At 44.4% G+C, this 144,179-nt stretch overlaps 3 protein-coding genes across 3 annotated transcripts in view; all 3 read right to left on the bottom strand.

The window, feature by feature from the left end:
* The window catches only part of LOC309558137 (interferon-induced very large GTPase 1-like), a gene marked incomplete at its 3' end in the record, with an annotated part of 22,185 nt that extends 10,619 nt beyond the window's left edge, over positions 1 to 11,566 (bottom strand). The window contains exons 1-2 of the mRNA XM_082261137.1: positions 11,281 to 11,566; positions 820 to 1,011 (exon numbers count right to left, since the gene is read on the bottom strand). Coding sequence (XP_082117263.1) covers positions 820 to 1,011; positions 11,281 to 11,557 — 469 coding nt within the window. The 5' untranslated portion in view covers positions 11,558 to 11,566. The remainder of the gene's footprint in view (positions 1 to 819; positions 1,012 to 11,280) is intronic.
* Positions 11,567 to 42,259: 30,693 nt separating this feature from the next.
* On the bottom strand, positions 42,260 to 106,437 carry LOC309557656 (uncharacterized protein; the record flags this gene model as incomplete). Its single annotated transcript, XM_082260445.1, has 9 exons — positions 42,260 to 46,953; positions 59,330 to 59,615; positions 61,285 to 61,341; positions 87,868 to 87,941; positions 90,356 to 90,453; positions 92,536 to 92,606; positions 95,916 to 96,043; positions 101,394 to 106,022; positions 106,416 to 106,437. The coding sequence occupies 9 exons, from the start codon at positions 106,435 to 106,437 to the stop codon at positions 42,263 to 42,265; spliced, it is 10,056 nt and encodes a 3,351-aa protein (XP_082116571.1). The 3' UTR covers positions 42,260 to 42,262.
* A 24,961-nt stretch (positions 106,438 to 131,398) lies between these two features.
* Positions 131,399 to 132,922, bottom strand: LOC309557655 (tripartite motif-containing protein 75-like; the record flags this gene model as incomplete). Its single annotated transcript, XM_082260444.1, has 1 exon — positions 131,399 to 132,922. One exon carries the CDS (start codon positions 132,920 to 132,922, stop codon positions 131,399 to 131,401), a length of 1,524 nt encoding a protein of 507 aa, XP_082116570.1.
* Positions 132,923 to 144,179: the final 11,257 nt, after the last annotated feature.

Raw genomic sequence — 144,179 nt, 5'->3', positions numbered from 1 at the left:
ACATATTCCTTCGGTACTGCATACTAAGTAACAAAATAATAATAATAAAATAATGAATATTAGTATTAAAAAAAATATATATATATACACACATATTCCTTCGGTACTGCATACTAAATAATAAAATAATAATAATAAGATCTCGATGTCTACTAATCCTCCCCGCCCCTGTAAGAACTAGATGATATTTGCATCTACCGCCTCCCGCCCCGCCCCCTGTAAGAACTCTTCCGCCCCCTGTAAGAACTCTTCTCAGCGGACCTCCAGAATGCCTTGTGCGCATGCGCACCCAGGCGGAAGTGACGAGGGTATAGCAATCTGAGGGGGTACCGGCAATGTTAGAGGAAATCGCGCGATAAGAGCGGCCGGCCGCCTACGTGACTGCACAGTGCATCTTGGGAGCGCCGAGTAAGAGCTCCCAGGACGCATTGCGGGACCGGAAGTGACGGGGAGAGCCGCGGCTCTGGAGGGAGGAAGTCGATGGAAAGGTGAGTATATAATGCTCTCTAAACAGGTAAGGGGAAAAAAAAAAAACGGGAATATCCAATTCAGGCTCAGCAAAGGGTAAGGAGGACCATGCAGTGAATTATACAAAAACGATTCTGTGCCCAGAACTCCGCTTTAACTGATCAAACTTATTATATGCGCCCATTCATTGCAGGAGCAACAACTGTGCAGTGCAGATGCTGGATGACATGACCAGCCAGAAGACTGCTAGATTTACTCTATGTATTATTTTATTTGAAAAAACAAACGGATGCAATGTTTACATGATAAATATTTATAGTCATTAAAAAGCCAGAGGTTCACATTTCTTACCCATGTCATGAGGATCTGCCATCTTTGCCGACTCTATGGGAGTGTTCCCCCCGGTGATCACACCAGGACAGGAGACTCTCTGTGATGGCTGCCTTCTGAGCCTTGGTTCCCTTGGCCTTGGTTCCCTAGGAGGGGTCAGAGATTTTTTCGGTTTTGGTGGAACACAAGGGCGAATATTCACGGGGGCTGACCCTAAGTAAAAAAAAAAAAAAAAAGTCATCAGATTTGATTTTCTATAGACAGTCCATTTATTATATTACCAACTTTTTTTTTTCATTATTTGCAAAGTGTAAAACAGAACTGTTTTAAATTCTTTTTGAAAAATGTAAAATTGCATATACACGTATAATGTATATATCTATACAGCAATTTGTAATTATAAAGTCATTGTAATATACTATATATATATATATATATATATATATATATATATATATATATATATATATACAGTGCATTGCGAAAGTATTCGGCCCCCTTGAACTTTTCGACCTTTTGCCACATTTCAGGCTTCAAACATAAAGATATAAAGCTAATTTTTTTTGAAGAATCAACAACAAGTGGGACACAATCATGAAGTGGAACGAAATTTATTGGATATTTCAAACTTTTTTAACAAATAAAAAACTGAAAAATTGGGCGTGCAAAATTATTCAGCCCCCTTAAGTTAATACTTTGTAGCATCTACTTTTGCTGCGATTACAGCTGTAAGTCGCTTGGGGTATGTCGCTATCGGTTTTGCACATCAGGAGACTGAAATTTTTGCCCATTCCTCCTTGCAAAACAGCTCGAGCTCAGTGAGGTTGGATGGAGAGCGTTTGTGAACAGCAGTTTTAAGTTATTTCCACAGATTCGCGATTGGATTCAGGTCTGGACTTTGACTTGGCCATTCAAACACATGTTTATTTGTGAACCATTCCATTGTAGATTTTGCTTTATGTTTTGGATCATTGTCTTGTTGGAAGACAAATCTCCGTCCCAGTCTCAGGTCTTTTGCAGACTCCATCAGGTTTTCTTCCAGAATGGTCCTGTATTTGGCTCCATCCATCTTCCCATCAATTTTAACCATCTTCCCTGTCCCTGCTGAAGAAAAGAAGGTCCAAACCATGATGCTGCCACCACCATTGCTCCATCATTCATCTGAAACTTTGAATGACGCCAAACGAAATTCCTCCCTAACTGGCCACCATTTTGGGAAGGCAGCCATCTTAAGGACTCTGGTAACGACCATTTTAAGCTAGCAGCCATCTTAAGTGTGGTAAATATACCTTGCTGTTATTTGATATTATTTATTATCATTTATTTCCTTCCTTACATGTTTTACATTTCATGCTAAAGGGTAACGAGATTACAGTCCCAGCCGTATTCACCATATGTAGATTTTTCTTTAAAAACTGATTTTTGTTTTTATACATTTTTATTAATATCAGATTTAGCGCATATTGGTGTATTAGTCTCTCGTTTTGCATGGCCTATTCTCGCTCCATCTGCAGTGGAGTGACTGTCGGCTTCGCAATTCGCAGACAATTGTGGTCGGATTATATAGCACACTTAAATATGGTTTATGCTACTACATCTGGGAAAACGTAATCTTGCTTTATTTTTACTTTCATCATTGAGCTAAATATCACATTGCATTTATCGTTTTAAGTTTGTGTTTTATGTAAAGTTATCTTTTTGTGTCATCTCAAGTCTGATCATTTATTGTGAATACATGTCTTGTTAATAAATATTCTTATATATTCCATACTGTAGACTGTTTTCACTAAGATTGGTATATGCTTTTAAAAATAAATTTATTGATTAAAAAGAATTCGCTACATATTGATTTGTGGAAATAAGTTGAGATTCTCCTACCTTACAGATCTTTGCTTATTGACATATGTAGACACTGTTATATTCAGAGCAGTATAAATATTCTGACATAATGGAGGCCCCAGCAAGATATCATTAATTTCTAACATATGCCAATCATAATTTTGATCATGGTGACATAATTAATAACTTTGCAAAAAAAAAAAAAAAAATTTTAAATTTTTTTTTTTATTAATTGTGAATTTGATAGAAACGCCCTAAAAATGTCTACAGAAGGTAAGGTTCACGTTGCCAACTCTGGCAAGGTGTCAGTCCCTAGTGGTAATACCACAGCCTAAGTAGATTCGGCACAGATCTAGAATATGTGGAAACACCTCTCTGAGTCTGAAAAGGTGAAATATGTAAAGGCTGGTTGGAGTCATATCAAATTCCTCAGAAGTCGGGCCAAATATGGGCACCTGACATGGGTAGAGGAAAACCTGATGTATGAACTCACCAATAGCTTCTCTAACACCAAAGACGCCAGGAAGCGTGATCACATACTTTTAGAGTCATGGTCAATCTTATTGTAGCTCTGTGAGGAACTGAACCAGAAGGCTCAGCAGAAAAGGAATTTAGTAAAGTTCCAATGTCCACTCCAAATAAATGAGAGTGAGATAAGGAACCTCCTTGAGCAGGTGAAAGTGACCTCTATTGGGACACATCAGTTAAGAGAATGTAGCGAGAAACTGCAGAATTAAGTAGAACTGTGGCAGAAGTCTTATCAAGAAAGCTTTAATGAAAGCAACCATTTGAAAGAGAAATGTAAACGATTAATGCAAGAATTAGGAAGTTTTGAGCAAGGAAAAATGTTTTCTAGCAAAAGTTGCCAAGTAACCAGCAGTGAAAAATGTAGTTGCCGAGTAACCAGCAGTGGAAAAAAAAGTGTAACAGTTCAAATCAGGACAGGAACTCATCAGTAAATAAATAGGAGAGTTCCAAAAGGCTATGGTGTCCATGCAAAAGGGTAATGCTTATCAGTCCTGCATTAAAATGAAATAATTAATCATAGACCCAGATATGATTCCCAGTCTGATGGTTATGACCCAGGCAAGGGGGGGAGTCAGGCAGAGAGTCCACATCCTACCCCAGTCATCTTCTAAACATAGGAGGGCAGAAATTGGGCAGCCATGCATAAATAGGTATGAGTCATATCAAGGTCACCGCAAAAAGATGAGCACCCCTAAAAAGATACCGAACACCTCCAGAATTATACGTTTTTAAAAAGAGTACTGTCCCTATTTTTGTTAAGAAAGGGTCATTAGACATTACTGATCATCTTAAGGCCTATGAAAACACCCTTTCTATATTGGGCCTGTGGGATGTAATTTAAAATTTGGCCCATACAATAACCTTAACGCTGCTAGAGCTGCTATCTCCAACCAAAAATGTACACAGCACCAAAGCCCCACTGAATTTTTGGCTGTACTTAAAAGTGCCTACCACTTACCAATGAAGGAGCCTGAGTACAACCACCCAGAACTTAAATACCTGTGCTTTGAGGCATTGCCTACGTACATAATAATAGGTTTGGCAAAGGACTACAAGTTGGGGTGTTCACTGTAATGGTTGGTAAAAGAGAGCGACAATTTGTACTCCATCCAACAGACCGGTGAATACAAAGGAAGGCATGAGCCTGTCACCAAAATTGTGGCAGAAACGCATCTTTCTTCTCAACACTCACACTGAAAAAAAAAAAAAAAGGAGCAAGATTTTATACCGGATACCTCAAGAAGGACACTGGACCTCCCACCAATTAGGAGGGGGTAACAGAGGCCACTTCAGGATTTCACTCCAAGGGGACAGGGCCCAAGGTTTAAAAGAATCTCTAGGGAGTATCCCCAAAGAGCCCAATTTACCCCTGAGGATGGAAACCCTCGCCATGCCCAATATCCTCAATAAGAGGGGGACACCCACAAATAAATAGGGATTTGCCCCATCTTAGGGTTCCCCAAAATCCTCAGGAAGATCGAGAGACATTAAGCCCCAGACTCCACGCCAGAACCGAGCAAGTGGTTCTGATGGGGATCTGTCCAATCTGACTGAGCCCGAGAGACATAGGCAGTGCAGTAGGCAGAGCCAACAATCCAATTCTGAAGAGGTTTTCAGCAGAGTAGATGCCAAGTTGGATCAGATGATCACTTGGTTCACTCAGGGCACTGCAGCCCAGAACCAAAATAATTCCTCTTTAGGAACAAATCCTGTGGCCAGCCAAGGGCCACAAAATCCTTAAATGCCCAAATGGCCAGGAATCAGAGGGATACACTGAATGGAGGCATAGGAGGCAGAGGTTCTAACACCATTTTATCCCCAGGTCACAGTATTGAGGATCCTGAAATCCCTGCCAGGGGATCTTGGTTGTTAGATACTAACTACCCTCCTATTTTTCAGTGGTCACTTCATCCCTCTGACTCAAACAGGTCGCTCAAAGCGGGCATATTTAGAAAAAATCACCAATGACGGTGATACCAAGGAGGATCATACCCTAATGACGTAATGAAGTCAAGAGGTTAAAGGTTGTATACGGTAACCAAGAAGGAATCCTCAATGTCAGGTAGTTTTGTTGCCTACAAAATATTGCATTGATGCCCCAAAGGGGGAGATATTATATTTTTCCTCCCAAGCAATAGGTAAATTCTAACAAAATATTGTATTACTGTACAATTGTTCAATGTGTGGTATCCATGGCGATGAATACATCCCCATGTTAATGAGCCCCAGAAGTCAGTCTTCCTAGGAAAGGTTGCATATATAGTCTCACCTTCCTTGGTGGTCAGATAAAGACTGATCACACGGTGGACTAAAGGAGGACTCTGAGAAATTTTAGGATACCAACCTCACATTGAAATGTCAATTGATAAGAATATATATATTCATACTGTATGTTCCATCCAATAGGAGGAGATTAACCTTCCATTCCAGGTCGTTGATTGGTACAGACGATGATGTTTACCATAAACGCGGCGATCGGATGGGTCATATTACTCCTTGGAGCCCAGCTCAGAACGGAACCCCTCATTAAATCGGGTCCTTCTTTAGGACTCATGCTGCGAGACGCCCTAGATTCTTGTTGATGGAGAGGAAGATTTGTTTTAAGAGATCTTTGTGGATTTGATCCGAGGATATCCACTGAGAGAAATCGCACTACCTCCTGTTGTCAGTTGAAGGAGATATGAGAATGGTGCATTGCATATGTGAGCAAAACTCAGTCTAGAAGTATGACACTCTAGATTATGCTGAGTCCATTCATTATCCAACCAACGTTCAAAGAGATTTCTTGGATTCCTGATTATCAACATTGTTTTACTGCGTTTTGAATGGTATTTGCCAATACCATCGCAGTAGTTAATTTCTGTATCTATCAAAACTTTGCAAGCTGAAGATGGAGATTTCAAGGAAAATTTTAGTTTCTTTACTAGGAGATCGAAATTCAAAAGACTTATGAGGAACAGTTGTGACATAGCTAACAATAGCAAAGTCGCTACGAACTTACACTTGGAACTGCTTTTTCATTTCTCCGCCTTGCTTAAAAGTTATTATGAACAATCCCCAATATGAACTACTCTCTTATAAAAAGAGGACAAGACATTCTTTTTCTTTTCTTTCTCCTGAGCTTCTTCCCAGATATTTCTAAGGTTGTCCACCTGAATACTGGGAAGAAGGGGGGGGGATATGTCAGGATTATTGGGGGAGATTAAATAAAAGAAAAATGGAAATATGTCATATTCTGTTTTATATAGAAATTTTGAGCAGTGGCGTCCATGTTGTAGAAGGTCACTGAAAGTTCAAATCTCCTTCTAAGCAATATGCCTATTCAGGAGATTCTTAAAAGGTTTACACAGACATGCTGTTAAATAAATAGATAGCCTGTTGACTTTCTTTAGATAAAGTCTAGCTGACGCTATACCAAAGTAATCTTATATGTGTGTGGGACCATAAAACACCGGTCAAGTATTCTGTGTTTAAACTCATTTAGAAATAAGATTTACAGATACATTATAAGTCTATATAAAAGAATATTAAGAATTAAGTATATATATATGAATAACATACATAGATATGTAGGAAAACTTTATATATCATAGGTGTCATTCTTGCTAAATTCTAGCTTTAACTGATATTGATGACTGATCACTGCATGTCAAGAAAGGCTTCAGTAAACCTTTGTAAATTGTAAGAGTGGTCATAAAACTTTTCTGACCTTGCCAGAAGTCTAGTCTAGAAGGTCTGGGATTATAGGCTCTTTGTCAATATAAGGTTTATTTGTTATATTGCTATATACTGAATCTAAGAGCAATACAATACTGCCATCTTTGGTGACTGATACTAAGTGAAGTCTTTGGGTTTAGACAGTCATTTCCAATATATATAAATATATATTAATAATAGATTCTTTTTAAATGGTGTTACCAGATTCAATCCTTACTTAGATACATGATGGATATATTAGATGGATATGTGTATTATGAGAGTATGGACAAGTTTTTATGATTATTACTCTTAACTATAAAGAAATCATCATTTAATTTTAATATCCAAAATAATGGAGGCGTGACAATGACCTCATCAGTTAATGAATAAGATGTCCCAACCAATGGGGATAAAGTTCATCCTTCTGGGTTTGACTTATGGTAATTTTACAGCCCTTTTGTTCAATACAATATAAAAAGGGAAACCCAGATGTGAGAGACACATTACGACAACACTCATTACACTTACAACATACACGCTACTCACATCCATACATATACTCATCTATACATACTCCATTTTGCTCCATCGTTCATCTGAAACTTTGAAAGGACGCCAAACTAAACTCCTCCCTAACTGGCCACCATTTTGGTAAGGCAGCCATCTTAAGGACTCTGGTAACGACCATTTTAAGCTAGCAGCCATCTTAAGTGTTGTAAATATACCTTGCTGTTATTTGATATTATTTACTATCATTTATTTCCTTCCTTACATGTTTTACATTTCATGCTAAAGGGTAACGAGATTACAGTCCCAGCCGTATTAACCATATGTAGATTTTTCTTTTAAAAACTGATTTTTGTTTTTATACATTTTTATTAATATCAGATTTAGCGCATATTGGCGTATTAGTCTCTCGTTTTGCATGGCCTATTCTTTCTCGCTCCATCTGCAGTGGAGTGACTGTCGGCTGCGCAATTCGCAGACAATTGTGGTCTGATTATATAGCACACTTAAATATGGTTTATGCTACTACATCTGGGAAAACATAATCTTGCTTTATTTTTACTTTCATCATTAAGCTAAATATCACATTGCATTTATCGTTTTAAGTTTGTATTTTATGTAAAGTTATTTCTTTGTGTTACCTCAAGTCTGATCATTTATTGTGAATACATGTCTTGTGAATAAATATTTTTATATATTCCATACTGTAGACTGTTTTCACCAAGATTGCTTTTAAAAAAATTAATCGATTAAAAAGAATTCGCTACATATTGATTTGTGAAAATAAGTGGAGATTCTCCTATCTTACAGATCTTTGCTTATTGACATAAATAGACACTGTTATATTCAGAGCAGTATAAATGTTCTGACAAGGGGCAGGGCCTTAAAGGGGGCAAATCCTTCTTAAAGTGGTTAAATCAACCGAATTTAAAGAAACCAAATAACTACATTAACGAATCTGAACAAAACTAAACAAATTTTTTTCATCATGCACATGTCTATGTATTGCAATTGTACTTTATACTGTAGCGATGAGTAAACTATTGTCGCTATATACATCCTGTATAATAGTAATATTATATTAATAATCATCATCACAAACAATATAATAATCAGCTAGCAACATCTGTGTCCAATCGGGAAGATTTCACTTCACTTCCTGTCCCAGAGCCAAAACAGGAAGTGAGAGGAAAGCCACCAGAACTAATGTCCTTATTGGAAGAATTCCCCTCTAGTCCTGTCATAGTGACAACACAAAAGTTGGGATTTTCTTTTGCTTTCACTTTCAATGATAATGGTAAACAGGACAAATAGAGAAGGTGAATCTCTTTAATGGGGGCACAGACAGGAAGAAAAAACTCACAGGGGTTCAAATCCCTATCCACTCTATCCAAAATTGAAAAAAGTTTTGCCTTTAGTTATACTTTAATTGCCCGGTTTCTGTTTAAAGAAACATTGCCCATTGCTAAGCAAATCCACCTGAAGCATCTTTACATTGAAACACTTCTGTCAGATGTCTGCTCCCCCTGCCCCATTCTGTGATTCCTCCCACCAGCCCCTACGTCACTGCGGGACACGGAAGAAACCAAAGATTTCAGCAGGGGACACAGCCACCAGGCACAACTGGAGGTGTTTTAATTGTAAAGCTGGTTCAGAAGCAGGGCTTTTTGTCAGCGGGAACGCAGGGGAACGCAGTCCTGACACCTCTGCATGTATGTAATGGCAAGGCTTGCTGGGATATGCTGGAGAATCTATTGATGCTACCTGCTGGGGTATTTATGGTCACTAGAAGGGGTCTATAGTTGGGAGGGTCTGTAGCTGCTGGTGGGGCATCTATTGTTGCTGGGGGGGTCTACTGTTGAGTTAGGTGTCTATATTTGCTGGAGGGATCTACTGTTGAGGGAGATGTCTATAGTCTATAGTTGTTGGGGGGATCTACTATTGAGGGAGATGTCTATACTCTATAGTTGCTGAGGATCTACTGTTGAGGGAGGTGTCTATAGTGGCTGGGGGAACCTACAATTGAGGGAGATGTCTATAGTTGCTAGGGGGATCTACTGTTGAGGGAGATGTCTATAGTCTATAGTTGTTGGGGGGGACCTACCATTGAGGGAGGTGTCTATAGTTGCTAGGGGGGTCCACTGTTGAGAGAGATGTCTATAATTGCTGGGGGGATCCACTGTTGAGGGAGGGGGTCTATTGTTGCTGGGGGAATTCTACTGTTGAGTGAGGGTTCTATTGTTGCTGCCTGCTGAAGGGTCTATTGATTTTGGCTGTTAGGAGATACATTTTATGCTGGAGGGGGTCTATAGTTGCTAAAGTGTATCTATTATTTTGGTTGGGACATTTATTGTTGCTGGGGATCTATTGTTGAGGGAGATGTCTATAGTCTATAGTTTCTGGGGGGATCTACTGTTGAGGGAGATGTATATAGTCTATAGTCATCTAGCAACATCTGTGTCCAATTGGGGAGATTTCCCTTCACTTCCTGTCCCAGAGCCAAAACAGGAAGGGAGGGGGTCTGTTGTTGCTGGGGGGGGGGTTTCCACTGTTGAGTGAAGGTTCTATTGTTGCTTGCTGCTGAAGGGTCTATTGATTTTGGCTGCTAGTAGATACATGTTTTCCTGGAGGGGGTCTATAGTTGCTAAAGTGTATCTATTGTTTTGGTTGGGACATTTATTGTTGCTGGGAGATCTATGATGAGGGAGATGTCTATAGTCAATAGTTGCTGGGGGGATCTACTGTTGAGGGAGATGTCTATAGTTGTTGGGGTGATCTACTGTTGAGGGAGATGTCTATACTCTATAGTTGCTGAGGATCTACTGTTGAGGGAGGTGTCCATGATGGCTGGGGGGGAACCTACAATTAAGGGGGATGTCTATAGTTGCTAGGGGGGATCTACTGTTGAGGGAGATGTCTATAGTCTATAGTTGTTGGAGGGATCTACTGTTGAGGGAGCTGTCTACACTCTATAGTTGCTGAGGATCTACTGTTGATGGAGGTGTCCATAATGGCTGGGAGGAACCTACAATTAAGGGGGATGTCTATAGTTGCTAGGGGGGGGATCTACTGTTGAGGGAGATGTCTATAGTCTATAGTTGTTGGAGGGATCTACTGTTGAGGGAGGTGTCCATAGTGGCTGGGGGGAACCTACAATTAAGCGGGTGTCTATAGTTGCTAGGGGGGATCTACTGTTGAGGGAGATGTCTATATTCTATAGTTGCTTGGGGGGACCTACCATTGAGGGAGGTGTCTATAGTTGCTAGGGGGGATCCAGTGTTGAGTGAGATGTCTATAGTCTATAATTGCTGGGGGGAATCTAGTGTTGAGGGAGGGGGTCTATTGTTGCTGGGGGGGAGTTCCACTGTTGAGTGAGGGTTCTATTGTTGCTGGCTGCTGAAGGGTCTGTTAATTTTGGCTGCTAGGAGATACATTTTTTTGCTGGAGGGGGTCTATAGTTGCTAAAGTGGATCTATTGTTTTAGTGGGGACATTTATTGTTGCTGGGGGATCTATTGTTGGTAATTGCTGTAGGTATTTCTTTTAATGCTTTTCTTGTTATAATTAACACATTTCATACAAATTACTTAGCACCAAAAGAAATGATACTTGGTTCTTTATTTACTAAAAGGGGTGGTAGTGGGAGGTGGCTAGGGGGTGGTACCAAGGGACCTGTTTAAAGGTGAGTAGGGGCGGAGACAAGGGGTGACTCGAAAGGAGGGGAGTACCTGCACCTATTCTCTGAGAAAAAAAAGCTCTGTTCAGAAGATTTATTGATCAATATGTAAAGATTCTATGAACAGGGACCGGTATGTGTATTCTTTTACAGAAGTTTTTTGATTGATTGATTGGTTGATTGGTTTTTCCGGCTCAGTTGCTTTAACTTTTTTTGGAGCTGCAAGTCATTTACCTGGGAACAGGTCAGACAATGCTGGGAAGGTGGTTGAGAGCTCCTGCAAATGGTTGACTAGCTTTTCACAAGTCGCCTCCCCTTCCTTCACTCGGCCATTCAAGAATCTTTCAAGCTTCTCCTGGTAAGTCTTTGCTTCCAGCACATGGAAACGTTCTCTGGAGCCCACGTGACACCGAAGGTTGAGGTTACTAAGGAGATCCTCCAGGTCTTCTTCAGGCAAGTCTGGTATTTTCTTCCTGAATCCATTGATAATCTGCGAAGTGTCTTTGGCCATTATGGAACACTAGAAAGTTAAACAAAACTTGGTTATCTATAGGACTGACTAATCTGTAGAACCAACAATAATACTTGGGGGTCGTTTCGTAAAAAAATAAAAAAATTCTGTGTAAATACCTCAGCATTCACATAGACGTCATAATTAAAAACCCCGTATTGTGTCTAATATGTGTATGCTCGGCATCGCCATCTAGTGGCCATATTATGTTATTTTATTGATTGCAGTATTTCTGTATTTCAGAAATACTGCATTATGGCCACTAGGATGAGCTGTTGATCAAAGGAAATGCACATATTAGACACAATACAAGATTTATTTGGGACAACTGTCAAGCTGGGGAGCTTTTTTATAAAGTGTGCCTAAAGCAAGTTTTTTTTAGCTTAGGATATTGTCAGGAAGGAAAACCCTGTCAGTTTTTTTTTTTGCTATGTGTGTCCTATTGTGGAAATCTACCTTAAAGTGATTGTAAAGTCTTGTTTTTTTTCCTATAATAATAACAAACTTGTTCTACTTCCCTCCTCTGTGCAGTTGGTTTTGCACAGAACAGCCCGGATCCTCCTCTTCTTGGGTTCCTCTTTGGCTTTCCTGGCCCCTCCCTCCTGTTCAGTGCCCCCCACACAGCACGCAGCTTGCTATGGGGGCACCTGGAGCCAAGTCACAGCTTAATTTACCCATTCAGACAGGAAGCCCCAACCCGGCCCCGCCCCCTCTCTCTCCTTTTGGCTAGCTGACTTTGATTGATGCCAGTGGCAGCCAATCAGGAGGGAGAATCCTGGATGGTTGAGACAGTCGTGGACATAGCTGGACAGAGAGAGACCTCAGGTAAGTATTAGGGGGGCCGAGGGGGGCTTCTACACACAGAAGGTGTTTTATCTCAATGTAAAGATTGCATTAAGATGAAAAACCTTCTGACTTTATAACCGGCTTAACCACTTGCCGACCGCCCGCCGCAGATATACTGTGGCAGGGTGGCTCGGCTGCGCGTACGGCGGTTCGCAGGAGCGCACCTAGGGGCGAGCGCGCGCCGCCGAAGTCGCGCGCCCACCACCACTAGGCAGCGGGGATGCCGATCCATGGGGCCGGCGGCCTCGATTGCCACCGGTCACCCCCGATCGCTTCCCGTGAATAGAGAAGGACGGGCAGCTGTTGTAAACACAGCAAACTGTTCTTCTTTCTGGAATGAACACAGAGCTCCTATGTTCCTCCTATTTAGGATCACAGGTCTCTGTATTGATTTCAGAAGTCCCTCCCCCATACATGGAGAATCACCCCCTAAGCTCACACTTAACCATTTGACCACCCCTGGTGTTAACCCCTTCCCTGCCAGTGTCATTAGTACAGTGACTGCATATTTTTAGCACTGATTACTGTAGTAATGTCACTGGTATACCCAAAAGTGTCAAAAATGTCAATTAGGGGTCCGATCTGTCCGCCGCAATGTCGCAGTCCCGCTAAAAATTGCTGATTGCCGCCATTACTAATAAAAAAATAAATTAATTAATAAAAATGACATAAATCTTTCCCCTAGTTTGTAGACGCGATAACTTTTGCGCAAACCAATCAAAATACGCTTATTGGCCTAAAATGATGAAAATTTTTGATTTTTACTTTTTTTTATTGGGAATGTTATATAGCAGAGAGTGAAAAATATTGTTGTTTTTTTTCTGAATTGTTGTCCTTTTTTGTTTATAGCTCAAAAAATAAAAATCGCAGAGGTGATCAAATACCACCACCAATTTTATTTGGGTACAGCGTCGCACAACCGTGCAATTGTCCATTAAATAACGCAGAGCCGAATCACAAAAAATGGCCTGGTCATTAAGGGGTAAAACCTTCCGGTCCAGAAGTGGTTAGAGTATGCATTAAGATGAAAAACCTTCTGACTTTACAACTCCTTTAACATTTCATCCCAGAGATAAGACAGGAAGTGAGGGGAAATCTCTCCAAAGTGAGGGCTATTTCCCTTTTAGAGAGTTATCCTCAGAGCTCTTTACAACCCCTAGGGCAGTGATGGCAAACCGTGGCACCCCAGATGTTTTGGAACTATATTTCCCATGATACTCATGCACTTTGCAGTGTAGTTGGGCATTGTGGGAAATATAGTTCCAAAACATCTGGAAAGGGAGGTGGGCAGGAGGGTCAGATGCCCAGGGCGCAGCTGTAGGACAGGGCATGCAAGCTCCAGCGGGTCGCAGCTTCATGTCTGCCCTGACAACTACTGCTGTCGCTCTGTGCTCCAACATGCCCACTCTCCACCCCATCCACCCATGGCTGGCACAAAGACAAATCATGCACATATGCAGCTACCTTCTAGTCACAAGAAAGCAAGCCATTGGCCAGGTATGGGAAGTGCACACTCCATGCCAAAGCACGGGGCAGCCATGGCAGCCAAAGCACGGGGGCAAAGAATGTGCTCAAGGTGGTACGGTATTCATTAGGAGGGGGGCGCAGCCCTGGGCACTGGATGAACCTGAATCTTTTGTTTTAGGGACAGCTATAAAAGTAAATCTGATCTCCGCCCTTCCCTTCAGTCTTGCACAGTTGTAGCGGCTCCTCACCTGGACTGAAACGGCTTCCTCTGATTTCACTGCACACTGTGAGCTTCTCACAATGTGCATTAGAAGCTGAAACAGGTCAGACAGAGCTTATTTCCTGGCTGGAGGATGTCCAGCATCATCTAGCCCATGGGAGCTCAACCTGTGGCCGTCCAGCTGTTGTGTAACTGCAAGTCCCATCATGCCTCAGCCTTTGGGAGTCATGCTTGTAACTGTCAGCCTTGCAAAGCCTCATGGGACTTGTAGTTCTGCAACAGCTGAAGGGCCACAGGTTGAGCAACCATGAGTAGCCCTTTACTGTCCGTGGCCCCGCCCCTTTCATTCAATGGATTTCAGTTCCTTTATTCAGGGAGGATCAGCACTACAGGTGGATTGCATGCAAATACAGCCTGCCTAGGAACGCCCACTTCTCCAGACTGATACACCCATCAATGCATGATATTTACATAAATCCTCCCACAGGCAAGCCCACTGCTTGCATCAACAGCAAGGGCTACTGCCCAGTCGTCTAGTTCTGGGAGGGCGGCTATTGATATCCTCCCAAAACCACGCCCCCCCGCCCCCCGTGCGCCTACTCTGGCACGTATCCAGCATGCTCTGTGTTCGCTGTGTCCTTTTGAACACAGCTGATCACAGATCAGGGTAAAGGGCCAATCACAATGGCCCTTTACCATGTGTTGAGTTGTGTCCAATCACAGATGATCACAATGTAAACACACTTGCCGACTATCGGCATTCCTTCCCTCACTCTGTCACGGTGGGGGGAGAGCCGGTAACCACCAACTGTGAAAGGGGACATCTACTCTGATAATCAGGGCCCTGATCATCAGTGTCCTGATGATCAGTGCCACCTATCAGTGCCCATCAGTGCTGCCTATCAGTGCCCAACAGTGCAGCCTATCAGTGCCCAGTGCAGCCTAATCAGTGCCCAGTGCAGCCTAATCAGTGCCTCCTCATCAGAGCCCACAAGTGCTGCCTCACTGGTACCCACCAGTGCTGCCTAATCAGTGTCCATTAGTGCTGCCAATCAGTGCCCATTAATGCCACATATCAGTGCAGCCTAATCAGTGCCTCCTCATCAGTGCCGCCTCATCAGTGCCCATCAGTGCAGCCTATCAGGGCCCAACAGTGCAGCCTATCAGTGCCTAGTGCAGCCTAATCAGTGCCTCCTCATCAGTGCCCACAAGCGCTGCCTCACTGGTACCCACCAGTGCTGCCTAATCAGTGTCCATTAGTGCTGCCAATCAGTGCCCATCAGTGCCCATTAATGCCACATATCAGTGCAGCCTAATCAGTGCCTCCTCATCAGTGCCGCCTCATCAGTGCCCACCAGTGCAGCCTATCAGTGCCCAACAGTACAGCCTATCAGTGCCTAGTGAAGCCTAATCAGTGCCTCCTCATCAGTGCCCACAAGTGCTGCCTCACTGGTACCCACCAGTGCTGCCTAATCAGTGTCTATTAGTGCTGCCAATCAGTGCCCATCAGTGCCGTCTATCAGTGCCCATTAATGCCACATATCAGTGCAGCCGAATCAGTGCCTCCTCATCAGTGCCCACCAGTGCTGCCTCATCAGTGCCCATCAGTGCAGTCTATCAGTGCCCAGTGCAGCCTATCAGTGCCCAGTGCAGCCTAATCAGGGCCTCCTCATCAGTGCCCACAAGTGCTGCCTCACTGGTACCCACCAGTGCTGCCAATCAGTGTCCATCAGTGCAGCCTCATTAGTGAACATCAGTGAAGGAGAAAAATTACCTGTTTGCAAAAATTTTTAACAGAAATGAAGAAAAACTTTCTTTGTAAATTTCTAGTCTTTTTTTTTTTTTTTTTTAGCAAACAAAAAAACCCAGTGATGATTAAGTACCACCAAAAGAAAGCTCTATTTGTGTGAAAAAATAATAAATATTTCATACCAGACTGATGTGAGCATTGCAACTGCTTTTTAAATTTTAGCTATTACAGGGCTCTGACATTTTTTTTTTTTTTTTTACAAAAATCGTTTTGCTTTAATTGTCCAGCCTCCACAGATGCTCACCTACACATTGAGGACCTGTCACCCACATTGAGGCCCCGTCACCCACATTGAGGCTCCATCACCCACATTGAGGCTCCGTCACCCACATTGAGGCCCTGTCACCCACATCGAGGCCCCGTCACCCACATTGAGGCCCCATCACCCACATTGAGGCTCCATCACCCACATTGAGGCCCCGTCACCCACATTCCACACTAGTGAAAAGTAAAAAGTTGATGTAATCTCCAAGTTGCTCTGGTTTGAGTTTACAAAGGGCTAAAGTCTCTCTTCATACCAGTATGATGGAGTTGGAGCCTGTTGACTGGCTATCCAGATACCCAGAACTGCACCATGGGAGAAAACAAAGAGAGTCACATGCTTCCCTATATGCAGAAGAACCAGGTTTTGAACTTTGCTCTGGCAAAGCAAGGATTTTAGAATTCCTGGTGTAAACACTTGAAGATTGGCATGTTAAACCCCCTTCCTGCCCAGGGGACATTTTTCAGTCCTGTGATAGGGTCAGGGGTCTCCCGAGGGGGGAAGCATCATTGACCAGATAGTGGCATGACCATATGTATGTCATGGGGGTACTATATTAAAGGGGACATTAAGCCCCCAGACCCCCACATTTACTGGGCCAGGGTTGTGGGAAGAGGCCCTTGTCTTCATCAATGTGATGACAGGCTGCTGTGCCAGAGCTTTCCCCCATGTTGAAGACATGTGGCCTGGAATGGTTCAGGAGTGAGGAATGCACATTCAGAAAGAGGGCTGTTGTGGATTTTTAGAGGGAACTCTTTGCATCGGGTTTCCCCTTAAAACCCATACCAGACCTGAAGGCAGTGTTGGAAGAAGGTCATCTAGAGCCAAGGCCAAACATACCAAACTGTGACCCCCCCCCCCCCCCAAGTATGAGCATTATGTGTCAGCAGAAATCCCACCCTTCCCAAAAACAAATTGAGAACTAACACACATGTTTAACCTCTAAGCATAAATCCCCCCTTCTCCCAGGAAAATCTACCCCCTGCTAAAATCCCTCCCCCAGCACATTGTTGCCCCACCCAAACCCCCTCCCAGCTCCAATCCTCAAATTCCCACAGTACCCCCCCCCCCCCCCAAAAAAAAAAAGAAACAAAAAAAAACCCCTTTTGTTGCCCAAAATCAAATTTCCTCTCTGATTATCTATCCTCTCCCTTGCATTTCACATCCCCCTCCCTGCACAAATCCCCCCCCCCACCAATCTCTCCCCCTAGCACATTTCCCCTCCTCCCCCAATCATCCCTACTAGCACAACCCCCCCTCCCCCCCCAAACTCCCAACACAAATCCCCGTAAATCACCACTCCTAGCACCCCCTTTCCCCATCAAATTTTACCTCCTAGAACAATTCTTACCCCCTGCTTCATCCCAAATTCCCACTCCTAAAACAGATCCCCCATCTCCTTGTGGCACCCCCCCCACCTCACATAATACCACAGTGTCCAGGACAGCTGCCTCTCCTGCCCACCCCTTGTCCCCGCACTGCCTGAAGGACATGGTATGGATTAGAGAACACCCATTTTTTGTCTGGTTCCCTTATTAAAATCTATATGTGACCCTCATCTAGGATAAAGGTCTGGTATAGATTAATGGAATCCTCAAACTCTTTGATTACAAAGGAGGGTCAGGAATTCCCCAATGCTTCTCTTTAACCATTACTAAAACCATTACAATAACTCCATCCAAACTGAGTTTTAGATTATTTTTATTTTATTTTTTATTTTTTTTGTACATTTCCCCCAGGACAGTACCCAGTCCCCCCCCCCCCCTCCCCCTTGTTTGACAATCCCTTCCCTATTAGCCTGGAAAATGGACATTACTGTTTTTTAATGCTCCGATTCTGCCCCTTAACTTTAGAAATGTTTTCCAAACCAAACCCAGGTATGTTGAGCTCATCAGTAATTCTAATAATAATGGCCAGAAAAGAAACACAGACTATGAACATTACAGTGCTTCCTCACATTGGTGGTCAGCAAAGTGCCCATTTACACTGGTAGTCAGTGTAGTTCTTCCTTACATTGGAATTGAATGTAGTGCCCCCTACACTGATTGTCAATGGAGAAGCACACACTTAAATTGGTGACCAGTAAGAGAAGCCACCCTATTATTAGTGGTCAGTGGGAGAAGACTATACCTTACATTGGTGATCAGTGGGAGAGGACTCCCTTTCATTATTGGTCAGTGGGAGAAGGCTCCCCATTACATTGGTGGTCAGTGGGAGAAGACCCTTTTTCATTAGTGGACAGAGGGAGAGGCCCCCTTTCATTAGTGGTCAGCGGAAGAAGACTCTCCTTACATTGGTAGTCAGTAAAAGGAGGCTCTCCCTTACATTGTTGGTCAGTGGGAGAAGGCCCCCTTCCATTAGTGGTCAGTGGAAGAAGGCTCTCCTTACATTGGTAGTCAGTAGGAGAAGGCTCCCCATTACGTTGGTGGTCAGTGGGAGAAGACCCCTTTTCATTATTGGTCAGTGGGAGAAGGCTATCCTTACATTGGTGGTCAGGGGCAAAAGGCTTCCCCTTACATTAGTGGTCAGTGGGAGAAGGCTTCCCCTTACATTAGTGGTCAGTGGGAGAAGGCTCCCCGTTACATTGGTGGTCAGTGGGAGAAGACCCCTTTTCATTATTGTTCAGTGGGAGAAGGCTATCCTTACATTGGTGGTCAGGGGGAAAAGGCTTCCCCTTACATTAGTGGTCAGTGGGAGAAGGCTCCCCCTTACATTGAGGGTCAGTGAGAGAAGGCCCCCTTTCATTTGTGGTCAGTGGAAGAAGACACTCTTTCATTAGTGGTCATTAAGAGAATGCTCACCTTTACATTGGTGGTCAGTGGAAGATGAAAGTTAGATTGGTGGTCAGCGGGAGATAAATGTGAGATTGGTGGTCAGTAGAAGAAGGCCCCCTCTTGTATTGGTGGAAAAGCATTGGTAGTCAGTGAGAGAAGGCCCCCATTCATTAGTGGTCAGTGGGAGAAGACACCCTTTCATTTGTGGTCAGTGGGAAGAGGCTCCCCCTTAAATTGGGGGTCAGTTGGAGGAGGCCCCTTTCATTTGTGGTCAGTAAGAGTAGGTTCGCCAATACATTGCTGGTCTGCGGAAGATGAATGTTAGATTGGTGGTCAGTAGGAGAAAGCACCCTCTTTCATTGGTGGATAAGTATGAAAAGGCTCCCCTTTTACATTGGTGGTCAGTGGGAAAAGACTCCCCTTATCCCAGTCGTCTTTGAAAAGAATTCCCTGTGCATGTGCGGTCAGTAAGAACAATGCCTCCTTACACAGAGCTGAAAAGATCGGTATCAGCGAGAACATATCTGAGAGGCAGATATTGCTCACAGCTCAAGGAACCCCTACCAACCTCTGGAGACAGAACCTTGGTTGAACCCCGGAGACAGAACCTTGGTCGAAATTGGCTGCACTAGATAAGTAAAAGATTCAAATTCCAAATTGTAATATATGTGTAATTGTCAAGGTGTTCAATCAGAAATACAAAGCGTAGAAATGTCTTGCTTACCTTACTGACCCTGGCCAGGTCTATAGCATTGTGAATTGCGTCTGAGATGAAGTCATCAGAAGTCTCCACATAGAAAGGAATGCCACATATGATTGAAAAATCAAAATAATATAATTGTCCCGGCGGTGGGTTTGTCTTTTCTTGGTTTTCCCCTTCTCAGTTTCTCATACAAGGAAGTTCACCCAGGTGGACAGGTTCTTCTGTTATTTCCCCAAAGAACTGATGTGTAGCTTTACTACATTCCTGACCCTTCACTGACTTTAAAAATATCTCACTGTCAAGTGCATGCAATCCAGCAGCAATAATGTTCCTGGTTGCAGAAATGTATTAGTGGGTTTATGTTTAATAAAATACTAAATAAAAACAATTAGGTTGCATTCACAGTGCTGTGCACACATTCAGCCATTACCGTGCTATGTACTGCATGTGCCCCACAATGCACAAATATGAGTTAGAACGAATGCACTCCTCGCACCCTGCTGTGCATTGGAAATATTGGGGTATGTGCTTTTTTTTTTTAAATAAAAATAATGCAGGTCTTCGTTCATTAATTAATTTATTATCAATAAATGTAAGAAAATAAACACATCTTTTTTTTTTCTTACATTGGTATCAGCTTCTTGCAGTCACGTGTACAGCAGAGCTCAGACAAGGAGAGGGAGAAGCAGTACAAAGAGACAATCAGTTGTGCGCTCATGTGCTAACAGGGAACATACTGACAGGAGGAGAGAGCAGAGGAAAGAGCTCATTAGTCTGCTACTTGTTTCTTACAGTCTGGTCACAGGCTGGGGAAGGAGCACAACCTGTAAATGTCACTCAAAGTGTTAGTTTACTTTTACAGGTACAGGTTTACACCTCTCCTGCTCTGCCAGACAGTGCTGTGCTGTGTTACACAGCTCTGTCAATCTCGGAACTGGGTGGACAGAGATACAAACAGCTCCCATATATGTATTTAATTTGTATATTTAGCTGTTTTTCAGGAGTCCTGCTGTAAAGCAATGAAAGAAAGAGGTGTATGGTGGCTGCTTCATGCGGAGCATACTAGTTTCCTGGCTGTCTTTGGTGTCAATACTCTGTAAGTCACTGACACAGAACAAGCATACAAATTGGAAAGTCATAGTGAAGTCAGAACGTCAGATTTTCTTGTTCTATATTAGAAGCACAGAAAGGACATTGGAGCAGCATGATCTGCCGGGAATGTGTGTCAATCTGATAAGCCAACTGTCTGCTGCCAGATGGAAGTGATCAGGCAACTGTCAACACCTCAAACCCATTATGGTGTTACACAAACCATTCTTGAATTCATCAGACCAAGCCACCTTTTTCCATTGCAGTGGAAGTTCCAGAAGATCCTTGAAGTCCTGTAAGTTGTGAGGTGGGGCCTTTGTGGACAGGACTTTTTTTTCCAGCAGATCCTACAGATACTCAGTTGGACTCTAAGGCCACCTTCCTCTGTATCCACCTCTGCATCCTGGAAAATCTGGGGAGGGTCTTCCGATTTCCTCTCCCAGCTGGAGAATATGGGGTCTCCTTTTTTTTGATGAGGGAGTCATAGGCAGGCAGTGGCGGCCTGTGTACAGAGGGCGCAGGGGTGCCGCCCCCCCCCCCCCATCCATGCGTCCGGCCCTCTAATCTGCATGCAGGGGCGCCGGACGCATGGAGTTCAATGGGATTTTTTTTTTTGGCATCACCTGATTAGAGCCAGAGGCTCTAATAGGGTGATGCAAAGGGTGGACCCGGGGCGCAGAGCAGTGCGTCCCAAGCCCACCCATTGTGTGACAATAGCGAATGAAAATTTGCTATTGTCACACCGATCCTCCTCCTGGCCAATCAGGAAGCTCGTCCGAAACACGCTTCCTGATTGGCCGCAAGGCAAACCGCTTGCCATTGGCCGAGGAGGAGGTGGGAGCGGAAGGACTCGTGGAGACGCGCCGCCGGTCACGGGGTCTCAGAAGAAGCTGCCCGCCGCCGCTGCTGCTGCTGGAAGGACTCGTGGAGACGCGCCGCCGGTCACCGGGACTGAGAAGAAGCCGCCCGCCGCCGCTGCTGCTCCAGGTAGGTAAGGGGGCACGCACGCTGATCTCTGTCTGCATTGGGGGCATGTATGCTGGTCACTACATTGGGGGCACGCACGCTGATCTCTGCATTGGGGGCATGTATGCTGGTCACTACATTGGGGGCACGCACGCTGATCTCTGCATTGGGGGCATGTATGCTGGTCACTGCATTGGGGGCACGCACGCTGATCTCTGCATTGGGGCATGTACGCTGGTCACTACATTGGGGGCACGCACGCTGATCTCTGCATTGGGGGCATGTACGCTGGTCACTACATTGGGGGCACGCACGCTGATCTCTGCATTGGGGGCATGTATGCTGGTCACTGCATTGGGGGCACGCACGCTGATCTCTTCATTGGGGGCATGTATGCTTGTCACTGCATTGGGGGCACGCACGCTGATCTCTGCATTGGGGGCATGTATGCTGGTCACTGCATTGGGGGCACGCACGCTGATCTCGGCATTGGGGGCATGTATGCTGGTCACTGCATAGGGGGCACGCACGCTGATCTCTGTATTGGGGGCATGTATGCTGGTCACTCCATTGGGGGCACGCACGCTGATCTCTGCATTGGGGGCATGTATGCTGGTCACTACATTGGGGGCATGTATGCTGGTCACTGCATTGGGGGCACGCACGCTGATCTCTGCATTGGGGTCATGTATGCTGGTCACTGCATTGGGGGCATGTATGCTGGTCACTGTATTGGGGGCATGTACGCTGATCTCTGCATTGGGGGAATGGTATGCTGGTCACTGCATTGAAGGGCGCATGTATGCTGGTCTCTGCATTGGGGGCATGTACGCTGATCTCTGCATTGAAGGGGGCATGTACGCTGGTCACTGCATTGAAGGGGGCATGTACACTGGTCACTGCATTGAAAGGGGGCATGCTGGTCACTGTGCATTGAAAGGGGGCACGCTGGTCACTGTGCATTGAAAGGGGGCATGCTGGTCACTGTGCATTGAAAGGGGGCACGCTGGTCTCTCTGCATTGAAAGGGGGCACGCTGGTCACTGTGCATATAAAGGGGGTCATAGGCCTCATTCTGATCCCGAGCCCAGACATAGTCCTTAGGTGGGGTTAGGTCTGGGACCCGATTGACATAGGCCTCACAGAAACCCAGATTCCTGGCGCACTCTCCTCGCACCACTGAATCCCTAGTCTCCTCATCAGGTGTATCAAGACTGCTCCGATCTTCAGACCCCCAGTCCCATTCAGTCTCTTCATCAGACTTCCAAACATTTAATCCCTCCTCCAAGGATCTGAACTGATTCTAGAAGCTGGGAGACCCCACATTAATGACCCCAGCCTCTTCCTCTCTACTCACACTCACACTAGCAGCCCTGGTCACTGCTGGCCATTTTCTCCCCTCTGCCTGTGTGGGAGAAGACTTCTTTTCTGCCGCTGCAGTTTTCAATGCACCAGGTGGCCATTCCCCGGCCTGCACTACCTGCATGCATCCTGGCTCGGACATTCGGGCCTCCTTCCATCTGCACGCTGGACCACTGACAGACTGCATGGACTCCAAATGCATCATGAACTGCAGCATTCCTCTTCCACGGCCCAGGAGAGGCCCTAACTCCGCAGCCGACAGGGCTTGAGTGACCCCGGTCTCCCATGTCACACTCAATTTTCTGGGCCGACCTTCACTCCTCTCTGCCTGCAGCAGCAGATTGCCCTAGTGCCCGCAATGGCCCCAAGCTTCTATCTGCGCCCCTATATCCCACAGGGTGGATGTCTTTGGCTCTCTGGTCTGCTCCGCAGGTTCTCCACCAACATGTGGGTGCGCTCCGGCTCACTCCGGTACTCACCATCTTGCTCCTCCGCACACATGTCTCCCTCTCAGCCCCACCCGGAGGCAGATGTAATTTATAGACTTTCCTGCCTGTTCCAGATTGGCTGTGCGTGAGCGGCGTCTCCGCCCACATATCCAGATTGGTGGTGGCTCCTCCTGCTAGGCAGAACTTTCCAGCGCGCATTTTCCTGCGTGGTACATTAACCCTTCCAAATGCCACTCCCTCTCAGCTTAGCCTGCATGAAAATTACTGTAAAGCGGACGTGCCTCTCAGCTTGCACGCATCTGCCATCCTTGCTTGTTCCAGGGCTCCAACTGCGCCTCCATCATTGTAAGCCAGCTGACCCTCTTTGCTAGTCAGTAGAATTGTCCCCCTGTCAGATGCACGGCCAACATTTCTCTTCTTAACACTTGTACAAGCAAGACATACTGTAGTTGAAAAATGTCCCACTGTCATTAAATGCATGGTCAACAGATTTCTGTACAGCATCCACTTTGCCACTATTTTGGAAGAATGTCCCGCTGTCATTGGATGCACGGTCGACATTTTCCTGCATAGCTCTAGCACACACGCCGCTCCCGCCACACCGATCCACGTGCCCTGGGCCACCGTTTTCTCCGTCCACACTTGCACCATTTACTGTTAAGCAGGCACAGTCCATTTTCACAGTAAGATGAATTCCTCCCGCTCTCCAGCACATCACTTGAACAAACAATTTGCGATTCTGACAGGAATTCTTCCATTGCCATGGGCAACCATCATTGTGCATTTTACTCTTCATCCCACTCTCCTTATCTCCTGTAGAGCAGGCCTCACACTTCTCTCGAGCATTAGAACACAGTTACCCATAGCAACAGTCTGTAAAATCCTATCGCTTTAACACTTGGCTCAGACAATGAACAGCCCAGGGGATTTGGTTTTTGTGTTTTATTTTAGAACTTGGATGTGAGAAGGGATGAGTGGGATACTCCAACTGGAACTATGCACAATGTAGAGGACATCTAACTGTAGGGTATGCGGCAAGGCCGCTGCTTCACCTTGCCCCTGAAGTGAAGCTAATAAAAATGATCCTGCTGTGTTGAACCTTCAGGGTCCTAAACTTGGCACCCCCTTTCTCACTTGCTCTGTGTGCTAGCCCCTTGTCCACAGATCCTCACTGAAGTGTTCCCCTTCCTGGGCAGACCCCTGGGAAGCTCCCTGGTACTCACGGACACTGTTTTTTCTCAGGTTGCTCTGCCTTTAACTCCCTGGTCAGCATCCACTGGACCTCCTGGCTCAGCACCACACTTTTGGTCCACTAGGCCAACCGCCTTTGACCACCTTCCACACTGACAGGAGGAGAGACAGCCATCACCCTCCTCCTGGGACCTGGCTTCCCGCCCAAAGACGCCCTGTCACATGTGCCCCCAGCTTTTATGACCAATCCCAGGATGCACTGCAGTTGTACCCTCCCACTGGGACAGCCACAAAAGTCTGTGTTTCATTGGCTGGGTTTCCTCCACTGTCCAACAGGCTCCCCATTCTGCATTGACTCAGTGGGGACACTCTCTCAGACCAAATTAATCACACATGGACACATGTAACAGGCAAAACTACTGATCAGGCTCCCCTGATAAGCAGATGGGGCAAACAATACTTTTACCTAGCACCTACCTAGGAGGGTGCTACATATAAATCACTTTTTATCAAGGATTCTGGACCCAACATAGAAGAGGTTCATTTTTTTTTTTTTTTTAGGGTATTTCTAGCAATAAATCAATAGTATATCCAGGGCTTTTTTTCAGTGGGAACGCTGGGGGCAGTTCCGGAACCTCTAATCCTGAACTTATGTAAAGGCAAGGGGTACTGTGGTGTGCTGGAGGGTTCATTGATGCTGGCTGCTTGGGATCTATTGTTGAGGGAGGGGGTATAGTTTTGCTGGGAGGGATCTACTGTTGAATGAGGGTCTATGGTTGCTGGAGGGTCTATTAATGCTGGCTGCGGGGATCTATCATTGCTAGGGGATCTATTGTTTAGGGAGGGGGTCTATCTATTAATGCTGGTTGCTGGGAGATCTGTTGTTGCTGGTAGGGGTCTATTATTCCTGGGGGAGATCTGTTGTTTGGGGGAGGGAGTTGTTGCGGGGGATATTTGGTTGCTGGGGGTATTTGTTGTTGCTGGGGGGTCTATTATAGCTTGGGAGATTATTGTTGCTGGTTGCAGGGGATCTATTTTCCTGCTTTTCTTGTTTTCATTAACAAATTTCATATAAATTAGGGGGTGGAACCAAGGGACGATGCTCGGAGGCAAGGGATGATCTAGAAGAGGGGAGTACCTGCACCTAATCTCTGAGGAAAAAAGCCCCCAGTATGTCAATATTGCCCCAAGCTGAAGTGTAGCATTTATAGATTGCTGGTTGTCTGTCTGTCGGAATGAAGACATAAATACTTATGGACATACTTGACCCTGGTCACTTACTCATAGGGGGTTTTTTGTAGAAAAAACCTGTGTACAAATGTGTCACTCATTTCCATCAGCAAAACAAATCTTTACCATAATTTGCTTAATTTATTCATTTTTTAGGATCGCCAGCACCATCTAGTGGCAATAAATATATTAGGCAAATGACGGTTGGAATTTGTTGCAATTATGTGAATAATGAACACATTTTCAAAGTAAATTTGTTTTACATGGACCTCATAAAGTATATATATATGTACACTGCTACAAAAAATTAAAGGAACACTTAGAAAACACATCAGATCTCGATAGGGGAATAATCTCATGCTGGATATCTATACTGGAATAGACTGGGTAATGTGTTAGGAATGAAAGGATGCCACATCATTTGATGGAACTAAAAATGATCACCCCACAGAGGGCTGAATTCAAAGACACCCTGAAAACCAAAGTGAAAAAATTATGCAGCAGGCTGGTCCATTTTGCTGAAATTTTATTGCCGCAACTCAAAATGGTCCTCAGTAGTTTGTATGGCCCCCACGTGCTTGTATGCATGCCTGACAACGTCGGGGCATGCTCCTAATGAGACGATGGATGGTGTCCTGGAGTATTTCCTCCCAGATCTGGACCAGGGTGTAGCACCCTCCTAGGTAGGTGCTAGGTAAACGCATCTAATGCCCCTTCTGCTTGTCAAGGGACCCTGATCTGTTAGGTTGCCTGTTACATGTCTCCAGGTGTGATTCACTGGGTCTGAGGGAGTGTCCCCACTGCATCCAATGAGGGAGCTTGTTGGAAAGCGAAGGAAACCCAGCCAGTGACACATCAGGTTTTATGGCAGTCCCAGTGGGAAGGCACCACCGCAGTGCATCCTTGGATTGACCATAAAAGCTGAGGGGACATGTGACAGGGCGTCTTTTGGCAGGAAGCAGAGTCCCAGGAGGAGGCTGACGGCTGTCTTTCCTCCTGCTGGTGTGAGGAAGGTGGTCTTAGGCAGTCGGCCTAGTGAACCAAGTGTAGAGCTGAGCTGCAGAAGATCCAGCGACAAGTTCTCACATTAACAGCTTGAGAATAGTGTGTCCGTATGGCATAGGAGCCGCAACTTCCTCTCTTGCGGTGCGCGCTTGGAAACAGCGTATGTTCCAACTGCCAGATGTGCGTCCCAAGCCTCTGGATCAGTAGACGGAAGTGATGTGGTCACGCTCTCGAATCGTTTCGTCACACTGACGTCATCTGGAGTAGGCTGTTTCCAAGTGCGCACCGCAAGAGAGGAAGTTGCGGCTCCTATGCCATACGGACACACTATTCTCAAGCTGTTAATGTGAGTACTTGTCTTTATATATGAAATAAAGGATTTAAAAGCAATCCTTCACTATTGAAAGCATCTTTTCTCTTATACATGCCCTGGGATTGTTCTGGTTATTTCCAACCGATGGGGACATCGATGCTGTAAGCCACTTTTTGTACTGAGTTGGAGTGCGATTGAGGAGACTGGGTGGAGCCAGGGACCAGATCACCGTTGTGAGGGAGCGATCCCGAATATCGATCCGTGGTCTACCCCTGTAGGGGTTCTTGACTCTGGTAAGCGTGGGACCTAAGGAGAGGGGGAGCACCTTATCTTTCGCCCACTCACGGCACTCCGGGCCACTGCAAAAAAGAGCACCTTAATATTTTCTATGGACTTTGCACGATTATAAGAATATTGGACACTTTTTTTGTGTTTGCAATTTCTATTGATTTGTGGACTTATATATATTTATTGCAGGTTGTATTGATACTATGAATTTTATTATGGACTCATATACGCTTTTTTAACCTTTGATAGAACACTTATTTATCATTATATAGTATTGTATTGGACACCAACTGTCACATCACTGGGCTTGCACCTTTTACTAACTTTTTACTTTTTATATGCTATATAACTTCTTAGTGGATATAGGAGTTATACATAATTACGGACATATATCCAGTTAGCCCACCAATTCCTTATTCACTTATCCAGCTGTAGTTACCTCCTGTTTGGGGACAGTTGGATTAATTGATTTCTCTTTATAACAATACCTAATTTTGTGGTGGGTGACTACACCTGCCTGGTACAGCACTCTTTGCACTTTTGGTTTTTTATAATTTCAGGTAGTATACCTCTCAATTTCTGGCACGTTGCACTTTTTTCAGAAGCATATATACATAGCTATTTTGCACTGTTGCTACACACTGTAAAGGAGTTCTTTATCTTTTATGTTTTTTACTACTAATTATTTTTTAATTTTGGAATAGCACTATCACTTCACCTCACAAAAACAAATCCCATATACCACAATAGAGATTGACTAATCATTACTATACAACCCACCTTATTTATTTGTTCAAGACCCTACGTTTGGCAGCGCCAATCACTTTCTTTCTTTTGTACATACATTTGATACATCCCTTTTGGGTTGTATTTTTTAAGTGGGCCACAGCCAAGGTTTGGTTTTATAGCTCTTATCCTAAGCACGGATTCTTTGGTTTTTATCTAATACAGTTCATTAATTACTACTTCACTGCCAGTGACAAGGTGAAGCAGCGGCCTTGCCGCACTCAGCTATATCTAGTTGTCTCAGCAAATTGTGCATAGTTTATTCAAGTTGAAGTATCCCGCTCATTCCCTTCTCCTATCCAAGTTCTCAATAAAAACACAAAAACCAAAGCTCCTAGACTGTTTCCTGACTGAGCCAATGCACTTTGAAAATGTTGAACTGTCATGTTGTTACTGGGTAACCCAGGGGAATCCGTAACCAGCAGCTCCCAGGGGAGTAGTGCTACAAGGGCATCACTGAGCTCCTGAACAGACTGAGGTGCAACCTCAGGGATTGACCAATTATCAGCAAGGCCGATATATCAGGGGCCGATATGCACTTCCCGATATATCGGAATCGGCCCCGAAAGTTATCGATATTGCCGATATTGTGCGCAGCGCAGACCTGACGTAATTGCGTGTGTTGCTTCACGTGTCTCAGCGCGCTAGGCCTATAATTTGACATGTTCTGCCTTCTTAGACCGCCTCGGACAGTGTGTGCAGCTGCAGTCTGGTCACGGTGCCAGCCAGCCAGCCAGCCACCCACAGGCCCTGGCCTCAGCCACCCACCACAGGGTTCCAGCCAGCCACAGCAGGGTGCCAGCTGCCAGCCATCGACCCACAACAGGGTGCCAGGCCAGCATCCAGCCACCCTGCCCACAACAGTGTGCCAGCAGCCAGCCACCCACCCCACAATGGGGTTCCAGCATGCCAGCCACCCAAAGGGTGACACCAAGCCAGCCACCCACCACAGTGTTCCAGCAAGCTAGCCACCCACAACAGGCCAGGGTGAGTGACACCAAGCCAGCCACCCACAACAGGGTGACACCAAGCCAGCCACCCAAAACAGGGTGACACCAAGCCACCCACCAAAGTGTTCCAGCAAGCCAGCCACCCACAGCAGGGTGACACCAAGCCAGCCACCCACAACAGGGTGACACCAAGCCAGTCACCCACCACAGTGTTCCAGCAAGCCAGCCACCCACAGCAGGGTGACACCAAGCCAGCCACCCACAACAGGGTGACACCAAGCCAGTCACCCACCACAGTGTTCCAGCAAGCCAGCCACCCACAACAGGGTGACACCAAGCCAGCCACCCACCACAGTGTTCCAGCAAGCCAGCCACCCACAACAGGGTGACACCAAGCCAGCCACTCACAACAGGGTGACACCAAGCAACCCACACTGCCAGGTGTCAGCCACCGACCCACAACAGGGTGCCAGCCAGCCACCCACACTGCCAGGCGTCAGCCACCGACCCACAACAGGGTGACAGCAGCCAGCCACCGACCCACAACAGGGGGCCAGCAAGCCACCCACACTGCCAGGCATCAGCCACCGACCCACAACAGGGTGCCAGCAAGCCACCCACACTGCCAGGCATCAGACACCGACCCACAACAGGGTGACAGCCAGCCACCCACAGTGCCAGGCGTCAGCCACCGACCCACAACAGGGTGACAGCAGCCAGCCACCCCACAACAGGGTGCCAGCAAGCCACCCACACTGGCAGGCGTCAGCCATCGACCCACAACTGGGTACCAGCAAGCCACCCACACTGCCAGGCGTCAGCCACCGACCCAAAACAGGGTGACAGCAGCCAGCCACCCCACAATAAGGTGCCAGCAGCAAGCCACCCACACTGCCAGGCGTCAGCCATCGACCCACAACAGGCTGCCAGCCAACCACCCACACTGCCAGGCATCAGCTACCAACCCACAACAGGGTGCCAGCAAGCCACCCACACTGCCAGGCGTTAGCCACTGACCCACAACAGGATGGCAGCAAGCCACCCACACTGCCAGGCGTCAGCCACTGACCCACAACAAGGTGCCAGCAAGCCACCCACACTGCCAGGCATCAACCCACGGACCTACAACAGGGTGCCAGCCAGCCACCCACACTGCCAGGCGCCAGCCACCGACCCACAACAGGGTGACAGCAGCCAGCCATCCCACAACAAGGTGCCAGCAAGCCACCAACACCGCCAGGCGTAAGCCACCGACCCACAACAGGGTGCCAGCTATCCACCCACACTGCCAGGCATCAGCTACCGACCCACAACAGGGTGCCAGCTATCCACCCACACTGCCAGGCATCAGCTACCAACCCACAACAGGGTGCCAGAAAGCCACCCACACTGCCAGGAGTTAGCCACAGACCCACAACAGGATGCCAGCAAACCACCCACAGCAAGGCAGGGTGCCAGCCGGCCAGCCATTTTTTTAACCTTATTTACTCTTTCAAATTGGAATGGGGATGGATGAAGACAGAAAGAGTAAAAGTGTGGTCTGGGACTATTTCTCGTCTCAACCATCTCCAGTAAAAGCAGCAGTGTGCAACACATGCACAAACAATATAAGCCTGGAATCAGTAACTGCAAAAAACAAAAATACGTCAAATCTTTAGGCCCATCTAAGAGTTCATCATATTGAATTATATCATGCAGCACAGAAAAAACAAAATGAATATCAATGTGATTTTGAAATACCTCCTCCACTATCCCAGGCAACAATAATGCTAGATAATACCACTCTCTCTCTCTGCCTCTCTGTTCTCCTCTCCTCCTGTACCAAGTGAGCATGTTAATGAAGTGGCGGCATTATATGAAAAAAACAGAAGCCGTTTAACAGGTGAACATGAACATGCTGAAATGAAAAGTGTAGTAGTACTAGTGTCCACTCCAATCCACTGTCTAGCTTTTTTTCTAGCAGTTTTGCACTGACTGCAGTAGGGGTTTTAAATGGTTGCAGTGAGTGAGCGCACTACTGCAGCAGTTTATGCATCATTCACAATCAGATGATATGAAACTGATGTCCCTGCAAGTGTAGTTTTCCTTTCAGTTTTCATGTAGTTAAGGTGTGAAGAACGAGCTCTAATGTTATGTAACAATATTTCCAGGCCTTGAGCCTAATGTGGGTCTGCCATTGTTACCGGTGACACTTCCAACACATTTAAGTTGTGAACCCAAGTGTGAGAATTGAGACAATGACCACTTCTGCATCTTTGGTTGGTTTTGTTTATTGTATTTTGGGGATGGGAGAAGGGAATGAGTGGGATACTTCTCTGGCTCAAGTAGGTTAACTGGGACCTTAAGCAAAAATGCCCGTTGGCGCTGTCTTGACGCCAGCTGAATGCCGACCAGTGTTTCCTGACGTTTGAAGATACTGCAGCTTTGCTAAACTAGTGCTGGAACTTCGACTTTAACTGGTTTGTTAACTCAGAAGATCCAGGACTGTAGAACACTTAACTCCTGACACTCCATTTAGCTCAAAAGTCACTGAACAGCTCCCTTCAACCCTTCACTGACCGAAGTAGCTCCTTATCACTGCTTGTGCCGCTGCAACTCTTAAGTCTCGGTTCACACTTGTGCGATGCAGGAAGGCTGCGAATTCGCAGCCTGTTCCTGCATCGCGCCCACACATCTGGCAGTTCACACTGACATATGCGTTACGCAGGGGGTGTCAATTAAATGTTAACGACACCCCCAGTTTGATCGCATATCGCAGTGCGATCTGACAGTTCGCACAGGATCGGATAGCACAAGTGTGAACCACTGTGCGATCCGATCCTGATGCGGCTAAAAAAAAGGGTCATGTGAGAGTTTGGTGCGGATGCAGTGCGAATTCAGCCATACAAAGTGTATGCTGAATTCACATGCGCACATCAGATCGCATGTAATGAAGGAGCTGTGCGCTCCGAATTACATGCGATCGCCGCACTCGCAATAATGTGAACCGGCCCTAACTCTGTACACTACACTTCAGGGTCCTCTGACTAGGCACCCCCTTTACAGCTAGCTGACTCCTGGATCCCTGGAACCTTCTCTGGAGTGGTCCCCTCTACACTTGGCAGACTCCTAGGGGCAGTTCACAGTACTCACAACCATGGCAGGCTTTCTTGGAACTGAATCCCTCTTCCTCCACGGGTCCTCAGCACACCGGATGTCGCTGCAGCTCCACTCAGCATTCTCTGGATTCCCAGGCAGACCACCCGATCCTTCTGACAGGAGGAGTGTACTCCCTCGGCCGATACCGATATGCAATGGCCAAAATATCAGTATCGGCATCGGCAACGAAAAACCAATATCAGTCGAATCCTAATATATATAGTACTTTGTGGTATATACTGCACTGCTGAATACACTTAACTATCTGATCTCTTAAATTGTAAAAAGCAAAAATCTCTCTCCCTGCCTAACTGGCTGCTAGCAATGTCTTAATTAGACTACACTGCTGACTGCACTACACTGTCTGATAAGCTGACTAACTACAAATCACGTTCCTCTCCCTGCCTCAATCACGTTCCTCTCCCTGCCTCAATCACGTTCCTCTCCCTCCCTTTATCACGTTCCTCTCCCTGCCTCAATCACGTTCCTCTCCCTGCCTCAGTCACATTCCTCTCCCTGCCAAATTCACGTTCCTCTCCCTGCCTCAATCACGTTCCTCTACCTGCCTCAATCACGTTCCTCTCCCTGCCTCAATCACGTTCCTCTCCCTGCCTTAATCATGTTCCTCTCCCTGCCTCAATCACGTTCCTCTCCCTGTCTCAATCACATTCCTCTCCCTGCCTCAATCACGTTCCTCTCCCTGCCTCAATCACGTTCCTCTCCCTGCCTCAATCACGTTCCTCTCCCTGCCTCAATCACGTTCCTCTCCCTGCCTCAATCACGATCCTCTCCCTGCCTCAATCACGATCCTCTCCCTGCCTCAATCACGTTCCTCTCCCTGCCTCAATCACATTCCTCTCCCTGCCTCAATCACGTTCCTCTCCCTGCCTCGATCACATTCCTCTCCCTCCCTCAATCACGTTTCTCTCCCTGCCTCAACCACTTCCTATCTCGCCCTCACACTCCACACGCCGCTGCTGTGTGCGCAGCCTTATTTATAGTGTGGGGCGTGTACTTAGCCCCTGAGCCATGATTGGTTAAGGGCAGCCTGCCTTTGTCCAATCATGGCAGAGATGATTAATTGGCAAAAGCATTGAGGTCAGGGTGCATGCTTTGGCCAATCACATAATGCACTGCAAGCGCACAGTGCATTATGGATGCGGGCGCTCGAATTTCCAAAGAAGAAGCCAATTTTTTCAGCCATTCAACGAACTGGCGAACAGCCAATGGAACATGAAGCTCATCCCTAATCCCGCCATCTCAGAGCCCTGCCCCTGAGATTCCTTCCTCACAGAGCCCTGTTCATTTACATATGAAGCAAACCCCTTCATAATACCCTCCCACCACCCTTCCTCTGTAGTCTTACAGTAAGCCATTATTATTTGCCATGCTGCAAGACAGGAATGACACATTTACACCTGCTTTGCAGACTGAAGAGTGATCTACATTCGGATCACTCTTCAGAGAGCATCTGACAGGTGGTGAGTAGGAGTTGTATCACCTCCTCATCAACTATTTTAACCCCCTAAATGCTGCAGTACTGCACTGCAAACATGCACATCGTGCGCAATTGCAGTGTGGCTCAACTCACTAGAATTGGTTGTGTCTGTCAGGTGGTAGTGCCCACAAAGCACAACAGGAGGTAGAGTTTCCACCACAGCAATGAACCAGAGTATCGCAGTCATCCCCAGCCACTGCCCCTTCAGCTAAAGGGGGAGCTGTTGGGGGGTGGTAAAACCTAAAGGAAGGCTGCAAAAAATCTATTAAAAAAAAAACAAAAAAAAAAAACAGAAGTAGGTAAAATAGACCACAGATTACTAGCTAAGCAAACAAGAAAAAGAAAAAGGAAAAAATGAAGTGGGTAGAAATAGACTGCAGACGGTTAGCTGAGGAAAAAAATAAAAAGAAAGAAAAAAGGAAGCAGGCACTAATAGACCGCAGACAACTAGCTAAGGGAAAAGAAAAAAACAAGTAAAAAAGGAAGTAGGCACTAATAGACTGCATGTGACCAGCTGAAAAAAAAATATGGAAGTAGGTACTAATAGACCACAGACAACAAGCTGAGGAAAAGAAAAAGGAAAAAAGGAAATTTGAACTAATAGACTGCATGTGACCAGCTGAAAAAGGGAAGATGGCACTAATAGACCGCAGACAACCAGCTGAGGGGAAAAAGAAAAAAAGGAAAAATGGAAGTAGGCACTAATAGACTTCAGGCATTACGAATGCATAGGAAGAAAAGCCCATCTGCCTCTGTCCTCACAAACCGACCGCTCGGTACATAGCAAGCCGGAACTGACAGCGTGGCGTCTCACGTTGTTATGGCGACCGCGCACTCACGCCCTAACGCGTTTCGTCATCACAGACTTCAACTGAGGGCGTCCATGATGTGATGACATCGTGATGACGCCATGCCACGCTGTCAGTTCCGGTTTGCTAGGTACTGAGCGGTCGGTTTGTGAGGACAGAGGCGGATGGGCTTTTCTTCCTATGCATTCGTAATGCCTGAATACCTTCTCTGTTTGTGAGTAGTACTCTGTTGGGAATCGGGGACTTGCTTTTATTAGTATTTACAATAAAATGTGTACGGAATTACACTATGTGTCCCCTGTTTTGCTTCCACTTGCATGAGTTGGTTGGCGTTTGAGATATGGAATCCCTCTGAGAGCCAAGCTGTGGGTGCATACTTGTCTATTGGTGGAGAATACTTTCAGTATGCAACCTTTTACTGATCATCGATTTGGTGAGTGTCCATTTTGATGGGGTGTTACGGCTTGATGGTGGATGCGCACTGAATATACAGTTAGCTGCACTTCTTTCTCACCATCACTGTCTGTCATCTGCACTTGAACTTGGACTGCATCATTGGGTGTAGAGATTTTCCTATCTCCAGCGATTGCATGCTATATATATATTTTTTATGGACATTTTAGATGATAACTTATAATTATATGATTATTGAATATGTGGTAGCGCTGCTAGTGTTACAGATTAATACATTTTGGGCTTGATCTGTCACACCTTTTTCCATACACTTGTTTTTTATAGCAGCAGCTTCAGCCTTTATGGTATATGTTTTATATGTTTATATGAATATTGTTATTAAGCGCTAGGTGAGTGAGATTTGATTACTCATACAAGTGATTTTCTTGCTCCTTTTTTATATACTAATAGACTGTAGTCGACCAACTGAAATAAAAAGAAGGGAAGTGGGCACTAATAGACCACAGACAGCTAGCTGAGAAAAAAAAGAAGGAAAAAAGAAAGTAGGCACTAATAAACTGCAGGCAACCAGCTGAAAAAAGGGAAGATGGCACTAATAGACCACAGACAACCAGCTGAGGGTAAAAAAAAAAGAAAAAAAAAAAGGAAGAAAGCACTAATAGACTGCAAGTGGAAGGATAAAACCCAGAATTAGGCACTAATAAACCGCAGACAACAAGCTGAGGAAAAAAGGAAGTAGGCATATAGGAAGTAGACTGCATGTGATCAGCTGAAAAAAAAAAAACAGAAGTAGACACTAATAGACCGCAGGCGACTAGCTGAGCAATAAAAAAGAAGGAAAAAAGGTAGTAGGCACTAATAGACTGCAGACGACCAGCTGGGAAAAAAAGGGATCCTGATCTGCAGTTGGGGAAGAACCGCCACCTTCTCACCCTGGGCCTCTGGAACTGCTACGGGTGTGAGGCAGAGGTCTTGGACCAGCTGTCTGGTTGCCAGCGCTTCCGCTGAAGAAGTTTGTTGTAACTCCACAGATGCTGTTGGGAACTCCCATGTTCCGGTCAGTGATGTGGAAGAAAGGCCCGCTGCTTCTCAGGAAGGCTGAAGCTGCTGTTGGTGTTGTGCAGAGCTCAGTGATGTTTGGCCCTGATGCCAGCTCTTCTGCTGGAGGCTCACCAGGTTGTTCTTTGGCCCAGAGCCAGCACTTCGGCAGGGAACTCAAAATCCATGATATCCTCCTCCGACGGCTTCCTCTCCTCCCTGACCCTTGAACTGCCGCTGGGGGGATGAGCCGGCTGCTCCATCTCCTGTACCTTTATCCTGCTACTAGACAGACGCATTACTCCATCTAAGAACAAATTACGTGAATGAATGAAACGAATGTAACTAATTTAACTAAACTCATTTATCTAAATAATGAATCAAAACTAAACTAAACAAATTTTTTCATCCTGGACATGTCTATTTCCATCCACTCCAGAAGGGAAGCTTTATTGTCCTTATTTAGAGAAATAATCCAAACCATGCTCTCAGCATCCATTAAGTGGTGGTCCGTCATTAGAGAATGATCTGCTGTAGCCATTGCAGGCGGTCATACACAGCCAGTGCTTGGTTGGTTGAAATTCAGCGGGCATTCCACCTGCCTGTAAACCACCTGATTTGAGACATGCCCACTAGGTGGAACACAACTTTCGCAAAGCTGCATGTGCAGCAGAGGGCCGTTAACGAGTACCTGTGTGAGTATAGAACAACAGTAGGCTTTATTCCCCACATGAATGGCTGCTGATATGGGATGCATGCACTGGGACAGATGTGGCTGCACTGATGAGTGCTGATGATGCTGCTCTAATAAGGCCGCACTGCTGGGTGCTGATGAGGCTGCACTGCTGCATTCTGATGAGGCTGCACTGATGTGCACTGATGAGCTGGTACTGATGAGGCGGCAATGACGGGCGACTGATGAAGATCTACTGATAGGGTGGCACTGATGAGCACTCACTGATGGGCACTGCTGTGCACTTTTGGGCACTAATGACCACTAATAGGGCACTGTAGTGGCACTGATGAGCACTAATAAGGCACTCTAGTGGCACTGATGAGCACTGTAGTGGCACTGATGAGCACTAATAGGGCACTCTAGTGGCACTGATGAGCACTGTAGTGGAACTGATGAGTACTAATAGGGCACTTTAGTGGCACTGATGAGCACTGTAGTGGCACTGATAAGCACTAATAGGGCACTGTAGTGGCACTAATGAGCACTGTAATGGCACTGATGAGCACAGATGAGCACTAATAGGGGACTCTAGTGGCACTGATGAGCACTGTAGTGGCAATGATGAGCACTAGTAGGGCACTGTAGTGGCACTCATAGAACTTCAATCAGTGTCTGGTTAAAGCTTGTTGGAGGAGGTTACATTCTGCTCTGAGAGTCCTATAAGGCTGCAGGACCCCTGACCCTTTGTCCAGACAATGCTGATTGGCCCTGTGCTAATTACATGCACTCTACCTAGAAAAAAGAACTTCTAGCAATACACACCAAACTGAGCATGTGCAGCTTGTCCCCTAGTCTCTGTTCTATCAGGAGATGGTTTGGGGGCTGTGGTAAAAGGAGAGGATCAGAGGAGACAGGATCAAACAGCCTTTTTACACATTGCAGAGGTTTACTCAGGTGCACTAGGTTCCACAGTGAGTATAACAAGCATGCTTTACTGTATGTACAGACTGATCTTACTGTTGTGGGTTTAGTAACACTTTAATTGGAACCCAAGCTTTTATTGACCTTACAGTGTATGTGGATATACATCAGGTGAGAACACAACTGGTGTTGGTGGAGCACTGGAGGTGTAAGGAGTGAAAGAGTGAACACACTGGGCAAGTTTACGGAGTGGACAACCTTTGTGTATATATAACAGTTTGTGGAGCACAAAGGAGGAAGTACAAGGACTATTGCATTGGGACCTTTTTATTTCCATGTTATATGTTTTTTTTTTTTTTATGATATGCACAACATTATTGAAATATTAATTTGGGAAAATCTCTACACCATTTTATGTTATTTATGTCATTGGTACACACATGTCAGAATGTGTTGGCTGTTCATGGAAAGAATTGATTAATAACATAAAGGTTTATTGTTTCACACACTTCCTGTCATGGGGTGACAACTCTCATTTGTGCTCCTGCGTTCATTGTAACCCTGTCAGATACAGTCAGGTCCATAAATATTGGGACATCAACACGAGTCTAATCTTTTTGGCTCTATACACCACCACAATGGATTTGAAATGAAACATATAAGATGTGCTTTAACTGCAGACGTCCAGCTTTAATTTGAGGGTATTTACATCCAAATCAGGTGAAAGATTAGGAATTACAACAGTTTGTATATGTGCCTCCCACTTTTTAAGGGACCAAAAGTAATGGGACAATTGGCTGCTCAGCTGTTCCATGGCCAGGTGTGTGTTATTCCCTTATTATCCCATTTACAAGGAGCAGATAAAAGGTCCAGAGTTAATTTCAAGTGTGCTATTTGCATTTGGAATCTGTTGCTGTCAACTCTAAATATGAGATCCAAAGAGCTGTCACTATCAGTGAAGCAAGCCATCATTAGGCTGAAAATAAAAAAAAAAACAAACCCATCAGAGAGATAGCAAAAACATTAGGTGTGGCCAAATCAACTTTTTGGAACATCCTTAAAAAGAAAGAACGCACCGGTGAGCTCAGCAACACTAAAGGACCCAGAAGACCACGGAAAACAACTGTGGTGGATTACCGAAGAATTCTTTCCCTGGTGAAGAAAACACCCTTCACAACAGTTGGCCAGATCAAAAAAACACTCTCCAGGAGGTAGGTGTATGAGTGTCAAAGTCAACAATCAAGAGAAGACTTCACCAGAGTGAATACAGAGGGTTCACCACAAGATGTAAATCATTGGTGAGCCTCAAAAACAGGAAGGCCAGATTAAAGTTTGCCAAACAACATCTAAAAAAAGCCTTCACAGTTCTGGAACAACATCCTATGGACAGATGAGACCAAGATCAACTTGTACCAGAGTGATGGGAAGAGAAGAGTATGGAGAAGGAAAGGAACTGCTCATGATCCAAAGCATACCACCTCATCAGTGAAGCATGGTGGTGGTAGTGTCATGGTGTGGGCTTGTATGGCTGCCAATAGAACTGGTTCTCTTGTATTTATTGATGATGTGACTGCTGACAAAAGCAGCAGGACGAATTCTGAAGTATTTCGGGCAATATTATCTGCTCATATTGAGCCAGATGCTTCAGAACTCATTGGACGGCGCTTCACAGTGCAGATGGACAATGACCCGAAGCATACTGCGAAAGCAACCAAAGAGTTTTTTATGGAAAGAAGTGGAATGTTATGCAATGGCCAAGTCAATCACCTGACCTGAATCCGAATGAGCATGCATTTCACTTGCTGAAGACAAAACTGAAGGGAAAATGCCCCAAGAACAAGCAGGAACTGAAGACAGTTGCAGTAGAGGCCTGGCAGAGCATCACCAGGGATGAAACCCAGCGTCTGGTGATGTCTATGCGTTCCAGACTTCAGGCTGTAATTGGCTGCAGAGGATTTGCAACCAAGTATTAAAAAGTGAAAGTTTGATTTATGATTGTTAATCTGTCCCATTACTTTTGGTCCCTTAAAAAGTGGGAGGCACATAAACAAACTGTTGTAATTCCTACACCGTTCACCTGATCTGGATGTAAATACCCTCAAATCAAAGCTGAAAGTCTACAGTTAAAGCACATCTTGTTTGTTTCATTTCAAATCCATTGTGGTGGTGAAGAGAGCCAAAAAGATTAGAATTGTGTCGATGTCCCAATATTTATGGACCTGACTGTACATGCCACTGGTGGAGGATACAGGCTGAATGCTGACATATTTGTTTAGAAATGGTCCACCATTGTCAGTTTCAGCACTATGAAGAACTTCACCTGCAGGCTTAGAAGCAATTTTACAGCTCATTGTACTTCTGATATTCGCCCTATTATGTTTAATCTATTTTTATTAAAAATGTTTGCATATACAACATTATCCTATTATAATATATAAATAGCAATCACACTCTGAAGTCTGATCTCAGTGTATAGATTGATGCCACTAATTCTTACCTATTTCACTCCTAATGGAATGTAGAGCTCCATTGGGGGTGAAATGGGTCACAGGGAGGGGTCTCTGCATTGCTTCCTATTATCTGTGATTGGTTGTCAGGAATAAGCTGCTGAGGGCCCACACCCAAGGTGGAGGAGGTATGGCAGAATCGTACTTAAGTGGGGTCATATTTAGTATCTGTTATGAAAAGGATGAATGGGACTCTATTATCCAGGTGAATGTTGCTGGATGTCACTGTGAATTTCCCAGTAAATCCTTAATAAACAGACCCCTTTTATGTCGTTCTCTATTTGTACATCATGTTTAATCATTCAAAGCAAAATAAAAAAAAATCATCACAATGAAATAAAAAAAAAAAAAAGATTCTAGTCCAGTAAAGCAGTGTGTTCAAGTTTATTAAGGTTTTACATTTTTATTTCATTATAGACAAAAATAACATGTGAGCTTTATGTAGTATTTCCATTGTTACATTATATTCCCAATTATACACATCAACAAAGGTAATAAAGATAAAATCTGCACTATTACAATATATTCTTATTTAGAGTAAGAATATATATATATATATATATATATATATATATATATATATATATATATATATATATATATATATATATATGTGTGTGTGTATACACTGTATATTTTTTTTATAATTTGTGATCCTTTATGCAGCCACTGCACAATTAAAAGTCATATATTTAAGAAAACTTTGTGATTGGTTGATGGTATATAGAATATAGAGTATATAATATGTGTCATAATTGAAAAATAACACTTTAAGCCTAATTCCAGGTAATGCAAGAACTGCAATGACAACTGAAGGCCTCCTATGTGTGCCCACACCAATTCTGGAAAATTAAACACAAATGCAACTGGGAATAACAGAAAAAACTGCGAATAACATAAAAAAAAGATAATATTGTTATGCTCTTTGTTCCGCTCATTGGAAATAACAAGGACACTGCATTTCTTGCAGGATCAAGAGTTATTTCCCTACTAACTGAAAAAAAAAAAAACAAATACAGCCACCACATCTAAGGACTAGTGAGCTGCCACATATGCTACATTTTTTTTTTATTATTTTTCTTCCAATAGGAAATGTCCATTTTGGTCTCCTAAAGCAGTATTAACAAGACACAAAACTTGAAGTTAGTACAGAGTACAACACAATAGTATTGTCTTGGTTGGTGGGCAGGCGAAAAAGCCCATTACAGTTCCTTATACAACCTCGCTGAGTTGTGCCTGAGAGAAAAATTAAAACCTCCAACCTTGGTGTCTGGGCTCAGGGCTGGGACAAGGGGTGGGCAGGAGGGGTAGCATCGGTGGGTGGGGGTGCCCCTCCTCACATGCACACTCCAGATCAGTGTCTGGCAACCAGTGGGCTGTGGCTTAATGCCTGCTGCGAAACTATTGCTTTTACACTGTACTCAAACATGCCCACTCTCCACCCCATCTGTCCATAACTGGCACGAAAAACACACCATGCATGCACAACTACTTTTTAGCTGCTAGAAAGTAAGTGATTGGCCACGCAAGTGCAGTGCACACTCCATGTCCACCATGGACAGCTGGAGCTAGGGGGCAGAGAATGGGCACAGGATAGTAAACCCTAATAACAGGGGAGGGGGGATCCACATACTTGCCCTGGGCACTGGATAAATCAGTCCTGTTACTGTCTGGGCTCAGTGAGCAATGTCTGTGGAGAAATGTACATGATTCAGAATTCTATTTGTGTGATGTCAATGTGAGTATTGCACAGTGAGGAGTCTGTGGAGGGGAAACTGGAGATTGAGTGTTGGGGAGGAATATGAAGGAAACAGAGAAAAGACCAATGTGTGTGTGCCGGAGGAAGGTGGGATCTCATTGCTAGATCATGGTCTGTTCAACACATATGCTTCTATGGATTTCATTCCTTTTAAGGTAAATACATGTTGAAAGATTTTGCATATGAAAAGGAAGTGCCGTGTAACTGTAGAATATTGTTTTTTTCTTCCAGTTTACTATTTTATGTGATAAAGCTCCTCCAGACACTTCATTGCCTGTTGTTCTGTAATCTTTTTCCAGTCTTTTGGAAACTCTGCTGGTTTGGCACTGTATTCTTTTGCAAACTGGTCATTAAATTTCATTAAAACAAACTTCCAGTAATCGGAGGCATTGATGCTTGAGTCAGCCTGAATGGCCCAGTCAGGATAGAATTTTTGGTATTCCTTGCAAGAGTGAGTTTCCCATTTTGTTTCTGGACTTTGGAATGTACCATTTCCATGCACATTGGTTGAACATATGTTGTGACTCAGGATTTGTGTTTTTGAACATCTATAAGTTCCTAATCCCATAGGTCGGTGCACTTCTGCAGAATGCTCATTGTGACTTTTGCTTCCAGCCTCACAGGGGACTTTACAGAATGGACACAGCTTCCCACATCCAAAAACTCTGTTAAACAGCTCATTTTGTGGTTTCAGGGTGAGCCTGGAGAGAACGTCTTCTACACTTAAAGACCTCATCTCTTGTTTGATTTGTTCTTCTGTATCAGTGAGGACATTTTTAATATCACCAGAGAACTGACACACAGAGGCTGTGTTTTTAAACTCTATCACTTTCAAGTCATTTGATGAAATAACGAGATCTTTATTTAACAATTCACAGAATTTTTTCAAAAACTCTTGCACATTTGAACAATTTTGAAGCCTTGGGTCATTTAGCACTTTCACCACACCTTTCATGATTGAAGTCAGAATGTTAGATTGTAAATGTTCAATGTCTTTGTGTTGCTTGTATTTATCTTTAATGCATTGTGTGATCCAGTTTTTCACAAACTTCTCATAGTTATTAATGTAATCAACATACTCTCTAAAGTCATTATCTTCCAGCAACTTTTTGAGCAAGGTAAACTGGAAAAACTTCCGGCTGCGGTATGTTTTGGACTCTTCTCCTTGTAAAATATCTTCCACTATTTCTGTTCCAAGATTTTTATCAATGAATTTAATCAATGCGGGTTTCAGGCAAATGCCACAGAAATCTTTTGCTCTGTTTTGGCACTCATCTTTTTCATTAAATATATTCTGAAATATGGACAGATATTTTCCCTTGTGTTTCTCCAAACTGAGTTTTGGATCATTATCTTGGATGAAATCTTGGTGCATCTTCTGAAGCACTGGTGCTAATTTGCCCAAAATGTGAAGTTTCACATCCAACTCATACATGGGAGTGGTGTGGAGCTTCTCGAGGTCATCTTTATTAAGCTCTTCTCGGATCATTTTTAACAATTCATGACAGTAATTGTCATGATAGTCAACTTTCATGTCTACTTTTTTTGTTACATAACTAGTACATTTCCTTAGTATAGAGAAATAAAGATTTTGATAGTCTTGAAATCCGTGATCTTTAAAGAACTTCATTATATTATCTGTAATTTTTTTTAAAACATGTTTTTCTATATGCTCTTCTCTAGCTTTAAAGTCATTGCGTCCAAAGACATTTAAACTATTTATTTTAGCTAATTTTTCTGTGACAGCTCCGACACTGTGATTCATGTCTTTTTTCAGTTGTCTCAGGATGTCTTGTTCAATATTGCGCCTTTGTAAACTTGTCAGCTGTAAACTTGACAGTGTGCCCTTCCACATTTCTTCAAACTGGGATTTGACTTTCTCATTATCTAAACTATCCTTATTATCTTTGTAACTGTTCAAAAGAGTAGTCACATTATTCTCAATAATTGTAATGAATTCTCCTTGAATTCCTTCAACTGCATTTTTTCCTTTCTGATTTTGTACAAGTTCTTCTATTCTGTTGCCTAGCATGTTTTCTTGCTGAACTCTGAGAAGTTTTACACTTGAGAAAAACTCTTCTCTGTATCTTTCTATTAGAGAGGCGTTCTCAGATCCATCCTCAAAATATTTTTCTAAAGATTCTCTCATAGTTGTCTCTTCACTGTTTACCTTCACAGTCAGGTCCTGTTTAATCTTGTTACAAACGTCTCCTTGCAGACTTATGGCAGCTTCATTTTGTATCATATTCTCAGTCTCCATTATCCAGGTATGCATTTCTTTGGAGAAGTTCCACTGCAGTTCATTGTACTTTGTAGACAATTTCTCATAGGCCTCGGCAACAAGACTATTTCTGAAATTGAAGATGAAGTTCTCGTGTTTCACAGCATTCCACAAACTTTCTATCCATTTAGAAAAATCGCACAATTTTTGAGGATTCCTTGACTTTTGAAAAAAATCAAGTAAATGCTTCTTAAGTTGGTTAATATTTTCACTGTAACCACTGTTTACTGAAGCCATTGGTGGGACACCGTGCCAAAGACCAGGAATATACCATGTATGTTTCTCCATGTCATGGTCCATCACATCTGAAAATGACGTCACTCCAATCTTTTTTTCCATCCTTGCTGCAATTTTTGTCATCTCATTTAGCTGATCACCAAATTTCTTTCTATCTCTCATGTTCTTTTCATAAGCAGAAACATCGCCCACATTCTGATGTACAAACTGGCAGTTAGGTTTTTTCCCAGCTGTTTCCATCCGAAGAAATGCATGGACAACAATTTGCAAAACATCCTTCATTTCTGTTGTGTTCTCCATAGCCATGTTGATTATTGTGATATCACTCAGTCCTATAACTAATGTTGCCAACTCATTGTCATGTTCGTAACTGTCTTTCAGTGTAGCTAGTTCAGGAGCTTTAAGTCCTTCAGTGTCAATGATGAGAATAAATTGACAGACCATTTTTTTTTGGAAGTTTTCTTTCAGCTTAACGAGAGTCATAAAGGCTCCTCTTGTGCATCGTCCACTGGCCACTGGGAACTGCAAACCAAACATGGTGTTCAGGAGGGTAGACTTTCCTGTACTCTGTACCCCCAGGACAGTTATTACTCTCATTCTGCACTGACATTTCATCTTCTTATCAACCTCCTTTAGGACATCAGTTATCCATTGTAGGGGAATGTTGGAGGCATCTCCATCAATAAGTTCTAATGGAAACCCATCCAACAGAAGATCAGCCGCTATTTCAGGGAGTTTGCAAAATTGTCTCTCACTTGTCTTCATTTTACCATCATTTACCATAAAACTTTCAGCTTCATAAAACTGTGCCAGCTCCCGTAGGAAGTGTTCAATACCAAGGGAACTTTCAGATATTTGTTGGTCTAGCTTTTTAATTTCCATAAGATTGGAGGATTGATCATTACATTTTATTTTGTATTCGGACTGTAATTTTGACAGATTGACCCGAGAGGATGAATCAAGGAGAATTTTTAGCCATTTTAGGAAGAAATGTTTCTCCATTGGGTTTGACTGCATGATTGCATCTATAAAAGTCACTATTCCAGGAGGTGGAAAGTGCTGGTTTTGCTCTTCAAGTAACTTTTTTTTACTATTGATAAGCTTTGCTCTGTAATGTTCTCCATCATCCTGATCAGTTTGGTGCTTCATTCTACATAATTCTTTTTCTGTTTTTGCAAGCTGCTTCCATAGATGTCCCTGAAGCTTTAATGTTTTTTCCTTGTATTTTGCCACATCCTGTATGTTTTCAGTAATTTTTAGAGCTCGATCTTTTGCTTGCTGACACTCTTTTGACTTTTCATCTACATGGATGCCAAGCTCGCTGGCTATGTCAATCATCTGTTCCAACTTCAGAGGATAACTATGTATCAGATCTTTCATGATTTTTTGCATATGCTTTACCAGCTTTGCATCATTAACTCTGGGTCCTTTTACTATGATATGATTATCGTCCAGGTTTAGAACTGGATACAGATTCTTAATGTACTCTACAGTACTTTTTTCATTTTTTGTCAGAATAATAAAATATTTTGTTTTAAAGTTGTGAAGACTTGATAACAGCCGGTATTCTGTCTCACTAACACCGTCTACAAAAATAAACACAGCTGATGATATCCGAGTTAAGAAAGTGAATTGAGTCCAGTTAGATAAAATGTCTCCTCTGAGATTCAGAACTGCAAGGGGGTCTGTGAAGATATCAGAGATTTCTTTTCCAGAGGGAAAAAAACAGGACATCTCCACTAAACCATCAGATATTTTCCGAGGAAGGTCTCCACCTTCCATGTCCCTATGTACAAAATAGTCATAGTGCTGCTGACTTGGGGTTAGAAGCTGATTAATGATCACAGACTTCGATAAACTGCAATTCTCCAATCTCACACAGGAAAAAAATGGTAAAGAAATGTTTACCAGGTTGTCCTCCATGAAACCCTTTGTCTCTTTTAATGACAGGGGCCTCCACCTTTTCACTATGTCCCTCATTGCCCAGATCATAAAGGTACAGTCTGGACCATCTTCAGATGGCAGCAGGACAGGGACAGCAAATTGGCACATGGCCATTTTGGATATAATTTCCTGCTGTAAAAAACTGTCTGAACAATGCAGAAGAATACACTGGACATCAAGAGGATGAACAAGACAAGAACCTGCATCAGAGATATTTTTATCAAAAGTCCTAATATTTATTTCTGTATCCATATTAGATTCCTCTGGCTCCAGGTTTCGTGCCTTTACATTTAAAGCCATGAGATTATGCAAGAAATACCAAGGACCATCTTGTACTCTTTGAAGCTTGATCTCCTGTACACTCTCTTGCCCAATTTCCAAAATGCTTCCCAAGGTAAGTTTATAAATCATGTGATCTTCCATCTTGAGCTGTGTTAGAATCTCCTGAAAATCTTGTCTTTTTTCTAGGGAAAAGACAAAAGACAAGAAACAAACCATTTCACTAAGACTGTAAGACTGGCTAAAAGAAGTTTAAAAAAAACATTTTATATAATATATATATATATACATATATATATTTATATAAATATATATATATATATATATATATATATATATATATATATACAGTATATACACACACATATGCACACTGTATATTCATGATATTACCAAACGTATTGGGACATATTTAATGGCATCCCAGTCTTAGTCCATAAGGTTCAATATTATGTTGGCCCACCCTTTGCAGCTTTAACAACTTCAACTCTTCTGGGAAAGCTGTCCACAATGTTTGGGAGTGTGTCTAAGGGAATGTTTGACAATTCTCCCAGAAGAGCATTTATGAGGTCAGGCACTAATGTTGGAGAGAAGGCATGGCTTGCAGTCTCTGCTCTAATTCATCCCAAAGGTATTCTATTGTGTTGAGATCAGGACTCTGTGCAGGCCAGTGAAGTTCCTCCACCCCATACTCGCTCATTCATATCTTTATGGACTTGCTTGCGCACCGGTGAGCAGTCTTGTTGGAACAGGAAGGGGCAATCCCCAAACTGTTCCCACAAAGTTGGGAGCATGAAATTGTCCAAAATGTCTTGGTATGTGTCAAGGCCTTGCCTTGCCTTCCTGTTGGCAGCCATCTTGGACATGTGCAGACTGCTGTCCAAGGTGCATCACTGCTAGCAATCTTCTGTACTCCATGTTCCACTGTGCATGACCTGGCTTGGCTAAAGACTTTCCTAGCTCTCGATTCTGCAGACAACCCAGCATCGGCAGACTACTCACCTCTGGACTCTACCCCGGCTTGGATGACTACCCGCTTCTAGACTCGATCCTGGCTTGGATGACTATCTGCTCTGGACTTGACCCCAGCTGTTCCAAATTTTGCTCCTCGCTCTTTTTGTGCATTTATTGTTGTTGATCAAATAAACTGCTTTATTTTTCTTGCATCTTCGTGTGGTCTGGTTTCCTGGCAGCCTGACAGTACCCAAGGGCCATGAGTCCTGAAGATGCTGGTGCTCCTACGCTCCCCATGCTGGTTTCCAGGCTAGATCAACAAGCCTTTGGGTCACTTTGCTCAGGTGTTGCAGGCATTGCTTGAACGAACAGCACACCTTGCTCCTGATGCTGCTAGGCCAGTGGTTCCTCAAGCAACTGGAGCCTCTGTTACCAGAGGGATGACTGGTTCAGCCGCCCTCCTGCAGCGCTATTGGGGTGAACCGAGTCAGTGTTGTGGCTTCCTAAACCAAGTGGGCATTTATTATGAGATGGTTCCTCAGGCGTTTCCCTCTGTCAGGTCCAGGGTGGGCTTCCTAATCTCATTGCTATCGGTCAAGGCCTTGGCCTGGGCAAATCCCTTATGGGAGAATGATAATCCTGTGATATTCAACTACCCGAGTTTTATTGCCTCCTTCCGTAGGGTATTCAATGTGCCTGCTCACTCTGCCTCTGTTGATAAGCTGCTCCTGTCCATTCAACAGGGTATATGAACCATTGCTGAGTATGCCATTGAATTTCATACCCTGGCAACAGAGGTGGGCTGGAATAATGAGGCTCTGGTGGCTGTCTTCTCACATGGTCTCTCCAATGCATTGAAGGATGAGATTGCGGCCAAGAATCTCCCTGATGAGCTCGAGGCTCTAATTTCTTTCCTGATTTTGGTCGATACCAGGTTCAGGGAAAGACCATCGTTTAAGAAGCGCCTACGGAGGCCTCCTACCAGATTGGCTCCTACATTTTCTTCCCCACCCATTCCTCCCTCACCTCCCATGCCTCCTGGAGATGGTGCATCTTGCAGTGAACCCATACAGCTGGGGTTCACTTACCTTTCCGAGGCTGAGCAGGCCTTTAGGAGAAGGGAGGGCTGGTGCCTGTATTGCAGCCTTGGTGGGCATTTCCTGAAATCTTGTCCTACCTGTCCAGGAAACGCTCGCACCTAAGGTCCTGTCGGGGACAGATCTTAGGTTGAATTTCCTTTTTCCATTTTCCCGTAAAGATAATCACAGTTGTCCTCCCCTGGGCAGCAGGTTTGGTGGTTACTCAGGCGTTGGTAGACTCCGGTGCTGGCGGCTACTTCATTGACAGTACATTTGCTGCTGCCAATTCCATACCCTCGCAGCCCCGTGTTTCTCCACTAGTCATCAAGGTGATTGATGGCAGACCCCCTGCAACTGGCACAGGTTACCCATGAGACTGTTACGGTTCACATGGCGATAGGAGCTGTTCACAGGGAGTCAACCTGTTTCCAGGTTATATCGTCCCCACACTACTGTTGTTTTAAGGTACCCTTGGCTTCAGAAATACAATCCGACATTTTTTTTTTTTTTTTTTTAGTTTCAAACATTTTATTGGTTTTAAGTATTGATACATCGAGTCAACAAAGAAGTGAACAATGCATTATAGAGGAATAAACATGTGGCAATCAGCCAACTGGTGCAATGAAAGTACATAGCTTGGATTAGTCAATATGCAAAGTACAAGTTTTTAACACAACTAATAATAAGGAGTGCAGGTATTAGTAAAAGGGAATGGAATAGAAGGAATCAATCAAAGAGAGACTGTGCCTATATCCGATATTAAGTGAATATGCTTAGAGAGGTAAGAAGATGTGATAATAATGTGAGTATGGGTGGCACTATGGTCCTCTCTGGTCCAGAGTTAAAGCGCAATGGCGGGCAGATCCGGGTGAGTCAGAGAGCCTTAAGAGAATGGTAATCAAATTTTAATGCTTTTGGGGTAAGATAGCCATAACGACCAATGCTCCCGGAATCTCTCCTCTGTGAGGTGCGCCTTGGAGAAGAGGTATTCCATGTTGCAATGGTCATTGATGGAGTTAATTAACGCCTCAAAGGTTGGCGAGGAGGGATTTTTCCAGGCCCTAGCTAACACTAGGCGCGCCGAGATTAGAATATGGTGAGTACGTGGAGGGTAATTGTCGGGCAGCGAAAGAGGACTGAGACCAAAGAGGGCCATTTGTGGAGTAAGGCATAGAGCAATGTTAGTCACATTAGAGATGAGTGATGAGACCATGTTCCAGTAAGGGCGGATTATTGGACATTCCCACCATATGTGGAAGATGTCACTGGTTGCAGTACAATTTCTCCAACACTTCGGAGAGCAAGAGGGCGAGATAGTAGCGAGTCTGTCCGGGGTGTAGTACCATTTATGGTAAATTTTCATAATCGTCTCCCAGTGCGAGACGTTTTTGGATATAGTAAGTGGCCGCCGGAGAGCGCGGCAACACATCGTTGCTTGGCAAGAAAGTTGTAATTTGTGTTCCCAAAAAGTAATTGCTTCAAGCTTGGTAGTGGAGGAGGGACAAGTCGAAAGTTTGTAGAAGCCAGATATGCCTTTAGAGTTCTTTTTCTGTTTAGTAATCAATAAAAGGACTTCTTTGGTAGTCGGGGAGGAGGATGTCCTAACACCAGAGAGAAGATGGCGAATCCTGAGGTATATGTAAAAGTCTTTACTGGGAAGGTTATAGAGCGATTAAAGTTGGAGAAAGCTCTTCAGCATCTAAGGGTGGAAGAGCTCCCCAATTGTGGTGATACCGGCCATATGCCAGTGGCGTATTGGTAAATTTGTTGATATGAGTTGCAGCGATAGTAAGGGGAGCCGGTGAAGAGCTTCAGTATGTATCCCTTGTGTTTGTTGGCAGATAGCTTTCCATGTCTTGACAGTGGAAGACATCGTAGGTAGAAAGAGATGAGGAGTGTGCGTGCATATCCACCCACTTGCAAGGAGTAGGTCTAAGGCTCCATTTGCTGCAGTAGATTAAATTTGGGCCCATGGGGCCTGTGATTGCGAGTCCCACCACTGCCTGGCCTGATCCAAAATAGTTGCTTTATAGTATGCTTTGACGTCGGGGGCTCCCAGCCCCAAGTATGCTGTGGGGATGCACAGGATAGTTGCTTTCAGTCGAGGTTTTTATGCGTTGGATTTTGGATAGATCATCCACAATCCGACTTTTTATTGGTTGAGATCCTCTCTCGGCCTTCACAGTGTGGCGCTGTTTGTATACATGGGCCTGTTAAGGTACTTTGTACCTCCTCGGATTCCCTGTTGCCTACTGAACATCATGAGTATCAAGACAAGGTGCGTGCTGGTACTCTTCCCCCTCATTGTCCGTATGATTGTGCCATAGATTTGCAAACTGGTGCCACTCCCCCTCATGGAAGTGTTTATCCTCTCTAGGTTGCGGAGAATAAGGCCATGGAGTAGTACGTGGCAGATGCGGTTGCCCGGGGGCACATTCGCAAAGCCACTTCTCCAGCGGGTGCCGGTTTTTTCTTCGTAAAGAAGAAGGGGGTGAGTTGAGACCTTGCATTGATTATAGGAGCCTCAATCGCATCACGGTCAAGAATGCATACCCGATTCCATTGATTACTGAATTGTTCAACCGCCTCAAGGGAGCAACAATCTATACCAAGCTTGACCTAAGGGCCGCGTATAACCTCATAAGAGCAAGGAGGGCGATGCATGGAAGACCCTGTTTAATACCAGAACTGGTCATTACGGATATCTGGTGATGCCCTTTGACTTGTGCAATGCGCCCGCTGTCTTCCAGGAGTTCATCAATGATGTCTTTTGTGATATGTTCCAGCAATGCGTGGTAGTCTATTTGGACAACATCTTGATTTACTCAGTCTCCATTGAATCACATTACTGGATGTCAGACGGGTGCTGCAACGTGAGAATGGGCTTTTCTGTCAGCTTGAGAAATGTGAATTCCACCTGTCTCAGGTTGCCTTCTTGGGCTACATCATTTCTGCTGAAGGGTTCTCCATGGATCCTCAGAAAGTTTCAACTGTTCTACATTGGCCTCACCCTAGTGCTCTCTGTTCCATTCAGCGTTTCCTTGGGTTTGCCAACTACTATCGGAAATGTATCAGGAACTTTTCCACTTTGGCCAAACCTTTCTCAGATCTGACCGAGAGGGGCAGCGAGCCCCACAATTGAACGCCTGCTGCCATCCAAGCTTTCGAAACCCTCAAGTCTGCTTTTGCTTCGGCTCCCATTCTGTCTCATCCCAATCTTGGTTTGCCCTTTGTCCTAGAGGTGGATTAGTTGAGACGGGAGTAGGCGCCCTACTATCTCAGCGTCAGACACCTGATGGACCCTTACTTCCTTGTGGGTTCTACTCCAAGAAGCTGTCTCCAGCTGAATTCAATTACAAGATTGGAGAAAGAGAGCTCTTGGCCATTTTCCTGTAGACACTTGCTTGAAGGTTCTGTGGTTCTACTTTTCATTCTCACCGATCATAAGAATCTGACGTATCTTTCAGAGGCCAAGAGGATCACACCCTATCAGGCCAGATGGGCCTTATTCTTGTCTAGTTTTAATAATGTGGTCTCCTATTTGCCCAGATCCAAGAATGTTAAAGCTGATGCCTTGTCTCGCCAGTATTCTGAGTTGTCCAGGGAGAACTCTCCTCTTGGGGAACAGATCTTGGCTGCCCAATCTGATGCTCCCACAGAGAGACCTGCTGGCAAATGTTTTGTACCTGATACCATCAGACTGTTGCGCACATACCCCAATTCCAAGACTGCCGGTCATCTTGGTAAGAACCAGATGTCCTGGGCTATTTTTCATCAGTTCTGGTGGCCATTTCTCCGCACTGATGTTGCTGCGTATGTGGCTGCTTGTTCGGTCTGTGCCCAGAACAAATCTCTGCTGAACCTTCCCTTTGGCATACTCTGCATCCCATTCCCAATGGATAGTATTCCTGGTCTCACTGGCCATGGATTTTATTATTTATTTCCCGCATCTCAAGGTTACACGGTTATCCTCATGATTGTCGGACGATTCTCCAAAATGTTCCACTGTGTTCCGTTTAAGCGGCTGCCTACCGCTCAGGAGCTGGCCTCGGTGTTTGCCAGGGAGGCTTTCCGCTTACACAGGTTGCCTAAGGAGATTGTCTCAGACTGTGGGAGCCAGTTTGTCTCCAGGTTCTGGAGCACCATTTGCTCCCAGTTGGATATTCATCTCTCCTTCTCCTCAGCAAACAGTATTATGCTATGAATATCTATCTCTTCATTGGAACATATACATATGCCATTATTATGCTGAGAGCCTTGTTTACTGCCAGAGAAGGAAGGAGCTAGATCCACCTATCGATTTACCATGCTGTTTTTAACCACTTGCCGACCGCCGCACGACTATATACTGCGGCAGTCAGCCCCCTACAGGCAAAGTGACGTAGGGGTACGTCGCTCGCCCACGCGATTTCCCTCAGGAGAGGGAGAAAGACAGACGGCTGATGTAAACACAGCCGTCTGTCATTCTCCCTTAGATCATCACAGAGGCTATGCGATCCTGCTATGACAGTTAGAATCACGCCCCTAGGGACACACTTAACCCCTTGATCACCAATAAAGTTAACCCCTTCCCTGCCAGTGTCATTTTTACAGTAACAGTGCATATTTATAGCACGGAATACTGTAGTAATGTCACTGGTACCCCCAAAAGTGTCAAAAATGTCAGTCAGGGGTCCGATCTGTCCACCGCAATGTCGCAGTCCCGCAAAAAAAATCGCAGATCGCCACTATTACTAGTTAAAATAAAAAATAAAAAAAATGACATAAATCTTTCCCGTAGTTAGTAAACGCAAAAACTTTTGCGCAAAATAATCAAAATACGCTTATTGCAATTTTTTGTACCAAAAATATGTAGCAGAGAACAAATTGGCCTAAAATGTGAAAAAATTTAGATTTTTACATTTTTTTTTTGAGAATTTCATATAAAGAAATGTGAAAAATATTGTTATTTTTTTCAAAATTGTCTCTCTTTTTTTGTTTAATAGCGCAAAAAATGAAAATCGCACAGGTGATCAAATATCACCAAAAGAAAGCTCTGTTTGTGGGAAAGGACGTCAATTTAATTTGGGTACAGGGTGGCACGACCGTGCAATTGTCCGTTAAAGTCACGCAGTGCCGAATCGCAAAATAGGGCCTGGTCATTGAACAGCCAAATCCTCCGGGGCTTAAGTGGTTAATCATATTTCTGGTGAGTGGGGACTCAGGAGGAAGCACGGAGTGTCACCTGAATCCTATATGAGAATACTTCACTGGCACTGGCACCTTACTATCATCGATGGACATTTACTTTTTTTGATTGCACCTTCGCTTTATGTATCATTGATTGCACTGACACTGTATGTATTATTAGCGCGTGTCATTGATTAAAGGAAGCAGGTCTTGGATATATTAAAGGTATTGGGAGGCCTCATTTAATTTACTCCAGAGATCTTTCTACTGGGTCTTGTTGAGAACCAGAATTGAACTGGATATGCTAAGACCTGTCTAAAGGAAATATTATTTATGGCACGTAAACAAATTGTGCTTAAGTGGATGCAACCTATACCCCCTTTGAGTGTTCAATGGCTTAAAGCATTAAAGCAGTAAATCAAAAAATGACAAAATTTAGAACCTCTCATATATATATATGGTATATATTATGAGTACGATACCAATAAAGTTCCCATTCAGCCCTTAGTAACCAATCCCCTTTAGGGTAGTTGGTGTTACAACACTTTATAAATACTTTGGGACGTAGGTATCATTTATAGCCTATACTATTTAACACAATCTTCAAACTAGATAGGCAGGCACAGACTGTATGATGGCAGGGACACAGGCTGCATGATGGCGGGGGACACAGGCTGCATGACGGGGGGGGTGACACAGGCTGCATGATGGGGGGGGGACACAGGCTGCATGACGGCGGGGGACACAAGCTGCATGACAGGGGGGACACAGGCTACATGACGGGGGGACACAGGCTGCATGTGGGGACACACACCCCTTGCATGCCGAATGGTCAGTACTTATCCCTGTGGATTTCACACGGTAAGTTTGAGGGGCCACAGCTCGGGCACTGCATGAGTCCAGGGTCCCAAATTTCCCTGTGCCAAATTGCAGGGCCACAGCTGAACATGTCCAGGGGATCCAAATTTGGTGCCGCGGTAGGAGAGGTTTAACACCCCAAAAATGTTGGGGTCATTAGCCCGAAATGTCTTTGTCAAATTTTTATGGGGTCACTTAGGAGCATATGACTGACAGTCAATACCACAAAGCGTGGAGTGCTGAGTACCATAATAATCCCCATAGTCTTAGCTATCCCTGAAGTGGGGCTTTGCATTACCTATGTTCCGCAGTATTTGGCCAAAGTCGATCCCCATGCCAGCCCGTGTCAGAATTAAGCATTGGCCACAAAAAACTTGTGTGGCTCCTAGAAGTCCTCTAATATTAGTTTGCCAAGTATGGTGTCCTTAACCTGTTTGGGTATTGCAGCGCCCTAAATTTTTTGTAGCTTGACTCATTATGTTAAACTTTGACACAGTCGTAGTCTGGACATTTGAGGGACCACAGCTCGGGGGGGCCATATTTGGCTCAGAGGTAGGGGAGGTCTTCCTTTACCAAACATTTTGGAGTTGCTAGCCCAAAATTTCCTGGTCAACTATTTCCATGGCCACTTAAGAGTTTGTGGCCCTCGGGCTGTACCACGGAGAGGGGAGTGCTGGGTACCGCAGGAATACCTGGACTCTTAGCTATTCAACAGTACCTGCAGAGCGGGACTCTGCAGTTCCTGTATTCGATAGTGGTTAGCCAAATCTACCCCTATGCAGGTCCCTGGAACAATTAAGCATCGGCCCCGAAAAATGCATGTGGCCCCTGGGAATCCTATAGTATCTCTGAGCCAAGTTTGAGGCCCCTAGCCACCAGGGTTCAGGTACCATGAGGCCTTCAATTTAAGTCAGCTTGGTGCTGTATGGCAATCTTCGAGTGGGCACAGTTTCAGGGCCCCAGCTTGGGCACCAAACAAGTCCAGGGGCCCATATTTGTCACAGAGGTAGGGCAGATCTTCCTTTACCACTCTTAAAATGTTGGAGTAGCTAGCCTGAAATTTTCTTGTAAACTTTTTAGGGGCCTCTTGGGAGTGTATGGCCGCGGCACCAGCTGTTGAATGACACGGCCATTATTTTGCAGCACTGCCTTAACCCTCTTGGGCATGGAGTTCACCAGAGCTTCACAGGTTGCCACTGGAGTCCTCTTCCACTCCTCCATGACAACATCACGGAGCTGGTGGATGTTAGAGACCTTGAGCTCCTCCACCTTCGGTTTGAGGATTCCCCAAAGATGCTCAAGAGGGTTTAGGTCTAGAGACATGCTTGGCCAGTCCATCACCTTTACCCTCAGCTTCTTTAGCAAGGCAGTGGTTGTCTTAGAGGTGTGTTTGGGGTCGTTATCATGTTGGAATACTGCCCTGCGGACCAGTCTCCAAAGGGAGGGGATCATGCGCTGTTTCAGTTTGTCACAGTACATGTTGGCATTCATGGTTCCCTCAATGAACTGCAGCTCCCTAGTGCCAGCAGCACTGATACAGCCCCAGACCATGACACTCCCACCACCATGCTTCACTGTAGGCAAGACACACTTGTCTTTGTACCCCTCACCTGGTTGCCAGCCACACACACTTGACACCATCTGAACAAAATACGTTTATCTTGGTCTCATCAGACCACAGGACATGGTTCCAGTAATTCATGTCCTTAGTCTGCTTGTCTTCAGCAAACTGTTTGTGGGCTTTCTTGTGCATCATCTTTAGAAGAGGCTTCCTTCTGGGACGACAGCCATGCAGACCAATTTGATGCAGTGTGCGGTGTATGGTCTGAGCACTGACAGGCTGACCCCCCACCCCTTCAACCTCTGCAGCAATGCTGGCAGCACTCATACGTCTATTTCCCAAAGACAATCTCTGGATATGACGCTGAGCATATGCACTCAATCTCCTTGTTCAACCATGTCAAGCTCTTTTCTGATTGGAACCTATCCTGTTAAACCGCTGTATGGTCTTGGCCACCGTGCTGCAGCTCAGTCTCAGGGTCTTGGCAATCTTCTTACAGCCTAGGCCATCTTTATGTAGAGCAACAATTCTTTTTTTTTCAGATCCTTAGAGAGTTATTTGCCATGAGGTGCTATGTTGAACTTCAAGTGACCAGTATGAGAGATTGAGAGTGATGATAACACCACATTTAACACACCTGCTCCCCAATCATACCTGAGACCTTGTAACACTAATGAGTCACCTGACATCGGGGATGGAAAATGGCTTATTGGGCCCAATTTGGACATTTCCATTTAGGGGTGTACTCACTTTTGTTGCCAGCGGTTTAGACATTAATGGCTGTGTGTTGAGTTATTTTGAGGGGACAGCAAATGTACACTGTTATACAAGCTGTACACTCACTACTTTACATTGTAGCAAAGTGTCATTTCTTCAGTGTTGTCACATGAAAAGATATAATAAAATATTTACAAAAATGTGAGGGGTGTACTCATTTTTGTGAGGTACTGTATACTCTGTTTTTGATTTTAATCACTTTAAACAATTAGTCACTTTACGTGAGATTCGGACATTTGAGTTATAATTCATTTTACACATCTATGTTGGTGAGTATGCAAAAAGCTTGATGTTTCAGCACCAAGTCACTTTTTATTGAGTCTGAGATTTGCACCTTGTCACATTTATTACTTCAGTAATTTCTAATATAATTTTACACATTGGTACTTTATTACCGCTCACCTTCGAGTCACCTTTCACAACAAGCACTTTATATATACAGTATATATGCTATTTATTGCTTTGAGTATATTGTATTATTTCCCATCTACTGCATTGTGATCTTATAGTGACATTTTATCGAATCCGATTCCCTCTACTTACTTTACCTACTCATCTATTAGGCACTTTTTGGGCAGCGCCATTTACCTCCCACACATCCCCACAATTTGCAATTAGCAATGTGAATTGAAGTAGATATTAAGGCAAAAAACATATTTCTTATTACATTTTCTATATAGTAAGTAAGTAGCTCAGGGACAAGACTCAGGAGGGCAAGAAATTAGAACAGGCAGCACACACACATGAAATTGACTCTCACACTGACACTAACAGCCGTGTGCAGCAGCACAGATGATTATGACACCTCGCTGACATGTCCCCTCCTGAGTCACAGTGACAGTCTCTTTCCACGCCAGGTGGTCCCTTCAGTACACTCCAGTCCAAACAGCACTGATAGTCCCGCTCCCTGCTTGTCTTGCTGCAGTCCCACAGACCCACACAAGAGGCTGTGGCCGCTTGGCTCGGCTCCCTTGCACCATGACATCACAAAACAGGCTCTGCCCCTGCCAGACCTGCCCCCCACAAGCGTCTCCTGAACACAGGCACTCGGATGCTCTGGACCGGAACTGCAGAAGCCAAGCCGAGCCATATTTTTTTGCTGCCAACCTTTTTTCGTATCACTGGCATTCACTGACAGTAGAAAAGTACCCTTTTTTTACTGGCAGCCACTCCTGCCAGTAAAAATACTGATGATTGGCAACACTAAGTTCTAGATAGGTAGGGGACTAATCCAAGATACCAGCACACCATATCTGGATAAATGAAAAGGACACTTTGTTGTCACCAACAAAAGGGAGCGATGTTTCAAGGCCACTTAGGGACCTCTTCCTCAGCCAACAGTAATGGCACTTTTCCACTGCAAGTACCGGCTAGTACCGGCTCGGCTCTACTTGGCCCTGCTTGGCCCGGTTTGCTTTTCCACTGCTGGTACCGCATGGTATAGTGTCGGAACGGTTCGGTACGGTACGGTATAGGTTTGCTTTTTCACTATAGTAGTACTAAAGTTAAGTGGGTGGGATAACATCGGGGTGGGTGGGATTCTCTGACCAATCAGTGGCTAGTAGTGACTGCATGCAAAGGATTGTGGGATATGGTACCAGTTTGGTACCTGTTGGAACCACAATTGAGTAGGTACTGTTTTTTCAGAGCCGTACCGTACCGTACCCTTCGGTTCCATGCAGTGGAAAAGCAAACCTATACCGTACCGTTCCAACCCTATACCATGCGGTACCAGCAGTGGAAAAGCACAAAAGCGTGCCGAACCGGTACAGTTCCATGCAGTGGAAAAGCGCCATAACAGTCACTGTCATTGCTGCCTGAGGAAGATGCCCCTAATGGCCTTGAAACATTGCTGCCTTCTGTTGCGAATAAAGTGACAATACATTTTTATTTATCTAGTTATTTTGTGCTGGTGATATCTTGGATTTGACTTATGATTTAGCAGTGCCATTCACCATTTCAGCACAGCACCCTCTAATGTCTGGGTCTCATTGCTGTATGGAGTGTGATGGACTCTGCGTTTATGGGACAGGTAGGAGGAACCAATTATTTCTAGCGGCTCTTTCAGGGGTCATCGCTACACTAGAAAGAGGATTTCTAAATATTAACGTTTCCCTTCTACCCAGGGGTTATTTAAAAATATATTATTATAAAGGTACTTACTTTGGAGAAAACATAAGGCTGGAAATCTTGGTATCATGTTCTCCAAATGCTCCAAGAACTTTTTACAGGCCAATTCTTCTTCCTTTAGAATATTTAATATTTTATTAACTTTTTCCACAGGGCTTTCAGCATCATACAGGAGAATATATTTTTCCTTAGTTATCAAACCCAGAGAGTCCACTTCATCGCACAAACCATCCACATCTTCTGAAAATATGTTGATCAATTTTCCTTTCAGTTGATTCAGATTGTGTGACGCTGAGTTGAGGAAAGCCATCATTACAATCTTTCAGTGTTGCTTGAAGCTGTAGAAAAAAAGAACATAGATGATATAATTGTAAAGACTGTATATTTATTTGAGATCAGCTACTCAAAACATATTTTTAGCCAAACCATGACAACCAGTCAACTGTCATTTTCAGAAGTAGATCAGCATAGACTCTTATTTTGCTCATGACAGGTTGTCTTGAAACAAGACTTCAATAATACTAGATAATGTGCAAAAACGTAAAGATATAAAGATTACAGTATAAAACATTATTAACCAAAAGTGTATCTGTTATGGAATGGGCAATATGAGGGAATGAGGGACACCACTCACCACTAGCTCAACAGGTGACAAGAAATGTTAACGGCCTCAGCCTTGAGCTCCTCCTGAGACCTGTCTCTAGAGACGGGGTTCAGAGAGAGCTCAAGGCTGAGGCCATTCACATTTCATTTCACCTGTTGAGCTAGTGGTGTGCGGCATCCCTCATACTCCCCTGCCTTCTTGAGTAAGCATAAGACAGCCTGTACCCTTATATTGCTGTGAGACACCAGATCTACCAGAGCACTTTGAGCAGCGCTATAAGTGGTATAGGGAATACTCAGAGATGTATAAAGTACTAGAGACCCAGACTTGAGTAAAAGTACAAGTGCCCTATCAAAACAGTGACTTGAGTAGAAATTGAAGTGCTCTTTAAGCACCACACTTAATTAGAAGTACTAAAGTATTCAACATATTTTGTACTTAAGTATTGCAAGTAGTTTATTTTAAAATTTACTACTCAAGTACTGAAAGTAAAAGTACAAGTATTGTGTTATGTAGTTATAAAAGAAAGTAGTCAAAAGGTCAGGGCCCCCCTCCCATTTTAGATCCCCCTTAGAGCAGGCCAGGGTCCCCCTCCCATTATAGATCCTCTTAGAGCAGGCCAGGGTCCCTCTCCCATTATAGATCCCCCTTAGAGTAGGCCAGGGTCCCCCCTGCCATTATTAAACTTTTTTTACTCGAATCTTACTGTCTCTGAGACTCACAAGTCACGACCAATCCCCAACCTGATGCAATGGCTCAGGTGTCTCTCCTCTCTCGCCACCACCACTTCACTTGAGAGCCGAGCGGGAGGCGGGACTCAGGCCTCGCCGCCTCTGCCCTCCCTCGGCTCGGCCCGAGTCCCGCCTCCCGCTCGGCTCTCAAGTGAAGTGGTGGTGGCAAGAGAGGAGAGACACCAGGTCGGGATTGGTCGTGACTCAGAGACAGTGAGACTCGAGTAAAAAAAGTCAGCGGCGGTGCGGGTTTGGAATGGAATGATTCGTAACATTTTTAGAATTGTAACGAGTAACGATGCAGAACATAAAAAAATATCGGAGTAAAAGTATTAAACTCATCGAAAATATGTACTGAAGTAAAAAGTGGAAGTAGGAGAAAAAAATGATACTCTAGTAAAGTACAGATACCACCTTTTAGTACTTAAGTACAGTAGTGAAGTAGTTCTACTTCGTTACTATGCATCTCTGGGTATACTGGAATAGGCAATGTTTATGATGTTAGAAATGATGCTAAAGAAGTGTCTTAATAGGCAGCATGTGTAGGAAAGAATGCAAGGGAAATTGCAACAGGCAGTATGTGTAAAAGTATGTAGAGTTTGACAGTGGACAGTATGTGTAGGAGAGGAGTATGGAAAGCATGTGTCACGTACCTGGTCTAAGGCCGATTTGATGAGAGGGCTTCCCTTGCGACTAAATGCCAAGTACCCCTGAAGGACGGAACATGGAGTGCTAGACTCAAAGAAGCATGGGTGACATTTAGGCAGATCTACAGGAAGTGGCTTGCAACACAGTGGAACTGGATAGCTGTCAGCTGGTCTCTCAGTGCAGATGGCAGGACCTCTGTAGCCCCAAGTGAGTAGCCGAACCAGGGCAGGCAAGTCACCAGGGCAGGCAAATCACAGGCAAGGTGGCAACCAAAGAAAAAGTGAGAACAGACTGGCAGGACGAGACTAATGAGGCGTAGTCAGGATGAGAGCAAATACAAAGGAAGACAAGCCAGGGAGTATGCAGAAGGATGGGGCGAGAACGGAGAGAGGCGGCCAGCATCTGCCGGGACGTAACGTGCGCGGAAGGAGAGAGGAGATCCTGACGTCACCCGCAGTCCGGCTGGATGAACGAGCAGCGGCGCTCAGGACGCCGATCGTTTTGTGATATCTGACATGCTGAGATTCTGCTGTTATCAAGTAAGAGGCTTTTAACCTATGTAATAAAGTTTGCATTATCGATGGTATTACACTATGGTCTGCCTTATTTTCCATTCTATTGGGGGACTGTAACCATCTGAGTGGCAAGAGGAAAAAGGAGCATAGTGGAGAGGTTGAAACCTGAGTCCATATTTCCATAGTGTCTTCTCTGGAGGCTGGTTCGTTGTTACTGCTATATGCTGTGATTACACAGCTCACAGGTGAGAGGCTGGTACTACTGGTGGAGGATTTGAGCACTGAGTGTGGGCACTTAGACCTGTGTTGACAAGTTTACTGCACTGTGCACCTTGGGTTACATGAACTTTTATGGACTTTCCCTTGCTTTCATGCATAAAGATTTATACTTATATACCTATGGACTTTTATGAATTTTAGTATTATTTATTGTATCCTTATTGAAATTGTAGCGCTGCACCGTTTATTGCTATGCAGAAGGATGGTCAGGAGCAAGCCAGGGTCATACACGGTAGAGCAGGAGAAGCAGAGTCCTAAGGGCAAGCTGGGGTCAAAACCAGGAAAGATAATTCAGCAGGTGCAGCCACTGACCTTATATAGGGCGCTTGGCACCAGTTCTGGCAGCATTTGTGCATAGATGTGCACAAGTGTGAATGTACGCGCTCACACGCACATTCGTGCTCATGCACGCATTTATACGCAAACGAGCACTATCATGTAAAGTATTAACAACTATGCCAGGTCTTTTCCTCAGCACTTGCACATCTTTATTCTTCTGTCTCTTTCAGCAACTGCACATTCTTATTCTGAATAGCACCCTAACAGTGTAACAGTGGGCAATAGGTGTAGGAGAGCAGTATGGAGGGTATGACAGAGGGCAGTATGTGTAGGATAGAAGTATGGAAGGTATGACAATGCACAGTATGTATAGGAAAGAGGTATTGAGTGTATGATAGTGGGGAGTATATATAGGATAGAAGTGTAGCACCTTCCTAGGTAGGTAGGTGCTAGGCAAATGCATCTATCGCTCCTTCTGCTTATCAGGGGAGCCTGATCTATTAGGTTGCCTGTTGTATGTCTCCAGGTGCTATTCACTGGGTCTGAGGGAGTGTCCCCACTGTATCCAATGAGGGAGCTTGTTGGACAGTGGAGGAAACTCGGCCAGTGACACATTGGTTTTTGTGGGAGTCCCAGTGGGAGGGCATTCTTGCAATGCATCCTGGGATTGCCCATAAAAGCTGAGAGGACATGTGACAGAGCGTCTTTGGCAGGATGCAGAGACCCAGGAGGAGGCTGGTGTCTGTCTCTTCTCCTGTTGAGTATGAGGAAGGTGGTTTCTGGCAGTGGGCCTAGTGAACTAGGTGTGGAGCTGAGCTGCAGAGGATCCAGTGAAGCTGAGGGTGGAGCTGCTGGCATAGTCTCTCAGGAAAAACAGTGTCCGTGAGTACTGGGAGATTTGTCAGGGGATCAGGGAGCCAGCACACACAGAGAGTTACAGTAAAGGGGGTGCAGTGTAGAGAACCCTGAAGACTGTGCCAAGACTATATGATAAAGTGTTTGCTGTGCAAACGACAGTGGGACATTCTTTCTGTACAGTGACAGTGTGGATACTGTGAAGAAATCTGTCAGCCATGCAGTTAATGACAGTGGAAAATTTTTCAGAGACCGTATAGTGGGCCTTGCTTGTACATGTGCCGGGAAGAGGACTGTTGACTGTGCATACGACAGCAGGACAATTCTATGGACTGGCAAAGATGGTCAGCTGGCTCAAGGTGATGGAGGCGCAGCTGGAGCCCTGCTACAAGCAAGAAGAGTGGATGCGTGTCTGGTGAGGGTCATGGTCCGCTTTGCAGTGACTTTCATGTCAGCTGAGTTGAGAGAGAGCCGCATTGGATGGGTTACTGCACCGCACGGGAAAGGGCGCGCTGAAGAGTTCTGCCTAGCAGGAGGAGCCACCACCAGAAAGGTGGGTGGAGACGTCACTCGTGCACAGCCAATCAGGAGTGAGAAGGGAAGTCCATAAATTACTTCCACCTTCGGGGGTGGCTGAGAGGGAGACGAGTGCGGAGGAGCAAGATGGAGAATGCTTGAGCAAGTCAGAGCACATCAGCGATTGAACCACCTACTGGCGGAGGACCTGCTGGGCAGACCAGGGAGCAGAACAGAGAGCCGAAGACATCCATCCTGTGGGATACAGGAGTGTGGATGGTGCCCGATGGAAGACTGGTGCTATGCACCATAGGAGGCATGGAGCACTTAGGCCTGGTATGTCCCCAGTGTTTGAGTGTGACTATGCGGGTGCAAGCGTGGAGCCAGTGTGGGCATTGAGGCCATCTGCTGCTGCGGGCGGAGAGGAGTGAAGATCGGCCCAAGAAGTTGTGTGTGCTATGGGAGACCAGAGTCACTCTGGCTTTGTTGGCTGTGGAATCAGGACCTCTCCAGGGTCATGGGAGAGGAGTGCTGAGAGTGATGATGCAGCTGGAGGCCATGCCACCCGACAGTGGTCTAGTTTGCTCATGAAAGTAGACCCGAATGTCCGAGCCAGGATGCATGCAGGTAGTGCAGGCTGAGGAGTGGCCACCTGATGTGTTGAAAATTGCAGCAGTAGATGCTAAGTCTGCTCCCATAAAACTTGAGGAGAAAAGATGGCCAGCGGTGACCAGGGCTGCTAAAGTGAGTGCAAGCAGTGAGGAAGGAGCCGGGGTCATCGATGTTGGGTCTCCTAGTTTCCAGAATCGGTTTGGTTCCTTAGAAGAAGGAATTAATGTCTGGAAATCGGAAGATGAAACTGAGTGGGACTGGGGATCTTAAGAGCGGAGCAGTGCACCCTGTCCTGATGTATTAGAAGCGCCAGATGAAGAGAGACTAGGGACTCTGTGGTGCAGGGAGAGCATGCTAAGAGTCTGGGGTTCTGTGAGGCCTATGCCAGTCGGGTTCCAGATTTAACCCCACCCAATAACTATGCCCAGGCTCGGGATCAAAATGAGGCCTATGACTCTTTGATCAGGCGTGAAGAGACCCTATTTTCTCCAGCTGGGAGAGGGAAGCAAAAAACCCTTCCCAGGTTCTCAAGGATGCAGCGGTGGCTGCAAAGGAAAGTTGCTATGGAATACAGGTATGATTACCCTTATGCTCCACAGGAGGTCATGTTGGAGAGCGAAACAAAAAGAGTCCTGGTGTGATGAAGCCATATGGGACTTCTTGTTTGTTCCCAAGCCCCATAGGAATTCCTCCAGGATGGATCTCTGGAAGAACTTTTTGTCGGTCAAGAACCAATGGAACTATGGGCGGTCCATCTACCTGGACCAAGTGGAGGTCCGCCGCCCAGATGGATCTGGCCAAGCTTGTTCGATCTGCATCAAAGATGAAAACGGCAAACTAGTAAGGATTCCCTATCCTGACTACTATATCTGAAGAGAACTTTCAAGTGAAGAAAATTCAAAAATGGCTGGCTAGCCTACGTTTGGAACTGGAAAAAGTGACTTACTCAAGTTCTGATACTGTTGGGGCGTATGTCTCCTTTGCACTACCCCTTCCCATTCTATCCTTGCAGAAGAGGTTGGGAAACAGAGACACCAGTAAATGGACTCAAATCAGAGGGCCGTCCCTCTCCAGAGTTTTGTTTTTCTCGAAACAAATCTATATTTTTGTTCCCGGAGACCCTTTGGGCCAGGGTCGTGGATTACAATTAAAGAGTGAAGTTTTCAAGATTCTACCTCAAGTTCCAGATGGACTACCTAGGCCATCGGGCCTAGACTGGAACTTCAGAAACAGCTGCTCATAAAGAAGTGGGCAGCGTACCAAGAGTTCAGTGGGGGGTGCCCTGGTGTCATCAGGGGCCCCGAAGAGACTCTTTCTCCTCCATGGGACGTTTGGATTGCTCCGGCTCCAGCAACCGACCTCCTATAGTGAAAACAGCAATGAACTATTGTAGATAGTAAGTGGCAGGGCTAAGGACCACCTTGGAGGAGTGGACTGAAAGGCATGTCAAGCCTGCAATGAGAACTGACAAAGCAGTTAGGGACCTAGGATGAGAAGGTCGCCCCCGCGAGGAGGGTCTTATCATCCCAAAAGTTCAGATAGCAATGGCAATTGTGTACTGTTGTAGTGCCTAACCTTTGCTTCTTTCTTTTGCAGGTGGCATTGAATTTAGAGAGGTTAGGTTGATATAATTACTCACCAGAGCAGGCTTTTCTTGGTGGGGGGTGCATTGCCACAAATGCACTTGTTATGTATTATATTGTACAGAGAGACACATATATTTTTTTTATTGACTGTACATTTGTTCATTTCCCTTTTCCCCCTTTCCAAGTTTGTGGGATACTCTTAATGTTTTTTTAGGATTTTTGCCCCAGAGCCAATGGGACGTGGCTCATTTTGATGGGGGGTGTATGTAGCACCCTCCTAGGTAGGTAGGTGCTAGGCAAATGTATCTATCACTCCTTCTGCTTATCAGGGGAGCCTGATCTATTAGGTTGCCTGTTGCATGTCTCCAGGTGTGATTCACTGGGTCTGAAAGGAGTGTCCCCACTGTATCCAATGGGGGAGCTTGTTGGACAGTGGAGGAAACCCAGCCAGTGACACATTGGCTTTTGTGGGAGTCCCAGTGGGAGGGCATTCTTGCAAGGCATCCTGGGATTGCCCATAAAAGCTGAGAGGACATGTGACAGAGCGTCTTTGGCAGGATGCAGAGACCCAGGAGGAGGCTGATGGCTGTCTCTCCTCCTGTTGAGTATGAGGAAGGTGGTTTCTGGCAGTCAGCCTAGTGAAACAGATGTGGAGCTGAGCTGCAGAGGATCCAGTGAAGCTGAGGGTGGAGCTGCTGGCATAGTCTCTCAGGAAAAACAGTGTCCGTGAGTACTGGGAGATTTGTCAGGGGATCAGGGAGCCAGCTCACACAGAGTTACAGGAAAGGGGGTTCAGTGTAGAGAACCCTGAAGAATAGGGACAAAGAGGGTACCAGGAAGGGCTCTGAAGAGAGTTCTACAGTACAGTACAGCTTATCTAAATACTTCTTCTATCAGATATCAGTGAGAGTATTGATAATCTATAACCACCACAGCTCATCTATAGGGCTATCAATTACATCATATTCGGTCATTGAGTATCTATTGGTCAGTTGAGTATACCCTATATGGATCTGTATCAACATAGTGTACGAAAGGCCTACAAGGAGAGGCCGATGCTCACAGGCCCCGAAAACAGGGCAAGCAGCCTCTGTGTTGATTGTGAAAAGTGGTGGTCACATTCGACATAGTGCACCTCTGCAGGCGGGGCACGCCCCTCCTTTATTTTCAGTGCTGCCCATGCTATTCATCCACAACATGTGGAAGAGTTGGTGGAGTGGATCAATAAGCCATCCTCATCCTCCTCTTTCTCTGACACCCACGCTCACAGTCGTTTGTCTTTCACCGCAGCTGCCAAAGCGGTACTTTCCACAGGCTTCTTCTCCACAGCTACTCCTTCAGTTGCCCCACCATCATGCACGGAGGAGTCACCTGAACTATTCGATCATAGTGTCAGTGACATGCTCTTGAAGGATGCGCAGCAATTTGAAAGCTGTGATGTTGTTTCTCAGGTTGATGAAGGGAATCACATGAGCCTAGAGAGAGGGGGTGGCAACGACAGACAAGAGACCAGCAGTCATGTTGGCATAGCTGAAGCATATTGCCAAGTTTGCTCCAGTGACGAGAAGGGAGGGAATGATGAGGTCACTGACCATACTTGGGTGCCTGACAGGATAGAGGAGGAGGAGGAGGGGGGGAGGAGGATGAGGGGGAGGAGGATGCACAACTGCAACGAGGCAGGATGCGTTCCATGGGCCGGCCTAGCAGTAGCCAACCTATTGCGTCACAGCACAGAGCTCCACAGTTGCAGGGTGCTGCAAAATCCCGGCGGACTCCAAAAAGTTAATTAGTGTGGGCTTTTTTCAGCACCTGTGCAGTAGACCACAACGTTGCTGTTTGCAGCATCCGTCTAAAGCGGATCATGCGCGGCCAAAACACCAGCCGCTTGGGCACCACATGCTTGACAAGGCATGTGACTTCCTGCCATGTAGTCCGTTGACAACAGCACCTGAAAGAGGCACCAGATCAAAACAAGCATACATCACCTTGCTCCTCATCTGCGATCTCTAACCCTACTATACCTCATGCCTTCTCAAATACCAGCATTGAGAGGGATGATGGTATAGCAATGAGTGGCACAGAGAGTTGCACCCAATCTGCTAGCAGTACACCACAGCTTGATTTGAGCAGCAGGCAGATTTCACTACCCCAGTATTTGAACCGTAGAAAGAAATACTGTCCCAACCATCCACATGCTCAGCGTCTTAATGCTAGCTTTGCCAAATTGCTAGCATTACAGTTGCTGCCTTTTCAGCTGGTAGACTCGGCTCCCTTTCACGAATTTGTGGAATGTGCTGCATCACAGTGGCAGGTTCCAAAAAGGCATTACTTTTCTCGTAAGGCCATTCCGGCTCTCTACCGTCATGTGGAAGGTAGTGTTTTGGCCTCGTTGGACAAAGCGGTCAGCAGAAAGGGGCATATTACTGCTGACTCTTGGTCCAGCAGGCATGGACAGGGACGTTACATTTCTTTCACGGTGCACTGGGTAACTCTGCTGGCAGCTGGAAAGGATGCAGGACAGGGTTCGGTCTTGCAGCTTGTTTGCCACCACGCCTCCAAAAAGCTGGTACTGGTTCTGCAACATCTGGCTACTCCACCACCACCACCTCCTCCTCCTCTTTCTCCATGTCCTCTTCTGCACAATTCTCCTCTGAAGCAGCAGTGCTCCCTAAGCGTTCAAGGGACTACGCAAGCAGTCAGGCTAAAAGATGCCATGCTGTGCTTCAGTTGGTCTGTCTAGGGGATAGGAGTCACACCCATGCAGAGATTCTGTCAGCTCTGCAAGGGCAGGCTCAGAGATGGTTGATGCCACGAACCAGGAATGGTTGTATGCGATAATGGCACCAACCTTCTCTCCGCCCTCCGACAGGGACACTTGACACATGTTCCATGCTTGGCACATGTTCTGAATCTGGTGGTGCAGCATTTCTTGGGCAGATACCCGGGCTTCTAAGATCTCCTGAGGCAGACCAGGAAAGTCTGTGGCCATTTCCGCCGTTCGTTCATTGCCAGTGCTCGCTTATCTGACATTCAACGGGAATTCTACCTGCCCACCAACCGCCTCATTTGTGACATGCCCACTAGGTGGAACTCAACGCTGGCAATGCTGCAGCAGCTGCACATGCAGCAGAGGGCTATCAATGAGTACCTGTGTGAGTATGGCGCAAGGACAGGGTCAGGAGAGCTTGGCTTTTTTTCGACACGCCAGTGGCTTTTGATTAAGGATGCAGGCATCATGCTGTCACCATTTGAGGAGGCCACTCGGATGGTGAGCCGGGACGATGCATGCATCAGTGACACTATCCCGCTAGTCTACCTGCTGAAGCACACACTGCGTGGAATCATGGACAGGGCACTTGAGGCAGAACAGCGGCAGGAAGAGGAGGACTTGCTTTCCTCACAAGGCCCCCTTTATGCAGATATCAATCCTGCAGGGCCACAAAACACACAGGAGGAAGAGGAGGAGGATTTCGGCAGCATGGATGTAGAGGAAGAGGATAGGATACAGCAGTCTTCAAGGGATGGTTTTTATTCCCCAGAAAACCCAGGAGTTGTACGTGGTTGGGGAGAGGTTGCTCCTGCTGACAATGCCATCCTTAGTTACCCAGAGAACTCAGAAGCTCGTGCCTCCTCCAACTTACTTTGCATGGGCTCCTTGATTCTGCAAAGCCTGCGAAAGGACCCGAAGATTCATGCTATCAAGGAGAGGGATAATTACTGGTTGGCAACCCTTCTTGATCCACGTTACAAGATTAAAGTTGCAGAGCTCATCCTACCTTCGCAGAGGGAGTAGAGGATGAAACATCTTGAGGAGGCCTTGAAAAAAAATTGTGTACCGCCTTTCCAGACACTGGGAGGTCATCATTCTCAGGACGTGTTCCTGAGGCATCTGTCAGGGTCGTAGCCGCCGCTTAGCGGTTAGTGAACGCCGCAGGCGGGTGCGCATGCGCGGCAGCGCACCCACGCGTGCACGCATGCGTGCCGGCACGGAGCGTGTGCTACATGACGCATAGTGCGCCAGCCCGGCCCCTATATAAGGTTCACTCCCGACTCCATCCAGCTCTGGATTATCGTCAGCTCTCCGTTACCTGTATCCTGTGGATTGTCTTGTTTACCCGTTGTGACCCGGACTACCTTTGGACCTGTTTGATCTCTCTCCAGTGTTGACCTTGGCTTGCTTGACTACCCTTGCTCCTGTTGCCTTCCTGCTTGATCTCCTGTGAAATGACCTTGGCTTGCTTAACGGACTTGCTCCTGCTTATCGCTCCTGCTACTGCAATCCCGGCTTGCTCTGACCATCTGCCTGCCTTACATTGAGATTGATTACCTGTGTATGACCCCGGCCTGGCCCTCACTTTTGCACCAGCATTTCTGGATACCATTGGAGTTCCTGGAAGCGGTCCTGGGTGCCTACCTGAACCACCCACCTGTACTCCACAAGCATCCAGTGCTCCTTGGGACGCGTCACCTCCTGTACCACTTCCAGGGGTGATCCGCATCGAGCTGCAAGGGAAGCCCTCTCAGCACTTCGGCCTCAACCAAGGTATCTGACAGCATCGTTCAGCAAAAGGAGGAGCGGTGGAGAAGGCGGCCGGCTGACGGATGCCTTTAAACAGTTCTTTTGTCCTCAGCAGCACCCAGGGCTGTTAGGTTTAAGCAACCATCGCCAGTGTCTCCATCATATGGTGCATGATTATCTAGGCGCAAGAGCAGACTTGGAGACCTTTCCAGCTGCCCATCCACTGGCTTACTGGGTCTTGAGGATGGACCACTGGCCAGAACTTGCTCAATATGCAATGGATCTAATGGCCTGTCCTGCTTCCAGCATGCGTCTGTCCACAGACTCTAATGATCAGCTGACTTTCATCAAAATGAACCAGTCCTGGATCAACAAGAGCTATGAGGCCCCTGATGCTGATGTAACAGATTGAATTTGCTAGGGGTCTGCCATCCCTTGAAGACTGCATATGCTGCCTATCCTATTCCACTACCTTGATTCTGCTAACTTCCAACAATGTTTTTGGTTTAGGTCACTACCAACTCCCAAGGCCTAATTTTTCAGCACTTGTATGACAGGTGCATACAATTTAAAAGTCATGTGTCACTTTTAACAGCAGGCCCTGTCCCTGTGCCCTGCTAACTGTGAGGGGTTATGGTGTTCAGGCACCACCTTCCACAAGGGCCCAATTTTTGGCAGGTCCCATTCCTGCACCAAGCATGAGTAAATCCTAGGCCTTGGTTACTGTGTTCAGGCACCACCTTCCACAAAGGCCCAATTTTTGGCACTTGTATAGCACATGCGATTTCAAATTTGCATGGCATTCTTACCAGCAGGTCCCATTCCTGCACCAAGCAAGAGAAACTATGAGGCCTTGGTTACGGTGTTCAGGCATTACCTTCCACAAAGGCCCAATTTTTGGCACTTGTATAGCACATGCGATTTCCAATTTGCATGGAATTCTTAACAGCAGCTCCTATTCCTGCACCAAGCAAGAGTAACTACGAGGCCTTGGTTACGGTGTCCAGGCACCACATACTGAAAAAGCCCAATTTTTGGCACTTGTATAGCACATGCGATTTCAAATTTGCATGGCATTTTTACCAGCAGGTCCCACTCCTGCACCAAGCAAGAGTACCTATGAGGCCTTGGTTACAGTGTTCAGGCAGCACATACGGCAAAGGCCCAATTTTTGGCACTTGTATAGCACATGCAATTTCAAATTTGCATGGCATTCTTACCAGCGGGTCCCATTCCTGCACCAAGCAAGAGTAACTGCGAGGCCTTGGTTACAGTGTTCAGGCACCAGCAACACCAAAGGCCCAATTTTTGACACCTGTATGACAAGTACATGCGATTTCATATTTGTATGTGTAAGGGATGTCAGGCACCCCATAATAAAACACATTTCCGTTTTATGGCATTTCTATTAATTTACCAGTAGATGGCAGCACAAAGCACAAAGTTCAACTGCAAGCAAGGCATGGGAGGAACTAAAAAGTTAGACCTTTTGTTCCTGGGGGGACAGAATAGCAGTTGCTGTCCACCAGATTAAAAGGTCATCATACCTCACTCATGTCCTTGTAATTGCAGGTAAGAAGGAGTATATTTATGGTTATAAACAGGGCGAAATTGATTTAATTTATATCCCTGTGATCAGTAAAGGCTCCTGTCACTACTTTGTGATTAAATCACACTGCACAAATGTTAGTGGGTCACACTGTAGCATCACATGACTACAGTGTACCAGGAATGTGGTTATTATAGTGTTATGTTATATCTTAAATTAGATTGTACTGAGACCACTGTGATGCAGAAGGAGTAACAACATATCAGCACATGTTTAATTGGTTATTATTTTCTATGAGGATGTTATTCCTGTATATCAGAATGTTGATATTAATATATATATATAGTTATGTAATAGTAAGTATGAACAGAATAGCAGTTGCTGTCCACCAGATTAAAAGGTCATCATACCTCACTCATGTCCTTGTAATTGCAGAAATGTTTTCAATAAAAATAATTCTGGTTTCACCCGGTCCGATCCCTTTCGCACATTGGAATTATTGACCATACTTTCAGCATATGTGCAACATATGGATTTTTTAGCAGCAGGGCCCGTTCCTGCACCAAGCAAGAGTAACTGCGAGGGGTTACGGTGTTCAGGCACCATCTACAAGCAAGGCCCAATTTTTCTGCACCCGTATGATAAGTACATGCAATTTAATATTTGTATGTATAATTGTATATGACATTTTTTGCTTTAGAAATGTCAATATTGCTGCAGCAGGCTACATACATCGTAAAGATGCACTACTTTACAGGCACATTCAGGGGACCCCCAAGGCACGATATTTGAAGGAATTTTTCATCTTTATAGTTTCACTTTAAGCCTTAAATAAAATCAGTAAATCAGTGCTCCTTTAAAAAAGATAGTTTTTAAAACTTTTTTTCATTGCTACATGTTCCCCAAGTCAGGACCCGGACCCCCATACACTTTTTTGGGGCAATAACTTGCAATTAAGCCTTCAAAATGAGGCCGTTTTAATTTTGAGGTTCGACTCCCATAGACTTCAATGGGGTTTGTTTGTTCGAACAAACTTTTCTTCTGTTCCCGGTGTTCTGGTGCGAACCGAAGCGGGGGCGGGGGGGGGGGAGCATGTTCGGCTCATCACTAACATAGACACATATATGTAGATATACACATAAACCAAATAGATAAGTATACATTGAGAGGGGGGACCCACCACATCTACTCTGAAGCATCTGAGTTTTCATCCTGTAGAAAGCCTGAATCTTATGTACATAAACATTTAACACTGAGTTGTTAATCAATTGGGAAAAATGTAGACCTAAGGAAGGAGGAACCTTATATAAAGTCAAAATGCTCAATATTAAAATTGAAAAAAAGTAAAAGCAAAAAGTAAAATACAATATTTATGCCCGTACCCAAAAAATGATCATACCCTTGCCACCTGGGAAAAAAAGAAAGAAAAAGAAAACAAACATTCCCTGCAGGGGAAAGGTGGAGAGAAATCATTCTATAACTAGCTGGACTTAGGCTCGGTTCACACTGGATCGTCACGGCTCCTTACTACTTCGGGGGCGACTTGTGCATTCCCATGCACCAAGACTTCGGAGCGACTTGCATGGACTTCACATAATGGAAGTCTATGCAAGTCGCTCCGAGATCGCCCCGAAGTAGTACAGGACCCTTTTTCTAAGTCGGAGCGACTTGTGTCTCTCCTATTAGAACAGGTCCTGTAGCAGTCAATGGACTGCGAGGGAGCGCGACTTGTCAGGCTGACAAGTCGCCTAACAAGTCGCGCTAGTGTGGACCGAGACTTAAGGCTCTGTATGGAAAAAAAAGCAAAAAACAAATAAGTCACAGTTATAGAGGTAGATATGCAGCCTTGGAAAAAAAAAAAAGAAAAACGACCACAAGCATCCTCATGCTGGATAATTGTTCCAGCTAAGGCTCGGTTCACACTTATGCGATGGGGGAAGGCTGCAAATTCGCAGCCTGTTCCCGCATTGCAAACGCACCCTTGGCAGTTCACACTGCCATATGCGATACGCTGGGGGTGTCAATGTGATCTTAATGACACCCCCAGTTTTATCGCATATCGCAGTGCGATCTTACAGTTCGCACAGGATCGGATCGCACAAGTGTGAACCACTGTGCGATCCGATCCTGATGCGGCTCAAAAAAAGGGTCCTGTGCGTCTTTGCTGCGGGTGCAGTGCGAATTTAGCCATACAGAGTGTATGGCTGAATTCGCACCGCACACCAGATCGCATATAATGAAGGAGCAGTGCGCTTCGATATTATATGCGATCGCCGCAGCCGCACATATGTGAACCGGCACTGAAAGTGATTAGGCAGAAGGTTTTTTATCTCAATGCATTCTATGCATTAAGATAAAAAGCCTTCTGTGTGCAGCAGTCCCCCTTAGCCCCCCTAATACTTACCTGAGGTCCATCTAGATCCAGTGATGTTGCACAAATATCTCGCCTGTCTGTCAATCAAAGTCAGTCAGCCAATGACAAGAGAAAGGGTGCAGAGCTGGGCCGCAGCTCCGTGTCTGAATGAACACAGGGAGCTGTGGCTCAGCTCAGGTGCCCCCATAGCAAGCTGCTTGCTGTGGGGACACTCAACAGGAGGGAGGGGCCAGGAGCACCAAAGAGGGGCCCGAGAAGAAGAGGATTCGGGCTGCCCTGTGCAAAACCAACTGCACAGAGGAGGTAAGTATAACATGTTTGTTATTTTTAACTACAAAATTGAGACTTTATTATTTTTTTATTATTATTATTCAGTATTTATATAGCGCCAACAGTTTATGCACACTCAGGCTCCATGCACACAGGGCGTCATAAAAACGTGCTCAAAAGCTGTTTACTTAACGCCGGGAAACAGCAGCTGTAAAAACGTGCTTTCAGTAGCTTTTTCAATTAGCGTTATTGCACGTTTGGCCACAGCAGCTGTTAGCAGCGTTTTTTCTGCCTCCATTCAAAATCAATGGCTCCCTATGGGAGCCTATTGATTTGAATGGAAGTCACACCGCAGGTCGGATCAGGGTGATCCGACTTGCGGTGCGACCTGCACTGTGAGAATCTTGAGGGGGAACTCCACGCCAAAATGGGGAAAAAACGGCGTGGGGTTCCCCCCCAGGTTCCAAACCAGGCCCTTCGGGTCTGGTATGGAATTTGAGGGTAGCCCCACGCCGAAAAAACGGCGTGGGGTCCCCCCCAAAATCCATACCAGACCCTTATCCGAGCATGCAGTCCGGCATGCTAGGAAAGGGGAGGGGACGAGCGAGCGGCCCCACCCCCCTGGATCATACCAGGCCACACGCCCTCAACATGGGGGGGTGTGGGTGCTTTGGGGCAGGGGGGGCTCTGCATCCCCCACCTCAAAGCACCTTGCCCCCATGTTGATGAGGACAAGGGCCTCATCCCCACAACCCTGGCCGGTGGTTGTGGGGGTCTGCGGGCAGGGGGCTCATCGGAATCTGGAAGCCCCCTTTAACAAGGGGGCCCCCCAGATCCCGGACCCCCTCCCTATGTGAATGGGTATGGGGTACACTGTACCCCTACTCATTCACCCCATAAAATGCAGTGTATGGAAATAACGACAGGAGACGTTTTGGAAAATTTATTAAAAATCTTCACTAGGCTCTTCGGGGTCTTCTCCTCTCCGGGGGTCTTCTGCTCTTTTGCTGTCCGCCCTTCTGATGTCCTCTCTTCTTGTCTTCTCCTCTCCGGTCTTCTGCTCTTGTGCTGTCGGCTGTCCTTCTTCCTCCGGTCCTCCTCCGACGATGTCTCCAGCGATTATGCCGGCCTCTGGTCTCTGCAGCTTATTATATAGCCATTGGGGGCGTGACCGCCAGATGACGTCATCGGGAGACCACGCCCCATTGTGTCACAGATGACGTCATCTGGCGGCACTTACAAAAATCGCATGGTAACAGGCAATACACAAGCAAGATGAAGTCTACTGCAGGCTACTGACGCGTTTTGTCCAACATCATCAAAGGATATTGCTAATGCGTCAGCAGCCTGCAGTAGACTTCATCTTGCTTGTGTATTGTCTGTTACCATGCGATTTTTGTAAGTGCAAGTCTTTACTTTTCATCAAAAGTTATTTAGCAATATTACGCTATGTGCACTTTTTTCTTGCCTTCCATGTGATCTGGTGCATGAGAGAATTCCACCTCTCTCCCTACATTCCCATGAGCATGGAACTACATCCTTGGTTGTTGTATAGGAGGAGTCTGGATCATTATATAAGCCTGGTCGGTCTGTTTGTCATATGACAATACAGGCCCACAGTATCTGGTGAGCGCCCATTTCATTTACTCATCTGGTGACGGGACGATTCTCACTTTACAGCCATTGTTGTGTTTGCCATCAAGTTTCATCACAATTTGGGACTTTATCTTATTTTGATTATCCTCTATATGGGACTTCATTTGATTCATTCATTTGTTTCATTTTGACTAAGTTATCACTTGATGTTAATTTGATTATGTTTATACACATGTCATTATTGTTTAGCGCTGCACTCATTTTTCACTTTACATTTTTATGACTTGTTTATCAGTTATTTAGTGCTGGCAGCTTTATATTTTTGGTATTCTTAAAAGTGCTTAATAGACCACACCCACTTTCTCGATTTACAAGGGAGACTGCCACACGTAGCAAGCTTTCAGAAGGACAGCGCTTTGCATAATCCTTCTATCCTTTCCCCCGGGAGATCTTCAGAGCAGCCAGGAGGGCTGGTATTACCTGCAAGCAGTGTTGGGGGTAACGAGTTACAAAGCAATGGATTACAGTGACTACCGTATTTATCGGCGTATAACACGCGACGGCGTATAACACGCACCTAAATTTTAGGGCAGAAATTTCAGGAAAAAAGCTGAAATTTAAAATGAACAGCTTTGAACTCAGAACATTTTTTGTAAAACTAAATGTAGTCTTACCAGTGCCCACGAATGCAGCCTCATCAGCGCAGTGTCCATACATGCAGCCTTGCCAGTGCAGTGCCCATACATGCAGCCTCGCCAGCACCAGTGCCCCTAATTGCAGCCTCACCAGCGCAGTGCCCATACATGCAGCCAGCGCAGAGCCCATACATGCAGCCTCGCCAGCAACAATACCCATAATTGCAGCCTTGCCAGCGCGGTGCCCATACATGCAGCCAGCGCAGTGCCCATACATGCAGCCAGTGCAGTGCCCATACATGAAGCCAGTGCAGTGCCCATACATGCAGCCAGTGCAGTGCCCATACATGCAGCCAGCGCAGTGCCCATACATGCAGCCAGTGCAGTGCCCATACATGAAGCCAGTGCAGTGCCCATACATGCAGCCAGTGCAGTGCCCATACATGCAGCCAGTGCAGTGCCCATACATGCAGCCAGTGCAGTGCACATACATGCAGCCTCGCCAGCGCCAGTGCCCATAATTGCAGCCTCGCTAGCGCCCATTATTGCAGCCTCGCCAGCGCCCATTATTGCAGCCTCGCCACTTGTCCTGAAAGCAGTCAGCGCCGAGAGGTAGAAGGGGGCGGGCGGCGCTGAGGAGAAGGAAGGACGCGCTGTTATCGGAAGTCCCGGCGCCTATGATTGATGTCGGCATAGGAGGCGGGACTTCCGATTACAGCGCGTCCTTCCTTCTCCTCGGCGCCGCCCGCCCCCTTCTACCTCTCGGCGCTGACAGCTTTCTGGACTTTTTTTTTTGTTATATCGGCGTATAACACGCAGTGCTACTTTTTCCTCCATTTTTAGGAGGAAAAAGTGCGTGTTATACGCCGATAAATACGGTACATTACTTTTTTTGGTAACGTAGTAACGTAACGCGTTACAATTGTAGCATTTGTGACTACACTACTTTACTCGGCTATGGTAACGCGCTTTCCTGCGTTCCCCAAGCCGTTCCATCTCCTCTCCTCTGAGCGCAGGGGATCGTGTGGCCAGAGGAGGAGGCGGGAGGCAGTGGCAAAGCGTGAGCGGTGCTGCCGGTGCGGGCCGCCCCCGGGCGCAATATTCAGAGGGGTGCAGTTTTGTCTCTGCAGACTGTCACCTTCCTGCGTGTTACAAGTGCAGTACTTCGTGTACTGACAGATACCGCGGCACTCCGTTCACTCCCTCGCTCCCCATTCACTTCCTCGGCAGCACAGTGTGTCTGTGGGGTATTGAACGGCTACCAGCCGGCCCGGCCAACGACAGGCTCAGCTAAATCCTACCTAAAGTCCCAGACTTCACAGGGGCCGTTTCTATGGTGAGCGTTACAGGAGCCTTCCCCGGCCCATCTGTCCAGCCACTGTCGCAATTGGAGCTAGCAATTGGGGAGGTGTGCCATGTATCTGCTGAAAAGGGCGGGCGGAGTGGGGGATTATTGCACAGGCTGTGCATTTCCTCAGCTAAAAACCAGGCCTCCTGCGTGCCGTTTTCAAATCAGCCCTCTGACCTCTGCTGCAAATCAGTGCCAGTGTGTGATCATGTATCTTAGCAGCTTTTTGAGTTCCCTCCTGAACAACACCGCCAGGCAGGCACAGGTAGGGGGCACGCTGGGGTCACTCTGGCATTGAAAGGGGGCACGCTGTGGTCACTCTGGCATTGAAAGGAGGCACGCTGTGGTCACTCTGGCATTGAAAGGAGGCACGCTGTGGTCACTCTGGCATTGAAAGGGGGCACGCTGTAGTCATATATATATATATAAATAAAACAATAAATATTGTATTGTTTTTTGTGCACTACAAATAAATATGCGCATTGGAATTTGTTCATATTTTTTTTCAAACTATAGTCCAGCCCCCAACAGTGTCTGAGGGACCGTGAACTGGCCCCCTGTTTAAAAAGTTTGAGGACCGCTGTTCTACGTGGTCAATTAAGAAAGAGGAGAGTAAAGTAATAAGTAGTGAAGTTACTTTTCAAATGCAGTAACTAGTAAAGTAATCTCATTACAATTTACAGAAGTAACTAGTAACTAATTACATTTTTTGAGTAACTACCCCAACACGGCCTGCAAGCAGTGTAGCTGGGAGCAGTTCTACAGAGGAGAGGAGATACTCCTGCATTCAGCTTTTCAAAGGGGACTAAGAGCTCCTAATCTAAAAACTGGGTGTGTGCAGGAAGGAGAACAGTCCAGGATCAAATCTCTTTACATAGGAAGGAAGTTGTCTCCCATCTGTTGTTTTTGTCAAGTTGGGCATCCCATAAACTCCTCTACCCCATCCAAGTTGTTACCCTCTAATAAAACAACAAAAGCAAAGCCAAGGGACTGACTTGTGTCTGGGTGCAAGTGGAAAATGCGTGTTGCCTGGTTGTGCAGGAATAGGGGAGCCAGTTACCAGCAGTCCCTGCAGGGGTAGTGCTACACATGCCATACAAAGAAAATCTGAAGTGCTTACCAATGAACAAAAACATTGAATGAGCTTCATAAATGTATAGCTATTGCATAATAAATACAGAAATATTGCACTAATGAGATGAAATTATGATAATGAAATCAATTATCAAACCATGCCATCGTGTACAGGTTAAAATCACTGTGTGATAATTCATTTTTAAATGATATATAAAGTAAAATGAATGTGTTAATGTTTTTTTTTTTTTTTTTTGCTCACTTTAGCATTTGAACATGTCCCCTATGTCAGTGCCTGGCTTCTCATACCGATAGTTTGATTATAAGCCCCACATAAAGAAACAAATTGAATAGTAAAGTTCACCCCCATAGACTCTGAACAGAAAAGTACAGAACTTTTGGCAGTTTGAAGACATTTCTCAAAACTAGCCGGAAGTTGAACCTGGGCAGATTCGCCCATCCCTATCTACCTACTTAACCAACAAATTTGCACCTTCATAAAACAATTTATATCACTTATTTTCTTGTTTCATTTTTACAGCAATCAATTGTTAAAACTATTAAAAAATGTGTGCAGAAAATGGCTTACCTTAATTTTGTAAATTCCACTCTCCTTTCAGTCCATTATTTTTCTTTATCTCTGAATCACCCAACAATGAAGGGATTCTTTTATTGATAAGGAGAAGATGGTCTTCAAAATATTCTTGTAGATTAAGCCAGGGTTGCTACACTTCTAAAAGGCTTTTATGGTGCAACTATTATTTTACTGCAGCACTTCTGATAATGTAAGCAGAGACTGCCAAAAGAAAAAAAAAACAAATGATTTCCCCGAAATGGTACTTACTTTCATTTTCTAAAATCGTACTTACTTTCATTTTCTATATGATGATCTTTCTACTCCTACACCTCATCATTCGTTGGCATTGCAGTTATTTACGATCAAAGAGCATCTATCATGTTTTTCAGTCTTTCAGCCAAGAATTACATTAAACTAAGCACAATGTATATTAAACTTGACACTCATTCTAAGTGTAGCTCTACCCCCAGCAGGAGCCGCTGGTTATTGTAGTTCGCAAGCAGGGCAGCCATCAGAAATTCTGGGGCCCTTTACACAGCTTTAGGCCGGGGCCTGACCACCAACATTCCCCCATGGCCCGCCCACTGGCCCTCCCACCAAATCTGCCCACTGACCATCCAACCGAGTCCTTTGGTGCACCCACTTTTATTTTAACACTCTTAAAACTTAATATATGAAAATGAGAAGTATTATTCCCATCCCTGCAAAGAATTATGCATCCCTTTCCACAATGTATCCCCCATTCCCGCCCAGAATTATCCATCCCTCTCCACAATGTATCCCCCATTCCCGCCCAGAATTATCCATCCCTCTCCACAATGTATCCCCTATTCTCGCCCAGAATTATCCATCCCTCTCCACAATGTATCCCCTATTCTCGCCCAGAATTATCCATCCCTCTCCACAATGTATCCCCCATTCCCGCCCAGAATTATCCATCCCTCTCCACAATGTATCCCCCATTCCCGCCCAGAATTATCCATCCCTCTCCACAATGTATCCCCTATTCTCGCCCAGAATCCAGTAGAGGGATGGATAATTCCGAGTGGGGATGGGATACATTGTGCAGAGGGATGGATGAATCTGGCCTGGGTGGGGATGAAGATGATGGAGTGGAATTGTGAAAATGGATGAGGATGATTCTGATTTGAGATGAGTTACATTGTGGAGAGCCTCTTCACTATGTAACTCTCATCCCCACTCAGAATCATCCTTATCCATTTTCACAATGCAACTCCATCATCTTCATCCCCACCCAGGCCAGATTTATCCATCCCTTTGCACAATGTATCCTCATCCCCGCCCAAAATTCCTGGAGAGGGAGTGATGATTCTGGGCAGGAATTGGAATACATTGTGCAGAGGGAAGGAAGAATCTGGCCTGGATGAGGATGGTGGAGTTTCATTGTGAAAATGGCTGGGGATGATTCTGGGTGGGGATCTTTTCTCCACCCAGAATCAACCCCAGCCATTTTCACAATGCAACTCCATCATGCCAGCTTGTCTGGTGTCCGTGTCCCATCAGAGGAGTTCAATCAAAAGTACAGGCAGCATAGCAGCAGCGCGTTGCTGCACACACATAACTAAGTCAGTGACTTACCCTCCACGCTGCTATCTCGATTCTACTTCATGAACCTGCAATTGAGCAACTGACTACACCCCCATGCCCGAGTGCTGCCCAATCAGATAATACTTAACTATCTTTGCAGAAGCAGGTTCCGCCTCAGCAGGGGACTAAATGGAGAGGAGCAAGTGGCCAGGTTTTACTTGTGGGGAGCAGTGTTGTAACTTGTAGGCGAGCTGGACTGGTGAAAGAAGCTTTTATCTCCTTTGCAGGTGCCACACGGGGAAAGCTGGTGACATGTATCACGGTGTCTCAGTCTCTCCCTCAAACCCTGCCAACACAAAACCAAAACAGCTAAACCCCCCCGGCGCCGGTTGTGCTGTCAGTGAAATGAATCAGTGCTGTGCTGCTGACATTTTCAAATTATGTAAGGGAAGCGGGCCCTGGCCCCTCTGGAAGCTCAGGCCCCTTACTGCCTGTACCCCCCTGATGGCAGCCCTGTTCACAAGCACAGTCACTGCACAGATGATAATGATAACTTAATGGACCACACACACTATAAGATTTTCTTTAGACTTTTTCCTTTAGACTTACCAAAACCATATAATATGAGGTCAAACCTAAACACTTTCAATTTGTATGCAATCTGGCCGGCCCTTGCACTACATAGAAAAGGTAAATCTGAAGGAAATCTAACCACAAAAGTTGGATAGTGTGTATCCAGCTTAACCGGTTGCCGACCGCCGCACGACTATATACGGCGGCGGTCAGCCCCGGCCAGGCAAAGTGACGTATATATACGTCACTAGCCTGTCACTTGCTTGTGAGCCAATAGCGGGCGAGCGCGCGCCCTCCCGCCCCGGCTCGTTCCCTAGCAAGTCCGTGCGTGTGACCGGTGGACCCGATGTCCGCCGGTCACTCGCGATCGTCCACTGTGAAGGGAGAAAGGCAGGTGGCTGATGTAAACAAGCCGCCTGTCATTCTCCCCTGTGTAGGAATGGTGATCATACGGTTCTACTATGTAGGACCGTTGATCACTGTTCCTACACCAGTAGCCATGTCCAATCACAGTTAGAAGCACGCCCCTAGGGACACACTTAACCCCTCCTTCCCCAATAAAGTTAACCCCTTCCCTGCCAGTGTCATTTTGCAGTAACAGTGCATATGTATAGCACTGATTACTGCAGTAATGTCACTGGTAACCCCAAAAGTGTCAAAAATGTCCATCAAGGGTCCGATCTGTCCGCCGCAATGTCGCAGATCGCCGCAAAAAAAATCGCAGATCGCCGCCATTACGCATTAAAAAAAACAACAAAAATGACAAAAATCTTTCCCTTAGTTAGTAAACGCAATACCTTTTGCGCAAACCAATCAAAATAAGCTTTTTGCTATTTTTTTTACCAAACATATGTAGCATAAAACAAATTGGCCAAAAATGTTAAAAAATTTTGATTTTTAAATTCTGTTTTTGGGGAATTTCATATAAAAAAATATGAAAAATATTGTTATTTTTGCAAAATTGACGCTCTTTTTTTTGTTTATAGCGCAAAAAGTAAAAATCGCACAGGTGATCAAATACCACTGAAAGCTCTGTTTGTGGGAAAAAAAGGACGTCAAATTTGTTTAGGTACAGCGTCACACGACTGCGCAATTGTCCGTTACAGTCACGCAGTGCTGAATCGCAAAAAAAGACCTGGTCAGGAAGGGGGTAAAATCTTCCGGGGCTTAAGTGGTTCAGTACCCAGCACACATGGGTTATTATCTAAAACTGAAGGGTGCAAAACCTGATGCAGTTCTTCAAAGAAACCAATCAGCTTCTAACTTGGGGCTTGCTTAAAAAAAAACAAAAGAAAAAACTGAAAGCTGATTGGTTTCTATGCGGAACCGCACCAGATTTTGCACTCTCCAGTTTTAGTAAATCAACCCCAAAGAGCACAGTTCAGGCACACTGACATAAGGATCACTCTTCTGGCTCAATGATCAATCTAAGGGATGTTTTTTTATTTTATGAATTCAGATAGGGTGTATGGAAAATGTAAGGGATACTCCAAAACTATATACAAAGAAGAGGACACTCTTCACTTTAGCAGAGCTTCAGAAACAGAAATCTCCTGCCAGACTCGGAACAAAATCCTCTGTGAAAGATTAAGACCCGGTTCACACTGCCATGACTTGTCAGGCGACTTGGTCGCCTGACAATTCGTGCTCCATTCTGTGCAATGGAATCGTTCTAATCAGAGCGACTCAAGTCGCTCCGACTTAGAAAAAGGTTCCTGCACTACTTCGGGGCGACATCGGAGCGGCTTGCATTGACTTCTATTATAGAAGTAGTTTGCAAGCCGCGATGAAGTCGTGCTGCACGGGGTGGCTCAAAGTCGGGGAGACTTTGTCACCCCAGTGTGAACTGGCTCTAAAGGAGAAGTTCAGCCAAAGCTTGTTTGGCTGTACTTCTCCTGTGGATCACAGGAGTACAGTTCATTCTGCACTTCTTTGACCCGTTTGCAGCAGACAGCAGGCTGAACCCTGCTGTCAGCTGACGTCACAGAGCCAGTCCAGCTCTCAGCCAGCCACTGGGAGCCTGAGCTGGCCGCTCCCACCCCCTCCCCAGCCCTGCGCTCCAGTGAGCGAGGAGGAAGAGGGGGGGTCAGAGCAGACAGCGGTGACTTACAGTTAGCAGCTCTCTGCTAATGGGAGCTGTGAGAACTGAGCGATCAGCGGTGTCACATTCACATCTGTGAGTTTTCCACTGGCGTATTTTTTTGAAAAGGGTCAGGGACATTTTTTCTTATACCAGATTGCGTTTTTGGTTCCATATACATCAATGGAAACGCATTTAAAAATGCAATATAAACACAGTGTTTATGTTTTGAATGCATTTCTGCTGCATTTTTGTTGGTTTCTCCTAGTAAGACAACAGACATCTCCCAAAAACACAAAACATATCGAAAATATGTTAAAAACTCGTGTGAAAATGCAAAACGCACCCAGAAAATGCATCCACTGCAACCTGCATAGGTGTGAACCAGGCTTAAGTTCACAGTTCTCCCGCAATGACACTGAAGAGGCTGACTGTATGAATCTCATAGAAAAGAAATTACTTAGCCAAGGCTTAGCAGACTGTCCTTCAGAATCTAATGGAGACTGGTTGTTATGTACCTCTCAGGAGAGGAACTACAGATCCCAGCAATCCCAATAATGCACTGTCCCAAAAGCTGGAGCCAAAGCAAGCCAGGGATGAGACTTTTGAGAGCAGTCTCCACTTAGAACAACTACTGACTTCTTTACTGAACAGTTCTCTACTAACAAGCACAAACTCTCCAGATGAGATCAGAACTCACAAATGTCCTTTGGGTAACTGGATGCCTCCTTCCAGTGTCACAGACATATTCCAGGGAGTGAGAGGTTAACCAGACTCCTAACACTCTTCAGAACTCCTCTGGTGGGACTATTGAGCAGAGATCCAAGGGACTCCAAAGCAGGACTGAAGTATGGGCCCCCCAGCTAGCCCTAGAAGGGACCTCAAACAGGTTGAAATACCTTACAGGAAGACAATGCTATTCTGCCCCTCAGACTATTTATACACCTTCCCAGCAATGTTGCCAACATCCCGAAGTGAAATTTACTGATAAGATGCCAAAAATGTACTGACCACACCATTTTATTTACAGACTAAACTCATGACAATTTCCTGACAGAGATACATTTTTTACTGACACTTAAAAAAAGACACCATGTTTTACTGCACCAGGTGACACCAACCCTACGCCTCTCCAACTGGCACTCACTTACATTCAGTCACACGCTGCCTCCCTGAGCCTAGTGCCGCAGCGCTTCAATTCTAGCCAGGAGGTAGTAGTGAAGCTGGGAGGGGGAGGAGGTCCCAGACAGTGCGTGGGGGCACACAACATCTTAACGTCACATGACGATCATGACATGCTCCGCCAGCACGAGCCCTTTACTTTAGGGAAAACAGTCTGTGGAAGGAGCCGCTCTGTTTGCCCTTTCCCCTCCCAAAGCTTCAGCAGCAAAGAGGGCCAGCAAGGCCCCAGCAGCCCAGCCCCAGAAGCCAGGAATCAGGACCAGCAGCCGGCCCCAGTACCCATTATTTAAGGCAGGGCTGGGACAAGGTCATTTGGTGCCCAGGGCGAAGATTGCAAACTGCGCCCCCCCCCCCGTCCCCAATCCCGTCCCCAATCCCGTCCCCATCCTGGGTGTAATATAAAAATCAATGTAGTTTCAAAACAAGAAAATACTTAAAACAATACAAATTCAATTAGGTTTAATGCGATAGAAACAGAGTTCACTCACACATTTTAATTATATGTATTTTTATTGGAGGCACTTAACCACTTAAAGAGGAAGTAAACCCTCCTCAGGAAGTTGTACCTATAGGTAAGCCTATATTAAGGCTTACCTATAGGTACTGTAAATATCTCCTAAACTTGCACCGTTTAGGAGATATTTACCTTTAATGCAGCCAGTGACGTCACTGGCGCATGCGCTCTGAAGGAACGGCAGATCGTGCCGTTCCTTCAGAGCCCCGTGCCGTGACCGTCAGCTCCCGCGCGCGTGCGCGGGAGTGACGTCACCGCGGCTCCGGCCAATTAGATGGCCGGATGCCGCGATCCCGGAAGACGGGCGACTATACATGTCGCCCGTCATACAGGTAAGCGGACGGCACGGCGGGGGCTCGTTCTAAGGTAAGTATTTCATAATGAGCTACTATGCGATGCATACTAGCTCATTATGGGTTTCTCTTTCAGGATGTAAAGAAGAGAAAAAAATTTTTTCTCGGTTTACAACCTCTTTAAGCCCCAGCCCTATTTCGGACACTTTTTGTTTACAAGTTAAAATCAGTATTTTTTCCTAGAAAACTACTTAGAACCCCCAAACATTACATATATTTTTTTAGCAAAGACTCTGGAGAATAAAATGTTGGTCATTGCAAAAATTTTTGTCACGCGGTATTTGCGCAGCGGTCTTTAAAATGCCATTTTTTTGGGAAAAATATGAAAAATCACATTTCACTGCATTTAAAAAATACTAAACAGTAAAGTTAGCCCATTTTTTTTGTATATTGTGAAAGATGATGTCACGCCGAGTAAATAGATACCCAACATGTTACGGTTTAAAATTCCCCCGTGGGATGGCGACAAACTACGGTCAATAGAGATCTCAATCTGCGACGCTTTAAATTTATTTAACGGTTACCAGTTTAGAGGTAGAGTGTAGCTCTTTTTTTAAATTATTGCTCACGCTCTGGCGATCGCGGCGATACCTCACATGTGAGGTTTGAACAGCGATTTCATTCGCGGCTCGACTTGCGTATACGTTTTTTTTTGTGCGCGAGCTAACGGTGACGGGGGCGGCTAAATTTTTTTTTTTTTTCCTATTTATTTTTTATTTTTTTAAACTTTATTACAGGTTTTTTTAAAAAAAAAAAAATCTGATCACTTTTATTGCTGTCACAAGCAATGTAAACATCCCTTGTGACAGCAATATGTGTGACAGGTACACTTTATGGAGGGATCGGGGGTCTAAAAGACCCTAGACCCCTCCACTACACTTCCCTGTATGCAAAACGCCGAAAACTGCATTTTTGCATACAGCCGTTTTTTAAAACTGCCGTCTTTTGCAGCACAGTAACCCGGAAGTGACGTCATGGACGCCGCCTCCGGGTTACGTCATCGGAGACCTGATCGATACCGTTTCTGGCATTCATCGGGACTCCATCCAGCCGGCGGACGTGCCGGCTGGGTGCTCGGGGCTCCCGTCGCCACGGAAGGCGGTGGGAGGGGGGGGGACGTCCTCTCCCACCCCTCCGGGTAACGATCGAGCGGCTCTCGAGCCGCATCGGTCGTTACCGACGGAAAGCCGACCGTCGGCTTCAAACCACGGTACCGGGATGATGCCTCTAACTAGAGGCATCATCCCGGTATAACCCCGAAAAGTTTACCGACGTAGCCCTACGTCGATATGCGGTAAGTGGTTAAAGTGCTTGTAGAAAGGCCTGTTAACTGTTTTTTCTGTCAGGGCCCATGCAAACATACTAAAGTTTTCAATTTTGCATTAATTTTGTGTGAGGTAGTGCCACAATACCAAATATTCACAAAATGCAAAAACAAAAAGTATCACAAACTGTGTAAATGTAAAAGTGCAAAATCAAGGGATTACACTAATATTTCTCACTGAAACATATAAAACTTTCAACTGTAATCCTTCCTGAGGTAGTCAGTGCCCCAATACAAAATATTCATATAAATATGAAAAGTGCAAAAAAGAACAAATGTTTCCTGAGCAGAACGGCTCCGTCGGCGGGTGCGGACCATGTGAAAGGACCCTAAGATCACCAACTTGCTGGTGTAAAAACAACTCCTAAAAATTCTACAGTACATTATTCTGTAGTACAATAGATCAGTACAATACATTTACTAAACTTACTTGACTTGTTTTTGTGATGCTGCAGTCAGTAACCCTTTCTGGACTTCTGTTCATGAAATGCTGAATGCATTTGACTAAAAGAAAAAAATATATAAACTATTTCATTTGAAAGATGACATTGACATCTTATGCTGGCAGCTACCTTCTTTAGCTCCCCCCTTAGTATTTCCAGTGCTCCCACAGTTTTATTTTAAGCCTGTTCAACCTTCATGGGTTAGGCCTCTTTCACACGGTCCGCCTATATAGGCGGATCCATGCTGCTCAGCAGGGATCAATCCGCCGATCCCCGCTGAGCCGGCGGATGACAGCTCCGTCTCCGCACTGTGTGTGGAGAGGGAGATGTCAGAGCCCCGCTGCTCTCTATAGGGAATAGGATGAGAGCGGACCGCCTGTCCGCTCTCATCTGATCCCATCCGATCCGATTCCCTGGATGGATGGAAAATAGGGTTTCTATCCATCCATCCAGATTTCACGGACAGGATCGGATAGAGATGGCAGCTGGAGATGTCTCCGCTGACATCCGTTGCTCCATAGAGATGCATGGAGGATCCAAACAGATCTGCCTAAAAAACTGACGGGCGGATCTGATCGAATCGCCCGTGTGAAATGACCCTTAGAGTTAAAATGTTGAGGACTGACTGAAGAGCAAGTAGGAGTAAAATAAGCCCCTTTGCTCCACTAACAGTACCTCCCAGCATTGATGTCAGCAGATGCAATAATATTCCCCAGCATTGATGGAAATTTTTGCAAAAGTAAACCCCAACATTGAAGTTTGTAGCAGCAATATTTTAACCCCTCACCAACTCTGCCACATCTGTAATTTTTATTGTTTTTTTTTGGTTTTTTTTACTAGTAATGACGGCGATCTGCGATTTTTTTTAGTGGGACTGCGATATTGCAGCAGACAGATTGGACCACTAACTGACATTTTTGACACTTTTGGGGGGCCAGTGACATTACTACAGTAATCAGTGCTATACATATGCACTGTTACTGTAATAATGACACTGGCAGGGAAGGGGTTAACACTGTGGGTGATCAAGGGGTTAAATGTGTACCTAGGGGAGTGTTTCTAACTGTATGGGGGAGGGGCTTGTGAAATGACCATAGAGACCTGTGTTCCTATCTAGAAGGATCACAGGAGCTCTGTGATCATTTCAGAGAGAAGAACGGTCAGCTGTGTTTACAACAGCTGACCGTTCTTCTCTCTAAGTGAGGAGCGATTGTGGGTGTCAGGTGGCAATCGGTGTCCCTGCTGACGTCCCTGGGTCGCACGCTCACCCCCTAGCTGCAGGCGTGCGTCTTACGCATACCTACGTTGGTTCACGCAACAGGGCCGCCCTGCCGCAGTATAACTGCAGCAGGCGATCAGGAAGCGGTTAATACTTACAATGGTGCCACTAATGCAGCACAAAGTGATGTAGTGACCAGCGGCAATACATTAACCCCCTCATGCTGCATTTTAAAAATGAACACCAGTTGCAGTAATAAACACAAAGACCCATGCTGCATATTTCAGAAATTAAATACAATTGGCTAACCTCCTCCTCTCAGCTAGAACCCCCCCTCCAATCTAAATAATAGTTGACCTGCTCTCAGCCAGACAGACCCCCCCCCCCTTCCCACCCTAATCTAAATAGCTGACCTCATCTCAGACAGACCCCACCCTAATCTCAGCCAGAACCCCCCCCCCCCCCCACCACTAGTCAAAATAGTTGACTTGCTCTCAGCCAGACAGACCCCCCCCCCAGCCAGAACCCCCCTCCCTCCCCCCCAATCTAAATTGTTCACCTATTCACCTCCTCCTCTCAGCCAGACAGACCCCCCCAGCCAGAACCCCCCCCCCACTAATTGAAATAGTTTACCTGTTCTCAGCCAGACAGACGACCCCCCCCCCCCCCCTCAGCCAGAACCCCCTTCCCCTACTAATCTAAAGAGTTTACCTGCTCTGAGCTCCCCCCCCCCCCCCCCACTAATCTGAAGAGTTTACCTGCTTTGAGCCAGAGAGCCCCCCCTCCCCTTCCCCCCACTAATCTGAAGAGTTTACCTGCTTTTAGCCAGAGAGCCCCCCCCCCCCCCACTAATCTGAAGAGTTTACCTGCTTTGAGCCAGAGAGCCCCCCCCCCACTAATCTGAAGAGTTTACCTGCTTTTAGCCAGAGAGCCCCCCCTCCCCCCCCCCCACTAATCTGAAGAGTTTTCCTGCTCTGAGCCAGACAGACAGACCCCCCTCCCTCCATCCAGAATGTAAAACAAAAGGCCATCAGCGCAAACAAACAAACAAAAAAATGAATTTATATATTATGTGTATTTCATATGTCTCCCGCTGCTCTCACTAAAAACACATGCAAAACAATAGATCACAAAAAACAGTGCTGCACCAGATCTCTACAATAGTCAATGAAGTAAATATGGAGAGCACTAGATGTGTCTTTAGCCCTGCCCCCTGGGGGGTGGCCAAGTGTATACCAGGCTTTTGGTTAATTTACTGCGGTTGGGAGGTGCAGCGGCGAGGGTGTAGATCTTGGTGATTTCACTAATGATCTCCAGCTGCTGTTCCCCTATATTAGCAGTTTTTCCATTCAGCCTTTTTGTGGTTATGAGTAAGCGAGTGTAAACTCATGAAACGCATCAATCTTTGTCCTTGTCCGTGATGTATTGATGTCCAGTTTGGATTTAGAGTGGTGAATAAACTTCACATGTTTCCTCACATCGGAGTGCGGTCATCACTTTGTGTTTGAGGATACTGCTGGAGACTACGGATCTGACCTGCACCTGATTACATCTTCCCACCTGAGCGGCTTACCTGCAATTGTTTCAGTCTTGCTCAGGGTGAACCCGCTCTCATCTGTGAAAAGCACAGGGCGCCAATGGTAGACCTGCCAATTCTGGTGTTCAATGGCAAATTCCAATTGAGCTCCATGGTGCCGGGCAGTGAGCACAGGGCCCATCAGAGGGCGTCAGGCCGGCAGGCCACCCTCATAAGTTTGTTTCTGGGGTTTTTTTTGATCAGAGACATTCACACCAGTGGCTTGTTGGAGGTATTGTTGTAGGGCTCTGGCAGTGATCATCTTGTTCCTCCTTGTACAAAGGAGCAGATACCGGTCCTGCTGATGGGTTAAGGACCTTCTATGGCCCTGTCACGCTCTCCTAGAGTAACTGCCTCCTGGGATCTCCTCCATGCTCTTAAGACTGTGCTGGGAGACACACAGCAAACCTTCTGGCAATGGTACGTGTTGATATGCCATCCTGGAAGAGTTGGAATGCCTGTGCAACCTCTATAGGGTCCAGGTATGGCTTCATTCTACCAGTAGTGACACTGACCCTAGCCAAATGCAAAACTAGCAAAAAACAGTCAGAAATGATAAGCAGGGAAAAAAATGTCATTTGCCGATACCTGTAAAACCATTCCTTTCGGAGGTTGTCTCATTGTTGCCCATCTAGTTCACCTGTTTTTAATTTCATTAACACCAAAGCAGCTCAAACTGCCTAACAACCCCCTCTGCTACTTAACTGACCAAATCAATATCCCTCGAGTTTAATTGACTTGATGCTATACTATACTTGACGCCTGCCTTTACACACGCATGAACTTTAATGGCATCCCAGTTTTAGTCTGTAGGGTTCAATATTGAGTTGGCCCACCCTTTGCAGCTATAACAGCTTCAACTCTTTTGGGAAAGCTGTCCACAAGGTTTAGGGTCCTTTCACACTGGCAGTCCATCAGATCTGCCTGTCAGTTTTTTAGGCGGACCTGATCGGACGCTCCATTCACCCCCATGGAGTGGCGGATGTCAGCGGTGACATGTCCGCTGACACCCGCCGCTGTCTGATCCGATTCTGTCCACCAAATCCAGAACGGATGGTGATCCTATTTTCCAGGTCCATTTTCACCTGATTTCCCCATGGGGGAGAGCATGACTCTGTCCATCTCCGCTCTGCACTGTGAACAGTGATGGACCTGTCATTGGCCTGCTCAGTGGGGATCAGTGGAGCAATCCCCCGCTAAGCCAAGCAGAGTCCACCAAGCAGACTGCCTGTGTGAAAGGACCCTTAGGAGTTTGGCTATGGGAATGTTTGACCATTCCTCCAGAAGCACATTTGTGATGTCAGGCACTAATGTACAAGAGAAGGCCTGGCTCGCAGTTCCTGCCCTAAGCCATCCCAAAGGTGTTTTATCAGGTTGAGGTCAGGACTCTGTGCAGGCCAGCCAAGTTTCTTCACCCCAAACCTGCTCATCCATGTCTTTATAGACCTTGCTTTGTGCACTTCAAAAAATTTTCAATGTATACTTTTTTCCTGTAGCAGAGGCAATAAATTCTTTCCTTCTTCGAACATTAGATGTGAGCTCCTTGAATACATAGCACTTCCTGCAAGCAAAAAATTGTTCTTGATTGGAAAAGAAGAGGGTTGTTAGGGAGTATCTAAAGACCCTCTTACTAAATTATCCCATAGTAGGAGCCTTTAGATTTTTAAATTTAGGATATTTGGGGAGGATGTTAGTTAGAAGCCAATCCTTCAGCAATATCTTCCAATGCCTTCTGATAATTTTCTCAGTTTTCCTGTAATGGATATTATAATCTATAATGATAGCTGTTCAAACCCTGGGATCCTCATTCTTGATCTTCTCCTTATTTACAATTAAAATATCTCTTCACATATTTATTACTTTATGCATTTCATCACAAACATTTTCTTTGCATATCCTTTCTTGATAAATCTGTTCCTTATAGTAAAGGCCTGGAAAAAAACTGAAAAATTGTGAAAAAAATGTTATTTACGTTTTTTTCAAAGCCATTTTTTGTTTTGTTTTTTTCCTTGAAAAATTGGAAATAAATGAACATGTGGAATATCTTATTTTAGAATAATTAATAATAGATCTATGACATAGTATTAAAAATATTTAGCATGAAAGATTTCTGAGACTTATTGTAAAGCCTTAAATTATTGCAAGTTCTCTGAAGACACGCAAATCCTTGAATACAATTTAAGTAGCACGGTACTTCTCAATGCAGTTTTCAAACAAATGAAGATATGAATATCTTCCACTAGGGGGAACTGCAGGGAACGGCTCCAGATTAGTTTGGTTGTGGGCTCCATCTTGCACCTCCTACAATTGGGTGATTGTTGGGATACAGCAGATGATAAATTCTGTCCTCTCAGGCCTTAATCGACAGACAGGTAAGAGGGTGAATTTGTCCAACAAATTTGTTTAAAATGATAACCTTTAAATGATTCCTATAATCTTTCCCTATAGTCTGGTCAATAAATTGTTTTTTCTTTTCCTCTTCTCAGTAAAATGATGAGATCAACATCTAGAGTTAGGAAACATTTCACAGTCCAATTTCTGCTGAGAACAAAGTTACAATTTGCAAATTTTGCAAAGAAATATTCTTTTCCATATGCTACAAGGATGGCAAAACACACCCCTGCATGCCAGAGGTGCCCTAAAGATATTGGAAAAAATATTTTATGTAATGGCATGATGAAAGTGCAAGTAGCTTTTCCCCCCAGAGTTCTCATTTCGGAAACACCCTGCTGCTTCTGGATCATCACAAAGTGTTTCTTCATCACCAGCATCTTCATGTAAGGAAGTGTTGCAAACCACGGCCTCCCAAAAATACACAATACTTTCATGTATAGATAAAATGACACCTGAAAATCAGGAGAACATTCATCAAGCTCCTGCAAGAGCAATATATGGATCAGCATTGTCAATAACTTAAAATGCATATTGGCAGGAAGCTTTTAAATTATTATGAGGGAAAGGGGGTGGTTACCTGCTCTCGTGTATAGGTAAATTATTCCATTTGTAATAAAAAAAATACAATTTTAAAAAGCAAGTTTAGTTAATTTACTGAATAAGCTGTACTTTTATTTCAAGCATAATACTTGTATATACACTGCATTTCACCTTCCCAGTGTCACAAAATGACTTTCAATTATAAAACTACACCACACTGATTTTTTTTTTTTCATTTTTTCAAATATCTATTTTTTTCTGGAAATAACAGGGAATAGAAAAAAAAGTTTTTTTCCCATGGCTTCAAAATTCCCAGAAATTTTACATCTCTAATCCCATATAAGAACAGCTAGCTCCAAATAGGTTTTTTTATTCCATACAATTCTAACTCAGCCTATTGATCTTGGGATATTAAGAAGGGAGGTGTTATGACAGCAACTATCCTGGGGGATATAACTATTTTTGTCTGAAGGCTTAAGCATTTTTTAGTAATATGCTGGCTATTCTTACATTTTAATGTTAAAACCAGGAGCCCAATTGACTTCTCGTGCTGTTTCCAGAACAGAGTAATGTTTGATTATTATTCATTTTCTATGTGAAAGTTTCCAGACCCCTTTGTTTCCTTGGGGGTATGTTTTGGGTCATTGTCATGCTGAAAGACGCATTCACGACCCATCTTCAGTGTTCTGGCAGAGGGAAGAAGGTTCTTATTCAAGATTTTACAATACATGGCCCCATTTATTGGCCCCTCAATGGGGCAAAATCGGCCTGGACCTTTAGCAGAGATACAGCCTCAAACCATAATGTTTCCACCTCCTTGACTGTAGGGATGGTGTTCTTAGGGTCATAGTCAGCATTTTTCTTCCTCCAAACACAGCAAGTTGCGTTAATGCCAAAGAGTTCAAATTTGGTCTCATCTGACCACAGCACTTTCCCCCAATTCTTCGCTAAATCATTTAGATTTTCATTGGCAAATCTGAGATGAGCCTGTACATGTGTCTTTTTGAGGAAGGGGACATGTGGGTGCTGCAGGATTTCAATTCATGGCAGGGTATTGTGTTACCAATGGTTTGTTTAGTTACTGTAATCCCAACTGCCTTGAGATAATTCGCAAGTTCCTCCCATGTAGTTCTGGGTTGATCCCTCACTATTCACATGATCATCCTTACCCCATGAGGTGAAATCTTGCATGGAGCTCCAAAATGATGGAGATTTGTGGTTATTTTTTATTTCTTCCATTTGCGAATAATCACTCCAACAATTGTCTTTTTACTAAGCTTCTTGCTGATGGTCTAATAGCCCATTCCAGCCTTGTTCAGGTCTACAATCTTGTCTCTGATGACCTTTGACAGCTCTTTGGTCTTGCCCATGATGGTGAGGTTTGAATGGAAGAAAGAGATTCTGTGGACAGGTGTCTTTTATACACATAACAAGTTGTCGTTAGGAGCACCTTTTTAAATTGACAGGACTAATCTGTGTACCACAGGAGCACACACTGTAGCCAGTCTATGGGAGCCAGAATTATTGTTGGTTGGTAGCAGATCAAATGTGTATTTTACTCACTGAACTGCAACTCCATTATAATATTTGTATCATGTGTTTTTTCTGGATCTTTGCTTGATATTCTGTCTCCATCATTTAAAATACACCTATGATAAAAATGATAGACCCTTCATTTCTTCGTAAGTTGGCAAACCTACAGAATCTGCAGGGGATAAAATAATTATTTTCGCCACTGTATTATGCTTGACTTCCTGATGAAGCGGCCGGTGACCTGTGAAACACATAGAAGTTACAGCCAGCAACCCGTTGCCTAGTTTTGATATGGAACGATGGGTAAAGTATCTTGTAACATCAGATCCAAATACCTGTTTGCACTAGGTTATCATGTGTATTGTTTAAAACTTTTTTAGAAAAGGAATGTGAAAATGTTAACATTTTTACAAATAAAATGTAATATTTTATATAATTAACTGGGTACCGTTAAAGTCCTGATATATTTTCTATTTAGGTTCTTTATTTTTGTACACAAACATAGGATGTGGTACACGACAACATAGGGTGTCCAACATTTAGAAGGCCTCCATTAATTGGATTCCTCCCTCCTACCTGTGAACTGTTTCTAAGAAAGATATCATCTATGAATCTACGATAGCATTTTAGTTTGGGTGGTTTATCTTACATACATTTCTGACTACCATTTAGACAGAAAAATATTTGCCACACACTGGAGGCACATTTTCCCCCTTGGCAATTCCAATAATTTGTTTGAAAAACCTGGATTCATACCAAAAATAGTAACTTACTTCAAATTCCAGACACTCAATAAGAAACCTATTTTGTCTCCAAAACAATTCCAAAAACGTATCCAGCGCCCATTTCCCAATTTCCAAGGAGTCATCCTGATTATTTTTAGTACACAGGGAATTGGCATCTGCATTGACCAATATACCCACAATCCAACTTACTATAAGCATCTGAATTTAATAGTTGGTGTCTTTTAAATATGCCTCCAGACTTTTTTTCCAGGGGTTGGATGAAAAAATGTATATACTGCCATAATCTTGTGCAAATTGAATTGATTCCATTTACAATTGGTGAAGGTAATAAATAATAGGAGTTCTACAATCAGATACTTAGCTTCTTTTTTATTCAGTAATTTTCACTTCCTCCCCTATTTAACCAATTTCTTCAACTTTTTTTATACTCAGTGTGGGATTTTTTTCTTAGAGTAGTGTATTAGTCTGTCGCTCAGCAGTCTCTTCATTTTTCTTTTGTAGTTCTATTTTATTAGGACTACATTTTCTCCCTCAATATCTGCTGGTCGTATGACCACGTGGACTATAGAGAAATTCACCTGCAGGCTTATAAGCAAATTGACAGCTCACTGTACTTCTGATATTCGATTGTTACAGTTACCTGGTGCACATTCATCCTAATATAATAGATAAATAGCAACCACACCAAAAGCCTGGTCTCAGTGCATACATTGATGCCACCAAACGTTTCACTCCCAAAGTAACTTTCTTAGACCGAGAGTGAAATGTGTCAGGGAGGGATAAGAGACAGGGTGAGTATTTTGCAGATCTCATTTTTTTGTCACAAGGTTTTGAAAAATGATAAAAGAAAATAAAAAATAAATCTTCATTCTTCATTTTCAAATAACTTGTGGCAACAAATGAGCTCTGAAAAATACTCGCCATGGCTCTTAGAAAATACCTTGGAGTGTCTACCTTCAAAAAATAATTATTTTGGGGGTGTTTGTACTTATACTAGTATTTTAGGGCCTCCAAATGTGTAATAGGTAGTCAGAAAATCAAATGCACAAGTTACGAAGGTAGTCATTTAATTTTGGGTCCCTGTACGTGGTTGGGCTGCCAAAAGGTCTCTCACATGTAGTATGCCCACGTGTGGCAAAAATTAAAATGTTAAAAGGACTCAACATGCCTCTCGGCAAATACCTTGGGTGTCTACTTTCCAAAAACGGGTAATTTGGGGGATGTTTGAACTGTCCTGGCATTTCAGGGCCTCTAAAATCATTACTTTTCTGCCATACTCCTAATGTTGGGCATACATGTAATGTGTGTAATGTAATGTGTTTTTTTTTTCTATTCAGCCCACAGGTTAACAAACTTCTCCACATGAGAACCTACCAAATTCATCCATTCTCATCAATTGATGTGGATGAAGAAGTCTCTGGCAGAAAAAGTGTATGGTATGCCCAACATTAGAAGCTTCTGCTACACATCCACCCACTCTTCTAATGTTGGTCATACATGTAATGTTCTTTTTTTTCGTTCAGCCTCTGGGTTAAAAAAAAGAACCTAACAGATTCCTCCATTCACATTGATCAATGTGCATGAAAAAATCTCTGCCAAAAAAAGTATATGCCGAGTATAGGAGCTACCGCACCCTGCCCACCCCATTCTCCTAATGCTCATCCACCATACTCTTTTTTTTTTTTAACTGCACACAGAAACTTTTTACCTTAATGCATAGAATGCATTAACCATTTGCTTACTAGGCACTTATTTCCCCTTCCTGACCAAGCCAATTTTCAGCTGTCAGCGCTGTTACACTTTGAATGACATGCAATACTGTATACATCTGAAATATTTTCTTTTTTTTTTTTAAATAGAGCTTTCATTTGGTGGGTTTTAATCACCGCTGGGGTTTTTATTTTTTACTAAAAAAACAAAAATAAGACCGAAATTTGAAAAAAAAAGTCTTCAAGTGGAAGAGTAACGTGCCTCATTAATCTCATGAGGGTGGCGTCCACTAGGGGCGCTGACTCCAGGTGTTTCACATCCTCGCTTTTGAACGGGTACATCCTGGCAAATTTAGATACCAGAGAATTTTTTCTCTCCGCACAGCCCTATTCATCCGAGATAATTTCGCCCAGTTCACCAAGAAAGGGAAAATTATGGCGCTCTTTCTTAAGGTGCTTGAAGTACCTTCTCTGTTTAGATGGTGACTCCACTGGCTTTCCCACTTCAGGGCTTCCTTGACTGCCTTAACCAGAGGGGGGACCAAGGCAAAATCAAAGCCTGTGCCAGGAGTATCCAACTCTGCCTCACTATCCGAGGAGTTGAAGCCGGAATGGCTCTGCTGGAAAGGGCCAGGAGCACAGGGGCTATCCCTAACAGGGATGTCTGCCAGGCCAGCCGAGGGGCTATGGGTGCGGTCAGCTTCCAAGCTTTGCAAAGATTCCTGGACCACCCGTCTAACCAGGGTTTCCACCTGCTGGTTATCACCCCCCCTTCCTTTTGAGGCTTGAGCGAAACAGGAATCGCATAGTGACTTATCGTCAGGGACACGTGCTCCACATCCCCAGCAGGATCTTCCGTCAGAGCGTGTGTACTGGCGCAGCTCTAGAGCCTTCTCTGTGATGCTTGGAAGAGGACCTGTGGCGACTAGCGCCAGAAGAGGTGTGTTGACATTGCGACCTGGAAAGGTCCTTGTCTTTCCGTGCTTTAGGTAGTCTATCAGACCTAGAAGGGCTAAGAGAAAGGGAAGGGTTACCCCGACCGCCCAAATACCCAAACCATACAGGGAGAGGTAAAGAAAGCCACTCTTACCTGTAGAGTAAGGGTTGGCCACTGGGGGGTGGTGAAGCATCCATACTGCTCTAACAGGAAGACTGCAAAAAACACAATCTATAAGGAAGGGCTACCTCACATAACACTGCACAGAGTCATGCTGCAAGATGAGAAACTTATCACCAGCAGAGACCAGCTAGACACAGGGAAGCCGCCGCATATGCCCGCAGTACATTCCCAATGCAAGCTACTCTGACAGCAGTTTAAATCTGCCGCCTGATGATGACGTCACCGCCCCCTGTGACCGCACTCGTGCGCATGTGCGAACGCTGTTAGACTCCTCTACTGCGCCTGCGCCGCCCCAGACCCCCAGCTGTGACCCAGAAGCTGCGCTAGGACACAGGGAGAGCCAGGGGCCACAAGATCTAACGCACAAGCGTTCCAAGCACACCCCCCAGCCGCGCTAGACCCCAGGGAGAAAACAAGACAATATAAAACGGCTGCCATACATTACCAAGCACGCCCGCAGAACCACGGTCAGACCTGGGACACCGGAACCACCAGCACATCAATTCAGGGTGTATGAATGAGCCTCCTGCTAGTAGCCAGGATGATTGGGTGATTTCAGCTTGCTTGCCAGTGGCCAGAGTTTATGCTTTTCCTTTCATGATGTTGCACACCCGTGTCCTACCCCGCTAGTAGCTAGGGTGTACTGGACTTTCAGAAACGCTGCCTGGAATCATCCATGTAAACCACCAGGATTAGACCGAGAATCTTCATGAGGTAAGACTTGATATTAATCCAACAGGAGGAGGGCAAAAAAGGAACATGGTCTCTGGGGCAGAGCAAAATATATGGGAGCAGGGTCCTATGAGGTAGGAGGAGGTGGGACTAACCCACACATAGGCTGCCATGGAGTCTGCCAGGAAAACATTTTTACTAACCTGCACCAAGTGAAAGGATCCAGTGTTCCGACTTCACTCCATTGTTACTTGCTGCTCTTGGAAGCCTGAGACAGTCAGGCAACTATCATTTTCAGAAGGAGATCTCATCAATCACAGCAGCCATCAAAAAAATTACCGTGGTGCAACAGTTTGAATGTTTTTTATTTTTTTATTATTGTTTCTCATTTTCTTACAAGCTCTTTCTCCATCTTATCCAATGAATTGGCAAAAACACATACGCAATATATCAGGAACAAGGATTATTATTTTTTTGTATGTATATCTTTCTATCTACAAATGTTAAAACTATTAAATAGGTAACATCTGTCAGGCATTACCTGTGTAGAATAAACCAGGCAGATGCCTCAGTGTGAACAATGGGAAATTAAACTTTGCCCTTAACAAAACTTGGAGGTGATCTTCTCCCAATTTGGCCAATGGATATTAGCAGCATTGAAATATTTGGGTTTGTGGACCCGACCATCACACCTACTTTAGGGACAAAAGATTGTGAATTGCCTCTCCAATTGATTGAGTTCTGGTGTTTCTATTAAAGGTTTCCAATGATACTACACCATACAAAAAAATTATAGACAACTCTACTATAGAGCATTCTCCCAAGCTTGTGGTAACAGATTGGTGAAGACCCATTTCTTTTCCAACGTGACTGTGCCCCTGTCAGCTCCATAAAGACATGGTTTGATGAGTTTGAAGTGGAGAAACTTGAATGGCTCACACAGAGCCCTGACCTCAACCCAATTGAACACCTCTGGTATGAATTGGAACACCAATTGTGAGCCAGGTCATCTCTTCCAACATCAGTACCTGTCCTCACAAATGCTCTTTTGTCCGGAAGGGCACAAATTCTCACAGACACCCTCCAAAATCTTGTGGAAAGCCTTCCCAAAAGAGTGGAGGATGTTGAAGTCACAAAGAAAGGCAAACTCCATATTAATAGCCGTTATAATTAAATGAGAGGTCCAGCATGCTGATATACTGTAGGTGTGATGGTCAGGTGTCCACATTAGTTTAACTCACAAACTATACATAGAAACATTTTTTTAAACATTAACACATTTATAATTTATTTACATCAAACTTTCAGTTTAACATTATACATTCCCTTTAAAATATAAGTTTTAGATAGCATGGAGAGGGATTAAGACCCCTGTCTGTTTTTTTTTTTTTTTTGCTGAAAAAACTCTGGGTAGCTGCGCAAACCTAAAAATGTGCAAACAGCAATCCGAAAAATACTTTTGTAGTAGACAATGTATCCCCAATACTATTAAACCAATCTATGCAAATAAGTGAATCGCAAAGGGAAACATTTATATAAACTATCCAAGTGTCCATTATTCCATTCCGTGCCAAAAAGTAGATCTTACCACCTGCTTAAATTTGCACTAAACAGCAGTTGGTATATTTTAGGCCTTAACAATATTGGACCTCTGTGGGTCCTGATGATCTTGTGGTCTTGCGATCTTGTGGTCTCGATAGCTTTGGCAACCCCCTTATGCATTAGTAAAGTATATAATAGCCATCATTGTGCAAATTCCATAAAACGATTTATTGCAAAGTTAAAAATATAAGTATACACACTCACATTTAATGGTGCCTTTAGACCGGCACTAAGTCTATCTAGCAGTCTCTGTGGCCGTGCAATCGCTGCTCTGTGCACTGGCTTTGATCAGGCGTGGCCACATGATGCAGAAGCCGTTATGCTTCCCAAGCATTAAAGCCCACTTAACAGGTAGCTGGTAGGCAGCATTAATGGGTTAAAGATTAAATGAATCTCTTAGACTTTCCATGGCTTGCTCTTTTGTTATCTTTCTCCAGTTGATTGGGATTTGGGCTGGTATTGCATCAAATTCTTCTGCAAACTTGTCATTAAATTCTTTTAAGATAAACTTCCAGTAATCAGAGGCATTGATGCCTGGGTCACATTGGATGACCCAGTCTGGGTAGAACTTACGGTATTCTTTGTAACGCTCAGGGACCCATTGCGTGTATGAATTTCTAAAGCATCCATTTCCTACCACATCGGTGGAGCATATGGAGTTACATAGGACATTTGTTGCAAGGTCTTTGTATCCTGCAAGCCCCTGAGGTCGGTGCACTGATGCAAAATGCTCTGTATGGTTATGTCCTCCAGCTTCACAAGGGACTTTACAGAATGGACATAGCTTACCACATCCAAAAATTCTTTTAAACAGCTGATCCCGTGGATTCAGAGTGACCATAGAAAGCACATAGTCAATGTCCAGAGAATTCATTTCTATTAAAATCTCATCCACCTGTTTAGAGAAAGAGGTTTGAATGTATTCAGAAAATTGCTGGGCCTTGTCATTGTTCTGGAATAAAATCACATTCATAGCGTTCTTTGGAATAACTAACTCTTTTTGCATAAGCTTACAAAACATTTTCAAAAAGGAAGAGACATTTGGACTTTCTTGTACGGTTGGATCTTTCAACGCATTGTTGACCACGTGTGTGATTTTTTGAATTATTTTCGCATGTAAATTGTTAAGGCCACCAGGTTTCCCATACTTGTCTACTATATGTGCTTCAAGTGTTCTCTTTACAAACAGCTCATAATCATTGATGTATATCATATATTGGTCAAAGTCCTTTTCTTCCAGCAAGTTTTTAAGCAGGTTGAATTGGAAAAACATCCGACTACTGTATTCTCTGGCATGTTCACTGAGCAAAATATCATCCACGATTTCTCTCCCAAGGTTTTTATAGATAAATTCTACTATTGATGGTTTCAGGCAAGAATGGCAAAAGTCCTCTGCCCTCTTTTTACATTGATCTTTCTCAAGGAATATATTTCTAAAGGTGGCGAGATACTGAGGTTTTAACTTCTCCAAGCTGATCCTTGGATCATTTTCTTGGATGAAGTTCTCATGCATCTTCTGGAACATAGGAACCGCTCTACCCAACACATGAAGTTTCAAGTCTAACTCAAACTGAGGTGATATATGGAGTTTCTGAGCAGGACTTCCTTGGAGTTCTTTGTTTACCATATTTAGGAGTTCTTGGCAATAGGTGTCATGGTAATCCTCTTTTGTGTTCATTTTAGCAATGACGTGCAATTTGTACTTGAGCAGCAGTGCATTCACATACTTATTCATTTGAACCTGTCGATTATCAGGATATTTGTTTGAGATTGTTTTAGAGGCTGTATTGTACCAACTTGCGTCAAAGTGCTGTGGCTGGGCTGCAAAGCATTTCCTTTCATATTCTTTCAAGTTGTGTATATTGTGCAACTTCATAGTCACGGATCCTATGCTGTGTCTCATGTCCATGCTAAGTTGGTGTAGGATTTCTTGACCAATGTTGCGTATATGCAGGCTAATCAGTTTTATTTCCATAAATGTTTCATTCCATATTTTCTCAAACTCTTCATCGTGACTAAGCAAGCCTTCACAGTTTTTGAGGGTTTGATATTTGCGTGCGGCCTTCTTTTCAATAACTTCCATAAATGTATTCTGATTTGTTTGAATCACAGCCTTCCCTCTCTGAATTAGCCAATATTCATTTAATCTCTGCTTTACATCGTTTTCAAGTTGTTTCCTTAGAGAGCTTACGCTCCTGAGAAATTCTTCTCTGTATCTTTCTAGCAGATGGGCATTTTCAGATCCACCGTCAAAATACCTTTCTAAAGCTTCTCGTATGATGTTCTCTTCTCTCTGAAGTATCTCGTACATATTAGTTAGATCTGTACTCGGCTCTTTCTGTGAATTTGGTTGATTCCGGATTATGTTTTCTGTCTCCTGCATCCATTTAAACATGACTTTGCTGAAGTTCCATTTCAGCTCATTATACTTAACGTGTAGTTGATCATAGGCATCTGCCACCAGGCTGTTTCTGAAACTGAAGATAAAGTTTTCATATTGCACGGCCTCCCACAAGCTTCTTATCCATTTAGAAAACTCGCTCCAGCTTTGGGCCTGTCTTTTAGATGTTTTAATGACATGTAGCAGGTATTTTTTAAATTCATAAACCTTGTCACTGTAACCTGTATTTACGGAGGACATTGGTGGAACACCATGCCAGAGACCAGGAATGTACCAGCTATGGTTCTCATGGTCAGCATCCAGAACATCAGAAAAAGACTTGACCCCATTCTTTTTTTCCATCTTTGCTGCAGTCCTTGTCATTTCATCAAGATTGTCGATAATCTTCCTTCTATCTCTTAAGCATTTCTCACTAGCAGCAACATCAGCGACATTCTGATGTAGGAAGTAGTATTTGGGTTTTTTGCCAATGGTTTCCATCCTTAGAAATGCATGGACTACAATCTGTAAAATATCGTTCATTTCTGCTGCATTTTCCATGGAAAAGTTTATGATCGTAATGTCACTCAAGCCAACCACTAGGGTTGCTAATTCATTGTCACGTTGGTAAGATCCATCCAGGGAAGACATTTCCGAAGCTTTTAAACCTTCTGTGTCAAGTACCAAAATGAAAGAACAGCCTAGCTCCTGCTGAAAGTTCTCTTCAACTTTAAGAAGTGTCATGAAGGCTCCTCTTGTACATCGTCCACTGGCCACTGGGAACTGCAAACCAAACATGGTATTCAGAAGGGTGGATTTCCCTGTGCTCTGTACCCCCAGGACGGTTATAACTCTAATTCGGCACTGGCCTCCTGTCCTCTTATCTAGCTCACTCAAAACATTAGTTATCCACTCCAGTGGTATACTGCAGGAATCTCCATCAATAAGTTCCAGTGGCAAGCCATCCAGTAAAAGCTCTGCCACAATTTCTGGGAGCTTGTTAAATTTCTGTTCCTCATTTTGAATCTTGTTATTTTTCAAAAGATTGAATTCGGCATCATAAAACTGACCCAACTCACGTATGAAGTGCTCAACACCAAGAGAGCTCTTGGACATGATTAAGTCTAGCTGTTTGATATCTGAGCTGCCTTTGTACTGGTTCTTTAATTTTATTAGGTTGGTTCTAGCAATTGAATCAAGGAAAATCTTCATCCATTTCAGAAAATAGCATCTCTCTGAGTGATTCTTCTGTGATATCGACTCTGTGAAGGCAACAATGCCTGCAGATGGAGTATGCCCATACTGTTGTCTGATTAATTCTGTCCTTGCATTTTCAAGTTTTTCCCTGTAGAGTTGGGAATTTTCCTCCCCTTGCCGTCTCATTCTACATATTTCTGTTCTCGTTCTGGCCAGTTCTTTACATAGATCCCCCTGTAGCTTCATTGTTTCTTTTTTATACCCTGCTATGTCATAGATTCTTTTAGTTATCTTTAATGCTCTCTGCTTGGCTGACTGACATTCTTTGGAGAGGTCGTCTACATGAATTCCAAGTTTACAAGCGTTCTCTGCCATCTTCTCCAAGGTGACCTGCTTGGTGGGTTTTTTAATGAACTCTTTCATTATGTTCTGTAGGCGTCGAACCAAATCTGCATCATTCTTATTCTTTTCTATTAAATGCCTGGCATCCATTTTTAATGCCGAGTTCAATGACTGTAACATACAGTCATTTATTTCCAAGTTTTGGGAAACAAAAAAATATTTGGTGTTGGCATCTCCGAGCTTGGACAACTGCGTGAACTCCATCTCACTAACACTGTCTGCAAATATAAAAACTGCAGACGATATCTGGGTTAAGAAGCTGAACTGTGTCCAATAAGATGAGATATTGCCATGTAGGTTTGTAACTGCAATGGGCTCTGGAAAAATGTCTGAGTTTTCTTGACCATTCGGAAAATACCAAGACATTTCTACTAAACCAATGGAGAGTTTTTTTTTAACGTATCCACCTTCCATGTCTCGGTGTATAAAGAAATTATGATACTGCTGGGGTGGTGTTAGAATTTGGTTCAGGATGGCAGATTTGGATAAGCTGCAATTTTCCAGCCTCACAAAAGTAAAAACTGGCATCTGGATATTCACCACATTGTCTTCCCTAAATCCACACTTATCTTCTAGTGAATGGGGTCTCCATTTTTTAACAATGTCCCTCAATGCCCACAACATGAAGGTGCATTCCGATCCATTGCAAGCTGGGAGTAGCAGTGGTACAGCAAACTGACACATAGACAGCTTTGTCACAATCTCCTGTTGTAAAAAGCTGTCTGAGCAATGCAGAAGAATGCACAGGACATCTAGGGGATGGACATCTCCCAAATGGTCTAGGTCTGTACTTTCAGATGATGAATTTGTAAAGTCTATGCTCAGATCCATTTCTGATTCCTCTATATGTACTCTCCGCGCATTCACATTTAGTGACATAAGCTTTCTTAGGAAATACCATGGAGCATCTTCTATAGCACAAAGGTCAATGTCCTTCAGACTATCGCGTCCAATTGTTAAAATTTGACTAACAGTCATCTTTGATTTCTTGTACTTTTCCATTCTTAACAGGCAGAGTATCTCATCAAAAATTCCATTATTGCCTGGAGGATCTGGAAAAAGAGGAAATAATTATTAATACATGCTTAACCAATTCTGAGTATTGCGCTATGGAGTAAGCAACTGGTATAAGTAAATATATAGTAAAAATTCTGGTCAGCGACAGAGCAACCTTTTAATACATTTTAATTTAAATTATATATATTAAAGAGTACAGAAGTGCATTAATCTTTGTCATTATATCTGTCTGGAGTTGAAGTTTAAGAGCTCCTGCAAGCTTGTGGGCACGCTGGACCAGCAAAGGAAAGTAAAAAACTCATGACGTGATTAGCCAGAAGACTGCTAGGTTTAAGGTATGTATTCTCTTATTTTGTGAAAAAATGGATGCAATGTGTACATGATAGGCATGCATAGTCATAAAAAAGCCAGGGGCTCAGATTTCTTACCCATATCATGAGGATCTGCCATCTTTACCGACTCTAAGCGTGTATTTCACACTGTGATCACATCAGGACAGGAGACGACCCTCAGTGTTGCCAGCTTACCGAGCCCTGGTACCTGAGGCAGGTTGGGTTTTTTTTTGTTTTTGGTGGAACACAAGGGTGAATATTCACACAAAGGGGCTGACCCTAAGTAAAAAAAAAAAATCAGATTTGATTTTTCACAGACAGTCCATTTGTTATGTAACCCATTTTGTTTTTTAATTTGCAGAGTGTAAAACAAAACTACTTTAACATTTTTATTTAAATTGTAAAATTGCACAGTATACGTATAATTTATAACTATCTAGAAAGCAATGTGTAATTGTAAAATCAGTGTGATGTGTGTGTGTGTGTGTGTGTGTATATATATATATATACAGTATATATATATATATATATATATATATATAGTATATATAGTATATATATATATAGTGTATATATATATATATATATATATATATATATAGTATACAGTATATATGTGTATATATATATATATATATATATATATATATATAGTATATATATATATATATATTATGTAAATGTGTGGGCCTTTTTTTTAGCACATGTGCAGCCAATTGCACTGTTGCAATTTGCAATCTCTTCCGTAAGCAGATCAAGCGTGGCAAAAACTCCAGCCATTTGGGTACCACATTTGACAAGGAATTTAACCTCCCACCACTCAGCACATTGGCAAAAGCACCTGAAAGCCACACACAAGGGACACAATTCTTCTCCTCCTCCTCACCTTTGATGTCTACCCCCACTATATCTCATGACCTCTCAGCAGCCTCCACTGACAGGGATGATGGTATAGCAAAGAGTATCACAGCAACACATCTGCCAGCAGCACATCACCAGTTGAGTATAGCAGGCAAATTTCTATGTAAGTTAATGAAGAGATACAGCCTATGGCCTATTTTTATATACATAAAGATGTTGAATATTATGTCTTTTTGTTATATAGGACATATTTCTTTGCTGCCAAGTTATCCAGATCCTGATGAAGCGACTAAATGCGAAACACGTTGACCTTTTGGAACAAACAGCAATGATACAGTGTTTGTTGTATCTTTTAGCATATGTCATACAATGAGAACAATGTTTCTTGGTTTTTAAAAAAAGTTTTTAAAGGCATTTTGTAATAAATTTTGATATTTTGTTATATGTATATAGTCCTCCTTTTGGTACCAATAAAGTCCGACATTCTGCCCCCTTCCCCCCCCCCCCCTTCCCTTTTTTTTTATCTGTTTGCAACTCGGAAGGATGCAGGACAGGGCTCAGTGCTGGAGCCTATTTGGCCGCCACGTCTCCATACAGGTTGCCTAGCATTCTGCCCCCCATTTAGCTTAGTTTTTTGTTCCCCCCCTTCCCTTTTTGTGATCTGTGTTATATATAGATGAGGTCCTTTTTAGGTAAATATGTTTATTGGCGGAAGATGCCTTTTTGGGCTCTAATTACCCGTATCTTGTTAGGGATACAAGTCGGGTGTAATTGAAGACGATTTAATTTAATTTTTTTATGTAATTTTGGATTATATTATTGTTTACATACTGATACTTTTTCACAAAATGACAGGCTATACTGGAACAGAATGAGATGGCTTTATGTTAAAAATTAATAAATATTGTGGGGATAATCGTGGTATTGAATTAGAAATAGAGGTCCTTATTCAAAAACTGAAACAAGCCCTAGAAAGAAAATCAAACCTATTTTGGCAAGTGAAGTTCCTACATTAGGTACATTAGGGAAAAACTAAACCCCCAGGGTTTGAGGATTCAGGTATTCCCAAAGATCTGGGAAACTAAAACTAATTTTAAAAAACAATGGGAACCTAACCTCCAAGAATGCACTAAAAGGATGATAAATCTTTTGATTGAACATCATAATAAGGAAATAAAAGGCCTTGATAATGAGATGATTGAAGTACGGAAACAAAACATGTCTTTGTGTGCACATTCAAGGTTGTTGGAAAAGGATAAGGACCTAAGAGTGCACTGGGAAAAGTATAACAAATAGTGGTGGTAGTAAGAAAAAAGCAAAAAGCGAATGTGCGCGATATAAAATTTATTCTGATTCTGACACAGGTGGTGATTATTTTACTGGTAATGGTTCACTGGGTGAGGATTCAATGTATGCGCTGAGAGCCTCTGCCTCAGCCATGCCTTCTGATCATGCTAATAGACCTACGTCTTTACAACACAAAGCACAAATACACACAGGCAAACCACTGGAATCTGAATCTACGAAAGACAAGGATTTTTAGTACTTCCTCCAAAACAAGACAATGCCAGCAAAAAGCCAACTCCCCACAATTTAGATCGGTATGAACTGAGAAAATAGCGGAGAATAAACTTCAAGTTATTAATGTATCCTCTCAGGAACTTACACAAACTGAGATTGAAATCTTGAGCCTAGGGTTAAGTTTCTGCCCCACTATGAGAACGGATGGATTTGAGGTTGTTATAGATCTTAATCTCTTTGCATGTAATTAACATATAAATATATATATAATGAGGAAAGGAGAAAGAAAAACAGGGGCCCCTGCAAAATGCAAAACAGGGGGTCAGGAAATTTTTTTTTTAAACCTGACTAACTATGTAACTACGTAACTACGAGCTGCACCACGGGAAGAAGCAAAGAGAATCATATGCTTCCCTACATGCAGAAAAAACAAGCATCAAAGCAAGAATTACAGAACTCCTGGTGTAACTGTTTTAAGACTGGCCTGTTAAGCCCCCTTCCTGTCCAGGTTATTTTTCAGTGCTGTGACGGGGGGGGGGGGGGGGGCTCTAAGGGGTGACGTCATTGAACAGATATCAACATGACCATATGTAGTCAATGACATTATGGAGATACTATATTAAAGGGGGCTTCCAGATTCTTATAAGCCCCCAGACCCCCACAATTACTGGGCCAGGGTTGTGGGGAAGAGGCCCTTTTCCTCATCAACATGGTGACAAGGTGCTGTGCCAGAGGATTCTGCCCTTCGCAAAAGTTGACCCCCATGTTGAGGGCATGTGGCCTGGTATGGTTCAGTAGTTAGGGGGTGCACATTTGTCCCCTCCCATTCCTGGCCTGCTAGGCTGCATGATCAGAGAGGGGGCTGTTGTAGATTTTTGGGAGGGAACTTATACTTTTTTTTTGTAGCCAGGCAATGACTATGTTACTATCTTCATTTAGAGACACTAATTCTCTACATGGAGCACTTTTCCCCTAGTGCTCAACCAGGAGATAATCACATCATTTCCTGGGTGCACAGGAAAAGCCATTCACTGGCAGCAGAGGATTGTGAGACATGTAGTCCGGTCACCTGGCGTTATCATAGACTTTTATACTGTTTGAAACTACAAGTTAAAGGGGGCTGAAAGACTAAAGGAATTCTGGGAAAGCAGATAAATTGTTTCTCTAAAAAATACTGCGCTATTGACTTTAAAATTAAAATGGCTGCAAGCACTACAATTTGACATACAATTGTATAACGGTAAAAACAGATAAAAAGTGCTGCGCTATATATGAACTGTGTTATAAAGTGACATATATCAAAATTAAAGTATATCAAACAAATGTGCATCATGTAAAACATATCCAAATTCACCAACTAAACGGTGTGCATAGATAAACATTTGTAAACGTAATCCATATGTGACATCAAAAAAGTGAAAAAATGTCAAAACAAAGTGAAGAGACAAGAGTTTGTTGAACTTCAATATTGATAGAACAAAAGCCCTGTTAATCCAACCAGGGGAACACCCTGGTGTGTGAGCCGCAACCAATATGGGATATTTATATAGCCTTTGGCTTGTCTGGTTTCTGCTTTACCAGCACATTCACTCTCTGGTCACTCGTTCGGTGATATTCTACCGTCAGTCCTTTCACCACTTCATCTAATCCTTTCACACACTCACTGTGGTGCCCCATAACTATTCACTCCGAGAGCATTTTTGAGCCCCCTTACCAGCACATCATTCATTGGCTATATATTTATCTCATTGTCATTATCCTACTAAGTTACATTTACTTAATGGTGCTTCTTTACAGACAGGTGTCTCGCTTCCTCATAGTGAGCCATATTTGTGACTCCCTGTAAGCTAGTGTGTCCGATCCTCCCCTTTGGGGAAATGGGAGGATCTCTCTTCTGGGAGGACTTTTTATCTACGGAAGTGCTCTTTGGCTAACAGTCATCCATCACGTATAGGGTAAATTTAAAAAATGTATGTAATCTTTCATATCAATATAATTTTTTTGTATTGTATTGTATACTATTCCTCTAATTGTATAATGTTTTTCATAGACATTACATAGCCCCTGAGGAAGACCTTATCATAGAGGTCGAAACGTGCTGGGGTCCACCATATTGGGTGTGATGATTCTTTGATCACTTACCATTGTTTTTATCAGTTTGTGATATTCAATATGACGGATATATATCTGTAACCAAAGCTCATATTTTAAGTCTTGATTTCTATAATGAATATTTTATTATTTTTCGAATAGAGATGAATATTTTTACATATCCATAGTCCATAGTCCATAGTCCATGGGTTTTTTTTCCTTTTTCTTCGTACTTCATAACACTATATGTCTGTGTGTAAATATTTATAATAACCTACCTATAGTAAATAGATTGATATTGATTATATTAACATATTACTATACCCTATTAAATTATAAAATCTAAAATGAACTTGGACTGTTCTGGGCAGACTCGCTGTCTTGGGACAAGGGCTTTAGAGCTGTATCTTGCAGCAGACATTTAAGAGCCTTCTTGCCTCACAGAACCCGTGTATTGAGGGAATTGGTGGGCATGCAGAAGTCCATTTTATCTCTGACACTGTTCTTAAGGACACTGCATGCAGACACCATTACATCTGACTAACTGGAGGGTCTTCACTGGGAAAATATAACACCTTTTACATTTATGGCGCTTTTCCACTGCATGGAACCGAACGGTTCGGCTCGCTTTTGTGCTTTTCCACTGCTGGTACCGCATGGTACGGTGTAGGAACGGTTCGGTACAGTACGGCGGCGCTTTTCCACTGCATGGAACCGAACGGTACGGCTCTCAAAAACAGTACCACCTCGACTGTGGTTCCAAGAGGTACCATACCGGTACCATATCCCACAATCCTTTGCATGCAGTCACTACTAGCCACTGATTGGTCAGAGAATCCCACCCACCCCGTTGTTATCCCACCCACTTAACTTTAGTACTAGTTTAGTGGAAAAGCAAACCATACCGTACCGCACCGAACCGTTCCAATACCGTACCATGCGGTACCAGCAGTGGAAATGCAAACCGGGCCAAGCAGGGCCGAGTAGAGCCGAGCCGGTACTTGCAGTGGAAAAGTGCCATTAGTCTCATTGCCTTGTAACATCTCTGGGTCCCACCATAGCTAGCTAAAGATCAAGGATACCCACACTCCAAGGACCTTCTTTCTTCAAATGAGACTCTGCTTACAGAACCTGTGGTAGAATATAACTTACTAATCATTTCACTACTGTTTATTAAAGGGGAACTCATCACTCATCACAGACCTTTTATATTGTTTACCTCCAATTTCTTGTGGCGTCAGGGCCTAGAGAGTGGACTGACTAAAAGTCTCCCCTTTCCCCTATTGTTCTGGGGCCATAAATCCCTTTTCCAAGCAATTCATTATAACAATTTAAATTACTGTTATTGTTATTTTCTCAGGTGTGATCCTGTGAACTCATTTTACTGCATTATCTCTCAATGTGTCCGTTTTAGCCTGCTTGACTTAACCACTTCAATACAGTGCACTTTCACCCCCTTCCTGCCCGGGCCAATTTTCAGCTTTCAGTGCTGTCACACTTTGAATGACATTTGCACTGTCATGCTACACTGTATCCATAAGAAATTTTTATAATTTTTTCCCACAAATAGGGATTTCTTTTGGTGGTATTTAATCACCGCTGGATTTTTTATTTCTTAGAAGAAAAAAAAAAAGGACAGAAAATTTTGAAAAAAAAGTAATTTTTTTCCTTCACTATGTGCTGATGAGGCCGCACTGATAGGCTGCACTGATGGGTACTGATTAGGTGGCACTTATGGGCACCGATGAGGAGGTACTAATATGCCGCACTGACAGTGTGAGGCAAGGAGAGTCGATAAACGTCACTTCCTCATTTACATGCGACCAGTTGTGATTGGACACATGGGTAAAGATTAAAGAGCCATGTCATTGGCTCTTTACCAAGATCGGGGTCGCACCGTGTCCTAGCAACACGGTTCGGCCGCGATCGCCGCACTGCATGCCCCGGTGGGCGCACAAGAGAGGCCGTTCTGATGCGCCATCACATGAAGGCGTCCCAGAACGAGAGCCGCACCACTCCTACGTCATTTGACAGTGGGCGTGCGGTATGTGGTTAATATCCCGGTAAAGTGAACTTGCAAACATCACTAACTATTGGCGTCTTTGCATTTTATATCTGCTTTAAATATGTTAGAACCCAGAGTGTCAGAGATGTTGGAGAACTTGCAAGGTCAGGGCACTCAATGGGGACAAACAAATTCCAGCGGGCTCTGCAGGGGTAGCGCTACATGTTTTTTTTTTTTTTTTGCATGAGGTTTAATCTTAAAATCCATACCAGGCATGAGGGGTCTGGTATAGAATTTAGGGGGATCTCACCTTTTTTTTTTGGGGTCCCCCTTAAAGTTTATACTGGATCTAAAAGGCTTGTTATGAATTAGGGAGGGAACACCCATTTTTTTGTGGGAATCCCCTATTAAAATCTATATGAGTCCCACATTTAGGATAAGGGTCTGGTATAGATTAATGGAATCCCCGGTCTCTCTGTTTACAAACAGACGGAAATGGCTGGGAGCTGTTATTTTGCTGGCTATTTAATCGCTTGCTGACTGTATACTGTATATATACGATGGCAAGGCGGCTCTCCTGAATCACGCACCTAGTACGGGATCCTGCTCTTCTGGTTTGGGGGTGCGCAGGTGCGCCGTTGGCGGCCTGCTTCCGGTGTGATTATTCACAGCGGGAGCCAATCAGCGGGCACCACGTACTTAATGTACCGGCCAATTGTTCATTACGCAGGCACAACGGCAGTCTGCCTATGTACACAAGTCAGATTGCTGATCTGTAAGTGGAGAATGCATTGATCATGTTTTCCTGCAAAGCAGGAACAAGGATCTATGCCTACCACTAGTACAAGCACCTCCCACATTTTAGTAAAACACAGGCTTGGAACACATTTAAACCTCTGATCCTCCCCTGATTTTAACCCCTTTCCAGCTAGTGTCATTAGTACAGTGACAGTGCATTTTTTTTTTAAGTACTGATCACTGTACTGGTGTCACTGGTCACGAAAAAGTGTCAAAAGTTTCAGTTAGTGTCCGGACTGTTCCCGCTATAAGTCACTGATCGCCACCAGTACTAGTAAAAATAAATAACCATATAAAAATTCCTTCAAAATATCCCACCGTTTCTAGACGCTATAACTTTTGCGCAAACCAATCAATATACGCTTATTGGGATTTTTTTTTTACCAAAAATATGTAGCAGAATACATATTGGCCTAAATTGATGAGGAAATTTGAATTTTTTATATTTTTTTTTATTGGATATGTTTTGTAGCAGAAAGTAAAAAAATATATATATATTTTTTTTTTAAATTGACGGCATTCTTTTGTTCATAGCCCAAAAAATAAAAACCGCAGGTGTGATCAAATATAACCAAAAGAAATCTCTATTTGTGGGAAAAATATACATAAATTTATTTGGGTACAGCGCTGCACGATGCCCAAATGTCAGCTAAAGCAACGCAGTGCCGTATCGCAAAAGAATGGCCTGGTCATGAAGGGGGGGGGGGTTATCTTCTGGAGCTGAAGTGGTTAAATACTTTTCTTTTCTTTCCTTTTTTAAATGTCAGTGTTGCTATAGTAGGTTGTATGCATCACACAGATGCAACACTTCATAGGGAGGGACAGGAATTCCCCAATGCTTTACTAAATACTATTACTAAAATTTCTGATCCCTTCTCTATTAGCTTAGAAAATGGACATTACTGTTTTTTTAACATTCAATTCCAATCGACTTCCACAAGGTTCAGATTCTGAACCCAAACTTTAGAAATGTTTGCCAAACCTGCCCCAAACCAAACCCAGGTACATTCAGCTCATCAGTAATTCTAATAATAATGGCCAGAAAAGAAACACAGACTATGAACATTACTGTGCTTTCTCACATTGGTGGTTAGTGAAATGCCCATTTACACTGGTAGTCAGTGTAGTGCTTCCTTACATTGGAATTAAATGTAGTGTCCCCCTACACTGATGGTCAGTGGAGAAGCATCCAATTAGATTGGTGGTCAGTGGGAGAAGCCCCCCCTTTCATTAGTGGTCATTGGGAGAAGACTCCCCCTTAACATTGTTAATCAGTAGAAGACTCACCCTTATATTGTTGGTCAGTGAGAGAAGACTCCCCCTCACATTGTTGGTCAGTAGAGAAAAGACTCCCATCACACTGTTGGTCAGTGGGAGAAGACTCCCCCTTTAATTGATGGTCAATGGGAGAAGGATCCCCGATACATTGGTGGTCAGTGCGAGAACCCCCCCCTTTTATTAGTGGTCAGTAGTAGAAGGCTCCCCCTTATATTGGTGCTCAGTACAAGAAGGTCCATCTTTCATTAGTGGTGAATGGGAGAAAACCTCCCTTTCATTAGTGGTCATTGGGAGAAGGCTCTCCCTTATATTGTATATATATATATATATATAAAAAATATAAATATAAAAAAAATATATATAAATATATATAAAAAACAAGCTGCGCTAGAAATTGAAACAGTCCATATGAATGTCCATAAATGTAAATGTAAAGTGATGACACTTGTGCAGGTACCGCTTACCAGATTCCAAACAATAAAGAGCCAAATGGGTGAAGGCAGGTATCTTCAAAAGTGAGACGCTGTAAACTTCAAAGGACTCCAATATGGTTCTCCTCAGTGAAACATTGATGAAAAAAAGAAAAAAACACCATAGTGTAAACCGATAATGGAATGAGGAGTAGATGCACCAAATAGGTTATGACCTGTGCAGGTACCGCTTACCAGAAGTGACAGATTTTGTAGCCAAAATGTAGTATGATGACTCCACAAGGTCTCAAAGAATGAACAGCAAGCCTGCACTCTTGTGATGCAAATCTCCAGAGATGGGTATTATATAAAAAAGAAAAAAAGGGCAAACGCCATAGCGTAAAACCAAAAACAATAGGTAATGACACCCGAAATGTGTGAAACTGGAATTCCAGTGCTGAATGTGGTAATTAAATAGTGAAAGAGTGACAACCACCACCAAACTGAGTAGATACCCCTTACCAGATATAGCAAGAGGAAATTCAGATAGTCTCCCCAGTGTGATTGTCCGCTTACCAGATGGACTAATATATAAGCATGTAGAGATAAGGGGTCCCGATCATGCAACCAAGAGGGCACCAATAAGGATGGGTACTCTTACCGACTCCAGGTGGTATATGAGCGGGGGTTCAGAGTAACATCGGGCTAAAACTCCAATAGGACTCCTCCAACCAAGGCTCAGGAAGTAGTGCAGGTTAACCGAGGAATAAGGAGGGGAGAGCCATAGCATAAAATCCAACGATAATTTATTCAAAACATAAAAGTTGCACTTACAAACATCAGATGACAATACGTGGGTAGAAGGGAGGTAACAGCCGCCGGCCGGACGGCTCCGCTCGCCCGTCCTTCGTAGACAAATGCGTAGGTGTGACATCAGCGCAGTGTGACATCCCCCCTTTCATTAGTGGTCAGTGGGAGAAGATTTCCCCTTACGTTGGTGGTCAGTGGGCACACTTGTATAAAGTTCTCAAAACCCATACTTGAGTAAAAGTACAAGTGCTCGATCAAAAAGTGACTTGAGTAGAAGTGGAAGTGCTCTATCAAAAAGTGACTTGAGTAGAAGTACTAAAGTATTCAACATTTCTTTTGTACTTAAGTATTGCAAGTAGTTTTTTTTAACATTTTTCTACTCAAGTGCTGAAAGTAAAAGTACCAGTAGTTTTTAAAAATAAATTGCTACTCAAGTACTGAAAGTAAAAGTACAAGTACTGTGTTATGTAGTTATTAAAGAAAGAAGTCAAAAGTTTGAACATCATATTGTTTTTTATTATTTCAAATGATTAACCTAAAGGACAATCACAATTCCTTTGGCTGTAACGTTTAGTAAACAAAAACAGATAAAGTATGTCCCTCCCTTCCCCCTTTAAAGCATCCCTCCTTCTCTTCCCTGCAAGTTTTTTTTTCTCCACAGCTTATTGGTGCGCAAAATCATATATAAACCAATGTGATATACAACAATATATTCAAATAATGAAATAAAGGAAGAGTGTATGAAATCAAAGTCAATAAAAAGTCCATATATATAATGCCATAATACCATATATATGTGACAAAACAAGATGAATATATTTTCAAAGGTGCAGGAATCAAACAGGTGCTATTCCAAATAATAGGTGCAGACTCCTCCCACCACCTTGTGGATTTCCCCCTTACCCGGCGGATGAAGGTGAGTGCAAAATAATATCCAAATAGACTCTTCCAGTGAAACAAAACTGCAAAACCTGTGCTCTCAACTTCCAGTGAAAAAAAGCAAAATCAGCCTCTTACCAGAAAAAAGGTCTATGTACGCTTGTGACTCTCCTTGGTTGGGGGAGGTTCTCTTTCCCCTTAACAGCAGATATGTAGACCATTTTATTTATACATACAGTAGCATTTATTTTCATATTCGCTGATTTACACATGACATTATACACATTTTTTTGAACTTCATGAAACCTGCCATCTACTGTTCTGGCAGTGGTAATTTTTATAATTGTAATGAGCAGAGCTTTTTTTCTCAGAGAAAAGGTGCAGGAACTCCCCCCTTTTAAATCTTCTTATTTCCGCCCCCATACCCACCTCTGGGCAACATCCCTTGGGTCCGCCCCCTACTCGCCTCTGAGCAACACCCCTTGGATCCGCTCCCTTCCCACCTCTGAGAAACATCCTATAGTTCCACCCCGTATCCACCTTCTAGTACCACCCCTTTTTAGAGAATAAAGAACCAAGTAACATTTTATGGAGATAAGTAATTTGTATGGAACAACAAGAAAAGTAGTAAAGTAGATCCCCTGCAGCCAGCAGCAATAGATCCTTCCCAACGATAACAATAGATTTTTTTTCCAGCTAAAATGGATCCCCACAACAATAGACTCGGCAGCAACAACAGATTTCCCAGCATCAATAGACTCTCCAGCAGCCAGCAACAATAGACCACTCCCTCAACAATAGTTCCCCCACCAACGATAGATCACCCCATCAAAAAATAGATGCTCTCCAGCAACAATAGATCCCCCAACAGCCAGCAAGAACAAACCCCTCTCTCAACAGTAGATCCCTTTCAGCAACATAAGCCGCCCCCCCCTAGCAACAACAATGACCTCCATCATGCAAAAATAGATCCCCCTCCTGGAACAATAGAGCCCCCCAGCAGCCAGCATCAACAGACCCTCCAGCACCCCTTGCCATTACATACATTCACTGCTGGAGGTGCCGGAACTGCGTTCCCCCGCGTTCCCGCTGAAAAAAAAAGCCCTGGTAACGAGTAACTATGCAGCACAAAAAAAAAAAAAAATATCAGAGTAGAAGTATTGAAATCATCTAAAAAATGTTGTGAAGTAAAAGTGGAAGTAGGAGAAAAAAATTCTACTCCGGAAAAAAAGATACCGCCTTTCCATACTTAAGTACAGTAGTGAAGTAGTTCTACTTAGTTACTATACATCTCTGACAGTGGGAGAAGGCTCCCCCTTTACGTTGATGGTCAGTGGCAGAAGGCTCCCCTTATATTGGTGATCAGTGAGAGAAAAATCCCTTTCATTAGTGATTAGTGGGAGAAGGACCCCTGTTACATTGGGGATCAGTGAGAGAAGAATATTAGATTGGTGGTCAGTAGGAGAAGGCCCCCTCTTTCATAGGTGGATCAGTGGGAAAAGGCTTCCCCTTAAATTGGAGGTTAGTGGAAAAAGGCTCCCCTTATCCTAATGGTCATTGGATTTCCCTTACATATGAGGTTACTAAAAACAGTGAAAAAAAAGAACAGTGTCTCCTTACAGAGAGCTGTGAGAACATATCTGAGAGGTAGAAATTGCTCACAGCATAAGGAACCCCTACCAACCTCTGCATGAACCCTGGAGACCCTCAGAACCTTGGTTGAAAATGGCTGCACAAGACAATTAAAGATTGTAAATTGTGATATATGTGTAATTCTCAAGGTGTTCATTCAGAAATACAAAGTAAAGAAATGTCTTGCTTACCTTACTGACCCTGGCCAGGTCTATAGCATTGTGAATTGCATCTGAAAGGAAGTCATCAGAAGTCTCCACAAAGAAAGCAATGCCCCGTACAATCCCTAAATCAAAATAATATAAGCGTCCTGGAGGTGTGTTTGTCTTCTTGGTTTTCCCCTTCTCAGGTTCTCGTACGAGGAAGTTCACCCAGATGGACAGGTTCTTCTGTTATTTCCGCAAAGATCTGAGACCTACAACATTCCTGACCTTTCACTGACTTTAAAAATAACTCACTGTCAAGTGCATGTAATCAAGGTGTAATAATGTTCCTGTTTGCCAAAACTGGATTTTAGACTTACAGTAAAATCCTTTTCTCTTAAGCTCATTGACAGACGCAGATTCCATCTCTTGATATCCGTAGGGTATTACTGCCCCCTACAGGAGTAGGACACTAGGCAGAAAAAAAAGTTCTGGCTACACCTATGGGCAGTCCCAGGGGGTATACCCTCTCTCTCCCTGCTATAGGATGTCAGTTATGTAACAAAGCAGTGTCAGAGAAATCAAACCAACCCAACTCAAAATAGGTCCTGCGTCTGTCAATGAGCTTAAGAGAAAAGGATTTTACGGTATGTCAAAAATCCAGTTTTCTCTGTCGCTCATTGACAGACGCAGATTCCATCTCTTGATATCCGTAGGGACATCCCAAAGCAGTGCCATAAATGAGGGGTGGGATAACAGAAAAAAATTCAATCCAGAAGGCCAAAACAGAGCCAACCAGAAGAACAGAGGACTCATCGAAACAAGAAGATCTCCCATAAAGTTGATAAAAGTGTTAAGACCGCCGTCACTGTCGCGGCTGGCCTTAACACTTTCATCACTGTGGTTGGCAGGTCTCACTATTCTTCAATAATATTCTTCCCTATTGTTCTTTTATTTATTTTTTTGAGCAGTATATATATATATATATATATATATATACACATACTGTATATATATACACACAGTATCTCACAAAAGTGAGTAATAAATATTTTATTATATCTTTTCATGTGACAACACTGATGAAATTACACTTTGCTACAATGTAAAGTAGTGAGTGTACAGCTTGTATAACAGTGTAAATTTACTGTCCCCTCAAAATAACTCAACACACAACCATTAATGTCTAAACCGCTGGCAAGAAAAGTGAGTACACCCTTAAGTGAAAATGTCCAAATTGGGCCCAATTAGCTATTTTCCCTCCCCGATGTCATATTAGTGTTACAAGGTCTCAGGTGTGAATGGGGAGCAGGTGTGTTAAATTTAGTGTTATCGCTCTCACTCTCTCATACTGGTCACTGGAAGTTCAACATGGCACCTCATGTCAAAGAACTCTCTGAGGATCTGAAAAAAAGAATTGTTGCTCTACATAAAGATGGCCTAGGCTATAAGAAGATTGCCAAGACCCTGAAACTGAGCTGCAGCTTGGAGGCCAAGACCATACAGTGGTTTAACAGGACAGATTCCACTCAGAACAGGCCTCGCCATGGTCGACCAAAAAAGCCTGACGCTTATAAAAGTGTTGAAAGCTTTTACAAGTTTTTATGCGCATTTACAGGCGTCAAGAGCTTGGGTATTATATCCATTCATTGGCCAGATTAATTTATTCTGGTCATTGAAATTAATTAACGCTCAAGCGCTAAACGTGCCTTGTGTTTAGATGCGTTTAGCAGCACAAACATTATTTCTGACAAAACTCTGCTGCTCCTGGATGCACCGGCAGAGGTTTTTTTTCACCTGTCTTTTTAAAGACCCTGCCACTTAATGCTGCTAAAAGCCTATGTGTGCATGGACACATAGGCTAACATGAAGGGGCATTTAGAGGCAGGAAAAAACAGCCGACGCCCTTAGAAACAGCTGTAAAAACGTCCAGTGTGCATGAGACCTAAACTGTGGTTTCTTGTGGGAATATCTGTTTGGCAAGCTATTGTTTGTACAAAACCAGGGATTTTCTATTTTGCAATACAATCAGAAAGTTGTGCCATTGCAGTATGTGTGTGCACTATAACCTTTTGCCAAGAAAGTATACTAAACTGTTCCCATTGTTTAGAGGAGCTCTTGTCAATCAAGGGACCCAAGTTTAATTGTAGCTTGTCAATAAGAATCAACGATAGCCTTACCTTTCAACATTTTTGGCCTATGGCATTTATGGTACTACGCTACCATCTGGAGTTTGTACACAGAAAAGCTTCCTTCATAGAAACTGAGATAAGATGGAAGTAGACAGGATTATGTCCATGTGGGAATGGATGACAAAATTTCCAATCTAAAAGGCCAAGAGCACAAGCTGAAAGGAGGACTCTGCCAACGAACAATAATAGAAGCCATTCTATGAGAGAGAGAATGACAAAACTAAGGACCTGTTTTCCTGCAATAGCTTGAAATGTACTGTTTGCTATGGAAATTGCAAGCCAGCTGCAACAGAGACTAAATTACATTTAACACATCCCTGTTGCATTCAGATTAGTACATTATCTAGAAAAGGATAGGCACTGTGTAAGAAGAGGTTAGTATCACTTTTAGTGTGGTCCCTCCTCTGAGTGGGTGTATTGATGTAGCACCCTCCTAGGCAGGTGCTAGAAGAGAGTATAGTTTTTGGGTCTTTCTTCTTACCAGGAAGATTGCCAGGTAAATTTATAGTGCTCTCTGCCTACCAGGGAGCAGGGTCCATTGGTAGGGTCTGCTCATGGTGCTCAGGTGCAGCTCAGCTTGTCTGAATGTTTCACACTGGTCCAATAGGGAGGCATATGAGGACAGTGGGAGGAAACCTGACAAGTGAGGGCACAGGCATTGTTACAGCCCTGGTGATTGGCAGAGGAAAGTGCCTCGGTGCATGCTGGGTGACTGTATAAATGCCAAGGGCACATGTGCTCACGGTCCTCGACTGGAGAGCAGGGTCCTGGAGGGGGGGGGGGGCGGTATTCGGCTGCCCCTCCTCTGTAAAAGCTTCCATGTGGCCTTGGGTAGTCGACTTGAGGGCCTTAAAGTCAGATAGGAGCTGAACCCAAATGTCATGCAGAGCTGACTGGAAGGGAGACACTGAAAAAGATCTGATTCTGCATACAGTGAGTACAGATCTGTGTCATGGGGCCTGTCATGTTAGGGCCATCCCATCAAGAGTCAGTGGACAGGTGTCAGTAAAGGGGATGCAAGAGAGTGTCCTGAAGATAAAATAGTTGCTTCAACTCTGCTGCTGGAGAGAACAAGAAGACTTAATTCTTCCATACAAGTGGCAATATGGTCAAAGCAGTGTGTCTGCTTCCACAAATAACCTGGTGAGGCCAAGTGAGAGTTTTCCTTATCTACTGTGAATAGTTCAGTTGGAGTATCCCACTATTCCCTTCTCCCATCCAAGTTCCACAATAAATACCAAAAACCAAATACCCTGGGCTGTTTATTCAGTAACGAGCAAAATGGGAGTAAGGAGGGATATATGAAAAACCCCAGCAACTGTCTGCCAGTAATCAGAGGGAGGCCTAAGAAGTCAACACACAGCAAGCCCTATAGGGACATTGCAGTGGGTTGAGCTAGTATGCTGTATATAAATTAGAGCCAGAAGAGCCTAGGACAGAGGGGGATGTCACGTACCTGGTCAGTGAGCCAGACGTGTAGAGGAGGGCTTCTCATACAGCTCCGGCTTGGAGGCCACTGGAAGTGAGACAGCAGCCACAGGAGAATGGCGAGGTATGAGTGCCTGTAAACAGTCCAGTAGTCTGCGTAGCAGCAGTCAGCGGGTAGAATTTGCAGCAGAACAGGCTGGTAGTAGATGAGCTGGTACGGAGCTTGGCTGGCGGCAGACTGTAGTAAGCAGCTTGAAGCAGGAACCAAATGAGAGCTTGCTGGGCTGGGACCTGTAGCAGGCTGGATAAGCAGGATGCAGGGTCAGACAAGCTGGGTCAGTAACATTGCGGCAGATCAGACATAGACAGCAGGGTGGTCAAGTAACAAGCAAAGTCAGCAACGGGAGATCAATCAAGCAGAAACAAGAGGCAGAAGCAGAATCCAAAGACAAGCCAAGGTCGAGGCAGGTAGCAGTCAAACGCAGGTCAGAAGTAAGCTGGATCAGAGGTCACATAGAATCAAGAACAACACACAGAAGCTGCAGACCAAACAGCAATGTGCCCATACTGAAGCCTATTTAAATAGCCCGCTTGGCGCCATCATTAGTGACAGAAGCACACACTGATGCGCCAGTGCACACAACTATGCACATCTGCCTGGACAGTTACCATTCTGCGCATTCGCATTCGTGCAAATGTGTGCGCCGAGAGACTCCGTCTGCACTACAGGCATGCCTTCCCTGACAGGTGATGGGAACTGGCTACCGCTGGTATGCTAAGGTAGGATCAAACAAGCTCAGTTGGAGAACCCACCTATGAGGGACCTGCAGTGACGATATTGGAATGGTGGAGAGGCTACCCTAAGTTTGCAATGGCCCTTTCACTGCCAGAGCCATTTTTGCATTTTTTGCACACGTTTAAAAAATCTTTTTAATCCTGAAGATTACATAAACCCCCAAAACATTCTATATTTTCTGAAGGCAGGCACCCTAGAGAATAAAATTGTGGATGTTCCAATATTTTTATGTCACACGATTTTACCGCAAAGTTCCAATAAATGCAAAATTTCAGTAAAAAATACACAAATACTAATATAATACCAAAATAATACTAATCTTAGGTAACACACACACGGGGGTGGGGGGCGCCGTTACCCAGAGGTATGAAAGCACTCTGGTGTCGCCGGAAGTGCTGGACTACTTTCATCTCAAAGGCGGCAGTCTGCCCGTCTAATTTACACACAATGTGTACAGTGTGTGTAAACCCCCCCCCATGAGGTCCGTATAATGTATGGACCTGGAAATGAAAGGCTTAAAGGGCCCTGACGTGTTAGCAGAGGATACTATCCCTAACCTTTGAATCTACTCTGTTCTATATCCACAATTATAGCCTTGCTTATTTAAAGGGGCTCCCACCTCTTCATACAAACTTTCCTAAAAAAAAAAGGTGTTTACGTGGTCCCATTGCATTGCACCGGTGGTCAAAATGGAGGTGGCGGTTTTCTTAAGCCTCTTCCCCACAGCCAGTGTTGCACTCTTAACAAGGGAACATTGTTGGTTTAACGATGTCTGAACCAAGAGTGTCAGCAGCTTTAAGGGCTCTTTCACACAGCCTGTCCGTCGGACGGACTCCGTTTATCTCAGCGGGGGATCGATCCGCCAATCCCCCACTGAACAGGAGGATGACAGCTGTTCTCCGCACTGTGTGCGGAGACACAGCTGTCAGTTCCCCATACATCTCTATGGGGGAATCGGATGGGAACGGACCGTCGGTCCGTTCTCATCCGATCCGATGGACGGATGGAAAATAGGGTTTCCATCCGTCCAGATTTGACGGATCGGATGTCAGCGGACATGTCTCAACTGACAAGCGGTGCCTCATAGGGATGCATGGGGGGACCGTTCAGATCCGCCAAAAAAACGGACAGGCGGATCTGAAGAGCCCTAAGGAGTTTACAGGGTCAAGACAGTTCTCAGCAGCTCCTACGGGGATAGCGCTGCACAGTTTTGACTACATTGCTGGAAAATAGGCCCCAACTAATCCCATGGGGGAAAATACGAAAACAGATAACAATCAGCGCAGACAGATAAACCTAAAAACTAAAATTGCAAGCTGAACACCAAAGACAAATCACTTGTATCTCATATAGAACCATTAATACATATAGCGCAGCGCAATAAACATTTTATATGAGAGGATAGTCCATATTATAAGCCAGAAGTCCCAGAACAGTCCATATGGTGCAGGAAAGTTGGAAAACAGTAGGATTCCCTCCACCTCTGATTACACCACGCTCACCTGAAATGAAAAAATCAGCACTTTCCCTGAAAGGGTTAAACATCAAGGCAGATTCCTTGCATCCACGGCTTACACAGGGGACTGATCAGCTGGTCAAATCCAGACAATATCCGCTCACCAATAAGCATACCATGCAATAAAAAGACCGATCTAAGTGCTCTCTGTTAAAAACTTTTATTCAAACCATAAATAAAAGGACCGCACTTACATAGGTATAAGCAGTAATAGCGTGACAGCTCTCTCCAGATAGCACCGTGTCTCCGATGCAGGGAGACACAGTGCTGCTGCAACGAACGCAGCTCCCAAGCACAGCTGATCCGAGGATAGCGGCGGGTGACGAGCGGCTCCACCTCTCGTACGTGTATCCTCCAATGAGGGACTTCAACAGCGGGGGTGGAGTCTCGCCGTCACCCTGTTGGGGGGGTTTATGCTTCCAGAGGTTGCTGTCTTCCGCTTCTCCCGACTGTTCATCCAGCTAACTAAAAAACTTTATATACAGTATTTATACAGGGGCACCACCTAGTGGCCAATAGGAAAGTGCCTTACTATCTCCTAATAAGTGTGTTTTGTGTGTGCGTACATACACACACATATATATATATACACAGGTGCATTTCAAAGAATTAGAATACCGTCAAAAAGTTGGTTTACTTTAGTAATTCAATTCAAATTAAACTCATATATTATATAGATAGGTTACACACAGAGTGATATATTTCAAGCATTTTGTTTTCTTTTTATTTTGATGATTATGGCTTACAGCTAGTGACAACCCAAAATTCAGTATGTCAGAAAATAAGAATATTGTAAAAAAGTTCAATCTTGTAGACCTTATGGTGTCACACTAATCAGCTAATTAACTCAAAACATCTGTAAAGGTTTCCTGATCAATTAAATGGTCTCTCAGTCTGGTTCAGGAGGTTACACAATCATGGGGAGGACTGCTGACTTGACAGTTGTCCAGAAGACAGTCATTGACACCCTCTACAAGGAGGGTAAGTCACAAAAGGTCATTGCTAAAGAAGCTGGCTGTTCACAGAGTGCTGTATCCAAGCACAATAATGGAAAGTTGAGTGGAACTAAATAGTATGGTAGAAAAAGGTGCACAAGTAACAGGAATACCTGCAGCCTTGAGAGGATTGTGAAGCAAAGGCCATTCAAGAATTTGGGGGAGATTCACAAGGAGTAGACTAGGGCTGGTATCTGCTTCAAGAGCCACCAAACACACAGACATATCCAGAGCATGGGCTACAACTGTTGCATTCAATAAAGAAATTGACCAACAGGGGTTATAGCCCTCCCTTACTCTATCCAAAATGAAAAAAAAAGTTTTGCCCATAGTTCTATTTTAAAGTGAACTGAAGTCTCCGTAAAGTCTCCCACTAAAGTCTGTTTTTTTTAATTTTTGTTTGTTTATTATGTAGCACTACTCCCTAGTGTGACAGTGTGAGGCGAGGAGAGCTGAATAACGGCACAGCCGATCACATGGGTAAATAGTCATGTCATTGACTCTTTAACAAGATCGGGGTCGCGCCCTGTCCTAGCAGCACGGCGCGGCTACGATTGCCGCTCTGCGCCCCCCTGCAGGCGCGCAAGAGAGGCCGTACTGGTGCGCTGTCATATGATGGCGTCCCAGAACAATAGATGCACCGCCTTCGTCAAATGATGGTGGGCGGGTAGGAAGTGGTAAAGTTCAAAAAAGTCTATTTTCCCCCCAAAAAAATTGTGTTTGAAAAACTGCTACGCAAGTACAGTGTGACATAAAAAATTTGTAACACTCACCAATTTATTCTCTAGGGCCTCTGCTTTAAAAAAATATATAATATTCGGGGGTTCTAAATAATTTTCTAGCAAAAAATAAAAAAACATTAAAAGTTTAAGTCACCATAAAGCCTTTTTCGTTTTTAAAAGCCCCAGACTTTCCTAAAAGTACCTCTGCCTAATAAAAATATAATTTTCCATCCTGGCAAAAAAAAATTTTTTTTTCAATCAGGACAAGTAAATTGTCATGAGGGATCAGTAGATCGTGTCCCCGATTTAGTCCCTTGGACAAGTAGTTTTTTGAACTACTTGAAGACCAGGCATTTTCTGGCACTTTTTGTTTCCATGTGAAAATATGTGGTTTGTTTTTTTTTTCCTCAAAAATTAGTTAGAACTTAGAACCCCCAAAAGTTATATATTTTTTAAAGCAGAGGCCCTACAGAATAAATTGGTGGATTTTGATTTTTTTTTTTTTGTCACACGGTATTTGCGCAATGGTTTTTCAAAGCAATTGTTTGGAAAAAATTAAAATGTTTTAAATTTTATTGCAAAGAAACACAATACATAAGAAGTCTTTTTTTTGTAAAATATAAAAGATGATGTCACGCAGAGTAAATAGATACCAAACATGTCATGCTTTAAAATTGCTCAAGCCCGCACAATGGCGACAAACGATGTAAGTTTTACTATCCATACGCAGCGCTTTTAAAGCCTTTACAGGTTACCACTTTAGATGTACAGAGGAGGTCTGGTGCTAAAATGACTGCCCATGATCTGATGTTCGGGACGATACCTCACTTTTGTGGGACAATCGCAGTTTACATTCGCCTTTGCGGCTAGCATGGGGGGACGGAGGCACCCTTAATTTTTTTTTTTTTTTAATTACTTATTTTATTTTTTTTATTTTTATACTGTCGCTTTACATTTTTTGTTTTTTGGGATCACTTTTATTGCTTGTAAACATCCTTGTGACAGCACTAGGCAGTGACAGGTACTCATTATGGAGGGATCTGGGGTCTATAAGACCCCAAATCCCTCCTTTGCACTTGAAAGCATTCAAAACTCCAAAATCAGCGTTTTTGAATACTTTTGATTTTCAAAAAATGGTGCTTTTAAGATACCGGTAAACCGGAAGAGATGTCATGTCATGGCTTCCGGGTTACCACAGTGACGGCTCGATCAAAGCTGATCTCGGCTTTCTTCAGATCTCCGACTAGGCGATGGACATGCTGGCTAGTAGCTCGGGTCACCCCATGGGACAGGAGAGCCTATGCGAGCCGCGGAATGCAGCGGAGTCCCCTCCTGCTGCTTGTAATAACAACCGAGCGGCTAACCGGTTGGTATTACAAGAGAGCCAACCATTGTCTCTAAAATAATGGTACCAGGGTGATGCTTGCAGCTTCATATCATACCGGTACAACCACTTGGAGTCAAATGACGTACCAGGTACGTGATTTGGCAGCAAGTGGTTAAAAAAAATGTCCACATCCCTGATTTTTTACATGTTATTCATCTGTAAAATCCTCCTTTGTACAGACCTCCATAAGTCCTGAGACTGCTGCTTGGCGGCCCCATCTTAGATGTGATGTCAGCAGCCCCATCAGACTCAGAGCTGCCATTCAAGTGGCACTGTAGTTCTCCCCTTCACATACCCAAAAGATTATGTAGGGACATGAGGGGAAGGGAGAGGCAGGGGAGTTAGTCCAGCACAGACAGTCATTAGAAACTCCCGGTAGAAAAAGGGGCGAGGGCGGGAGAGGGCTCTGCTAGGGAATTGACTCCTCCTGGAGTAATCACATTTTCTGGTAAGTTCAAAAGTCCATTACAGGTGAATAAAATATAATTTATGTGACGGAAAAACACTGCAAGATCGCATTTAAATACTTGATTTTTCTGTGCTTCTACCTGCAATTTTTAAAGTTGGTGACAGGGTCTCTTTAATGTCCCTCATTACCATCGCGGAGAGTTGGGAGGTGTGTTTCCGATGCATATGGAACAATTCGATAACAAAATAAACACATTGATTGTCCTGTATAATGCTGAGATTTCTATAACTTTATTGAACACTTGAAGGAAACATGCAACGCACACATAAACTTGTGCAAAAAAAAAAAATGATCGCAGCAGTTAAAAGTGAGAGTACAGTGTTTCATAAGACAAACGAATATCACATTTTAGTTGGTCTTTGTTATATGAAGCTTAACATATTTAATTTGAGAGCTTCACCCTGTCACCGGCCAAACTACACTGTATGTTCCGGTCTACTTCCAATCTCTGCTGGCGGGGTTGTGGCGCAGTGGCCACCCACGCTCACATTTGGTGGCAATGTCCGGCCATCCGCCCTTTCTGGTCTTCGGTGCTTGGTCTCATTGAATCCATCCGGGGTTCGCCTGTTGCTAATGATCCTTGGACGGTGTTGTTCCATGGCATGGGGGAACCAGCGGGCCGATATTGCAGATCGATTACACCCCATATTCTTAATGCTGCTAAGGGTCTGATACCCAAATTTTGGAAACAACCTAATGTTCCCTCTATTAAACAATGGCTCCAAGCGGTCGACCAAATTTACCACTTAGAAGATATGACGCTTGATTACAGCCTTGCCCCCAAAGGCTGCAAGATATGGGCCTTCTGGTTGTCCTTTAACCACTCTAAGGTATATGCTGACTATAGGTCCCACAATTCTTGAGCTTCCCAACTCTTTGGTCCGCTGCATCAGAGGGGGTCCCCCCCCCCCCACCACCACAATCCCACCTCTCCCACCCCTCTTCTTTGCTCACTCTTTTGATCTTTCTTTCTGCTTCCCCTCTTGCCCCCCTGTTCACTCTACATGTAACGTCTGAAACATATGATTGATTCCAGAATCTGGTATGTCTCTAATGTTGGTTACTTAAACATTGTTTTTTCTTTGACCATTGGTGGTTGGGACGGTGAGTCTAGTCCGGGGTCCTCTCCCCCCCAACCACACTTGTCGTTGTTATGCATTCTTCCCAATTGTTATGTGGAGCCTGCCTCTATGTTTTATATCGTGTTACATGCCCCCTCCGTTGGGGAATTGCCTTGTTGTATTTGTGTCTGTATTTGAAAACTTTCCTTCAATAAAAACTTATTAAACAAAAAAATGTGAGAGCTTCACCCAGCCATCACCTAGATCATTGGTTTCCAAACTTTCTAAAAAAGAGGCCAGTTTATTGTCCTTCAGACTTTAGGGGGGGGCCAGACTTCATTGAGAGAAGAGAAGGCCTGACATCAGCGGGGGATAAAAAAAAATGCCCCATCTTTGTTGCCAGAGGGTGGCTTGGTCTCCAAACTGTGGCCCCTGGGCCAGATGCAGCCCTTTGCTTGCTTTTATACAGCCCTTAGTGGACTTTTCCATCCACTGAGACCAATGAAGGGACACAATTCTTCTCAATTACACCAATGATGAGGCACTATTCCCCCCAAAGAAACCGATGATGAGGCACTGATCTTCTCAATGACACCAATTATGGGCCACAATTTCTCCCAATGATGCCAATAATGGAGCCCATTGACACCAGTAGTGGGGCACGATTACTCCCAGTGACACCAGCAATGAGGTACAATTTCTCCCACTGGCAACAATGATAGGGCACAATTACTCCCACTGAAACAAGCGATGGGGCATTATTTTTTCCCACTGATGTCGGGACCTTTTCTATTCCCAATGGCCACAGCCTGACCCCTACAATCTGAAGAACAGTAAACTGGCCCTCTGTTAGGAAAGTTTGGAGACCCCTGACCTAGATAGAAAGCAGCATGGAGGGGTCGTTGAAGGTGCCAGAGAAACATGCGATGCACACAAACTTGTGCAAAAAAAAAAAAACTATTAATGTTGAAAGTGATTGAACAGTGTTTCATATGACAAACAAATCCCTTTATGACCAAATATAACATTGTAGTTCTCTCTTTGGTATGTGAAGCCTATATTATTTAATGAATAGTAAATATAGTGAAGCGCTACCTCTCAGAGGTGTAGGTGTATATTGACACAAAGACTAAATATATATAAGTCACTGTGTACTATATGATTCAGTTAGGTACATGCATGAAAGTGAATTGCCATATATAATAAATAAGTGAAGCAACAACAATAAGATATTCCAATATGTGGAATAAGGAATCCTCATATAACAGTGCTAAAACAATAATGATGTGACCAACGTGTCTAAAAATGTGAAAATCCAACAATATAAAATTAATAGTACAAATTCAGCAGTGCAAAAAGCAATGTATGAAACACTGACTAAAATATATATAATGTCCAATAAAAGTGTATTGGGATCCCCTGAAGAAGTCACGAAGCACGTGACGTAACGCGTAGGGCAGAGATGGAGCGACCCGGAAGTGACATTTACACTCATACGAGCAGGACGCTCGAGATATTGTGGCTTATACAGAGCGTTGATGTAAGTCTTTCGATGCCTATTCTTAATAAATTATTGGAAATACTACACTATGAAAGTATAATTTCTATCCCTACCCGTGAGAGATACTGTGGACGGAGACTTATAAAAACGATCACATAGAGATAGGAGCTGTAACGTATTGGCCATCTATTCACAGGACTCCTCGATGAATACAATACATTTAAAAAGCTAGTTAGAAGAAAAAGAGAGGTGAGAGGCTAGTGAGCACTGTTTTGGTGCCACTTTAAAGAAGACGACCATCACTTACCACTGGTCATTATCGGTGTAGGGATTCCCCTAATACACTTTTATTGGACAATTCTATATATTTTAGTCAGTGTTTCATACATTGCTTTTTGCACTATTTTATTTTTTTTTTTGTGTCAATATACACCTACACCTCTGGGAGGTAGCGCTTCACTATATTTACTATTCAATATACTACTTGCTGAGGATAAGCAATTAAGTGATAGCAGCTACCTCACCCACATACCCTTCTTTTATTTTGTGATAGCGCGACAGGTAACTTTTTCTCACTATATTATTTAACATGAGAGGTTCAACCAGCCGTTTTCTAGATAGAAAGCAGCATGGAGGGGTTTGGTGAAGATGGTGGTGAAGGTGTGGAGGTGTCTGATGGGGTCACATAGCTCGTAGAAAGCAAGACGGCCGGCATCATAATCCAAGTATACCCCAACTTTCTGCACCACAGACTCCTGATTTAAAGACTCGGACTCCCAGTTATGGTCAACTGAAAGTTCATTTTCCATCATGGTTAAACTCCATGCCTTTCTATTTTGTCTAAAACTGCCATAATATCCTCTATCTATGTTGGGATAGCAAACAGCAATATCCCAATCATCAGTGTCACCAATCTCTACCTCCCAGTAATGTCTCCCACTGTCAAAGCTCTGAATACTCAACACCTGGGACCAATATGTAAATCTCTTTGATGATTTCGGTCTAATTTGGTCTATAGCAGATACTGCTGCTGATTTCAGGTCAGTGGATAAGGCCAACGATTTGTTTGCAGTTTTTTCATCCAATAACAAATTTGTCACATGGAATTCATTTTTAGATTTTATGTTGGTGATAAGATCAGTTAGGGATCTGTGCAATGTAAGTGAGATCAGGAAATCATCCAGGTCACAGACCTCTGGTTCCTCCATATCTTGGTCTTCTATTTCTGGCTCTTGTAGAACAGTTATGGGGTCGGTTATGTTACACATCTCCTCAATGTGACGGATCTTCCTGGAAAGGGTGTCTTTTTGGGTCTCCAGTTGCTGGATCAGTTTAGAGACTGCCAGTGAGACCTTCTCTTCATGTCTGAAGATCTCATTCAGAACTTTCCATTCCTGAACATCCATTTGTCTCCTGATATCCTCAAACAGGGAAGTGACTCTCTCCCTCTCATTGTCTGCGTTTTCCTGTGCTTTTCTCTTGAGGTCCTGTAGATGCTGGATTCGTCCTTCAATTTCTTCTCTTGCAGTAGTAACTTTTTCACAAACATTTCTAAGTTTCTCCTTCTTCTTTTCAGAAGCCTCCTCTAGAAATTCCACTTCATGTCCTTCATGTTTCCCCCCCAGACAGCAGGACACACATAGGCAGACAGCATCCTTGGAGCAGTAATACTCCAGAAGCTCCTTGTGGATGGAGCATTTTTTGCTACTGAAGGACGAGGTCGGCTCCGTCAACACATGGTCCACTGTCTTCATGTGGGCTGCCAGGTGTTCCTCACACATAGACGTCTCACATTGAAGACAAGTCTTGATAGCCGCCACCCTAAAATGCACACAATACGTACAGAAGATCCTACTATTCTCTTGTGCCATAGATCGGGAGTCTTCCACAGTGTTACTCAGCTTAATCTTCTTCTCCGGCACAGGACACTCTGCATACTCCTCTCTGCACCCTGGACAGGGAAAAACACCAGATCCCTTCTGTGTATCCAGAGCAGTCACAAAACAGTTCCAGCAGAACCTGTGTCCACATCTCAGTGTCGCAAGTTCCATACAAAGGTTCAGGCAAATGGAGCAGCTCAGCTCTTCTCCAAGTGCAGCAGATGCCATTCTGGAAACAACAAAGAAAAAAAACAAAACTTACTGTATAAGAAGAGGAGGAGTATTAAAAGGAAATAAACTAGCCACCAACCAATGAGATCAATAGCACAACTATCAGTCCCTTACTTTATGCCAGGGTGCTAAGTGTAATCCTGGACTCTAAACTCTTTCGAGCCCAGATACAATCACTGTCTAAAGCCCCGTACACACGAGTCGAAATTCGGCCGGGAATTTTCATCCGACGACCGATCTGACGATTTTAGGCTTGTTAGTATGATGCTTCCGACAACTGACTCCGACTTTTCGGCCGAAAAAATTCTGGTGTGCAGGCTATAAAATTTTTGGCCTCCGTCAAAACACGTCCAATTTTTGTGCAGTCAGTACAGATTTTGACAGGGAAAAATCTTATGAGCAAGACTGGGCATGCTCAGAGAAGAAAAAACACAAAGAAAGCAAACCAACACATGACATCACTTCTGAAGTAGAATTTTGTCTTACGGGAAAATTCGTGTGCAGTCTAGGCACATTCCAACCAACAAAACACCACTCTGGACAAAAGATGGACGACCGGTCGGCGGAAATTTGTTACGTGTGTACGGGGCTTAAGACTTGCCGTCTTCATCTTTGTAAATCTTTAAAATACGCCCCTTCTTATCCAATGACACCACCAAGATACTAATTAATTCTCTTGTTATCCCTCCTCTCAATTATTATAACTCCCTCCTCATTGACCTACCTTGACTAAGGCTGAACCCCCCCCCCCCCCCTTCAGTCCTTTATGAATGCTGTCGCCAGACTTATCCACCCTATTAACTGTTTTCATTGCTTCTCGGCCTTTTGGCTAAGATCAAGTGTAGTATCTGTTCTTATCAGTGATCCAGTGGGGGCGCTGTGCTGTCATCTGACCTGACCAAGGTTGGGTGGCGGCTATGCAAACCTGCTGGAGTGATGGGGACCTGGAAGGTTAGTATCGGCAGGAACTGAAACCGGAGCGCCTTGGCGTAACTGGGGGCCGGGAGTAAGTCCTGTCAGAGAAAGCTGGAAGGGTCCATTACCTCTTGATTTGAATGGGCTACCTTGTCTGGCCAGGGGCCGGAAGGGCACAGGGTCCGCGGTGTCTGTGCCCCCTGAGAGTGGTCACCCTAGGGGTGCTCTGAGTAACACTTGGGTGTGGTACCCCACGGTGTGAAAAGGCACATAGTCGCAGCCACAAAGCTTTCCTTACGCACTGCGCCTTTTAGGGCCTGGCCTCTTGGCTAAGTCCGGGTGCAATTTTTGCTTACCAGGCCTCAGGGCCTAGGCAACTACACATTTGGCACGAACACTTTTTTATTTTCTATTTATTTTTCTCCCATTGTTTGTTACTTTCACTTTTGTATGTGTTTTCACGGATTGCAGGGTGTGAGTCCTCGAGCTTACCCTGAAGTCTAGGGGGAGGATGTGTGGCCCTCAGGTTCCTTCCACCCCTGCCTTTGGGGGGTCTCTCTTCGGGAGAGCCCTCCGACCTAGTATTCGGGGTCGGCTTCGGCTGGCCTGAAGAACGGGGTCTGCCAGGCCTTCTGGGTAGGCAGACCATGTAAACATTAATCCCTGTCAGGAGCCTTGCGCCTCGGGGGATCAGGGTCGAAGACAAACCCCTTCGGGGGGTGGACTAAAGCACACCCTTAAGTGCACTTTTTAGTGTGTGTTCACATGCACGTTTTTTGTTCACTTACGGGTTTTTTCGTTGTAGGTTTTTGCACCACCGCGGACTTAAAGAAAAAAAAATAAAATAACTGTTCATTGCCTCTCCCTGCCAATCCCATCTCTTGCTTTCTCTCGATTAACAAATAAAATTTGAAATCCTAACAACAACATACAAAGTCATTCACAACTATGCCTAATGCTTGTGATTGTGGCTTAGTGATGCGCTGGTGGCTAATCCCAGAATAGGTCCACCCCTTCCTGTCATCTGCATCCCTCTCCACAATGTAATTCCCATCCTCATCCCAGCCCAGCATCATCTGCATCCGTCTCCACAATGTAACTCTCATCCTCATCCCAGCCCAGCATCATCCGCATCCGTCTCCACAATGTAACTCCCATCCTCATCCCAGCCCAGCATCATCCGCATCCCTCTCCACAATGTAACTCCCATCCTCATCCCCACCCAGAATCATCCATCCCTCCCCACAATGTAACTCCCATCCTCATCCCCACCCAGAATCATCCATCCCTCCCCACAATGTAACTCCCATCCTCATCCACACCCAGCATCATCCATGCCTCTCCATAATGTAACTGCCATCCTCATTCCCACCCAGAATCATCCGCATTGCTCTCCAGGACAGGGATGGATGATTCTGGGTGGGGATACATTGTGGAGAGGGATGGATGATCCTGGGTAGGAATACATTGTGGAGAGGGATGGATGATTCTGGGTGGAGATTGGGATACATTGTGGAGAGGGATGGATGATTCTGGGTAGGAATACATTGTGGAGAGGGATGGATGATTCTGGGTGGGGATGAGGATACATTGTGGAGAGGGATGGATGATTCTGGGTGGGGATGAGGATACATTGTGGAGAGGGATGGATGATTCTGGGTGGGGATGAGGATACATTGTGGAGAGGGATGGATGATTCTTGGTGGAGATTGGGATACATTGTGGAGAGGGATGGATGATTCTGGGTAGGAATACATTGTGGAGAGGGATGGATGATTCTGGGTGGAGATGGGAATACATTGTGGAGAGGGATGGATGATTCTGGGTAGGAATACATTGTGGAGAGGGATGGATGATTCTGGGTGGAGATGGGAATACATTGTGGAGAGGGATGGATGATTCTGGGTGGAGATGGGAATACATTGTGGAGAGGGATGGATGATTCTGGGTGGGGATACATTGTGGAGAGGGATGGATGATTCTGGGTGGAGATTGGGATACATTGTGGAGAGGGATGGATGATTCTGGGTGGAGATACATTGTGGAGAGGGATGATTCTGGGTGGGGATGGGGATACATTGTGGAGAGGGATAATTCTGGGTGGAGATGGGGATACATTGTGGAGAGGGATGGATGATCCTGGGTGGGGATGCGGATACATTGTGGAGAGGGATGGATGATTCTGGGTGGGGATGCGGATACATTGTGGAGAGGGATGGATGATCCTGGGTGGGGATGCGGATACATTGTGGAGAGGGATGGATGATCCTGGGTGGGGATGCGGATACATTGTGGAGAGGGAAGGATGATTCTGGGTGGAGATGAGGATACATTGTGGAGAGGGATGGATGATCCTGGGTGGGGATGGGGATACATTGTGGAGAGGGAAGGATGATTCTGGGTGGAGATGAGGATACATTGTGGAGAGGGAAGGATGATCCTGGGTGGGGATGGGGATACATTGTGGAGAGGGAAGGATGATTCTGGGTGGAGATGGGGATACATTGTGGAGAGGGATGGATGATCCTGGGTGGAGATGGGGATACATTGTGGAGACGGATGGATGATTCTGGGTGGGGATACATTGTGGACAGGGATGGATGATTCTGGGTGGGGATGGGGATACATTGTGGAGAGGGATGGATGATTCTGGGTGGGGATGGGGATACATTGTGGAGAGGGATGGATGATTCTGGGTGGGGATGGGGATACATTGTGGAGAGGGATGGATGATTCTGGATGGGGATACATTGTGGAGAGGGATGGATGATTCTGGATGGGGATACATTGTGGAGAGGGATGGATGATTCTGGATGGGGATACATTGTGGAGAGGGATGAGGATGATTTTGGGTGGGGATGAGGATGATGGAGTTACATTGTGGAGGGATGAGAATGATTCTGTGTGGGAATGAGAGTTACATTGTGAAGAGGCTCTCCACAATGAACCTCTCATCTCCACCCAAAAACATCCTCATCCATTATCACAATGTAACTCCATCATGTCAGCTTGTCATGGACATTAAATGCAGTCCACTTCACACACCAATCTACAGCAGCACGATGCTGCACAAACAATGGCTCAGTGACTTACCATATCTGCATGCAGCCGAAAGGGCTGGGCCCCACCACTTATGAGGCTGACCACACCCCCTCCTTGAGTCCCACCCAATCAAATTACTGACCTAGCAGAAAGCTCCGCCTTAGCAGGGAAGCGGAGTGAGTAGCGGATTAGGGATCACCTGTGGGGGGGCTCGGGCTGGAGGAATTAGTGTCCCGGCTTCGGCAGGCTTGTGTTCAGGGCTGCAGCCTGCAGGTAGAGCTTCTCTGTTGCTGGCAGTGCACGGGTCAGCGGGTAAAAGTTTAATTTCAATAGGCTGTTTCTGTACGGGGTGCCGGACGGGCCCATTGGGGCGTTTGGGCCCCTTACAAGTGTATTGCCTGTACCCCCATTGACGGCATGTAAGTGCATTGATACCTATGATCTAATAACTGTATAAAGATTCTGTTATGCTATATCTAATATATGTTTCTTCAGTTAGGTTGCTCTTCCTTAACCACTTTAAGGACTGGGCCTATTATTGACACTTTTTGTTTACAAGTTAAAATCAGTATTTTTTGCTAGAAAACTACTTAGAACCCCCAAACATTATATATATATATATATATATATATATATATATTTTTTTTTTTTTTTAGCAAAGACTCTGGAGAATAAAATGGCGGTCATTGCAATATTATTTGTCACGCGGTATATGCGCAGCGATCTTTCAAACGCCATTTTTTTGGGAAAAAGTACGAAAAATCACATTTCACTGCATTTAAAAAAAAACTAAACAGTAAAGTTAGCCCATTTTATGTATGAAAGATGATGTCACGCCGAGTAAATAGATACGCAACATGTTACGGTTTAAAATTGCGCACACCCACGGAATGGCGACAAACTACGGTCAATAAAAATCTCCATAGGCGACGTTTTAAAAATTTTTAACGGTTACCAGTTTAGAGTTAGCATGTAGCTCTTTTTTTTTAATTATTGCTCATGCTCTGGCGATCGCGGCGATACCTCACATGTGTGGTTTGAACAGCGATTTCATTTGCGGCGCGACTTCCGTATACGTTTTCTTTCGTGCGCGAGCTAGCGGCAACCGGGGCGGCTAAAAATTTTTTTTCCTATTTATTTGTTTATTTTTTAAATTTTAACACAGGTTTTTAAAAAAAATAAAAATCTGATCACTTTTATTGCTGTCACAAGCAATGTAAACATCCCTTGTGACAGCAATATGCAGTGACAGGGACTCTTTATGGAGGGATCGGGGGTCTAAAAGACTCCAAACCCCTACACTGCACTTCCATGTATTCAAAACGCTGAAAACTGCATTTTTGAATACATTCACTTTTTGAAACTGCCGCCTTTAGCAGCCGAGTAACCCGGATGTGATGTCATGGACGCCGCCTCTGGGTTACGTCATCGGAGACCCGATCGAATCCGCTTCCAGCTTTGATCGGGACTCCATTTAGCCGGCGGATGTGCCGGCTGGGTGCTCGGGGCTCCCGGTGGGACGGGAGACCCGGGCAGAGCCGCAGAAGGCGGCGGGAGGGGGGGGAACGTCCCCTCCCGCTCGCTGGGGTAACGATCAAGCGGCTCCCGAGCCACATTGGTCGTTACCGCCAGAAAGCCAACCGCCGGCTCTAAAAAACGGTACCGGGATGGTGCCTCTAGCTAGAGGTATCATCCCGGTATAGCCACTTAAAGTCAGCGTTAGGTGGTTAAAGCACGTGAAAGGTCCTGAGGAAGCATTTGTGTGAAATGCGTCAACCTATCAATGTGCTTGTTATGAAGATATATGTAAAAAGTTTGAAATATTATTTTTTTTTTGGAAGATGTAATTATATAATGGGGCAACATATGACCCCGCAATTTTAATGTTGTGTTTTTTTATTTTATGTAAAAAAAACAGCTATTTGTATTTTAACCACACATAAGATTTACTGTACCTCTCTTCATTCAGCACAGCGCAACTTTACCTGGCAATTGCACGGTCATTCATCACTCTACCCAAATGAAACACACAGCATTTTTTTTTCACACAAATAGAGGTTTCTTTTGGTGGTATTCGATCGCCACTGCATTTTTTATTTTTTTATTATATAAACAAAAAAAGACAGAAAATAAAAAATAAAAAAAAATTATTTTTTTTTCAGCTTTCTTTTATAAAACATATTGAATGAAAAAAAAAAATCGCATTTCTTCATAAATTTAGACCAAAATATATTCTGCTACATGTCTTTGGTTAAAAAAATCCCAATAACTGTATATTAAAGCGGAGTTCCACCCAGGGAATACTTTTTTTTTTAATAAAAATACCCCCGGGACAGTCAGGGCTAGTACATTCCACAATGGATAGCCTCTGATCTGTCCCGGGTTGCACTTACCTTTTAGGACAAATACTTATCTTGAAAAAGTATTCTCCAGCGCTGCCATCTCAGGTGTGGGCAGCTTGAAGCCAGCGAGATCCTCTTCTGTGTCCTCTTCCGCCTTCTTCGGTCCCACGATGCACTGCAGCGGCCCTGCCGTCACTTCCGGGGCGCGCGCGTCATCCCTGCACAGGGCATGCCCAGAAGCTGTTTAGAAGGGAATGACGCGCACGCACCGGAACTGACGTCGGGGCCGGTGCAGGCGCATTGACTCCTGGGAGCGATGACGTTCAGCTCCCAGGAATGATTGCAAAGCCAGGAAGTGACGACGGGCAGTGGCCGCCGAGGGGAGGGAGAAGGAAGTAAGGTGAGTATATTTTCTTCTATATGAGGTAAGTAAAAAAAAAAAAAAATTGCGATTATCCATTTGTTTTTCAGGTGACCCGGAGCGAGAAGATGGAGGTAAGTATCAATTTAGGGTGGAACTCCACTTTAATTGGTCTGTGTAAAAGTTATAGCGTCTACAGACTATGGCACACAGTATATGCTGGAATTTACACAGCTATAGACGCCACACTGTCATGGTGGTGATGAGCGACCCATAGTGGGACTGTGATAGTGTGGCGGACAATCTGACACTAACTCCCCCCCCCCCCCACTTTCCTGACATGCAGAGAAACGCGCTGCACTTAGCACACGTGCGGGGGTGTCCTTAATTCTTAATGGCGTCCGCATGCATTGGCGTCCACTTGTGTTCAGACGCACACGGTTTGGTGCACCGTGATATTGCAAAAGGATCAGGGACTTCTTTCTGTAACTTTCTTCCTTTCCTGTGCACAGTGTAAAATAAATAAATAATAGTTGTGGCACCTTAACCACTTCTGGAACGGAAGGATTTGCCCCCTTTAATGACCAGGCCTTATTTTGCAATACGGCACTGCGTTACTTTAGGCCCCTTTCACACTTGTGCGACTTGTCATGCGATTTGGGACTGCAAAATCGCATGACAAGTCGTTCTCCATTATTTCCAATGAGTACCGTTCATATCTGTGCGACTTGCAGTCGCACCGACTTCAAAGTAGTCCCTGCACTACTTTGGCGCGTTTTTTATGTGTTTTGAGGTCCAAAGACATTCAAGCGCAGTCAAACTCACATCAAAGTCGCGTCAAAATCGCGGCAAAATTGCGGTAAAATCGTTTTGAAGTCGGCACAAGGGGCCTTAATGGACAATTATGCGGTCGTGAAACGACGCTGTACACAAATAAAATTGACGTCCTTTTTTTTCCCCCACAAAGTTTTTTTTTTTTGGTGGTATTTGATCACCTGTGAAATTTTTATTTTTTGTGCTATAAACAAAAATAGAGCGACAATTCTGAAAAAAAAAACAATATTTTTCACATTCTGCTATATGACATTCCCAAAAAAAAAAATTTAAAAATCAAAATTTTTTAACATTTTAGGCCAATTTGTTTTCTGCTACATATTTTTGGTAAAAAAAAAAATCGCAATAAGCGTATTTTGATTGGTTTGCGCAAAAGTTATTGCGTCTACAAACTACGGGAAAGATTTATGTCATTTTTATTGTGTTTTTTATTAGTAATGGCGGTGATCTGCGATTTTTAGCGGGACTGCGACATTGCGGTGGACAGATCGGACCCCTAACTGACATTTTTGACACTTTTGGGGCTACCAGTGACATTACTACAGTAATCAGTGCTATCCCGCCCCCGCTCGTTCACTGACATCCCCGCGCGTGTGACCGGCGGCTCCGATGTCCTCCGGTCACTCCCGATCTCCCTCAGGAGAAAGACAGACGGCTGATGTAAACACCGCTGTCTGTCATTCTCCCTTAGATCATCACAGAGGCTATGCGATCCTTCTATGTAAGATCGTATGTCTCTGTGATGATCTAACAAGCCACGTGATTGGACGGTGAAAACACACCTCCTAACATCTGTACATGTAGTGCGCTGCAGCAAAAAGCAGGCGTGGTCACATAGGTGTGGTGTAAGGGGTGCAGTCATATAATAATGGAGATGATGGGTGGAATGCACAGATGAGAATGAGGCCCCATAGAGCAGTGATGTGTTCCCCCCTCCCCCCCAGTCTGTGAGGTCTCTACACTCACCTATGTCCTGTGATAGCAGCACTGCTGTGTCACACCTTTCCCAGAGCCCGCCGTCTGTACTACACAGGGGCGGGGGAGGAGCCTGCACATGAAGTCACTGAGCTCGCCGTCTGTACTACACAGGGGCGGGGAGGGGGAGGAGTCAGCACATGAAGTCACTGAGCCCGCCGTCTGTACTACACAGGGGCGGGGAGGGGGAGGAGTCAGCACATTAAGTCACTGAGCCCGCCTTCTGTACTACACAAGGGAGGGGGAGGAGTCAGGAAATCACTGAGCCCGCCTTCTGTACTACACAGGGGAGGGGGAGGAGTCAGGAAATCACAGGGCCCGCCTTCTGTACTACACAGGGGTGGGGGGAGGAGTCAGCACAGGAAGACACTGAGCCCGCCTTCTGTACTACACAGGAGCTGGGAGGGGAGGAATCAGGAAATCACAGAGCATTCCTTCTGTACTACACAGGGGCGGGGAGGGGGAGGAGTCTGTACAGGAAGACCTTGGGCCCGCCTTCTGTACTACAGGAGCTGGGAGGGGGAGGAGTCAGCACAGGAAGACACTGAGCCCGCCTTCTGTACTACACAGGGGAGGGGGAGGAGTCAGGAAATCACAGGGCCCGCCTTCTGTACTACACAGGGGTGGGGGGAGGAGTCAGCACAGGAAGACACTGAGCCCGCCTTCTGTACTACACAGGAGCTGGGAGGGGAGGAATCAGGAAATCACAGAGCATTCCTTCTGTACTACACAGGGGCGGGGAGGGGGAGGAGTCTGTACAGGAAGACCTTGGGCCCGCCTTCTGTACTACAGGAGCTGGGAGGGGGAGGAGTCAGCACAGGAAGACACTGAGCCCGCCTTCTGTACTACACAGGGGCTGGGAGGGGGAGGAGTCAGGACAGAAAATCACAAGGCCCGCCTTCTGTACTACACAGGGGCGAGGACTGAGAGGGAGGAGTCAGGACAGGAGGTCACAGGGCCCGCCTTCTGTACTACACAGGGGCTAAGAGGGGAGGAGTCAGGACAAGAAATCACAGCCTGCAGGGAGCAAGGGATCATGGGACATGTAGTCCTTAGACATGGAGGAGAAGCTGCAAAGCATGCAGGGGCTGGGAGTGGGAGGAGTCAGGATAAGAAATCACAGGGCCCGCCTTCTGTACTACACAGGATCTGGGAGGGGGAGGAGTTACGATAGGAAATCGCAGGGCCCGTCTTCTGTACTACACAGGGGCTGGGAGGGGGAGGAGTCAGGATAGGAAATCACAGAGCCCGCCTCCTGTACTACACAGGGGCTGGAAGGGGGAAGAGTCAAGGCAGTAAATCACAGGGACCATGGGATATTTAGTCCTTAGGGGGGAGAAGCTGCAAAGCATGCTGGGGATGCAGGAAGTAGTGATAGTGGAAAGAAACAGCCAGCAGACATGCAGCACTGACGATATGAATGAACAATATCAAGTCATTTTATATTGGATTATCAGAAATGTATTGTTTACATTTTTTGGATATTGTATTATCAGGATTTATTGTTGAAATTGTTCAATTAAAATTCCAATAAAAATTTTAAAGTTGAAAAAAAAGAAATAACTCATGTCTGTATTGTATTGCTGTTATATAATAAAAGTGTATGCTGTGTTCATAGATCTAAGATCACGACCGCGCAATTTTCCATTAAAGTAAAGCAGTGTCAAATCGCAAAAAAATGGCCCGGTCATTAAAGCGGAGTTCCACCCAAAAGTGGAACTTCCGCTTTAGATATTCTAACCCCCTGACATGCCACATTTGGCATGTCATTTTTTGGGGGGGGGGAGCGGGTACCTAGTTTTGACAGGTACCCACTCCCACTTCCGCTCGGAGCGCCGAGGCGCCCTGAACGGAAGTTTTCCTCTCCCCCTCCCTCCCTGCAATCTTCTGGGACACGTCAGAGGTCCCAGAAGATTGCCGGCCAATCAAGACGCGCAGCGCGACTCGCGCATGCGCAGTGGGTACCCGACTGTGAAGCCGCAAACTGTCACAGCCGGGTGCCCACAGCAGTGATGCCGGCGCCGAGGGAGAGGATCGAGGCTTCGGGCGGCCGCATCGCTGGACCATTGGACAGGTGAGTGAAATGGCTGGAACTCCGCTTTAAAAGGGGTAAATCCTTCTGGTCCAGAAACGGTTAAGCAGCAATGGGGGGTATTTACATGCTTTGGCTGCAACTGCCCCACAAACGCACCTGCAATGCATGTGGTTGCAGCGCAGTTGCGTGGCATTTATGGAGTTAAAACAGGAGGTGACATATTACCTCCTCACCATCTGTCAACACCTCTGAAAAGCAATCTGAATGCGGATCGCTTTTCAGAGGCACGGCAATCTTGCCGCTCATCTAAACATAGCCTTAAGGTTCTCATTAGCCTGCACTGTAAAATGTGGCGTTTTACCACGCAGGCTGACATCAGATTTGGCTCCGGCAGGATGCTGTGCGATGCGAGTTTCAGTGACGCGCGTCCTTTTTTTATTTTTTAGCATTATTTGAACTGACACTTCATTGATGTGACTGCACAGCGGCACGGTGCATTGCCCTACAATACGGTGACGTGCCATGCCATCCATGCTGTGTTTTATGCACCGCACATCACACCAGCACTGTGGCTGGAATGGGCCACATAGAAAGCGATTGTGACCTGCGTTTGTCCCAGTGTGGAAACACGCCCGTCACTGCACACAAGATGAGCCCCCATCTTTCTCAGATTACGTTTCCTGCGTCTAGATAGACGCGTTTAGGGCCAGTTCACACCACATGCAGTCCAATGCGTTTTTTTGCTACATC

The sequence above is a fragment of the Pelophylax lessonae genome, assembly GCF_965119305.1.
Source record: "Pelophylax lessonae genome assembly, chromosome: 6".
In the NCBI taxonomy this organism is placed as follows: domain Eukaryota; kingdom Metazoa; phylum Chordata; class Amphibia; order Anura; family Ranidae; genus Pelophylax; species Pelophylax lessonae.
Note: the sequence above shows the minus strand (reverse complement) of the source record. Positions and strands in the feature narration are given on the sequence as shown.